The sequence below is a fragment of the Hemitrygon akajei genome, chromosome 32 (genome assembly GCF_048418815.1).
Source record: "Hemitrygon akajei chromosome 32, sHemAka1.3, whole genome shotgun sequence".
Taxonomy (NCBI): Eukaryota; Metazoa; Chordata; class Chondrichthyes; order Myliobatiformes; family Dasyatidae; genus Hemitrygon; species Hemitrygon akajei.
Genome location: NC_133155.1, coordinates 5697899 through 5836832, shown reverse-complemented (window position 1 = coordinate 5836832; position 138934 = coordinate 5697899). Strand labels below are relative to the sequence as shown.

Below are 138934 nucleotides of genomic sequence, written 5' to 3'. Positions count from 1 at the left end.
TGTTGCGGTCAGTGATTCAGAGGGTGGGAAGTGTAGTGGTCAGTGTTTAAGTGGGTGGGGGTGTTGCGGTCAGTGTTTGGGTGGGGATGTTGTGGTCAGTGTTTCAGTGGGTGGGGGGTGTTGTGGTCAGTGTTTCAGTGGGTGGGGGTGTATTTGTCATTGATTCAGTCGGTGGGTGTGTAGTGGTCAGTGTTTCAGTGGGTGGGGTTGTTGTGGTCATTGTTTCAGTGGGTGGGGTGTAGTGGTCATTGTTTCGGTGGGTGGGTGTATTGTGGTCAGTGTTTCGATGGGTGGGGTGTAGCGGTCACTGTTTCGGTGGGTGGGGGTGTTGTGGTCAGTGTTTCGGTGGGTGGGGTGTAGTGGTCAGTGTTTCGGTGGGTGGGTGTATTGTGGTCAGTGTTTCAGGTGGTGGGGGTGTAGTGGTCAGTGATTCAGTGGGTGGGGTGTAGTGGTCAGTGTTTCAGTGGGTGGGGGTGTTGTGGTCAGTGTTTCAGTGGGTGGGCGGTGTTGCGGTCAGTGTTTGGGTGGGGGTGTTGCGTTCAGTGTTTCAGTGGGTGGGGTTGTTGTGGTCATTGTTTCAGTGGGTGGGGTGTAGTGGTCATTGTTTCGGTGGGTGGGTGTATTGTGGTCAGTGTTTCGATGGGTGGGGTGTAGCGGTCAGTGTTTCAGGTGGTGGGGGTGTAGCGGTCAGTGTTTCGGTGGGTGGGCGGTGTTGCGGTCAGTGTTTCGGTGGGTGGGGGTATTGCGGTCACTGTTTCAGGTGGGTGGGGGTGTTGCGGTCAGTGTTTCGGTGGGTGGGGGTGTTGCGGTCACTGTTTCAGGTGGTGGGGGTGTTGCGGTCAGTGTTTCAGTCGGGCGGGGGTTTTGTGGTCAGTGTTTCTGTGGGTGGGGGTGTATTTGACAGTGATTCAGTCGGTGGGTGTGTGGTGGTCTGTGTTTGAGTGGGGATAGTTTTGGTCAGTGTTTCAGTGGGTGGGGGTGTAGTGGTCAGTGTTTCAGTGGGTGGGGGTGTAGTGGCCGTTGTTTCAGTGGGTGGGGGGTGTTGTCGTCTGTGTTTCAGTCAGTGGGGTTGTAGCGGTCAGTGTTTCAGTGGGTGGGGGATGTTGTCGTCAGTATTTCGGTGGTTGGGGGTGTTGCGGTCAGTGTTTCGGTGGGTGGCGGTATTGCGGTCAGTATTTCAGTGGGTGGGGCTGTTGTGGTCAGTTTTTCAGTGGCTGGGGTTGTTGTTCTCAATGTTTCAGTGGCTGGGGATTGTTGTGGTCAGTTTTTCGGTGGGTGGGGGTGTGGTGGTCAGTGATTCAGAGGGTGGGAAATGTAGTGGTCATTGTTTCAGTGGGTGGGGGGTGTTGCGCTCAGTGTTTAAGTGGGTGGGCGGTGTTGCAGTCAGTGTTTGGGTGGGGGTGTTATGTTCAGTGTTTCAGTCGGTCGGGGGTGTTGTGGTCAGTGTTTCTGTGGGTGGGGGTGTATTTGTCAGTGATTCAGTCGGTGGGTGTGTAGTGGTCAGTGTTTGAGTGAGTGGGGATAGTTTTGGTCAGTGTTTCGGTGGGTGGGGGTGTTGTGGTCAGTGTTTCGGTGGGTGGGGTTGTAGTGGTCAGTGTTTCAGTGTGTGGGGTTGTAGTGGTCAGTGTTTCGGTGGGTGGGGTTGTAGTGGTCAGTGCTTCAGTGGGTGGGGGTGTAGTGGTCAGTGTTTGAGTGTGTGGGGGTGTAGTGGTCAGTGTTTCGGTGGCTGGGGGTGTGGTCAGTGCTTCAGTGGGTGGGGTGTAGTGGTCAGTGTTTCAGTGGGTGGGGTGTAGTGGTCAGTGTTTCAGTGGGTGGGGGGTGTTGTGATCAGTGTTTCGGTGGGTGGGGTGTAGTGGTCATTGTTTCGGTGGGTGGGGGGTGTATTGTGGTCAGTGTTTCGGTGGGTGGGTGTATTGTGGTTACTGTTTCGGTGGGTGGGGTGTAGTGGTCATTGTTTCGGTGGGTGGGGGGTGTATTGTGGTCAGTGTTTCGGTGGGTGGGTGTATTGTGGTTACTGTTTCGGTGGGTGGGGGGTGTAGTGGTCATTGTTTCGGTGGGTGGGGGTATTGTGGTCAGTGTTTCGGTGGGTGGGGGTTTAGCGGCCACTGTTTCGGTGGGTGGGGGTGTTGTGGTCAGTGTTTCAGGTGGTGGGGGTGTAGCGGTCAGTGTTTCGGTGGGTGGGGGTGTTGCGGTCAGTGTTTCGGTGGGTGGGCGGTGTTGCGGTCAGTGTTTCGGTGGGTGGGGGTGTAGCGGTCACTGTTTCGGTGGGTGGGGGTGTTGCGGTCACTGTTTCGGTGGGTGGGGGGTGTTGCGGTCAGTGTTTCAGGTGGTGGGGGTGTTGCGGTCAGTGATTCAGTGGGTGGGGGTGTTGCGGTCAGTGTTTCAGTCGGTCGGGAGTTTTGTGGTCAGTGTTTCTGTGGGTGGGGGTGTATTTGACAGTGATTCAGTCGGTGGGTGTGTAGTGGTCAGTGTTTGAGTGAGTGGGGATAGTTTTGGTCAGTGTTTCAGTGGGCGGGGGTGTAGTGGTCAGTGTTTCAGTGGGTGGGGGTGTAGTGGTCAGTGTTTCAGTGGGTGGGGGTGTAGTGGCTGGTGTTTCAGTGGGTGGGGGGTGTTGTTGTCTGTGTTTCAGTCAGTGGGGGTGTAGCGGTCAGTGTTTCAGTGGGTGGGGGATGTTGTCGTCAGTATTTCGGTGGTTGGGGGTGTTGCGGTCAGTGTTTCGTTGGGTGGGGGTATTGCGGTCAGTATTTCAGTGGGTGGGGGTGTAGTGGTCAGTGTTTCAGTGGGTGGGGGTGTTGCGGTCAGTGTTTTTGTGGGTGGGGGTGTTATGGTCACTGTTTCGGTGTGTTGGGGTGTTTTGGTGGGTGGGGGTGTTGTGGTCAGTGTTTCAGTGTGTGGAGGATTTTGTGGTCAGAGTTTCAGTGGGTGGGGGTTTAGTGGTCAGTGTTTCAGTGGGTGGGGTTGTTGTGGTCATTGTTTCAGTGGGTGGGGGAGTAGTGGTCTGTGTTTCAGTGGGTGGGGGTGTAGTGGCTGGTGTTTCAGTGGGTGGGGGGTGTTGTCTGTGTTTCAGTCAGTGGGGGTGTAGCGGTCAGTGTTTCAGTGGGTGGGGGATGTTGTCGTCAGTATTTCGGTGGTTGGGGGTGTTGCGGTCAGTGTTTCGTTGGGTGGGGGTATTGCGGTCAGTATTTCAGTGGGTGGGGGGTGTTGTGGTCAGTGTTTCGGTGGGTGGGGTTGTAGTGGTCAGTGTTTCAGTGTGTGGGGTTGTTGTGGTCAGTGTTTCAGTGGGTGGGCGGTGTTGCGGTCAGTGTTTGGGTGGGGGTGTTGCGTTCATTGTTTCAGTGGGTGGGGGTGTTGTGGTCAGTGATTCAGAGGGTGGGAAGTGTAGTGGTCAGTGTTTAAGTGGGTGGGGGTGTTGCGGTCAGTGTTTGGGTGGGGATGTTGTGGTCAGTGTTTCAGTGGGTGGGGGGTGTTGTGGTCAGTGTTTCAGTGGGTGGGGGTGTATTTGTCATTGATTCAGTCGGTGGGTGTGTAGCGGTCAGTGTTTCGGTGGGTGGGGGTGTTGCGGTCAGTGTTTCGGTGGGTGGGGGTGTTGCGGTCACTGTTTCAGGTGGTGGGGGTGTAGCGGTCAGTGTTTCGGTGGGTGGGCGGTGTTGCGGTCAGTGTTTCGGTGGGTGGGGGTGTTGCGGTCACTGTTTCAGGTGGTGGGGGTGTAGCGGTCAGTGTTTCGGTGGGTGGGTGTGTTGCGGTCACTGTTTCAGGTGGTGGGTGTGTTGCGGTCACTGTTTCAGGTGGTGGGGGTGTTGCGGTCACTGTTTCAGGTGGTGGGGGTGTAGTGGTCAGTGTTTCAGTGGGTGGGGATGTTGTGGTCAGTGTTTCAGTCGGGCGGGGGTTTTGTGGTCAGTGTTTCTGTGGGTGGGGGTGTATTTGACAGTGATTCAGTCGGTGGGTGTGTGGTGGTCTGTGTTTGAGTGGGGATAGTTTTGGTCAGTGTTTCAGTGGGTGGGGGTGTAGTGGTCAGTGTTTCAGTGGGTGGGGGTGTAGTGGCCGTTGTTTCAGTGGGTGGGGGGTGTTGTCTGTGTTTCAGTCAGTGGGGGTGTAGCGGTCAGTGTTTCAGTGGGTGGGGGATGTTGTCGTCAGTGTTTCGGTGGGTGGCGGTATTGCGGTCAGTATTTCAGTGGGTGGGGCTGTTGTGGTCAGTTTTTCAGTGGCTGGGGTTGTTGTTCTCAATGTTTCAGTGGCTGGGGATTGTTGTGGTCAGTTTTTCGGTGGGTGGGGGTGTGGTGGTCAGTGATTCAGAGGGTGGGAAATGTAGTGGTCATTGTTTCAGTGGGTGGGGGGTGTTGCGCTCAGTGTTTAAGTGGGTGGGCGGTGTTGCAGTCAGTGTTTGGGTGGGGGTGTTATGTTCAGTGTTTCAGTCGGTCGGGGGTGTTGTGGTCAGTGTTTCTGTGGGTGGGGGTGTATTTGTCAGTGATTCAGTCGGTGGGTGTGTAGTGGTCAGTGTTTGAGTGAGTGGGGATAGTTTTGGTCAGTGTTTCGGTGGGTGGGGGTGTTGTGGTCAGTGTTTCGGTGGGTGGGGTTGTAGTGGTCAGAGTTTCAGTGGGTGGGGTGTAGTGGTCAGTGTTTCAGTGGGTGGGGGTGTTGTGGTCAGTGTTTCAGTGGGTGGGGTGTAGTGGTCATTGTTTCAGTGGGTGGGGGGTGTTGTGATCAGTGTTTCGGTGGGTGGGGTGTAGTGGTCATTGTTTCGGTGGGTGGGGGTGTTGCGGTCAGTGTTTCGGTGGGTGGGTGTATTGTGGTTACTGTTTCGGTGGGTGGGGGTGTAGTGGTCATTGTTTCGGTGGGTGGGGGGTGTAGTGGTCATTGTTTCGGTGGGTGGGGGTATTGTGGTCAGTGTTTCGGTGGGTGGGGGTGTAGTGGTCAGTGATTCAGTGGGTGGGGTGTAGTGGTCAGTGTTTCAGTGGGTGGGGTGTAGTGGTCATTGTTTCAGTGGGTGGGGGGTGTTGTGATCAGTGTTTCGGTGGGTGGGGGTGTTGCGGTCAGTGTTTCAGGTGGTGGGGGTGTAGCGGTCAGTGTTTCGGTGGGTGGGGGTGTTGCGGTCAGTGTTTCGGTGGCTGGGGGTGTGGTCAGTGCTTCAGTGGGTGGGGGTGTAGTGGTCACTGTTTCGGTGGGTGGGGGTGTTGCGGTCAGTGTTTCAGGTGGTGGGGGTGTAACGGTCAGTGTTTCGGTGGGTGGGGGTGTTGCGGTCAGTGTTTCGGTGGCTGGGGGTGTGGTCAGTGTTTCAGTGGGTGGGGGTGTAGTGGTCAGTGTTTCAGTGGGTGGGGGTGTTGTGGTCAGTGTTTCAGTGGGTGGGGTGTAGTGGTCAGTGTTTCGGTGGCTGGGGGTGTGGTCAGTGCTTCAGTGGGTGGGGTGTAGTGGTCAGTGTTTCAGTGGGTGGGGGTGTTGTGGTCAGTGTTTCAGTGGGTGGGGTGTAGTGGTCATTGTTTCAGTGGGTGGGGGGTGTTGTGATCAGTGTTTCGGTGGGTGGGGTGTAGTGGTCATTGTTTCGGTGGGTGGGGGTGTTGCGGTCAGTGTTTCGGTGGGTGGGTGTATTGTGGTTACTGTTTCGGTGGGTGGGGGTGTAGTGGTCATTGTTTCGGTGGGTGGGGGGTGTAGTGGTCATTGTTTCGGTGGGTGGGGGGTGTAGTGGTCATTGTTTCGGTGGGTGGGGGTATTGTGGTCAGTGTTTCGGTGGGTGGGGGTTTAGCGGCCACTGTTTCGGTGGGTGGGGGTGTTGCGGTCAGTGTTTCAGGTGGTGGGGGTGTAGCGGTCAGTGTTTCGGTGGGTGGGGGTGTTGCGGTCAGTGTTTCGGTGGGTGGGCGGTGTTGCGGTCAGTGTTTCGGTGGGTGGGGGTGTAGCGGTCACTGTTTCGGTGGGTGGGGGTGTTGCGGTCACTGTTTCGGTGGGTGGGGGTGTTGCGGTCAGTGTTTCAGGTGGTGGGGGTGTTGCGGTCAGTGTTTCAGTCGGTCGGGAGTTTTGTGGTCAGTGTTTCTGTGGGTGGGGGTGTATTTGACAGTGATTCAGTCGGTGGGTGTGTAGTGGTCAGTGTTTGAGTGAGTGGGGATAGTTTTGGTCAGTGTTTCAGTGGGTGGGGGTGTAGTGGTCAGTGTTTCAGTGGGTGGGGGTGTAGTGGCTGGTGTTTCAGTGGGTGGGGGGTGTTGTTGTCTGTGTTTCAGTCAGTGGGGGTGTAGTGGTCAGTGTTTCAGTGGGTGGGGGATGTTGTCGTCAGTATTTCGGTGGTTGGGGGTGTTGCGGTCAGTGTTTCGTTGGGTGGGGGTATTGCGGTCAGTATTTCAGTGGGTGGGGGTGTAGTGGTCAGTGTTTCAGTGGGTGGGGGTGTTGCGGTCAGTGTTTTTGTGGGTGGGGGTGTTATGGTCACTGTTTCGGTGTGTTGGGGTGTTTTGGTGGGTGGGGGTGTTGTGGTCAGTGTTTCAGTGTGTGGAGGATTTTGTGGTCAGAGTTTCAGTGGGTGGGGGTTTAGTGGTCAGTGTTTCAGTGGGTGGGGGATTTTGTGGTCATGATTCAGTCGGTGGGTGTGTAGTGGTCAGTGTTTCAGTGGGTTGTTGTGGTCATTGTTTCAGTGGGTGGGGGTGTAGTGGTCAGTGTTTCAGTGGGTGGGGGTGTAGTGGCTGGTGTTTCAGTGGGTGGGGGGTGTTGTTGTCTGTGTTTCAGTCAGTGGGGGTGTAGCGGTCAGTGTTTCAGTGGGTGGGGGATGTTGTCGTCAGTATTTCGGTGGTTGGGGGTGTTGCGGTCAGTGTTTCGTTGGGTGGGGGTATTGCGGTCAGTATTTCAGTGGGTGGGGGTGTAGTGGTCAGTGTTTCAGTGGGTGGGGGTGTTGCGGTCAGTGTTTTTGTGGGTGGGGGTGTTATGGTCACTGTTTCGGTGTGTTGGGGTGTTTTGGTGGGTGGGGGTGTTGTGGTCAGTGTTTCAGTGTGTGGAGGATTTTGTGGTCAGAGTTTCAGTGGGTGGGGGTTTAGTGGTCAGTGTTTCAGTGGGTGGGGGATTTTGTGGTCATGATTCAGTCGGTGGGTGTGTAGTGGTCAGTGTTTCAGTGGGTGGGGTGTTGTTGTCAGTGTTTCAGTGGGTGGGGGGTGTTGCGTTCAGTGTTTAAGTGGGTGGGCGGTGTTGCGGTCAGTGTTTGGGTGGGGGTGTTGCGTTCATTGTTTCAGTGGGTGGGGGTGTTGCGGTCAGTGATTCAGAGGGTGGGAAGTGTAGTGGTCAGTGTTTAAGTGGGTGGGTGTGTTGTGGTCAGTGTTTGGGTGGGGATGTTGTGGTCAGTGTTTCAGTGGGTGGGGGTGTATTTGTCAGTGATTCAGTCGGTGGGTGTGTAGTGGTCAGTGTTTGAGTGAGTGGGGATAGTTTTGGTCAGTGTTTCTGTGGGTGGGGGGGTGTTGTGGTCAGTGTTTCGGTGGGTGGGGTTGTAGTGGTCATTGTTTCAGTGGGTGGGGGGTGTTGTGGTCAGTGTTTCGGTGGGTGGGGTGTAGTGGTCATTGTTTCAGTGGGTGGGGGGTGTAGTGGTCATTGTTTCGGTGGGTGGGTGTATTGTGGTCAGTGTTTCGGTGGCTGGGGGTGTGGTCAGTGCTTCAGTGGGTGGGGGTGTAGTGGTCAGTGTTTCAGTGGGTGGAGTTGTTGTGGTCATTGTTTCAGTGGGTGGGGTGTAGTGGTCATTGTTTCGGTGGGTGGGTGTATTGTGGTCAGTGTTTCGATGGGTGGGGGTGTAGTGGTCACTGTTTCGGTGGGTGGGGGTTTTGCGGTCACTGTTTCAGGTGGTGGGGGTGTTGCGGTCAGTGTTTCAGGTGGTGGGGGTGTAGTGGTCAGTGATTCAGTGGGTGGGGGTGTAGTGGTCAGTGTTTCAGTAGGTGGGGGTGTTGTGGTCATGATTCAGTGGGTGGGGGTGTTGTGGTCATGATTCAGTGGGTGGGGGTGTAGTGGTCAGTGTTTCAGTGGGTGGGGGTGTTGTGGTCAGTGTTTCAGTCGGTCGGGGGTGTTGTGGTCAGTGTTTCTGTGGGTGGGGTTGTATTTGTCAGTGATTCAGTCGGTGGGTGTGTAGTGGTCTGTGTTTGAGTGAGTGGGGATAGTTTTGGTCAGTGTTTCAGTGGGTGGGGGTGTAGTGGTTATTGTTTCAGTGGGTGGGGGTGTAGTGGTCAGTGTTTCAGTGGGTGGGGGGTGTTGTGGTCAGTGTTTCAGTCAGTGAGTGTGTAGTGGTCAGTGTTTTTGTGGGTGGGGGTGTTGCGGTCAGTGTTTCAGTGGGTGGGGGATTTTGTGGTCAGTGTTTCAGTGGGTGGGTGTGTAGTGGTCAGTGTTTCAGTGGGTGGGGGTGTTGTGGTCATGATTCAGTGGGTGGGGGTTTTGTGGTCAGTCTTTCAGTGGGTGGGGGTGTAATGGTCAGTGTTTCAGTAGGTGGGTGTGTTGTGGTCATGATTCAGTGGGTGGGGGTTTAGTGGTCAGTGTTTCAGTGGGTGGGGGATTTTGTGGTCAATGTTTCAGTGGGTGGGGGTGTAATGGTCAGTGTTTCAGTGGGTATGTTTGTTGTGGCCAGTGTTTCAGGTGGTGGGGGTGTAGTGGTCAGTGTTTCAGAGGGTGGGAAGTGTAGTGGTCAGTGTTTCAGTGGGTGGGGTGTAGTGGTCATTGTTTCAGTGGGTTGGGGGTGTTGTGGTCAGTGTTTCTGTGGGTGGGGGTGTATTTGTCAGTGATTCAGTCGGTGGGTGTGTAGTGGTCAGTGTTTGAGTGAGTGGGGATAGTTTTGGTCAGTGTTTCGGTGGGTGGGGGTGTTGTGGTCAGTGTTTTAGTGGGTGGAGTGTAGTGGTCATTGATTCGGTGGGTGGGGGGTGTTGTGGTCAGTGTTTCGGTGGGTGGGGTGTAGTGGTCATTGTTTCGGTGGGTGGGGGGTGTAGTGGTCATTGTTTCGGTGGGTGGGTGTATTGTGGTCAGTGTTTCGGTGGGTGGGGGTGTTGCGGTCAGTGTTTCAGGTGGTGGGGGTGTAGTGGTCAGTGATTCAGTGGGTGGGGTGTAGTGGTCAGTGTTTCAGTGGGTGGGGGTGTTGTGGTCAGTGTTTCAGTGGGTGGGGGTGTTGCGGTCAGTGTTTGGGTGGGGGTGTTGCGTTCAGTGTTTCAGTCGGTGGGGGTGTAGTGGTCAGTGATTCAGTGGGTGGGGGTGTTGCGTTCAGTGTTTCAGTGGGTGGGGGTGTTGCGGTCAGTGATTCAGAGGGTGGGAAGTATAGTGGTCAGTGTTTAAGTGGGTGGCGGTGTTGCGGTCAGTGTTTGGGTGGGCGTGTTGTGTTCAGTGTTTCAGTGGGTGGGGGTGTTGCGGTCAGTGTTTGGGTGGGGATGTTGTGGTCAGTGTTTCAGTGGGTGGGGCGTGTTGTGGTCAGTGTTTCAGTGGGTGGGGTGTAGTGGTCATTGTTTCAGTGTGTGGGGGTGTAGTGGTCAGTGTTTCGGTGGCTGGGGGTGTGGTCAGTGCTTCAGTGGGTGGGGGTGTAGTGGTCAGTGTTTCAGTGGGTGGGGGTGTTCTGGTCAGTGTTTCAGTGGGTGGGGTGTAGTGGTCATTGTTTCAGTGTGTGGGGGTGTTGTGGTCAGTGTTTCAGTGGGTGGGGGTGTTGTGGTCAGTGTTTCTGTGGGTGGGGCTGTATTTGTCAGTGATTCAGTCGGTGGGTGTGTAGTGGTCAGTGTTTGAGTGAGTGGGGATAGTTTTGGTCAGTGTTTCTGTGGGAGGGGGGTGTTGTGGTCAGTGTTTCTGTGGGAGGGGGGTGTTGTGGTCAGTGTTTCAGTGGGTGGGTGTATTGTGGTCAGTGTTTCAGTGGGTGGGGGTGTTGCAGTCAGTGTTTGGGTGGGGATGTTGTGGTCAGTGTTTCAGTGGGTGGGGTGTAGTGGTCATTGTTTCAGTGGGTGGGGGGTGTAGTAGTCATTGTTTCAGTGGGTGGGGGTGTAGTGGTCAGTGTTTCAGTGGGTGGGGTGTAGTGGTCAGTGTTTCGGTGAGTGGGGGTTGTTGTGGTCAGTGTTTCAGTGGGTGGGGGTGTTGCGGTCAGTGTTTCAGGTGGTGGGGGTGTAGTGGTCAGTGTTTCGGTGGGTGGGGGTGTAGTGGTCATTGTTTCAGTGTGTGGGGGTGTTGTGGTCAGTGTTTCAGTGGGTGGGCGGTGTTGCGGTCAGTGTTTGGGTGGGGGTGTTGCGTTCAGTGTTTCAGTGGGTGGGGGTGTTGCGGTCAGTGATTCAGAGGGTGGGAAGTGTAGTGGTCAGTGTTTAAGTGGGTGGGGGTGTTGCGGTCAGTGTTTGGGTGGGGATGTTGTGGTCAGTGTTTCAGTGGGTGGGGATGTTGTGGTCAGTGTTTCAGTGGGTGGGGTGTAGTGGTCATTGTTTCAGTGGGTGGGGTGTAGTAGTCTTTGTTTCGGTGGGTGGGTGTTTTGTGGTCAGTGTTTTGGTGGGTGGGGGTGTAGTAGTCATTGTTTCAGTGGGTGGGGGTGTTGTGGTCATTGTTTCAGTGGGTGGGGGATTTTGTGGTCAGAGTTTCAGTCAGTGGGGGTGTAGTGGTCAATGTTTCAGTGGGTGGGGGATGTTGTGTTCAGTTTTTCAGTAGGTGGGGGTGTTGTGGTCAGTTTTTCGGTGGCCTGGGGTCGTTGTTCTCAGTGTTTCGGTGGCTGGGGGTCGTTGTGGTCAGTGTTTCGGTCTGTGGGGGTGTTGCGGTCAGTGTTTTAGTGTGTGGGGGTTGTAGTCGTCAGTGTTTCAGTATGTGGGGGGTGTAGTGGTCAGTGTTTTAGTGTGTGGTGGGGTGTAGTGGTCAGTGTTTCAGTATGTGGGGGGTGTAGTGGTCAGTGTTTTAGTGTGTGGGGGGTGTAGTGGTCAGTGTTTCAGTGGGTGGGGGGTGTAGTGGTCAGTGTTTCAGTGGGTCGGGGATGTTGTGGTCAGTGTTTCAGTGGGTGGGGGGTGTAGTGGTCAGTGTTTCAGAGGGTGGGGGATGTTGTGGTCATAATTCAGTGGGTGGGGTTGTGGTCATGATTCAGTTGGTGGGGTTTGTGGTCAGTGTTTCAGTGGGTGGGGGTGTAGTGGTCAGTGTTTGGGTGGGTGGTTTAGTGATCAGTGATTCAGTCGGTGGGTGTGTAGTGGTCAGTGTTTCAGTGGGTGGTGCTGTTGGGATCAGTGTTTAAGTGGGTGGGTGGTGTAGTGGTCAGTGTTTCAGTTGGTGGGGGTGTTGCGGTCAGTGTTTTTGTGGGTGGGGAGTGTTGTGGTCAGTGTTTCTGTGGTTGGGGCTGTATTTGTCAGTGATTCAGTCGGTGGGTGTGTAGTGGTCAGTGTTTGAGTGAGTGGGGATAGTTTTGGTCAGTGTTTCTGTGGGTGGGGGGTGTTGTGGTCAGTGTTTCGGTGGGTGGGGTTGTAGTGGTCATTGTTTCAGTGGGTGGGGGGTGTTGTGGTCAGTGTTTCGGTGGGTGGGGTGTTGCGGTCAGTGTTTCAGGTGGTGGGGGTGTAGTGGTCAGTGATTCAGTGGGTGGGGTGTAGTGGTCAGTGTTTCAGTGGGTGGGGGTGTTGTGGTGAGTGTTTCAGTGGGTGGGCGGTGTTGCGGTCAGTGATTCAGAGGGTGGGAAGTGTAGTGGTCAGTGTTTAAGTGGGTGGGGGTGTTGCGGTCAGTGTTTGGGTGGGGATGTTGTGGTCAGTGTTTCAGTGGGTGGGGTGTAGTGGTCATTGTTTCAGTGGGTGGGGGGTGTAGTAGTCATTGTTTCGGTGGGTGGGTGTATTGTGGTCAGTGTTTCGGTGGGTGGGGGTGTAGTGGTCATTGTTTCAGTGGGTGGGGGTGTTGTGGTCATTGTTTCAGTGGGTGGGGGATTTTGTGGTCAGAGTTTCAGTCAGTGGGGGTGTAGTGGTCAATGTTTCAGTGGGTGGGGGATGTTGTGTTCAGTTTTTCAGTAGGTGGGGGTGTTGTGGTCAGTTTTTCGGTGGCTGGGGGTCGTTGTTCTCAGTGTTTCGGTGGCTGGGGGTCGTTGTGGTCAGTGTTTCGGTCTGTGGGGGTGTTGCGGTCAGTGTTTTAGTGTGTGGGGGGTGTAGTGGTCAGTGTTTCAGTATGTGGGGGGTGTAGTGGTCACTGTTTTAGTGTGTTGGGGGTGTAGTGGTCAGTGTTTCAGTATGTGGGGGGTGTAGTGGTCAGTGTTTTAGTGTGTGGGGGGGTGTAGTGGTCAGTGTTTCAGTGTGTGGGGGGTGTAGTGGTCAGTGTTTCAGTGGGTTGGGGATGTTGTGGTCAGTGTTTCAGTGGGTGGGGGGTGTAGTGGTCAGTGTTTCAGTGGGTGGGTGTGTAGTGGTCAGTCTTTGGGTGGGTGGTTTAGTGGTCCGTGATTCAGTCGGTGGGTGTGTAGTGGTCAGTGTTTCAGTGGGTGGTGCTGTTGGGATCAGTGTTTAAGTGGGTGGGTGGTGTAGTGGTCAGTGTTTCAGTTGGTGGGGGTGTTGCGGTCAGTGTTTTTGTGGGTGGGGAGTGTTGTGGTCAGTGTTTCGGTGGGTGGGAAGTGTAGTGGTCAGTGTTTCAGTGGGTGGGGGTGTATTTGTCAGTGTTTCAGTCACTGGGGGTGTAGTGGTCAGTGTTTGAGTGAGTGGGGAAAGTTTTGGTCAGTGTTTCAGTTGGTGGGGGTGTAGTGGACAGTGTTTCAGTGGGAGGGGGTGTTGTGGTCAGTGTTTCGGTGAGTGGGGGTTGTTGTGGTCAGTGTTTCAGTGGGTGGGCGGTGTTGCGGTCAGTGTTTGGGTGGGGGTGTTGCGTTCAGTGTTTCAGTGGGTGGGGGTGTTGCGGTCAGTGATTCAGAGGGTGGGAAGTGTAGTGGTCAGTGTTTAAGTGGGTGGGGGTGTTGCGGTCAGTGTTTGGGTGGGGATGTTGTGGTCAGTGTTTCAGTGGGTGGGGGGTGTTGTGGTCAGTGTTTCAGTGGGTGGGGGTGTATTTGTCATTGATTCAGTCGGTGGGTGTGTAGTGGTCAGTGTTTCAGTGGGTGGGGTTGTTGTGGTCATTGTTTCAGTGGGTGGGGTGTAGTGGTCATTGTTTCGGTGGGTGGGTGTATTGTGGTCAGTGTTTCGATGGGTGGGGTGTAGCGGTCACTGTTTCGGTGGGTGGGGGTGTTGTGGTCAGTGTTTCGGTGGGTGGGGTGTAGTGGTCAGTGTTTCGGTGGGTGGGTGTATTGTGGTCAGTGTTTCAGGTGGTGGGGGTGTAGTGGTCAGTGATTCAGTGGGTGGGGTGTAGTGGTCAGTGTTTCAGTGGGTGGGGGTGTTGTGGTCAGTGTTTCAGTGGGTGGGCGGTGTTGCGGTCAGTGTTTGGGTGGGGGTGTTGCGTTCAGTGTTTCAGTGGGTGGGGTTGTTGTGGTCATTGTTTCAGTGGGTGGGGTGTAGTGGTCATTGTTTCGGTGGGTGGGTGTATTGTGGTCAGTGTTTCGATGGGTGGGGTGTAGCGGTCAGTGTTTCAGGTGGTGGGGGTGTAGCGGTCAGTGTTTCGGTGGGTGGGCGGTGTTGCGGTCAGTGTTTCGGTGGGTGGGGGTGTTGCGGTCACTGTTTCAGGTGGGTGGGGGTGTTGCGGTCAGTGTTTCGGTGGGTGGGGGTGTTGCGGTCACTGTTTCAGGTGGTGGGGGTGTTGCGGTCAGTGTTTCGGTGGGTGGGGATGTTGTGGTCAGTGTTTCAGTCGGGCGGGGGTTTTGTGGTCAGTGTTTCTGTGGGTGGGGGTGTATTTGACAGTGATTCAGTCGGTGGGTGTGTGGTGGTCTGTGTTTGAGTGGGGATAGTTTTGGTCAGTGTTTCAGTGGGTGGGGGTGTAGTGGTCAGTGTTTCAGTGGGTGGGGGTGTAGTGGCCGTTGTTTCAGTGGGTGGGGGGTGTTGTCGTCTGTGTTTCAGTCAGTGGGGTTGTAGCGGTCAGTGTTTCAGTGGGTGGGGGATGTTGTCGTCAGTATTTCGGTGGTTGGGGGTGTTGCGGTCAGTGTTTCGGTGGGTGGCGGTATTGCGGTCAGTATTTCAGTGGGTGGGGCTGTTGTGGTCAGTTTTTCAGTGGCTGGGGTTGTTGTTCTCAATGTTTCAGTGGCTGGGGATTGTTGTGGTCAGTTTTTCGGTGGGTGGGGGTGTGGTGGTCAGTGATTCAGAGGGTGGGAAATGTAGTGGTCATTGTTTCAGTGGGTGGGGGGTGTTGCGCTCAGTGTTTAAGTGGGTGGGCGGTGTTGCAGTCAGTGTTTGGGTGGGGGTGTTATGTTCAGTGTTTCAGTCGGTCGGGGGTGTTGTGGTCAGTGTTTCTGTGGGTGGGGGTGTATTTGTCAGTGATTCAGTCGGTGGGTGTGTAGTGGTCAGTGTTTGAGTGAGTGGGGATAGTTTTGGTCAGTGTTTCGGTGGGTGGGGGTGTTGTGGTCAGTGTTTCGGTGGGTGGGGTTGTAGTGGTCAGTGTTTCAGTGTGTGGGGTTGTAGTGGTCAGTGTTTCGGTGGGTGGGGTTGTAGTGGTCAGTGCTTCAGTGGGTGGGGGTGTAGTGGTCAGTGTTTGAGTGTGTGGGGGTGTAGTGGTCAGTGTTTCGGTGGCTGGGGGTGTGGTCAGTGCTTCAGTGGGTGGGGTGTAGTGGTCAGTGTTTCAGTGGGTGGGGTGTAGTGGTCAGTGTTTCAGTGGGTGGGGGGTGTTGTGATCAGTGTTTCGGTGGGTGGGGTGTAGTGGTCATTGTTTCGGTGGGTGGGGGGTGTATTGTGGTCAGTGTTTCGGTGGGTGGGTGTATTGTGGTTACTGTTTCGGTGGGTGGGGTGTAGTGGTCATTGTTTCGGTGGGTGGGGGGTGTATTGTGGTCAGTGTTTCGGTGGGTGGGTGTATTGTGGTTACTGTTTCGGTGGGTGGGGGGTGTAGTGGTCATTGTTTCGGTGGGTGGGGGTATTGTGGTCAGTGTTTCGGTGGGTGGGGGTTTAGCGGCCACTGTTTCGGTGGGTGGGGGTGTTGTGGTCAGTGTTTCAGGTGGTGGGGGTGTAGCGGTCAGTGTTTCGGTGGGTGGGGGTGTTGCGGTCAGTGTTTCGGTGGGTGGGCGGTGTTGCGGTCAGTGTTTCGGTGGGTGGGGGTGTAGCGGTCACTGTTTCGGTGGGTGGGGGGTGTTGCGGTCACTGTTTCGGTGGGTGGGGGGTGTTGCGGTCAGTGTTTCAGGTGGTGGGGGTGTTGCGGTCAGTGATTCAGTGGGTGGGGGTGTTGCGGTCAGTGTTTCAGTCGGTCGGGAGTTTTGTGGTCAGTGTTTCTGTGGGTGGGGGTGTATTTGACAGTGATTCAGTCGGTGGGTGTGTAGTGGTCAGTGTTTGAGTGAGTGGGGATAGTTTTGGTCAGTGTTTCAGTGGGCGGGGGTGTAGTGGTCAGTGTTTCAGTGGGTGGGGGTGTAGTGGTCAGTGTTTCAGTGGGTGGGGGGTGTTGTTGTCTGTGTTTCAGTCAGTGGGGGTGTAGCGGTCAGTGTTTCAGTGGGTGGGGGATGTTGTCGTCAGTATTTCGGTGGTTGGGGGTGTTGCGGTCAGTGTTTCGTTGGGTGGGGGTATTGCGGTCAGTATTTCAGTGGGTGGGGGTGTAGTGGTCAGTGTTTCAGTGGGTGGGGGTGTTGCGGTCAGTGTTTTTGTGGGTGGGGGTGTTATGGTCACTGTTTCGGTGTGTTGGGGTGTTTTGGTGGGTGGGGGTGTTGTGGTCAGTGTTTCAGTGTGTGGAGGATTTTGTGGTCAGAGTTTCAGTGGGTGGGGGTTTAGTGGTCAGTGTTTCAGTGGGTGGGGTTGTTGTGGTCATTGTTTCAGTGGGTGGGGGAGTAGTGGTCAGTGTTTCAGTGGGTGGGGGTGTAGTGGCTGGTGTTTCAGTGGGTGGGGGGTGTTGTCTGTGTTTCAGTCAGTGGGGGTGTAGCGGTCAGTGTTTCAGTGGGTGGGGGATGTTGTCGTCAGTATTTCGGTGGTTGGGGGTGTTGCGGTCAGTGTTTCGTTGGGTGGGGGTATTGCGGTCAGTATTTCAGTGGGTGGGGGGTGTTGTGGTCAGTGTTTCGGTGGGTGGGGTTGTAGTGGTCAGTGTTTCAGTGTGTGGGGTTGTTGTGGTCAGTGTTTCAGTGGGTGGGCGGTGTTGCGGTCAGTGTTTGGGTGGGGGTGTTGCGTTCATTGTTTCAGTGGGTGGGGGTGTTGTGGTCAGTGATTCAGAGGGTGGGAAGTGTAGTGGTCAGTGTTTAAGTGGGTGGGGGTGTTGCGGTCAGTGTTTCAGTGGGTGGGGGGTGTAGCGGTCAGTGTTTCGGTGGGTGGGCGGTGTTGCGGTCAGTGTTTCGGTGGGTGGGTGTGTTGCGGTCACTGTTTCAGGTGGTGGGGGTGTTGCGGTCACTGTTTCAGGTGGTGGGGGTGTAGTGGTCAGTGTTTCAGTGGGTGGGGATGTTGTGGTCAGTGTTTCAGTCGGGCGGGGGTTTTGTGGTCAGTGTTTCTGTGGGTGGGGGTGTATTTGACAGTGATTCAGTCGGTGGGTGTGTGGTGGTCTGTGTTTGAGTGGGGATAGTTTTGGTCAGTGTTTCAGTGGGTGGGGGTGTAGTGGTCAGTGTTTCAGTGGGTGGGGGTGTAGTGGCCGTTGTTTCAGTGGGTGGGGGGTGTTGTCTGTGTTTCAGTCAGTGGGGGTGTAGCGGTCAGTGTTTCAGTGGGTGGGGGATGTTGTCGTCAGTATTTCGGTGGTTGGGGGTGTTGCGGTCAGTGTTTCGGTGGGTGGCGGTATTGCGGTCAGTATTTCAGTGGGTGGGGCTGTTGTGGTCAGTTTTTCAGTGGCTGGGGTTGTTGTTCTCAATGTTTCAGTGGCTGGGGATTGTTGTGGTCAGTTTTTCGGTGGGTGGGGGTGTGGTGGTCAGTGATTCAGAGGGTGGGAAATGTAGTGGTCATTGTTTCAGTGGGTGGGGGGTGTTGCGCTCAGTGTTTAAGTGGGTGGGCGGTGTTGCAGTCAGTGTTTGGGTGGGGGTGTTATGTTCAGTGTTTCAGTCGGTCGGGGGTGTTGTGGTCAGTGTTTCTGTGGGTGGGGGTGTATTTGTCAGTGATTCAGTCGGTGGGTGTGTAGTGGTCAGTGTTTGAGTGAGTGGGGATAGTTTTGGTCAGTGTTTCGGTGGGTGGGGGTGTTGTGGTCAGTGTTTCGGTGGGTGGGGTTGTAGTGGTCAGTGTTTCAGTGGGTGGGGTGTAGTGGTCAGTGTTTCAGTGGGTGGGGGTGTTGTGGTCAGTGTTTCAGTGGGTGGGGTGTAGTGGTCATTGTTTCAGTGGGTGGGGGGTGTTGTGATCAGTGTTTCGGTGGGTGGGGTGTAGTGGTCATTGTTTCGGTGGGTGGGGGTGTTGCGGTCAGTGTTTCGGTGGGTGGGTGTATTGTGGTTACTGTTTCGGTGGGTGGGGGTGTAGTGGTCATTGTTTCGGTGGGTGGGGGGTGTAGTGGTCATTGTTTCGGTGGGTGGGGGTATTGTGGTCAGTGTTTCGGTGGGTGGGGGTGTAGTGGTCAGTGATTCAGTGGGTGGGGTGTAGTGATCAGTGTTTCAGTGGGTGGGGTGTAGTGGTCATTGTTTCAGTGGGTGGGGGGTGTTGTGATCAGTGTTTCGGTGGGTGGGGGTGTTGCGGTCAGTGTTTCAGGTGGTGGGGGTGTAGCGGTCAGTGTTTCGGTGGGTGGGGGTGTTGCGGTCAGTGTTTCGGTGGCTGGGGGTGTGGTCAGTGCTTCAGTGGGTGGGGGTGTAGTGGTCACTGTTTCGGTGGGTGGGGGTGTTGCGGTCAGTGTTTCAGGTGGTGGGGGTGTAGCGGTCAGTGTTTCGGTGGGTGGGGGTGTTGCGGTCAGTGTTTCAGGTGGTGGGGGTGTTGCGGTCAGTGTTTCAGTCGGTCGGGAGTTTTGCGGTCAGTGATTCAGAGGGTGGGAGGTGTAGTGGTCAGTGTTTCAGTGGGTGGGGGGTGTTGTGGTCAGTGTTTCAGTGGGTGGGGGTGTAGTGGTCAGTGTTTAAGTGGGTGGGCGGTGTTGCCGTCAGTGTTTGGGTGGGGGTGTTGTGTTCAGTGTTTCAGTCGGTCGGGAGTTTTGTGGTCAGTGTTTCTGTGGGTGGGGGTGTATTTGACAGTGATTCAGTCGGTGGGTGTGTAGTGGTCAGTGTTTGAGTGAGTGGGGATAGTTTTGGTCAGTGTTTCAGTGGGTGGGGGTGTAGTGGTCAGTGTTTCAGTGGGTGGGGGTGTTGTGGCTGGTGTTTCAGTGGGTGGGGGGTGTTGTTGTCTGTGTTTCAGTCAGTGGGGGTGTAGTGGTCAGTGTTTCAGTGGGTGGGGGATGTTGTCGTCAGTATTTCGGTGGTTGGGGGTGTTGCGGTCAGTGTTTCGTTGGGTGGGGGTATTGCGGTCAGTATTTCAGTGGGTGGGGGTGTAGTGGTCAGTGTTTCAGTGGGTGGGGGTGTTGCGGTCAGTGTTTTTGTGGGTGGGGGTGTTATGGTCACTGTTTCGGTGTGTTGGGGTGTTTTGGTGGGTGGGGGTGTTGTGGTCAGTGTTTCAGTGTGTGGAGGATTTTGTGGTCAGAGTTTCAGTGGGTGGGGGTTTAGTGGTCAGTGTTTCAGTGGGTGGGGGATTTTGTGGTCATGATTCAGTCGGTGGGTGTGTAGTGGTCAGTGTTTCAGTGGGTTGTTGTGGTCATTGTTTCAGTGGGTGGGGGTGTAGTGGTCAGTGTTTCAGTGGGTGGGGGTGTAGTGGCTGGTGTTTCAGTGGGTGGGGGGTGTTGTTGTCTGTGTTTCAGTCAGTGGGGGTGTAGCGGTCAGTGTTTCAGTGGGTGGGGGATGTTGTCGTCAGTATTTCGGTGGTTGGGGGTGTTGCGGTCAGTGTTTCGTTGGGTGGGGGTATTGCGGTCAGTATTTCAGTGGGTGGGGGTGTAGTGGTCAGTGTTTCAGTGGGTGGGGGTGTTGCGGTCAGTGTTTTTGTGGGTGGGGGTGTTATGGTCACTGTTTCGGTGTGTTGGGGTGTTTTGGTGGGTGGGGGTGTTGTGGTCAGTGTTTCAGTGTGTGGAGGATTTTGTGGTCAGAGTTTCAGTGGGTGGGGGTTTAGTGGTCAGTGTTTCAGTGGGTGGGGGATTTTGTGGTCATGATTCAGTCGGTGGGTGTGTAGTGGTCAGTGTTTCAGTGGGTGGGGTGTTGTGGTCAGTGTTTCAGTGGGTGGGGGGTGTTGCGTTCAGTGTTTAAGTGGGTGGGCGGTGTTGCGGTCAGTGTTTGGGTGGGGGTGTTGCGTTCATTGTTTCAGTGGGTGGGGGTGTTGCGGTCAGTGATTCAGAGGGTGGGAAGTGTAGTGGTCAGTGTTTAAGTGGGTGGGTGTGTTGTGGTCAGTGTTTGGGTGGGGATGTTGTGGTCAGTGTTTCAGTGGGTGGGGGTGTATTTGTCAGTGATTCAGTCGGTGGGTGTGTAGTGGTCAGTGTTTGAGTGAGTGGGGATAGTTTTGGTCAGTGTTTCTGTGGGTGGGGGGTGTTGTGGTCAGTGTTTCGGTGGGTGGGGTTGTAGTGGTCATTGTTTCAGTGGGTGGGGGGTGTTGTGGTCAGTGTTTCGGTGGGTGGGGTGTAGTGGTCATTGTTTCAGTGGGTGGGGGGTGTAGTGGTCATTGTTTCGGTGGGTGGGTGTATTGTGGTCAGTGTTTCGGTGGCTGGGGGTGTGGTCAGTGCTTCAGTGGGTGGGGGTGTAGTGGTCAGTGTTTCAGTGGGTGGAGTTGTTGTGGTCATTGTTTCAGTGGGTGGGGTGTAGTGGTCATTGTTTCGGTGGGTGGGTGTATTGTGGTCAGTGTTTCGATGGGTGGGGGTGTAGTGGTCACTGTTTCGGTGGGTGGGGGTTTTGCGGTCACTGTTTCAGGTGGTGGGGGTGTTGCGGTCAGTGTTTCAGGTGGTGGGGGTGTAGTGGTCAGTGATTCAGTGGGTGGGGGTGTAGTGGTCAGTGTTTCAGTAGGTGGGGGTGTTGTGGTCATGATTCAGTGGGTGGGGGTGTTGTGGTCATGATTCAGTGGGTGGGGGTGTAGTGGTCAGTGTTTCAGTGGGTGGGGGTGTTGTGGTCAGTGTTTCAGTCGGTCGGGGGTGTTGTGGTCAGTGTTTCTGTGGGTGGGGTTGTATTTGTCAGTGATTCAGTCGGTGGGTGTGTAGTGGTCTGTGTTTGAGTGAGTGGGGATAGTTTTGGTCAGTGTTTCAGTGGGTGGGGGTGTAGTGGTTATTGTTTCAGTGGGTGGGGGTGTAGTGGTCAGTGTTTCAGTGGGTGGGGGGTGTTGTGGTCAGTGTTTCAGTCAGTGAGTGTGTAGTGGTCAGTGTTTTTGTGGGTGGGGGTGTTGCGGTCAGTGTTTCAGTGGGTGGGGGATTTTGTGGTCAGTGTTTCAGTGGGTGGGGGTGTAGTGGTCAGTGTTTCAGTGGGTGGGGGTGTTGTGGTCATGATTCAGTGGGTGGGGGTGTAGTGGTCAGTCTTTCAGTGGGTGGGGGTGTAATGGTCAGTGTTTCAGTAGGTGGGTGTGTTGTGGTCATGATTCAGTGGGTGGGGGTTTAGTGGTCAGTGTTTCAGTGGGTGGGGGATTTTGTGGTCAATGTTTCAGTGGGTGGGGGTGTAATGGTCAGTGTTTCAGTGGGTATGGTTGTTGTGGCCAGTGTTTCAGGTGGTGGGGGTGTAGTGGTCAGTGTTTCAGAGGGTGGGAAGTGTAGTGGTCAGTGTTTCAGTGGGTGGGGATGTTGTGGTCAGTGTTTCAGTCGGGCGGGGGTTTTGTGGTCAGTGTTTCTGTGGGTGGGGGTGTATTTGACAGTGATTCAGTCGGTGGGTGTGTGGTGGTCTGTGTTTGAGTGGGGATAGTTTTGGTCAGTGTTTCAGTGGGTGGGGGTGTAGTGGTCAGTGTTTCAGTGGGTGGGGGTGTAGTGGCCGTTGTTTCAGTGGGTGGGGGGTGTTGTCTGTGTTTCAGTCAGTGGGGGTGTAGCGGTCAGTGTTTCAGTGGGTGGGGGATGTTGTCGTCAGTATTTCGGTGGTTGGGGGTGTTGCGGTCAGTGTTTCGGTGGGTGGCGGTATTGCGGTCAGTATTTCAGTGGGTGGGGCTGTTGTGGTCAGTTTTTCAGTGGCTGGGGTTGTTGTTCTCAATGTTTCAGTGGCTGGGGATTGTTGTGGTCAGTTTTTCGGTGGGTGGGGGTGTGGTGGTCAGTGATTCAGAGGGTGGGAAATGTAGTGGTCATTGTTTCAGTGGGTGGGGGGTGTTGCGCTCAGTGTTTAAGTGGGTGGGCGGTGTTGCAGTCAGTGTTTGGGTGGGGGTGTTATGTTCAGTGTTTCAGTCGGTCGGGGGTGTTGTGGTCAGTGTTTCTGTGGGTGGGGGTGTATTTGTCAGTGATTCAGTCGGTGGGTGTGTAGTGGTCAGTGTTTGAGTGAGTGGGGATAGTTTTGGTCAGTGTTTCGGTGGGTGGGGGTGTTGTGGTCAGTGTTTCGGTGGGTGGGGTTGTAGTGGTCAGTGTTTCAGTGGGTGGGGTGTAGTGGTCAGTGTTTCAGTGGGTGGGGGTGTTGTGGTCAGTGTTTCAGTGGGTGGGGTGTAGTGGTCATTGTTTCAGTGGGTGGGGGTTGTTGTGATCAGTGTTTCGGTGGGTGGGGTGTAGTGGTCATTGTTTCGGTGGGTGGGGGTGTTGCGGTCAGTGTTTCGGTGGGTGGGTGTATTGTGGTTACTGTTTCGGTGGGTGGGGGTGTAGTGGTCATTGTTTCGGTGGGTGGGGGGTGTAGTGGTCATTGTTTCGGTGGGTGGGGGTATTGTGGTCAGTGTTTCGGTGGGTGGGGGTGTAGTGGTCAGTGATTCAGTGGGTGGGGTGTAGTGGTCAGTGTTTCAGTGGGTGGGGTGTAGTGGTCATTGTTTCAGTGGGTGGGGGGTGTTGTGATCAGTGTTTCGGTGGGTGGGGGTGTTGCGGTCAGTGTTTCAGGTGGTGGGGGTGTAGCGGTCAGTGTTTCGGTGGGTGGGGGTGTTGCGGTCAGTGTTTCGGTGGCTGGGGGTGTGGTCAGTGCTTCAGTGGGTGGGGGTGTAGTGGTCACTGTTTCGGTGGGTGGGGGTGTTGCGGTCAGTGTTTCAGGTGGTGGGGGTGTAGCGGTCAGTGTTTCGGTGGGTGGGGGTGTTGCGGTCAGTGTTTCGGTGGCTGGGGGTGTGGTCAGTGTTTCAGTGGGTGGGGGTGTAGTGGTCAGTGTTTCAGTGGGTGGGGGTGTTGTGGTCAGTGTTTCAGTGGGTGGGGTGTAGTGGTCAGTGTTTCGGTGGCTGGGGGTGTGGTCAGTGCTTCAGTGGGTGGGGTGTAGTGGTCAGTGTTTCAGTGGGTGGGGGTGTTGTGGTCAGTGTTTCAGTGGGTGGGGTGTAGTGGTCATTGTTTCAGTGGGTGGGGGGTGTTGTGATCAGTGTTTCGGTGGGTGGGGTGTAGTGGTCATTGTTTCGGTGGGTGGGGGTGTTGCGGTCAGTGTTTCGGTGGGTGGGTGTATTGTGGTTACTGTTTCAGTGGGTGGGGGTGTAGTGGTCATTGTTTCGGTGGGTGGGGGGTGTAGTGGTCATTGTTTCGGTGGGTGGGGGTATTGTGGTCAGTGTTTCGGTGGGTGGGGGTTTAGCGGCCACTGTTTCGGTGGGTGGGGGTGTTGCGGTCAGTGTTTCAGGTGGTGGGGGTGTAGCGGTCAGTGTTTCGGTGGGTGGGGGTGTTGCGGTCAGTGTTTCGGTGGGTGGGCGGTGTTGCGGTCAGTGTTTCGGTGGGTGGGGGTGTGACGGTCACTGTTTCGGTGGGTGGGGGTGTTGCGGTCACTGTTTCGGTGGGTGGGGGTGTTGCGGTCAGTGTTTCAGGTGGTGGGGGTGTTGCGGTCAGTGTTTCAGTCGGTCGGGAGTTTTGTGGTCAGTGTTTCTGTGGGTGGGGGTGTATTTGACAGTGATTCAGTCGGTGGGTGTGTAGTGGTCAGTGTTTGAGTGAGTGGGGATAGTTTTGGTCAGTGTTTCAGTGGGTGGGGGTGTAGTGGTCAGTGTTTCAGTGGGTGGGGGTGTAGTGGCTGGTGTTTCAGTGGGTGGGGGGTGTTGTTGTCTGTGTTTCAGTCAGTGGGGGTGTAGTGGTCAGTGTTTCAGTGGGTGGGGGATGTTGTCGTCAGTATTTCGGTGGTTGGGGGTGTTGCGGTCAGTGTTTCGTTGGGTGGGGGTATTGCGGTCAGTATTTCAGTGGGTGGGGGTGTAGTGGTCAGTGTTTCAGTGGGTGGGGGTGTTGCGGTCAGTGTTTTTGTGGGTGGGGGTGTTATGGTCACTGTTTCGGTGTGTTGGGGTGTTTTGGTGGGTGGGGGTGTTGTGGTCAGTGTTTCAGTGTGTGGAGGATTTTGTGGTCAGAGTTTCAGTGGGTGGGGGTTTAGTGGTCAGTGTTTCAGTGGGTGGGGGATTTTGTGGTCATGATTCAGTCGGTGGGTGTGTAGTGGTCAGTGTTTCAGTGGGTTGTTGTGGTCATTGTTTCAGTGGGTGGGGGTGTAGTGGTCAGTGTTTCAGTGGGTGGGGGTGTAGTGGCTGGTGTTTCAGTGGGTGGGGGGTGTTGTTGTCTGTGTTTCAGTCAGTGGGGGTGTAGCGGTCAGTGTTTCAGTGGGTGGGGGATGTTGTCGTCAGTATTTCGGTGGTTGGGGGTGTTGCGGTCAGTGTTTCGTTGGGTGGGGGTATTGCGGTCAGTATTTCAGTGGGTGGGGGTGTAGTGGTCAGTGTTTCAGTGGGTGGGGGTGTTGCGGTCAGTGTTTTTGTGGGTGGGGGTGTTATGGTCACTGTTTCGGTGTGTTGGGGTGTTTTGGTGGGTGGGGGTGTTGTGGTCAGTGTTTCAGTGTGTGGAGGATTTTGTGGTCAGAGTTTCAGTGGGTGGGGGTTTAGTGGTCAGTGTTTCAGTGGGTGGGGGATTTTGTGGTCATGATTCAGTCGGTGGGTGTGTAGTGGTCAGTGTTTCAGTGGGTGGGGTGTTGTGGTCAGTGTTTCAGTGGGTGGGGGGTGTTGCGTTCAGTGTTTAAGTGGGTGGGCGGTGTTGCGGTCAGTGTTTGGGTGGGGGTGTTGCGTTCATTGTTTCAGTGGGTGGGGGTGTTGCGGTCAGTGATTCAGAGGGTGGGAAGTGTAGTGGTCAGTGTTTAAGTGGGTGGGTGTGTTGTGGTCAGTGTTTGGGTGGGGATGTTGTGGTCAGTGTTTCAGTGGGTGGGGGTGTATTTGTCAGTGATTCAGTCGGTGGGTGTGTAGTGGTCAGTGTTTGAGTGAGTGGGGATAGTTTTGGTCAGTGTTTCTGTGGGTGGGGGGTGTTGTGGTCAGTGTTTCGGTGGGTGGGGTTGTAGTGGTCATTGTTTCAGTGGGTGGGGGGTGTTGTGGTCAGTGTTTCGGTGGGTGGGGTGTAGTGGTCATTGTTTCAGTGGGTGGGGGGTGTAGTGGTCATTGTTTCGGTGGGTGGGTGTATTGTGGTCAGTGTTTCGGTGGCTGGGGGTGTGGTCAGTGCTTCAGTGGGTGGGGGTGTAGTGGTCAGTGTTTCAGTGGGTGGAGTTGTTGTGGTCATTGTTTCAGTGGGTGGGGTGTAGTGGTCATTGTTTCGGTGGGTGGGTGTATTGTGGTCAGTGTTTCGATGGGTGGGGGTGTAGTGGTCACTGTTTCGGTGGGTGGGGGTTTTGCGGTCACTGTTTCAGGTGGTGGGGGTGTTGCGGTCAGTGTTTCAGGTGGTGGGGGTGTAGTGGTCAGTGATTCAGTGGGTGGGGGTGTAGTGGTCAGTGTTTCAGTAGGTGGGGGTGTTGTGGTCATGATTCAGTGGGTGGGGGTGTTGTGGTCATGATTCAGTGGGTGGGGGTGTAGTGGTCAGTGTTTCAGTGGGTGGGGGTGTTGTGGTCAGTGTTTCAGTCGGTCGGGGGTGTTGTGGTCAGTGTTTCTGTGGGTGGGGTTGTATTTGTCAGTGATTCAGTCGGTGGGTGTGTAGTGGTCTGTGTTTGAGTGAGTGGGGATAGTTTTGGTCAGTGTTTCAGTGGGTGGGGGTGTAGTGGTTATTGTTTCAGTGGGTGGGGGTGTAGTGGTCAGTGTTTCAGTGGGTGGGGGGTGTTGTGGTCAGTGTTTCAGTCAGTGAGTGTGTAGTGGTCAGTGTTTTTGTGGGTGGGGGTGTTGCGGTCAGTGTTTCAGTGGGTGGGGGATTTTGTGGTCAGTGTTTCAGTGGGTGGGGGTGTAGTGGTCAGTGTTTCAGTGGGTGGGGGTGTTGTGGTCATGATTCAGTGGGTGGGGGTGTAGTGGTCAGTCTTTCAGTGGGTGGGGGTGTAATGGTCAGTGTTTCAGTAGGTGGGTGTGTTGTGGTCATGATTCAGTGGGTGGGGGTTTAGTGGTCAGTGTTTCAGTGGGTGGGGGCGTAGTGGTCAGTGTTTCAGTGGGTGGGTGTGTAATGGTCAGTGTTTCAGTAGGTGGGGGTGTTGTGGTCATGATTCAGTGGGTGGGGGTATAGTGGTCAGTGTTTCAGTGGGTGGGGGTGTTGTGGTCAGTGTTTCAGTGCGTGGGGTGTAGTGGTCATTGTTTCAGTGGGTGGTCAGTGTTTCGGTGGGTGGGGGTGTAGTGGGTAGTGTTTCGGTGGGTGGGGTTATAGTTTCATTGTTTCAGTGGGTGGGGAGTGTTGTGGTCAGTGTTTCAGTCGGTGGGGGTGTAGTGGTCAGTGATTCAGAGGGTGGGAAGTATAGTGGTCAGTGTTTAAGTGGGTGGGGGTGTTGCGGTAAGTGTTTGGGTGGGGGTGTTGCGTTCAGTGTTTCAGTGGGTGGGGGTGTTGCGTTCAGTGTTTCAGTGGGTGGGGTTGTTGCGGTCAGTGTTTGGGTGGGGGTGTTGCGTTCAGTGTTTCAGTGGGTGGGGGTGTTGCGTTCAGTGTTTCAGTGGGTGGGGGTGTTGCGGTCAGTGATTCAGAGGGTGGGAAGTATAGTGGTCAGTGTTTAAGTGGGTGGGGGTGTTGCGGTCAGTGTTTGGGTGGGGATGTTGTGGTCAGTGTTTCAGTGGGTGTGGGGTGTTGTGGTCAGTGTTTCTGTGGGTGGGGGTGTAGTGGTCAGTGTTTAAGTGGGTGGGCGGTGTTGCGGTCAGTGTTTGGGTGGGCGTATTGTGTTCAGTGTTTCAGTCGGTCGGGCGTTTTGTGGTCAGTGTTTCTGTGGGTGGGGGTGTATTTGACAGTGATTCAGTCGGTGGGTGTGTAGTGGTCAGTGTTTGAGTGAGTGGGGATAGTTTTGGTCAGTGTTTCAGTGGGTGGGGGTGTAGTGGTCAGTGTTTCAGTGGGTGGGGGTGTAGTGGCCGGTGCTTCAGTGAGTGGGGGGTGTTGTCGTCTGTGTTTCAGTCAGTGGGGGTATAGCGGTCAGTGTTTCAGTGGGTGGGGGATGTTGTCGTCAGTATTTCGGTGGGTGGGGGTGTTGCGGTCAGTGTTTCGGTGGGTGGGGGTATTGTGGTCAGTGTTTCAGTGGGTGGGGGTGTTGCGGTCAGTGTTTTTGTGGGTGGGGGTGTTGTGGTCCCTGTTTCGGTGTGTTGGGGTGTTTTGGTGGGTGGGGGTGTTGTGGTCAGTGTTTCAGTGTGTGGGGGATTTTGTGGTCAGTATTTCAGTGGGTGGGGGTTTAGTGGTCAGTGTTTCAGTGTGTCGGGGATTTTGTGGTCATGATTCAGTGGGTAGGGGTGTTGTGGTCACTGTTTCGGTGTGTTGGGGTGTTTTGGTGGGTGGGGGTGTTGTGGTCAGTGTTTCAGTGTGTGGGGGATTTTGTGGTCAGTGTTTCAGTGGGTGGGGTGTTGCGGTCAGTGTTTGGGTGGGGATGTTGTGGTCAGTGTTTCAGTGGGTGGGGGGTGTTGTGGTCAGTGTTTCAGTGGGTGGGGGTGTAGTGGTCAGTGTTTAAGTGGGTGGGCGGTGTTGCCGTCAGTGTTTAAGTGGGTGGGCGGTGTTGCCGTCAGTGTTTGGGTGGGGGTGTTGTGTTCAGTGTTTCAGTCGGTCGGGGGTTTTGTGGTCATTGTTTCGGTGGGTGGGGTGTAGTGGTCAGTGTTTCAGTAGGTGGGGGTGTTGTGGTCATGATTCAGTGGGTGGGGGTGTAGTGGTCAGTGTTTCAGTGGGTGGGGGTGTAATGGTCAGTGTTTCAGTAGGTGGGGGTGTTGTGGTCATGATTCAGTGGGTGGGGGTGTAGTGGTCAGTGTTTCAGTGGGTGGGGGTGTTGTGGTCAGTGTTTCAGTGGGTGGGGTGTAGTGGTCATTGTTTCAGTGGGTGGGGGGAGTTGTGGTCAGTGTTTCAGTGGGTGGGGTGTAGTGGTCATTGTTTCAGTGGGTGTTCAGTGTTTCGGTCGGTGGGGGTGTAGTGGTCAGTGTTTCAGTGGGTGGGGGTGTTGTGGTCAGTGTTTCAGTGTGTTGGCGGTGTTGCGGTCACTGTTTGGGTGGGGGTGTTGCGTTCAGTGTTTCAGTGGGTGGGGGGTGTTGTGGTCAGTGTTTCAGTGTGTGGGGGATTTTGTGGTCAGTGTTTCAGTGGGTGGGGTGTTGCGGTCAGTGTTTGGGTGGGGATGTTGTGGTCAGTGTTTCAGTGGGTGGGGGGTGTTGTGGTCAGTGTTTCAGTGGGTGGGGGTGTAGTGGTCAGTGTTTAAGTGGGTGGGCGGTGTTGCCGTCAGTGTTTGGGTGGGGGTGTTGTGTTCAGTGTTTCAGTCGGTCGGGGGTTTTGTGGTCAGTGTTTCTGTGGGTGGGGGTGTATTTGACAGTGATTCAGTCGGTGGGTGTGTAGTGGTCAGTGTTTGAGTGAGTGGGGATAGTTTTGGTCAGTGTTTCAGTGGGTGGGGGTGTAGTTGTCAGTGTTTCAGTGGGTGGGGGTGTAGTGGCCGGTGTTTCAGTGAGTGGGGGGTGTTGTCGTCTGTGTTTCAGTCAGTGGGGGTGTAGCGGTCAGTGTTTCAGTGGGTGGGGGATGTTGCCGGCAGTATTTCGGTGTTTGGGGGTGTTGCGGTCAGAGTTTCGGTGGGTGGGGGTATTGTGGTCAGTGTTTCAGTGGGTGGGGGTGTAGTGGTCAGTGTTTCAGTGGGTGGGGGTGTTGCGGTCACTGTTTCGGTGTGTTGGGGTGTTTTGGTCATGTTTCAGTGGGTGGGGGTGTAGTGGTCAGTGTTTCAATTGGTGGGGTTGTAGTGGCCAGTGTTTCAGTGGGTGGGGGTGTTGTGGTCATGATTCAGTGGGTGGGGTGTAGTGGTCAGTGTTTCAGTCTGTGGGTGTGTAGTGGTCAGTGTTTCAGTGGGTGGGGGGTGTTGCGGTCAGTGTTTCAGTCGGTGGGGGTGTTGCGGTCAGTGTTTCTGTGGGTGGGGGTGTTGCGGTCAGTGTTTCAGTGTGTGGGGGATTTTGTGGTCAGTGTTTCAGTGGGTGGGGGTGTAGTGGTCAGTGTTTCAGTAGGTGGGGGTGTTGTGGTCATGATTCAGTGGGTGGGGGTGTAGTGGTCAGTGTTTCAGTGGGTGGGGGTGTAATGGTCAGTGTTTCAGTAGGTGGGGGTGTTGTGGTCATGATTCAGTGGGTGGGGGTGTAGTGGTCAGTGTTTCAGTGGGTGGGGGTGTTGTGGTCAGTGTTTCAGTGGGTGGGGTGTAGTGGTCATTGTTTCAGTGGGTGGGGGGTGTTGTGGTCATTGTTTCAGTGGGTGGTCAGTGTTTCGGTCGGTGGGGGTGTAGTGGTCAGTGTTTCGGTGGGTGGGGGTGTAGTGGGTAGTGTTTCGGTGGGTGGGGTTGTAGTTTCATTGTTTCAGTGGGTGGGGAGTGTTGTGGTCAGTGTTTCAGTCGGTGGGGGTGTAGTGGTCAGTGATTCAGAGGGTGGGAAGTATAGTGGTCAGTGTTTAAGTGGGTGGGCGGTGTTGCGGTCAGTGTTTGGGTGGGCGTGTTGTGTTCAGTGTTTCAGTCGGTCGGGCGTTTTGTGGTCAGTGTTTCTGTGGGTGGGGGTGTATTTGACAGTGATTCAGTCGGTGGGTGTGTAGTGGTCAGTGTTACGGTGAGTGGGGATAGTTTTGGTCAGTGTTTCAGTGGGTGGGGGTATAGTGGTCTGTGTTTCAGTGGGTGGGGTTGTAGTGGCCGGTGTTTCAGTGGGTGGGGGGTGTTGTCGTCAGTTTTTCGGTGGTTGGGCGTGTTGCGGTCAGTGTTTAGGTGGGTGGGGGTATTGCGGTCAGTATTTCAGTGGGTGGGGGTGTAGTGGTCAATATGTCAGTGGGTGGGGGTGTTGCGGTCAGTGTTTTTGTGGGTGGGGGTGTTGTGGTCACTGTTTCGGTGTGTTGGGGTGTTTTGGTGGGTGGGGGTGTTGTGGTCAGTGTTTCAGTGTGTGGGGGATTTTGTGGTCATGATTCAGTGGGTGGGGGTGTAGTGGTCAGTGTTTCAGTGGGTGGGGGTGTTGTGGTCATGATTCAGTGGGTGGGGGTGTAGTTGTCAGTGCTTCAGTGGGTGGGGGGTGTAGTGGTCAGTGTTGCAGTGGGTGTGGGTTGTAGTGGTCAGTGTTGCAGTGGGTGGGGGTGTAGTGGTCAGTGTTTCAGTGGGTCGGGGATGTTGTGGTCAGTGTTTCAGTGGGTGGGGGGTGTTGTGGTCAGTGTTTCTGTGGGTGGGGCTGTATTTGTCAGTGATTCAGTTGGTAGGTGTGTAGTGGTCAGTGTTTGAGTGAGTGGGGATAGTTTTGGTCAGTGTTTCAGTGGGTGGGGGTGTAGTGGTCAGTGTTTCAGTGGGTGGGGGGTGTTGCGGTCAGTGTTTCAGTCGGTGGGGGTGTTGCGGTCAGTGTTTCTGTGGGTGGGGGTGTTGCGGTCAGTGTTTCAGTGTGTGGGGGATTTTGTGGTCAGTGTTTCAGTGGGTGGGGGTGTAGTGGTCAGTGTTTCAGTGGGTGGGGGTGTAATGGTCAGTGTTTCATTAGGTGGGGGTGTTGTGGTCATGATTCAGTGGGTGGGGGTATAGTGGTCAGTGTTTCAGTGGGTGGGGGTGTTGTGGTCAGTGTTTCAGTGCGTGGGGTGTAGTGGTCATTGTTTCAGTGGGTGGTCAGTGTTTCGGTGGGTGCGGGTGTAGTGGGTAGTGTTTCGGTGGGTGGGGTTATAGTTTCATTGTTTCAGTGGGTGGGGAGTGTTGTGGTCAGTGTTTCAGTCGGTGGGGGTGTAGTGGTCAGTGATTCAGAGGGTGGGAAGTATAGTGGTCAGTGTTTAAGTGGGCGGGGGTGTTGCGGTAAGTGTTTGGGTGGGGGTGTTGCGTTCAGTGTTTCAGTGGGTGGGGTTGTTGCGGTCAGTGTTTGGGTGGGGGTGTTGCGTTCAGTGTTTCAGTGGGTGGGGGTGTTGCGTTCAGTGTTTCAGTGGGTGGGGGTGTTGCGGTCAGTGATTCAGAGGGTGGGAAGTATAGTGGTCAGTGTTTAAGTGGGTGGGGGTGTTGCGGTCAGTGTTTGGGTGGGGATGTTGTGGTCAGTGTTTCAGTGGGTGTGGGGTGTTGTGGTCAGTGTTTCTGTGGGTGGGGGTGTAGTGGTCAGTGTTTAAGTGGGTGGGCGGTGTTGCGGTCAGTTTGGGTGGGCGTGTTGTGTTCAGTGTTTCAGTCGGTCGGGCGTTTTGTGGTCAGTGTTTCTGTGGGTGGGGGTGTATTTGACAGTGATTCAGTCGGTGGGTGTGTAGTGGTCAGTGTTTGAGTGAGTGGGGATAGTTTTGGTCAGTGTTTCAGTGGGTGGGGGTGTAGTGGTCAGTGTTTCAGTGGGTGGGGGTGTAGTGGCCGGTGCTTCAGTGAGTGGGGGGTGTTGTCGTCTGTGTTTCAGTCAGTGGGGGTATAGCGGTCAGTGTTTCAGTGGGTGGGGGATGTTGTCGTCAGTATTTCGGTGGGTGGGGGTGTTGCGGTCAGTGTTTCGGTGGGTGGGGGTATTGTGGTCAGTGTTTCAGTGGGTGGGGGTGTTGCGGTCAGTGTTTTTGTGGGTGGGGGTGTTGTGGTCACTGTTTCGGTGTGTTGGGGTGTTTTGGTGGGTGGGGGTGTTGTGGTCAGTGTTTCAGTGTGTGGGGGATTTTGTGGTCAGTATTTCAGTGGGTGGGGGTTTAGTGGTCAGTGTTTCAGTGTGTCGGGGATTTTGTGGTCATGATTCAGTGGGTAGGGGTGTTGTGGTCACTGTTTCGGTGTGTTGGGGTGTTTTGGTGGGTGGGGGTGTTGTGGTCAGTGTTTCAGTGTGTGGGGGATTTTGTGGTCAGTGTTTCAGTGGGTGGGGGTTTAGTGGTCAGTGTTTCAGTGTGTCGCGGTTTTTGTGGTCATGATTCAGTGGGTAGGGGTGTTGTGGTCACTGTTTCGGTGTGTTGGGGTGTTTTGGTGGGTGGGGGTGTTGTGGTCAGTGTTTCAGTGTGTGGGGGATTTTGTGGTCAGTGTTTGGGTGGGGGTGTTGTGTTCAGTGTTTCAGTCGGTCGGGGGTTTTGTGGTCATTGTTTCGGTGGGTGGGGGTGTAGTGGTCAGTGTTTCAGTAGGTGGGGGTGTTGTGGTCATGATTCAGTGGGTGGGGGTGTAGTGGTCAGTGTTTCAGTGGGTGGGGGTGTAATGGTCAGTGTTTCAGTAGGTGGGGGTGTTGTGGTCATGATTCAGTGGGTGGGGGTGTAGTGGTCAGTGTTTCAGTGGGTGGGGGTGTTGTGGTCAGTGTTTCAGTGGGTGGGGTGTAGTGGTCATTGTTTCAGTGGGTGGGGGGAGTTGTGGTCAGTGTTTCAGTGGGTGGGGTGTAGTGGTCATTGTTTCAGTGGGTGTTCAGTGTTTCGGTCGGTGGGGGTGTAGTGGTCAGTGTTTCAGTGGGTGGGGGTGTTGTGGTCAGTGTTTCAGTGTGTTGGCGGTGTTGCGGTCACTGTTTGGGTGGGGGTGTTGCGTTCAGTGTTTCAGTGGGTGGGGGGTGTTGTGGTCAGTGTTTCAGTGTGTGGGGGATTTTGTGGTCAGTGTTTCAGTGGGTGGGGTGTTGCGGTCAGTGTTTGGGTGGGGATGTTGTGGTCAGTGTTTCAGTGGGTGGGGGGTGTTGTGGTCAGTGTTTCAGTGGGTGGGGGGTGTTGCGGTCAGTGTTTCAGTCGGTGGGGGTGTTGCGGTCAGTGTTTCTGTGGGTGGGGGTGTTGCGGTCAGTGTTTCAGTGTGTGGGGGATTTTGTGGTCAGTGTTTCAGTGGGTGGGGGCGTAGTGGTCAGTGTTTCAGTGGGTGGGTGTGTAATGGTCAGTGTTTCAGTAGGTGGGGGTGTTGTGGTCATGATTCAGTGGGTGGGGGTATAGTGGTCAGTGTTTCAGTGCGTGGGGTGTAGTGGTCATTGTTTCAGTGGGTGGTCAGTGTTTCGGTGGGTGGGGGTGTAGTGGGTAGTGTTTCGGTGGGTGGGGTTATAGTTTCATTGTTTCAGTGGGTGGGGAGTGTTGTGGTCAGTGTTTCAGTCGGTGGGGGTGTAGTGGTCAGTGATTCAGAGGGTGGGAAGTATAGTGGTCAGTGTTTAAGTGGGTGGGGGTGTTGCGGTAAGTGTTTGGGTGGGGGTGTTGCGTTCAGTGTTTCAGTGGGTGGGGGTGTTGCGTTCAGTGTTTCAGTGGGTGGGGTTGTTGCGGTCAGTGTTTGGGTGGGGGTGTTGCGTTCAGTGTTTCAGTGGGTGGGGGTGTTGCGTTCAGTGTTTCAGTGGGTGGGGGTGTTGCGGTCAGTGATTCAGAGGGTGGGAAGTATAGTGGTCAGTGTTTAAGTGGGTGGGGGTGTTGCGGTCAGTGTTTGGGTGGGGATGTTGTGGTCAGTGTTTCAGTGGGTGTGGGGTGTTGTGGTCAGTGTTTCTGTGGGTGGGGGTGTAGTGGTCAGTGATTCAGAGGGTGGGAAGTATAGTGGTCAGTGTTTAAGTGGGTGGGCGGTGTTGCGGTCAGTGTTTGGGTGGGCGTATTGTGTTCAGTGTTTCAGTCGGTCGGGCGTTTTGTGGTCAGTGTTTCTGTGGGTGGGGGTGTATTTGACAGTGATTCAGTCGGTGGGTGTGTAGTGGTCAGTGTTTGAGTGAGTGGGGATAGTTTTGGTCAGTGTTTCAGTGGGTGGGGGTGTAGTGGTCAGTGTTTCAGTGGGTGGGGGTGTAGTGGCCGGTGCTTCAGTGAGTGGGGGGTGTTGTCGTCTGTGTTTCAGTCAGTGGGGGTATAGCGGTCAGTGTTTCAGTGGGTGGGGGATGTTGTCGTCAGTATTTCGGTGGGTGGGGGTGTTGCGGTCAGTGTTTCGGTGGGTGGGGGTATTGTGGTCAGTGTTTCAGTGGGTGGGGGTGTTGCGGTCAGTGTTTTTGTGGGTGGGGGTGTTGTGGTCCCTGTTTCGGTGTGTTGGGGTGTTTTGGTGGGTGGGGGTGTTGTGGTCAGTGTTTCAGTGTGTGGGGGATTTTGTGGTCAGTATTTCAGTGGGTGGGGGTTTAGTGGTCAGTGTTTCAGTGTGTCGGGGATTTTGTGGTCATGATTCAGTGGGTAGGGGTGTTGTGGTCACTGTTTCGGTGTGTTGGGGTGTTTTGGTGGGTGGGGGTGTTGTGGTCAGTGTTTCAGTGTGTGGGGGATTTTGTGGTCAGTGTTTCAGTGGGTGGGGTGTTGCGGTCAGTGTTTGGGTGGGGATGTTGTGGTCAGTGTTTCAGTGGGTGGGGGGTGTTGTGGTCAGTGTTTCAGTGGGTGGGGGTGTAGTGGTCAGTGTTTAAGTGGGTGGGCGGTGTTGCCGTCAGTGTTTAAGTGGGTGGGCGGTGTTGCCGTCAGTGTTTGGGTGGGGGTGTTGTGTTCAGTGTTTCAGTCGGTCGGGGGTTTTGTGGTCATTGTTTCGGTGGGTGGGGTGTAGTGGTCAGTGTTTCAGTAGGTGGGGGTGTTGTGGTCATGATTCAGTGGGTGGGGGTGTAGTGGTCAGTGTTTCAGTGGGTGGGGGTGTAATGGTCAGTGTTTCAGTAGGTGGGGGTGTTGTGGTCATGATTCAGTGGGTGGGGGTGTAGTGGTCAGTGTTTCAGTGGGTGGGGGTGTTGTGGTCAGTGTTTCAGTGGGTGGGGTGTAGTGGTCATTGTTTCAGTGGGTGGGGGGAGTTGTGGTCAGTGTTTCAGTGGGTGGGGTGTAGTGGTCATTGTTTCAGTGGGTGTTCAGTGTTTCGGTCGGTGGGGGTGTAGTGGTCAGTGTTTCAGTGGGTGGGGGTGTTGTGGTCAGTGTTTCAGTGTGTTGGCGGTGTTGCGGTCACTGTTTGGGTGGGGGTGTTGCGTTCAGTGTTTCAGTGGGTGGGGGGTGTTGTGGTCAGTGTTTCAGTGTGTGGGGGATTTTGTGGTCAGTGTTTCAGTGGGTGGGGTGTTGCGGTCAGTGTTTGGGTGGGGATGTTGTGGTCAGTGTTTCAGTGGGTGGGGGGTGTTGTGGTCAGTGTTTCAGTGGGTGGGGGTGTAGTGGTCAGTGTTTAAGTGGGTGGGCGGTGTTGCCGTCAGTGTTTGGGTGGGGGTGTTGTGTTCAGTGTTTCAGTCGGTCGGGGGTTTTGTGGTCAGTGTTTCTGTGGGTGGGGGTGTATTTGACAGTGATTCAGTCGGTGGGTGTGTAGTGGTCAGTGTTTGAGTGAGTGGGGATAGTTTTGGTCAGTGTTTCAGTGGGTGGGGGTGTAGTTGTCAGTGTTTCAGTGGGTGGGGGTGTAGTGGCCGGTGTTTCAGTGAGTGGGGGGTGTTGTCGTCTGTGTTTCAGTCAGTGGGGGTGTAGCGGTCAGTGTTTCAGTGGGTGGGGGATGTTGCCGGCAGTATTTCGGTGTTTGGGGGTGTTGCGGTCAGAGTTTCGGTGGGTGGGGGTATTGTGGTCAGTGTTTCAGTGGGTGGGGGTGTAGTGGTCAGTGTTTCAGTGGGTGGGGGTGTTGCGGTCACTGTTTCGGTGTGTTGGGGTGTTTTGGTCATGTTTCAGTGGGTGGGGGTGTAGTGGTCAGTGTTTCAATTGGTGGGGTTGTAGTGGCCAGTGTTTCAGTGGGTGGGGGTGTTGTGGTCATGATTCAGTGGGTGGGGTGTAGTGGTCAGTGTTTCAGTCTGTGGGTGTGTAGTGGTCAGTGTTTCAGTGGGTGGGGGGTGTTGCGGTCAGTGTTTCAGTCGGTGGGGGTGTTGCGGTCAGTGTTTCTGTGGGTGGGGGTGTTGCGGTCAGTGTTTCAGTGTGTGGGGGATTTTGTGGTCAGTGTTTCAGTGGGTGGGGGTGTAGTGGTCAGTGTTTCAGTAGGTGGGGGTGTTGTGGTCATGATTCAGTGGGTGGGGGTGTAGTGGTCAGTGTTTCAGTGGGTGGGGGTGTAATGGTCAGTGTTTCAGTAGGTGGGGGTGTTGTGGTCATGATTCAGTGGGTGGGGGTGTAGTGGTCAGTGTTTCAGTGGGTGGGGGTGTTGTGGTCAGTGTTTCAGTGGGTGGGGTGTAGTGGTCATTGTTTCAGTGGGTGGGGGGTGTTGTGGTCATTGTTTCAGTGGGTGGTCAGTGTTTCGGTCGGTGGGGGTGTAGTGGTCAGTGTTTCGGTGGGTGGGGGTGTAGTGGGTAGTGTTTCGGTGGGTGGGGTTGTAGTTTCATTGTTTCAGTGGGTGGGGAGTGTTGTGGTCAGTGTTTCAGTCGGTGGGGGTGTAGTGGTCAGTGATTCAGAGGGTGGGAAGTATAGTGGTCAGTGTTTAAGTGGGTGGGCGGTGTTGCGGTCAGTGTTTGGGTGGGCGTGTTGTGTTCAGTGTTTCAGTCGGTCGGGCGTTTTGTGGTCAGTGTTTCTGTGGGTGGGGGTGTATTTGACAGTGATTCAGTCGGTGGGTGTGTAGTGGTCAGTGTTACGGTGAGTGGGGATAGTTTTGGTCAGTGTTTCAGTGGGTGGGGGTATAGTGGTCTGTGTTTCAGTGGGTGGGGTTGTAGTGGCCGGTGTTTCAGTGGGTGGGGGGTGTTGTCGTCAGTTTTTCGGTGGTTGGGCGTGTTGCGGTCAGTGTTTAGGTGGGTGGGGGTATTGCGGTCAGTATTTCAGTGGGTGGGGGTGTAGTGGTCAATATGTCAGTGGGTGGGGGTGTTGCGGTCAGTGTTTTTGTGGGTGGGGGTGTTGTGGTCACTGTTTCGGTGTGTTGGGGTGTTTTGGTGGGTGGGGGTGTTGTGGTCAGTGTTTCAGTGTGTGGGGGATTTTGTGGTCATGATTCAGTGGGTGGGGGTGTAGTGGTCAGTGTTTCAGTGGGTGGGGGTGTTGTGGTCATGATTCAGTGGGTGGGGGTGTAGTTGTCAGTGCTTCAGTGGGTGGGGGGTGTAGTGGTCAGTGTTGCAGTGGGTGTGGGTTGTAGTGGTCAGTGTTGCAGTGGGTGGGGGTGTAGTGGTCAGTGTTTCAGTGGATCGGGGATGTTGTGGTCAGTGTTTCAGTGGGTGGGGGGTGTTGTGGTCAGTGTTTCTGTGGGTGGGGCTGTATTTGTCAGTGATTCAGTTGGTAGGTGTGTAGTGGTCAGTGTTTGAGTGAGTGGGGATAGTTTTGGTCAGTGTTTCAGTGGGTGGGGGTGTAGTGGTCAGTGTTTCAGTGGGTGGGGGGTGTTGCGGTCAGTGTTTCAGTCGGTGGGGGTGTTGCGGTCAGTGTTTCTGTGGGTGGGGGTGTTGCGGTCAGTGTTTCAGTGTGTGGGGGATTTTGTGGTCAGTGTTTCAGTGGGTGGGGGTGTAGTGGTCAGTGTTTCAGTGGGTGGGGGTGTAATGGTCAGTGTTTCATTAGGTGGGGGTGTTGTGGTCATGATTCAGTGGGTGGGGGTATAGTGGTCAGTGTTTCAGTGGGTGGGGGTGTTGTGGTCAGTGTTTCAGTGCGTGGGGTGTAGTGGTCATTGTTTCAGTGGGTGGTCAGTGTTTCGGTGGGTGCGGGTGTAGTGGGTAGTGTTTCGGTGGGTGGGGTTATAGTTTCATTGTTTCAGTGGGTGGGGAGTGTTGTGGTCAGTGTTTCAGTCGGTGGGGGTGTAGTGGTCAGTGATTCAGAGGGTGGGAAGTATAGTGGTCAGTGTTTAAGTGGGCGGGGGTGTTGCGGTAAGTGTTTGGGTGGGGGTGTTGCGTTCAGTGTTTCAGTGGGTGGGGTTGTTGCGGTCAGTGTTTGGGTGGGGGTGTTGCGTTCAGTGTTTCAGTGGGTGGGGGTGTTGCGTTCAGTGTTTCAGTGGGTGGGGGTGTTGCGGTCAGTGATTCAGAGGGTGGGAAGTATAGTGGTCAGTGTTTAAGTGGGTGGGGGTGTTGCGGTCAGTGTTTGGGTGGGGATGTTGTGGTCAGTGTTTCAGTGGGTGTGGGGTGTTGTGGTCAGTGTTTCTGTGGGTGGGGGTGTAGTGGTCAGTGTTTAAGTGGGTGGGCGGTGTTGCGGTCAGTTTGGGTGGGCGTGTTGTGTTCAGTGTTTCAGTCGGTCGGGCGTTTTGTGGTCAGTGTTTCTGTGGGTGGGGGTGTATTTGACAGTGATTCAGTCGGTGGGTGTGTAGTGGTCAGTGTTTGAGTGAGTGGGGATAGTTTTGGTCAGTGTTTCAGTGGGTGGGGGTGTAGTGGTCAGTGTTTCAGTGGGTGGGGGTGTAGTGGCCGGTGCTTCAGTGAGTGGGGGGTGTTGTCGTCTGTGTTTCAGTCAGTGGGGGTATAGCGGTCAGTGTTTCAGTGGGTGGGGGATGTTGTCGTCAGTATTTCGGTGGGTGGGGGTGTTGCGGTCAGTGTTTCGGTGGGTGGGGGTATTGTGGTCAGTGTTTCAGTGGGTGGGGGTGTTGCGGTCAGTGTTTTTGTGGGTGGGGGTGTTGTGGTCACTGTTTCGGTGTGTTGGGGTGTTTTGGTGGGTGGGGGTGTTGTGGTCAGTGTTTCAGTGTGTGGGGGATTTTGTGGTCAGTATTTCAGTGGGTGGGGGTTTAGTGGTCAGTGTTTCAGTGTGTCGGGGATTTTGTGGTCATGATTCAGTGGGTAGGGGTGTTGTGGTCACTGTTTCGGTGTGTTGGGGTGTTTTGGTGGGTGGGGGTGTTGTGGTCAGTGTTTCAGTGTGTGGGGGATTTTGTGGTCAGTGTTTCAGTGGGTGGGGGTTTAGTGGTCAGTGTTTCAGTGTGTCGCGGTTTTTGTGGTCATGATTCAGTGGGTAGGGGTGTTGTGGTCACTGTTTCGGTGTGTTGGGGTGTTTTGGTGGGTGGGGGTGTTGTGGTCAGTGTTTCAGTGTGTGGGGGATTTTGTGGTCAGTGTTTCAGTGGGTGGGGTGTTGCGGTCAGTGTTTGGGTGGGGATGTTGTGGTCAGTGTTTCAGTGGGTGGGGGGTGTTGTGGTCAGTGTTTCAGTGGGTGGGGGTGTAGTGGTCAGTGTTTAAGTGGGTGGGCGGTGTTGCCGTCAGTGTTTGGGTGGGGGTGTTGTGTTCAGTGTTTCAGTCGGTCGGGGGTTTTGTGGTCATTGTTTCGGTGGGTGGGGGTGTAGTGGTCAGTGTTTCAGTAGGTGGGGGTGTTGTGGTCATGATTCAGTGGGTGGGGGTGTAGTGGTCAGTGTTTCAGTGGGTGGGGGTGTAATGGTCAGTGTTTCAGTAGGTGGGGGTGTTGTGGTCATGATTCAGTGGGTGGGGGTGTAGTGGTCAGTGTTTCAGTGGGTGGGGGTGTTGTGGTCAGTGTTTCAGTGGGTGGGGTGTAGTGGTCATTGTTTCAGTGGGTGGGGGGAGTTGTGGTCAGTGTTTCAGTGGGTGGGGTGTAGTGGTCATTGTTTCAGTGGGTGTTCAGTGTTTCGGTCGGTGGGGGTGTAGTGGTCAGTGTTTCAGTGGGTGGGGGTGTTGTGGTCAGTGTTTCAGTGTGTTGGCGGTGTTGCGGTCACTGTTTGGGTGGGGGTGTTGCGTTCAGTGTTTCAGTGGGTGGGGGGTGTTGTGGTCAGTGTTTCAGTGTGTGGGGGATTTTGTGGTCAGTGTTTCAGTGGGTGGGGTGTTGCGGTCAGTGTTTGGGTGGGGATGTTGTGGTCAGTGTTTCAGTGGGTGGGGGGTGTTGTGGTCAGTGTTTCAGTGGGTGGGGGTGTAGTGGTCAGTGTTTAAGTGGGTGGGCGGTGTTGCCGTCAGTGTTTGGGTGGGGGTGTTGTGTTCAGTGTTTCAGTCGGTCGGGGGTTTTGTGGTCAGTGTTTCTGTGGGTGGGGGTGTATTTGACAGTGATTCAGTCGGTGGGTGTGTAGTGGTCAGTGTTTGAGTGAGTGGGGATAGTTTTGGTCAGTGTTTCAGTGGGTGGGGGTGTAGTTGTCAGTGTTTCAGTGGGTGGGGGTGTAGTGGCCGGTGTTTCAGTGAGTGGGGGGTGTTGTCGTCTGTGTTTCAGTCAGTGGGGGTGTAGCGGTCAGTGTTTCAGTGGGTGGGGGATGTTGTCGGCAGTATTTCGGTGGTTAGGGGTGTTGCGGTCAGAGTTTCGGTGGGTGGGGGTATTGTGGTCAGTGTTTCAGTGGGTGGGGGTGTAGTGGTCTGTGTTTCAGTGGGTGGGGGTGTTGTGGTCATGATTCAGTGGGTGGGGGTGTAGTTGTCAGTGCTTCAGTGGGTGGGGGGTGTAGTGGTCAGTGTTTCAGTGCGTGGGCTGTATTTGTCAGTGATTCAGTTGGTAGGTGTGTAGTGGTCAGTGTTTAAGTGGGTGGGGGTGTTGCGGTCAGTGTTTGGGTGGGGATGTTGTGGTCAGTGTTTCAGTGGGTGGGGGTGTATTTGTCAGTGATTCAGTCGGTGGGTGTGTAGTGGTCAGTGTTTGAGTGAGTGGGGATAGTTTTGGTCAGTGTTTCAGTGGGTGGGGGTGTAGTGGTCAGTGTTTCAGTGGGTGGGGGGTGTTGCGGTCAGTGTTTCAGTCGGTGGGGGTGTTGCGGTCAGTGTTTCTGTGGGTGGGGGTGTTGCGGTCAGTGTTTCAGTGTGTGGGGGATTTTGTGGTCAGTGTTTCAGTGGGTGGGGGCGTAGTGGTCAGTGTTTCAGTGGGTGGGTGTGTAATGGTCAGTGTTTCAGTAGGTGGGGGTGTTGTGGTCATGATTCAGTGGGTGGGGGTATAGTGGTCAGTGTTTCAGTGGGTGGGGGTGTTGTGGTCAGTGTTTCAGTGCGTGGGGTGTAGTGGTCATTGTTTCAGTGGGTGGTCAGTGTTTCGGTGGGTGGGGGTGTAGTGGGTAGTGTTTCGGTGGGTGGGGTTATAGTTTCATTGTTTCAGTGGGTGGGGAGTGTTGTGGTCAGTGTTTCAGTCGGTGGGGGTGTAGTGGTCAGTGATTCAGAGGGTGGGAAGTATAGTGGTCAGTGTTTAAGTGGGTGGGGGTGTTGCGGTAAGTGTTTGGGTGGGGGTGTTGCGTTCAGTGTTTCAGTGGGTGGGGGTGTTGCGTTCAGTGTTTCAGTGGGTGGGGTTGTTGCGGTCAGTGTTTGGGTGGGGGTGTTGCGTTCAGTGTTTCAGTGGGTGGGGGTGTTGCGTTCAGTGTTTCAGTGGGTGGGGGTGTTGCGGTCAGTGATTCAGAGGGTGGGAAGTATAGTGGTCAGTGTTTAAGTGGGTGGGGGTGTTGCGGTCAGTGTTTGGGTGGGGATGTTGTGGTCAGTGTTTCAGTGGGTGTGGGGTGTTGTGGTCAGTGTTTCTGTGGGTGGGGGTGTAGTGGTCAGTGTTTAAGTGGGTGGGCGGTGTTGCGGTCAGTGTTTGGGTGGGCGTGTTGTGTTCAGTGTTTCAGTCGGTCGGGCGTTTTGTGGTCAGTGTTTCTGTGGGTGGGGGTGTATTTGACAGTGATTCAGTCGGTGGGTGTGTAGTGGTCAGTGTTTGAGTGAGTGGGGATAGTTTTGGTCAGTGTTTCAGTGGGTGGGGGTGTAGTGGTCAGTGTTTCAGTGGGTGGGGGTGTAGTGGCCGGTGCTTCAGTGAGTGGGGGGTGTTGTCGTCTGTGTTTCAGTCAGTGGGGGTATAGCGGTCAGTGTTTCAGTGGGTGGGGGATGTTGTCGTCAGTATTTCGGTGGGTGGGGGTGTTGCGGTCAGTGTTTCGGTGGGTCGGGGTATTGTGGTCAGTGTTTCAGTGGGTGGGGGTGTTGCGGTCAGTGTTTTTGTGGGTGGGGGTGTTGTGGTCCCTGTTTCGGTGTGTTGGGGTGTTTTGGTGGGTGGGGGTGTTGTGGTCAGTGTTTCAGTGTGTGGGGGATTTTGTGGTCAGTATTTCAGTGGGTGGGGGTTTAGTGGTCAGTGTTTCAGTGTGTCGGGGATTTTGTGGTCATGATTCAGTGGGTAGGGGTGTTGTGGTCACTGTTTCGGTGTGTTGGGGTGTTTTGGTGGGTGGGGGTGTTGTGGTCAGTGTTTCAGTGTGTGGGGGATTTTGTGGTCAGTGTTTCAGTGGGTGGGGTGTTGCGGTCAGTGTTTGGGTGGGGATGTTGTGGTCAGTGTTTCAGTGGGTGGGGGGTGTTGTGGTCAGTGTTTCAGTGGGTGGGGGTGTAGTGGTCAGTGTTTAAGTGGGTGGGCGGTGTTGCCGTCAGTGTTTAAGTGGGTGGGCGGTGTTGCCGTCAGTGTTTGGGTGGGGGTGTTGTGTTCAGTGTTTCAGTCGGTCGGGGGTTTTGTGGTCATTGTTTCGGTGGGTGGGGTGTAGTGGTCAGTGTTTCAGTAGGTGGGGGTGTTGTGGTCATGATTCAGTGGGTGGGGGTGTAGTGGTCAGTGTTTCAGTGGGTGGGGGTGTAATGGTCAGTGTTTCAGTAGGTGGGGGTGTTGTGGTCATGATTCAGTGGGTGGGGGTGTAGTGGTCAGTGTTTCAGTGGGTGGGGGTGTTGTGGTCAGTGTTTCAGTGGGTGGGGTGTAGTGGTCATTGTTTCAGTGGGTGGGGGGAGTTGTGGTCAGTGTTTCAGTGGGTGGGGTGTAGTGGTCATTGTTTCAGTGGGTGTTCAGTGTTTCGGTCGGTGGGGGTGTAGTGGTCAGTGTTTCAGTGGGTGGGGGTGTTGTGGTCAGTGTTTCAGTGTGTTGGCGGTGTTGCGGTCACTGTTTGGGTGGGGGTGTTGCGTTCAGTGTTTCAGTGGGTGGGGGGTGTTGTGGTCAGTGTTTCAGTGTGTGGGGGATTTTGTGGTCAGTGTTTCAGTGGGTGGGGTGTTGCGGTCAGTGTTTGGGTGGGGATGTTGTGGTCAGTGTTTCAGTGGGTGGGGGGTGTTGTGGTCAGTGTTTCAGTGGGTGGGGGTGTAGTGGTCAGTGTTTAAGTGGGTGGGCGGTGTTGCCGTCAGTGTTTGGGTGGGGGTGTTGTGTTCAGTGTTTCAGTCGGTCGGGGGTTTTGTGGTCAGTGTTTCTGTGGGTGGGGGTGTATTTGACAGTGATTCAGTCGGTGGGTGTGTAGTGGTCAGTGTTTGAGTGAGTGGGGATAGTTTTGGTCAGTGTTTCAGTGGGTGGGGGTGTAGTTGTCAGTGTTTCAGTGGGTGGGGGTGTAGTGGCCGGTGTTTCAGTGAGTGGGGGGTGTTGTCGTCTGTGTTTCAGTCAGTGGGGGTGTAGCGGTCAGTGTTTCAGTGGGTGGGGGATGTTGCCGGCAGTATTTCGGTGGTTGGGGGTGTTGCGGTCAGAGTTTCGGTGGGTGGGGGTATTGTGGTCAGTGTTTCAGTGGGTGGGGGTGTAGTGGTCAGTGTTTCAGTGGGTGGGGGTGTTGCGGTCACTGTTTCGGTGTGTTGGGGTGTTTTGGTCATGTTTCAGTGGGTGGGGGTGTAGTGGTCAGTGTTTCAATTGGTGGGGTTGTAGTGGCCAGTGTTTCAGTGGGTGGGGGTGTTGTGGTCATGATTCAGTGGGTGGGGTGTAGTGGTCAGTGTTTCAGTCTGTGGGTGTGTAGTGGTCAGTGTTTCAGTGGGTGGGGGGTGTTGCGGTCAGTGTTTCAGTCGGTGGGGGTGTTGCGGTCAGTGTTTCTGTGGGTGGGGGTGTTGCGGTCAGTGTTTCAGTGTGTGGGGGATTTTGTGGTCAGTGTTTCAGTGGGTGGGGGTGTAGTGGTCAGTGTTTCAGTAGGTGGGGGTGTTGTGGTCATGATTCAGTGGGTGGGGGTGTAGTGGTCAGTGTTTCAGTGGGTGGGGGTGTAATGGTCAGTGTTTCAGTAGGTGGGGGTGTTGTGGTCATGATTCAGTGGGTGGGGGTGTAGTGGTCAGTGTTTCAGTGGGTGGGGGTGTTGTGGTCAGTGTTTCAGTGGGTGGGGTGTAGTGGTCATTGTTTCAGTGGGTGGGGGGTGTTGTGGTCATTGTTTCAGTGGGTGGTCAGTGTTTCGGTCGGTGGGGGTGTAGTGGTCAGTGTTTCGGTGGGTGGGGGTGTAGTGGGTAGTGTTTCGGTGGGTGGGGTTGTAGTTTCATTGTTTCAGTGGGTGGGGAGTGTTGTGGTCAGTGTTTCAGTCGGTGGGGGTGTAGTGGTCAGTGATTCAGAGGGTGGGAAGTATAGTGGTCAGTGTTTAAGTGGGTGGGCGGTGTTGCGGTCAGTGTTTGGGTGGGCGTGTTGTGTTCAGTGTTTCAGTCGGTCGGGCGTTTTGTGGTCAGTGTTTCTGTGGGTGGGGGTGTATTTGACAGTGATTCAGTCGGTGGGTGTGTAGTGGTCAGTGTTACGGTGAGTGGGGATAGTTTTGGTCAGTGTTTCAGTGGGTGGGGGTATAGTGGTCTGTGTTTCAGTGGGTGGGGTTGTAGTGGCCGGTGTTTCAGTGGGTGGGGGGTGTTGTCGTCAGTTTTTCGGTGGTTGGGCGTGTTGCGGTCAGTGTTTAGGTGGGTGGGGGTATTGCGGTCAGTATTTCAGTGGGTGGGGGTGTAGTGGTCAATATGTCAGTGGGTGGGGGTGTTGCGGTCAGTGTTTTTGTGGGTGGGGGTGTTGTGGTCACTGTTTCGGTGTGTTGGGGTGTTTTGGTGGGTGGGGGTGTTGTGGTCAGTGTTTCAGTGTGTGGGGGATTTTGTGGTCATGATTCAGTGGGTGGGGGTGTAGTGGTCAGTGTTTCAGTGGGTGGGGGTGTTGTGGTCATGATTCAGTGGGTGGGGGTGTAGTTGTCAGTGCTTCAGTGGGTGGGGGGTGTAGTGGTCAGTGTTGCAGTGGGTGTGGGTTGTAGTGGTCAGTGTTTCAGTGGGTCGGGGATGTTGTGGTCAGTGTTTCAGTGGGTGGGGGGTGTTGTGGTCAGTGTTTCTGTGGGTGGGGCTGTATTTGTCAGTGATTCAGTTGGTAGGTGTGTAGTGGTCAGTGTTTGAGTGAGTGGGGATAGTTTTGGTCAGTGTTTCAGTGGGTGGGGGTGTAGTGGTCAGTGTTTCAGTGGGTGGGGGGTGTTGCGGTCAGTGTTTCAGTCGGTGGGGGTGTTGCGGTCAGTGTTTCTGTGGGTGGGGGTGTTGCGGTCAGTGTTTCAGTGTGTGGGGGATTTTGTGGTCAGTGTTTCAGTGGGTGGGGGTGTAGTGGTCAGTGTTTCAGTGGGTGGGGGTGTAATGGTCAGTGTTTCATTAGGTGGGGGTGTTGTGGTCATGATTCAGTGGGTGGGGGTATAGTGGTCAGTGTTTCAGTGGGTGGGGGTGTTGTGGTCAGTGTTTCAGTGCGTGGGGTGTAGTGGTCATTGTTTCAGTGGGTGGTCAGTGTTTCGGTGGGTGCGGGTGTAGTGGGTAGTGTTTCGGTGGGTGGGGTTATAGTTTCATTGTTTCAGTGGGTGGGGAGTGTTGTGGTCAGTGTTTCAGTCGGTGGGGGTGTAGTGGTCAGTGATTCAGAGGGTGGGAAGTATAGTGGTCAGTGTTTAAGTGGGCGGGGGTGTTGCGGTAAGTGTTTGGGTGGGGGTGTTGCGTTCAGTGTTTCAGTGGGTGGGGTTGTTGCGGTCAGTGTTTGGGTGGGGGTGTTGCGTTCAGTGTTTCAGTGGGTGGGGAGTGTTGTGGTCAGTGTTTCAGTCGGTGGGGGTGTAGTGGTCAGTGATTCAGAGGGTGGGAAGTATAGTGGTCAGTGTTTAAGTGGGCGGGGGTGTTGCGGTAAGTGTTTGGGTGGGGGTGTTGCGTTCAGTGTTTCAGTGGGTGGGGTTGTTGCGGTCAGTGTTTGGGTGGGGGTGTTGCGTTCAGTGTTTCAGTGGGTGGGGGTGTTGCGTTCAGTGTTTCAGTGGGTGGGGGTGTAGTGGTCAGTGTTTCAGTGGGTGGGGGTGTTGCGTTCAGTGTTTCAGTGGGTGGGGGTGTTGCGGTCAGTGTTTGGGTGGGGGTGTTGTGGTCAGTGTTTCAGTGGGTGGGGTGTAGTGGTCAGTGTTTAAGTGGGTGGGGGTGTTGCGGTCAGTGTTTGGGTGGGGATGTTGTGGTCAGTGTTTCAGTGGGTGTGGGGTGTTGTGGTCAGTGTTTCTGTGGGTGGGGGTGTAGTGGTCAGTGTTTAAGTGGGTGGGCGGTGTTGCGGTCAGTTTGGGTGGGCGTGTTGTGTTCAGTGTTTCAGTCGGTCGGGCGTTTTGTGGTCAGTGTTTCTGTGGGTGGGGGTGTATTTGACAGTGATTCAGTCGGTGGGTGTGTAGTGGTCAGTGTTTGAGTGAGTGGGGATAGTTTTGGTCAGTGTTTCAGTGGGTGGGGGTGTAGTGGTCAGTGTTTCAGTGGGTGGGGGTGTAGTGGCCGGTGCTTCAGTGAGTGGGGGGTGTTGTCGTCTGTGTTTCAGTCAGTGGGGGTATAGCGGTCAGTGTTTCAGTGGGTGGGGGATGTTGTCGTCAGTATTTCGGTGGGTGGGGGTGTTGCGGTCAGTGTTTCGGTGGGTGGGGGTATTGTGGTCAGTGTTTCAGTGGGTGGGGGTGTTGCGGTCAGTGTTTTTGTGGGTGGGGGTGTTGTGGTCACTGTTTCGGTGTGTTGGGGTGTTTTGGTGGGTGGGGGTGTTGTGGTCAGTGTTTCAGTGTGTGGGGGATTTTGTGGTCAGTATTTCAGTGGGTGGGGGTTTAGTGGTCAGTGTTTCAGTGTGTCGGGGATTTTGTGGTCATGATTCAGTGGGTAGGGGTGTTGTGGTCACTGTTTCGGTGTGTTGGGGTGTTTTGGTGGGTGGGGGTGTTGTGGTCAGTGTTTCAGTGTGTGGGGGATTTTGTGGTCAGTGTTTCAGTGGGTGGGGGTTTAGTGGTCAGTGTTTCAGTGTGTCGCGGTTTTTGTGGTCATGATTCAGTGGGTAGGGGTGTTGTGGTCACTGTTTCGGTGTGTTGGGGTGTTTTGGTGGGTGGGGGTGTTGTGGTCAGTGTTTCAGTGTGTGGGGGATTTTGTGGTCAGTGTTTCAGTGGGTGGGGTGTTGCGGTCAGTGTTTGGGTGGGGATGTTGTGGTCAGTGTTTCAGTGGGTGGGGGGTGTTGTGGTCAGTGTTTCAGTGGGTGGGGGTGTAGTGGTCAGTGTTTAAGTGGGTGGGCGGTGTTGCCGTCAGTGTTTGGGTGGGGGTGTTGTGTTCAGTGTTTCAGTCGGTCGGGGGTTTTGTGGTCATTGTTTCGGTGGGTGGGGGTGTAGTGGTCAGTGTTTCAGTAGGTGGGGGTGTTGTGGTCATGATTCAGTGGGTGGGGGTGTAGTGGTCAGTGTTTCAGTGGGTGGGGGTGTAATGGTCAGTGTTTCAGTAGGTGGGGGTGTTGTGGTCATGATTCAGTGGGTGGGGGTGTAGTGGTCAGTGTTTCAGTGGGTGGGGGTGTTGTGGTCAGTGTTTCAGTGGGTGGGGTGTAGTGGTCATTGTTTCAGTGGGTGGGGGGAGTTGTGGTCAGTGTTTCAGTGGGTGGGGTGTAGTGGTCATTGTTTCAGTGGGTGTTCAGTGTTTCGGTCGGTGGGGGTGTAGTGGTCAGTGTTTCAGTGGGTGGGGGTGTTGTGGTCAGTGTTTCAGTGTGTTGGCGGTGTTGCGGTCACTGTTTGGGTGGGGGTGTTGCGTTCAGTGTTTCAGTGGGTGGGGGGTGTTGTGGTCAGTGTTTCAGTGTGTGGGGGATTTTGTGGTCAGTGTTTCAGTGGGTGGGGTGTTGCGGTCAGTGTTTGGGTGGGGATGTTGTGGTCAGTGTTTCAGTGGGTGGGGGGTGTTGTGGTCAGTGTTTCAGTGGGTGGGGGTGTAGTGGTCAGTGTTTAAGTGGGTGGGCGGTGTTGCCGTCAGTGTTTGGGTGGGGGTGTTGTGTTCAGTGTTTCAGTCGGTCGGGGGTTTTGTGGTCAGTGTTTCTGTGGGTGGGGGTGTATTTGACAGTGATTCAGTCGGTGGGTGTGTAGTGGTCAGTGTTTGAGTGAGTGGGGATAGTTTTGGTCAGTGTTTCAGTGGGTGGGGGTGTAGTTGTCAGTGTTTCAGTGGGTGGGGGTGTAGTGGCCGGTGTTTCAGTGAGTGGGGGGTGTTGTCGTCTGTGTTTCAGTCAGTGGGGGTGTAGCGGTCAGTGTTTCAGTGGGTGGGGGATGTTGTCGGCAGTATTTCGGTGGTTAGGGGTGTTGCGGTCAGAGTTTCGGTGGGTGGGGGTATTGTGGTCAGTGTTTCAGTGGGTGGGGGTGTAGTGGTCAGTGTTTCAGTGGGTGGGGGTGTTGCGGTCAGTGTTTTTGTGGGTGGGGGTGTTGTGGTCACTGTTTCGGTGTGTTGGGGTGTTTTGGTCATGTTTCAGTGGGTGGGGGTGTAGTGGTCAGTGTTTCAATTGGTGGGGTTGTAGTGGCCAGTGTTTCAGTGGGTGGGGGTGTTGTGGTCATGATTCAGTGGGTGGGGTGTAGTGGTCAGTGTTTCAGTCTGTGGGTGTGTAGTGGTCAGTGTTTCAGTGGGTGGGGGGTGTTGCGGTCAGTGTTTCAGTCGGTGGGGGTGTTGCGGTCAGTGTTTCTGTGGGTGGGGGTGTTGCGGTCAGTGTTTCAGTGTGTGGGGGATTTTGTGGTCAGTGTTTCAGTGGGTGGGGGTGTAGTGGTCAGTGTTTCAGTAGGTGGGGGTGTTGTGGTCATGATTCAGTGGGTGGGGGTGTAGTGGTCAGTGTTTCAGTGGGTGGGGGTGTAATGGTCAGTGTTTCAGTAGGTGGGGGTGTTGTGGTCATGATTCAGTGGGTGGGGGTGTAGTGGTCAGTGTTTCAGTGGGTGGGGGTGTTGTGGTCAGTGTTTCAGTGGGTGGGGTGTAGTGGTCATTGTTTCAGTGGGTGGGGGGTGTTGTGGTCATTGTTTCAGTGGGTGGTCAGTGTTTCGGTCGGTGGGGGTGTAGTGGTCAGTGTTTCGGTGGGTGGGGGTGTAGTGGGTAGTGTTTCGGTGGGTGGGGTTGTAGTTTCATTGTTTCAGTGGGTGGGGAGTGTTGTGGTCAGTGTTTCAGTCGGTGGGGTGTTGTGGTCAGTGTTTCAGTGGGTGGGGTGTAGTGGTCAGTGTTTCAGTGGGTGGGGGTGTTGTGGTCAGTGTTTCAGTGGGTGGGGGTGTTGCGGTCAGGGTTTGGGTGGGGGTGTTGCGTTCAGTGTTTCAGTGGGTGGGGGTGTTGCGGTCAGTGTTTGGGTTGGGATGTTGTGGTCAGTGTTTCAGTGGGTGGGGGTGTAGTGGTCAGTGTTTAAGTGGGTGGGCGGTGTTGCGGTCAGTGTTTGGGTGGGCGTGTTGTGTTCAGTGTTTCAGTCGGTCGGGCGTTTTGTGGTCAGTGTTTCTGTGGGTGGGGGTGTATTTGACAGTGATTCAGTCGGTGGGTGTGTAGTGGTCAGTGTTTCGGTGAGTGGGGATAGTTTTGGTCAGTGTTTCAGTGGGTGGGGGTATAGTGGTCAGTGTTTCAGTGGGTGGGGGTGTAGTGGCCGGTGTTTCAGTGGGTGGGGGGTGTTGTCGTCAGTTTTTCGGTGTTTGGGCGTGTTGCGGTCAGTGTTTCAGTGGGTGGGGGTGTAGTGGTCAGTATTTCAGTCGGTGGGGGTGTAGTGGTCAATGTTTCAGTGGGTAGGGGTGTTGCGGTCAGTGTTTTTGTGGGTGGGGGTGTTGTGGTCACTGTTTCGGTGTGTTGGGGTGTTTTGGTGGGTGGGGGTGTTGTGGTCAGTGTTTCAGTGGGTGGGGGATTTTGTGGTCAGTGTTTCAGTGGGTGGGGGATTTTGTGGTCATGATTCTGTGGGTGGGTGTGTAGTCGTCAGTGTTTCAGTGGGTGGGGTTGTAATGGTCAGTGTTTCAGTAGGTGGGGGTGTTGTGGTCATGATTCAGTGGGTGGGGGTGTAGTGGTCAGTGTTTCAGTTGGTGGGGGTGTAGTGGTCAGTGTTTCAGTGGGTGGGGGGTGTAGTGGTCGGTTTTTCAATTGGTGGGGGTGTAGTGGTCAGTGTTTCAGTGGGTGGGGGTGTTGTGGTCATGATTCAGTGGGTGGGGGTGTAGTGGTCAGTGCTTCAGTGGGTGGGGGTGTTGTGGTCAGTGTTTCAGTCGGTCGGGGGTGTTGTGTTCAGTGTTTCTGTGGGTGGGGGTGTATTTGTCAATGATTCAGTCGGTGGGTGTGTAGTGGTCAGTGAGTGAGTGGGGATAGTTTTGGTCAGTGTTTCAGTCGGTGGGGGTGTAGTGGTCAGTGTTTCAGTGGGTGGGGAGTGTTGTGGTCAGTGTTTCAGTGGGTGGGGGTGTAGTGGTCAGTGTTTCAGTGGGTGGGGGTGTATTTGTCAGTGATTCAGTCGGTGGGTGTGTAGTGGTCAGTGTTTGAGTGAGTGGGGATAGTTTTGGTCAGTGTTTTGGTGTGTGCGGGGTGTTGTGGTCAGTGTTTCGGTGGGTGGGGTTGTAGTGGTCAGTGTTTCAGTGTGTGGGGGTGTAGTGGTCAGTGTTTCAGTGGGTGGGGTGTAGTGGTCATTGTTTCAGTGGGTGGGGGTGTTGTGGTCAGTGTTTCAGCGGGTGGGCGGTGTTGCGGTCACTGTTTGGGTGGGGGTGTTGCGTTCAGTGTTTCAGTGGGTGGGGGTGTTGCGGTCAGTGATTCATAGGGTGGGAAGTATAGTGGTCAGTGTTTAAGTGGGTTGGGGTGTTGCGGTCAGTGTTTGGGTGGGGATGTTGTGGTCAGTGTTTCAGTGGGTGGGGGGTGTTGTGGTCAGTGTTTCAGTGGGTGGGGTGTAGTGGTCAGTGTTTCAGTGGGTGGGGGTGTAGTGGTCAGTGTTTCAGTGGGTGGGGGTGTTGTGGTCAGTGTTTCAGTGGGTGGGCGGTGTTGCGGTCAGTGTTTGGGTGGGGGTGTTGCGTTCAGTGTTTCAGTGGGTGGGGGTGTTGCGGTCAGTGATTCAGAGGGTGGGAAGTGTAGTGGTCAGTGTTTAAGTGGGTGGGGGTGTTGTGGTCAGTGTTTGGGTGGGGATGTTGTGGTCAGTGTTTCTGTGGGTGGGGGTGTATTTGTCAGTGATTCAGTCAGTGGGTGTGTAGTGGTCAGTGTTTGAGTGAGTGGGGATAGTTTTGGTCAGTGTTTCGGTGGGTGGGGGGTGTTGTGGTCAGTGTTTCGGTGGGTGGGGTTGTAGTGGTCAGTGTTTCAGTGTGTGGGGGTGTAGTGGTCAGTGTTTCAGTGGGTGGGGTGTAGTGGTCATTGTTTCAGTGGGTGGGGTTGTTATGGTCAGTGTTTCAGTGGGTGGGCCGTTTTGCGGTCACTGTTTGGGTGGGGGTGTTGCGTTCAGTGTTTCTGTGGGTGGGGGTGTCGCGGTCAGTGATTCAGAGGGTGGGAAGTATAGTGGTCAGTGTTTAAGTGGGTGGGGGTGTTGCGGTCAGTGTTTGGGTGGGGATGTTTAGTCAGTGTTTCAGTGGGTGGGGGGTGTTGTGGTCAGTGTTTCGGTGGGTGGGGTTGTAGTGGTCAGTGTTTCAGTGTGTGGGGGTGTAGTGGTCAGTGTTTCGGTGGCTGGGGGTGTGGTCAGTGCTTCAGTGGGTGGGGGTGTTGTGGTCATTGTTTCAGTGGGTGGGGGTGTAGTGGTCATTGTTTCAGTGGGTGGGGTGTAGTGGTCATTGTTTCAGTGGGTGGGGTTGTTATGGTCAGTGTTTCAGTGGGTGGGGTGTAGTGGTCATTGTTTCGGTGGGTGGGTGTATTGTGGTCAGTGTTTTGGTGGGTGGGGGTGTAGTGGTCAGTGTTTCAGTGGGTGGGGTTGTAGTGGTCAGTGTATCGGTGAGTGGGGGTTGTTGTGGTCAGTGTTTCAGTGGGTTGGCGGTGTTGCGGTCACTGTTTGGGTGGGGGTGTTGCGTTCAGTGTTTCAGTGGGTGGGGGTGTTGCGGTCAGTGATTCAGAGGGTGGGAAGTGTAGTGGTCAGTGTTTAAGTGGGTGGGGGTGTTGCGGTCAGTGTTTGGGTGGGGATGTTGTGGTCAGTGTTTCAGTGGGTGGGGGGTGTTGTGGTCAGTGTTTCAGTGGGTGGGGGTGTAGTGGTCAGTGTTTAAGTGGGTGGGCGGTGTTGCCGTCAGTGTTTGGGTGGGGGTGTTGTGTTCAGTGTTTCAGTCGGTCGGGGGTTTTGTGGTCAGTGTTTCTGTGTTTGGGGGTGTATTTGACAGTGATTCAGTCGGTGGGTGTGTAGTGGTCAGTGTTTGAGTGAGTGGGGATAGTTTTGGTCAGTGTTTCAGTGGGTGGGGGTGTAGTGGTCAGTGTTTCAGTGGGTGGGGGTGTTGTGGCCGGTGTTTCAGTGAGTGGGGGGTGTTGTCGTCTGTGTTTCAGTCAGTGGGGGTGTAGCGGTCAGTGTTTCAGTGGGTGGGGGATGTTGTCGTCAGTATTTCGGTGGTTGGGGGTGTTGCGGTCAGTGTTTCGGTGGTTGGGGTATTGTGGTCAGTGTTTCAGTGGGTGGGGGTGTAGTGGTCAGTGTTTCGGTGTGTTGGGGTGTTTTGGTGGGTGGGGGTGTTGTGGTCAGTGTTTCAGTGTGTGGGGGATTTTGTGGTCAGTGTTTCAGTGGGTGGGGGTTTATTGGTCAGTGTTTCAGTGTGTGGGGGATTTTGTGGTCATGATTCAGTGGGTGGGGGTGTTGTGGTCACTGTTTCGGTGTGTTGGGGTGTTTTGGTGGGTGGGGGTGTTGTGGTCAGTGTTTCAGTGTGTGGGGGATTTTGTGGTCAGTGTTTCAGTGGGTGGGGGTTCAGTGGTCAGTGTTTCAGTGTGTGGGGGATTTTGTGGTCATGATTCAGTGGGTGGGTGTGTAATGGTCAGTGTTTCAGTGGGTGGGGGTGTTGTGGTCATGATTCAGTGGGTGGGGGTGTTGTGGTCATGATTCAGTGGGTGGGGGTGTTGTGGTCAGTGTTTCAGTGGGTGGGGGTGTAGTTGTCAGTGCTTCAGTGGGTGGGGGTGTAGTGGTCAGTGTTTCAGTGGGTGGGCTGTATTTGTCAGTGATTCAGTCGGTGGGTGTGTAGTGGTCAGTGTTTGAGTGAGTGGGGATAGTTTTGGTCAGTGTTTCAGTGGGTGGGGGTGTAGTGGTCAGTGTTTCAGTGGGTGGGGTGTAGTGGTCATTGTTTCAGTGGGTGGTGAGTGTTTCGGTCGGTGGGGGTGTAGTGGTCAGTGTTTCGGTGGGTGGGGGTGTAGTGGGTAGTGTTTCGGTGGGTGGGGTTGTAGTTTCATTGTTTCAGTGGGTGGGGAGTGTTGTGGTCAGTGTTTCAGTGGGTGGGGGTGTAGTGGTCATTGTTTCAGTGGGTGGGGTTTGTTGCGGTCAGTGTTTAAGTGGGTGGGCGGTGTTGCGGTCAGTGTTTGCGTGGGGGTGTTGTGTTCAGTGTTTCAGTCGGTCGGGGGTGTTGTGGTCAGTGTTTCTGTGGGTGGGGGTGTATTTGTCAGTGATTCAGTCAGTGGGTGTGTAGTGGTCAGTGTTTGAGTGAGTGGGGATAGTTTTGGTCAGTGTTTCAGTGGGTGGGGGTGTAGTGGTCAGTGTTTCAGTGGGTGGGGGTGTAGTGGTCAGTGTTTCAGTGGGTGGGGGTGTGTTGCGGTCAGTGTTTCAGTCGGTGGGGTTTTTGCGGTCAGTGTTTCTGTGGGTGGGGGTGTTGCGTTCAGTGTTTCAGTGTGTGGGGGATTTTGTGGTTAGTGTTTCAGTGGGTGGGGGTGTAGTGGTCAGTGTTTCAGTGGGTGGGGGTGTTGTGGTCAGTGTTTCAGTGGGTGGGCGGTGTTGCGGTCAGTGTTTGGGTGGGGGTGTTGCGTTCAGTGTTTCAGTGGGTGGGGGTGTTGCGGTCAGTGATTCAGAGGGTGGGAAGTGTAGTGGTCAGTGTTTAAGTGGGTGGGGGTGTTGTGGTCAGTGTTTGGGTGGGGATGTTGTGGTCAGTGTTTCTGTGGGTGGGGGTGTATTTGTCAGTGATTCAGTCAGTGGGTGTGTAGTGGTCAGTGTTTGAGTGAGTGGGGATAGTTTTGGTCAGTGTTTCGGTGGGTGGGGGGTGTTGTGGTCAGTGTTTCGGTGGGTGGGGTTGTAGTGGTCAGTGTTTCAGTGTGTGGGGGTGTAGTGGTCAGTGTTTCAGTGGGTGGGGTGTAGTGGTCATTGTTTCAGTGGGTGGGGTTGTTATGGTCAGTGTTTCAGTGGGTGGGCCGTTTTGCGGTCACTGTTTGGGTGGGGGTGTTGCGTTCAGTGTTTCTGTGGGTGGGGGTGTCGCGGTCAGTGATTCAGAGGGTGGGAAGTATAGTGGTCAGTGTTTAAGTGGGTGGGGGTGTTGCGGTCAGTGTTTGGGTGGGGATGTTTAGTCAGTGTTTCAGTGGGTGGGGGGTGTTGTGGTCAGTGTTTCGGTGGGTGGGGTTGTAGTGGTCAGTGTTTCAGTGTGTGGGGGTGTAGTGGTCAGTGTTTCGGTGGCTGGGGGTGTGGTCAGTGCTTCAGTGGGTGGGGGTGTTGTGGTCATTGTTTCAGTGGGTGGGGGTGTAGTGGTCATTGTTTCAGTGGGTGGGGTGTAGTGGTCATTGTTTCAGTGGGTGGGGTTGTTATGGTCAGTGTTTCAGTGGGTGGGGTGTAGTGGTCATTGTTTCGGTGGGTGGGTGTATTGTGGTCAGTGTTTCGGTGGGTGGGGGTGTAGTGGTCAGTGTTTCAGTGGGTGGGGTTGTAGTGGTCAGTGTATCGGTGAGTGGGGGTTGTTGTGGTCAGTGTTTCAGTGGGTTGGCGGTGTTGCGGTCACTGTTTGGGTGGGGGTGTTGCGTTCAGTGTTTCAGTGGGTGGGGGTGTTGCGGTCAGTGATTCAGAGGGTGGGAAGTGTAGTGGTCAGTGTTTAAGTGGGTGGGGGTGTTGCGGTCAGTGTTTGGGTGGGGATGTTGTGGTCAGTGTTTCAGTGGGTGGGGGGTGTTGTGGTCAGTGTTTCAGTGGGTGGGGGTGTAGTGGTCAGTGTTTAAGTGGGTGGGCGGTGTTGCCGTCAGTGTTTGGGTGGGGGTGTTGTGTTCAGTGTTTCAGTCGGTCGGGGGTTTTGTGGTCAGTGTTTCTGTGTTTGGGGGTGTATTTGACAGTGATTCAGTCGGTGGGTGTGTAGTGGTCAGTGTTTGAGTGAGTGGGGATAGTTTTGGTCAGTGTTTCAGTGGGTGGGGGTGTAGTGGTCAGTGTTTCAGTGGGTGGGGGTGTTGTGGCCGGTGTTTCAGTGAGTGGGGGGTGTTGTCGTCTGTGTTTCAGTCAGTGGGGGTGTAGCGGTCAGTGTTTCAGTGGGTGGGGGATGTTGTCGTCAGTATTTCGGTGGTTGGGGGTGTTGCGGTCAGTGTTTCGGTGGTTGGGGTATTGTGGTCAGTGTTTCAGTGGGTGGGGGTGTAGTGGTCAGTGTTTCGGTGTGTTGGGGTGTTTTGGTGGGTGGGGGTGTTGTGGTCAGTGTTTCAGTGTGTGGGGGATTTTGTGGTCAGTGTTTCAGTGGGTGGGGGTTTATTGGTCAGTGTTTCAGTGTGTGGGGGATTTTGTGGTCATGATTCAGTGGGTGGGGGTGTTGTGGTCACTGTTTCGGTGTGTTGGGGTGTTTTGGTGGGTGGGGGTGTTGTGGTCAGTGTTTCAGTGTGTGGGGGATTTTGTGGTCAGTGTTTCAGTGGGTGGGGGTTCAGTGGTCAGTGTTTCAGTGTGTGGGGGATTTTGTGGTCATGATTCAGTGGGTGGGTGTGTAATGGTCAGTGTTTCAGTGGGTGGGGGTGTTGTGGTCATGATTCAGTGGGTGGGGGTGTTGTGGTCATGATTCAGTGGGTGGGGGTGTTGTGGTCAGTGTTTCAGTGGGTGGGGGTGTAGTTGTCAGTGCTTCAGTGGGTGGGGGTGTAGTGGTCAGTGTTTCAGTGGGTGGGCTGTATTTGTCAGTGATTCAGTCGGTGGGTGTGTAGTGGTCAGTGTTTGAGTGAGTGGGGATAGTTTTGGTCAGTGTTTCAGTGGGTGGGGGTGTAGTGGTCAGTGTTTCAGTGGGTGGGGTGTAGTGGTCATTGTTTCAGTGGGTGGTGAGTGTTTCGGTCGGTGGGGGTGTAGTGGTCAGTGTTTCGGTGGGTGGGGGTGTAGTGGGTAGTGTTTCGGTGGGTGGGGTTGTAGTTTCATTGTTTCAGTGGGTGGGGAGTGTTGTGGTCAGTGTTTCAGTGGGTGGGGGTGTAGTGGTCATTGTTTCAGTGGGTGGGGTTTGTTGCGGTCAGTGTTTAAGTGGGTGGGCGGTGTTGCGGTCAGTGTTTGCGTGGGGGTGTTGTGTTCAGTGTTTCAGTCGGTCGGGGGTGTTGTGGTCAGTGTTTCTGTGGGTGGGGGTGTATTTGTCAGTGATTCAGTCAGTGGGTGTGTAGTGGTCAGTGTTTGAGTGAGTGGGGATAGTTTTGGTCAGTGTTTCAGTGGGTGGGGGTGTAGTGGTCAGTGTTTCAGTGGGTGGGGGTGTAGTGGTCAGTGTTTCAGTGGGTGGGGGTGTGTTGCGGTCAGTGTTTCAGTCGGTGGGGTTTTTGCGGTCAGTGTTTCTGTGGGTGGGGGTGTTGCGTTCAGTGTTTCAGTGTGTGGGGGATTTTGTGGTTAGTGTTTCAGTGGGTGGGGGTGTAGTGGTCAGTGTTTCAGTGGGTGGGGGTGTTGTGGTCAGTGTTTCAGTGGGTGGGCGGTGTTGCGGTCAGTGTTTGGGTGGGGGTGTTGCGTTCAGTGTTTCAGTGGGTGGGGGTGTTGCGGTCAGTGATTCAGAGGGTGGGAAGTGTAGTGGTCAGTGTTTAAGTGGGTGGGGGTGTTGTGGTCAGTGTTTGGGTGGGTGGGGGGGTGTTGTGGTCAGTGTTTCAGTGGGTGGGGTGCAGTGGTCATTGTTTCAGTGGGTGGATGGTGTTGTGGTCAGTGTTTCAGTGGGTGGGGTGTAGTGGTCATTGTTTCAGTGGGTGGTCAGTGTTTCGGTCGGTGGGGGTGTAGTGGTCAGTGTTTCGGTCAGTGGGGGTGTAGTGGTCAGTGTTTCGGTGGGTGGGGGTGTAGTGGGTAGTGTTTCGGTGGGTGGGGTTGTAGTTTCATTGTTTCAGTGGGTGGGGAGTGTTGTGGTCAGTGTTTCAGTCGGTGGGGGTGTAGTGGTCAGTGTTTCAGTGGGTGGGGTGTAGTGGTCATTGTTTCAGTGGGTGGGGGTGTTGCGGTCAGTGTTTAAGTGGGTGGGCGGTGTTGCGGTCAGTGTTTGCGTGGGGGTGTGTTCAGTGTTTCAGTCGGTCGGGGGTGTTGTGGTCAGTGTTTCTGTGGGTGGGGGTGTATTTGTCAGTGATTCAGTCAGTGGGTGTGTAGTGGTCAGTGTTTGAGTGTGTGGGGATAGTTTTGGTCAGTGTTTCAGAGGGTGGGGATGTTGTGGTCAGTGTTTCAGTCAGTGGGGCTGTAGTGGTCAGTGTTTCAGTGGGTGGGGGTGTTGTGGTCTGTGTTTCAGTGGGTGGGGGGTGTAGTGGTCAGTGTTTCGGTGTGTGGGGTTGTAGTGGTCAGTGTTTTGGTGTGTGGGGTTGTAGTGGTCAGTGTTTCGGTGGCTGGGGGTGTGGTCAGTGTTTCAGTGGGTGGGGGTGCAGTGGTCAGTGTTTCAGTGGGTCAGGGTGTTGTGGTCACTGTTTAAGTTGGTGGGTGCTGTAGTGTTCAGTGTTTGGGTGGGGGTATTGTGGTCAGTGTTTCAGTTGGTGGGGGTGTAGTGGTCAGTGTTTCAGTGGGTGGGGGGTGTAGTGGTCAGTGTTTCAGTTGGTGGGGGTGTAGTGGTCAGTGTTTCAGTGGGTGGGGGTGTTGTGGTCATTATTCAGTGGGTGGGGGTGTAGTGGTCATTGTTTCAGTGGGTGGGGTTTGTTGCGGTCAGTGTTTAAGTGGGTGGGCGGTGTTGCGGTCAGTGTTTGCGTGGGGGTGTTGTGTTCAGTGTTTCAGTCGGTCGGGGGTGTTGTGGTCAGTGTTTCTGTGGGTGGGGGTGTATTTGTCAGTGATTCAGTCAGTGGGTGTGTAGTGGTCAGTGTTTGAGTGAGTGGGGATAGTTTTGGTCAGTGTTTCAGTGGGTGGGGGTGTAGTGGTCAGTGTTTCAGTAGGTGGGGGTGTAGTGGTCAGTGTTTCAGTGGGTGGGGGTGTGTTGCGGTCAGTGTTTCAGTCGGTGGGGGTTTTGCGGTCATTGTTTCAGTGGGTGGTCAGTGTTTCGGTCGGTGGGGTTGTAGTGGTCAGTGTTTCGGTGGGTGGGGGTGTAGTGGGTAGTGTTTCGGTGGGTGGGGTTGTAGTTTCATTGTTTCAGTGGGTGGGGAGTGTTGTGGTCAGTGTTTCAGTCGGTGGGGGTGTAGTGGTCAGTGTTTCAGTGGGTGGGGTGTAGTGGTCATTGTTTCAGTGGGTGGGGGGTGTTGCGGTCAGTGTTTAAGTGGGTGGGCGGTGTTGCGGTCAGTGTTTGCGTGGGGGTGTTGTGTTCAGTGTTTCAGTCGGTCGGGGGTGTTGTGGTCAGTGTTTCTGTGGGTGGGGGTGTATTTGTCAGTGATTCAGTCAGTGGGTGTGTAGTGGTCAGTGTTTGAGTGAGTGGGGATAGTTTTGGTCAGTGTTTCAGAGGGTGGGGGTGTTGTGGTCAGTGTTTCAGTGGGTGGGGGGTGTTGTGGTCAGTGTTTCAGTCAGTGGGGCTGTAGTGGTCAGTGTTTCAGTGGGTGGGGGATTTTGTGGTCATTGTTTCAGTGGGTGGGGGATTTTGTGGTAAGTTTTTCAGTCGGTGGGGTGTTGTGCTCAATGTTTCTGTGGGTGGGGGTGTAGTGGTCAGTGTTTCGCTGTGTGGGGTTGTAGTGGTCAGTGTTTTGGTGTGTTGGGGGTGTGGTCAGTGTTTCAGTGGGTGGGGGTGTTGTGGTCAGTGTTTAAGTTGGTGGGTGCTGTAGTGTTCAGTGTTTGGGTGGAGGTATTGTGGTCAGTGTTTCAGTCGGTCGGGGGTGTTGTGGTCAGCGTTTCTGTGGGTGGGGCTGTATTTGTCAGTGATTCAGTCGGTGGGTGTGTAGTGGTCAGTGTTTGAGTGAGTGGGGATAGTTTTGGTCAGTGTTTCAGTGGGTGGGGGATTTTGTGGTAAGTTTTTCAGTGGGTGGGGGTGTTGTGCTCAATGTTTCTGTGTGTGGGGGGTGTAGTGGTCAGTGTTTAAGTGGGTGGGGGGTGTTGTGATCAGTGTTTCAGTCACTGGGGGTGTACTGGTCAGTGTTTGAGTGAGTGGGGATAGTTTTGGTCAGTGTTTCGGTGTGTGGGGGTGTATTTGTCAGTGATTCAGTCGGTGGGTGGGGGTGTAGTGGTCAGTGTTTGAGTGAGTGGGTTAGTTTCGGTCAGTGTTTCAGTGTGTGGGGGTGTTGTGGTCAGTGTTTCGGTGGGTGGGGGTGTTGTGGTCATTGTTTCAGTGGGTGGGGGGTGTTGTGGTCAGTGTTTCAGTGGGTGGGGTGTAGTGGTCATTGTTTCGGTGGGTGGGGAGTGTTGTGGTTAGTGTTTCGGTGGGTGGGGGTGTAGTGGTCAGTGTTTCGGTGGGTGGGGGTGTAGTGGTCATTGTTTCGGTGGGTGGGGTTGTAGTGGTCATTGTTTTGGTGGGTGGGGAGTGTTGTGGTCAGTGTTTCGGTGGGTGGGGGTATTGTGGTCATTGTTTCGGTGGGTGGGGGTTTAGTGGTCAGTGTTTCGGTCGGTGGGGGTGTAGTGGTCATTGTTTCGGTGGGTGGGGGTTTAGTGGTTAGTGTTTCGGTCGGTGGGGGTGTAGTGGTCAGTGTTTCGGTCGGTGGGGGTGTAGTGGTCAGTGTTTCGGTGGGTGGGGGTATTGTGGTCAGTGTTTCGGTGGGTTGGGGTGTTGTGGTCAGTGTTTCGGTAGTGGGGGTGTTGTGGTCAGTGTTTCGGTGGGTTGGGGTGTTGTGGTCAGTGTTTCGGTGGGTGGGGGTATTGTGGTCAGTGTTTCGGTGGGTGGGGGTATTGTGGTCAGTGTTTCGGTGGGTTGGGGTGTTGTGGTCACTGTTTCGGTGGGTGGGGGTATTGTGGTCAGTGTTTCGGTGGGTTGGGGTGTTGTGGTCAGTGTTTCGGTAGTGGGGGTGTTGTGGTCAGTGTTTCGGTGGGTTGGGGTGTTGTGGTCAGTGTTTCGGTGGGTGGGGGTATTGTGGTCAGTGTTTCGGTGGGTGGGGGTATTGTGGTCAGTGTTTCGGTGGGTTGGGGTGTTGTGGTCACTGTTTCGGTGGGTGGGGGTATTGTGGTCAGTTTTTCGGTGGGTTGGGGTGTTGTGGTCAGTGTTTCGGTAGTGGGGGTGTAGTGGTCAGTGTTTCAGTGGGTGGGGAGTGTTGCGGTCAGTGTTTCATTTCGTGGGGGTGTTGTGGTCAGTGTTTCGGTCGGTGGGGGTGTTGTGATCAGTGTTTCGGTGGGTGGGGGTGTAGTGGTCAGTGTTTCGGTGGGTGGGGTAGTGGTCAGTGTTTGAGTGAGTGGGGATAGTTTTGGTCAGTGCTTCGGTGGGTGGGGAGTGTTGTGGTCAGTGTTTCGGTGGGTGGGGGTATTGTGGTCATTGTTTCGGTGGGTGGGGGTTTAGTGGTCAGTGTTTCGGTGGGTGGGGGTGTAGTGGTCAGTGTTTCGGTGGGTGGGGGTATTGTGGTCAGTGTTTCGGTCGGTGGGGGTGTTGTGATCAGTGTTTCTGTCGGTGGGGGTGTTGTGATCAGTGTTTCGGTGGGTGGGGGTGTAGTGGTCAGTGTTTCAGTGGGTGGGGAGTGTTGCGGTCAGTGTTTCATTTCGTGGGGGTGTTGTGGTCAGTGTTTCGGTCGGTGGGGGTGTTGTGATCAGTGTTTCGGTGGGTGGGGGTGTAGTGGTCAGTGTTTCGGTGCGTGGGGGTGTAGTGGTCAGTGTTTCGGTGGGTGGGGGTGTAGTGGTCAGTGTTTCGGTGGGTGGGGGTATTGTGGTCATTGTTTCGGTGGGTGGGGGTTTAGTGGTCAGTGTTTCGGTCGGTGGGGGTGTAGTGGTCATTGTTTCGGTGGGTGGGGGTTTAGTGGTTAGTGTTTCGGTCGGTGGGGGTGTAGTGGTCAGTGTTTCGGTCGGTGGGGGTGTAGTGGTCAGTGTTTCGGTGGGTGGGGGTATTGTGGTCAGTGTTTCGGTGGGTTGGGGTGTTGTGGTCAGTGTTTCGGTAGTGGGGGTGTAGTGGTCAGTGTTTCAGTGGGTGGGGAGTGTTGCGGTCAGTGTTTCATTTCGTGGGGGTGTTGTGGTCAGTGTTTCGGTCGGTGGGGGTGTTGTGATCAGTGTTTCGGTGGGTGGGGGTGTAGTGGTCAGTGTTTCGGTGGGTGGGGGTGTATTTGACAGTGATTCAGTCCGTGGGTGTGTAGTGGTCAGTGTTTGAGTGAGTGGGGATAGTTTTGGTCAGTGCTTCGGTGGGTGGGGAGTGTTGTGGTCAGTGTTTCGGTGGGTGGGGGTATTGTGGTCATTGTTTCGGTGGGTGGGGGTTTAGTGGTCAGTGTTTCGGTGGGTGGGGGTGTAGTGGTCAGTGTTTCGGTGGGTGGGGGTGTAGTGGTCAGTGTTTCGGTGGGTGGGGGTATTGTGGTCAGTGTTTCGGTCGGTGGGGGTGTTGTGATCAGTGTTTTGGTCGGTGGGGGTGTTGTGATCAGTGTTTCGGTGGGTGGGGGTGTAGTGGTCAGTGTTTCAGTGGGTGGGGAGTGTTGCGGTCAGTGTTTCGGTCGGTGGGGGTGTAGTGGTCAGTGTTTGAGTGAGTGGGGATAGTTTTGGTCAGTGCTTCGGTGGGTGGGGAGTGTTGTGGTCAGTGTTTCGGTGGGTGGGGGTATTGTGGTCATTGTTTCGGTGGGTGGGGGTTTAGTGGTCAGTGTTTCGGTGGGTGGGGGTGTAGTGGTCAGTGTTTCGGTGGGTGGGGGTGTAGTGGTCAGTGTTTCGGTGGGTGGGGGTATTGTGGTCATTGTTTCGGTGGGTGGGGGTTTAGTGGTCAGTGTTTCGGTCGGTGGGGGTGTAGTGGTCATTGTTTCGGTGGGTGGGGGTTTAGTGGTTAGTGTTTCGGTCGGTGGGGGTGTAGTGGTCAGTGTTTCGGTCGGTGGGGGTGTAGTGGTCAGTGTTTCGGTGGGTGGGGGTATTGTGGTCAGTGTTTCGGTGGGTTGGGGTGTTGTGGTCAGTGTTTCGGTAGTGGGGGTGTAGTGGTCAGTGTTTCAGTGGGTGGGGAGTGTTGCGGTCAGTGTTTCATTTCGTGGGGGTGTTGTGGTCAGTGTTTCGGTCGGTGGGGGTGTTGTGATCAGTGTTTCGGTGGGTGGGGGTGTAGTGGTCAGTGTTTCGGTGGGTGGGGGTGTATTTGACAGTGATTCAGTCGGTGGGTGTGTAGTGGTCAGTGTTTGAGTGAGTGGGGATAGTTTTGGTCAGTGCTTCGGTGGGTGGGGAGTGTTGTGGTCAGTGTTTCGGTGGGTGGGGGTATTGTGGTCATTGTTTCGGTGGGTGGGGGTTTAGTGGTCAGTGTTTCGGTGGGTGGGGGTGTAGTGGTCAGTGTTTCGGTGGGTGGGGGTGTAGTGGTCAGTGTTTCGGTGGGTGGGGGTATTGTGGTCAGTGTTTCGGTCGGTGGGGGTGTTGTGATCAGTGTTTTGGTCGGTGGGGGTGTTGTGATCAGTGTTTCGGTGGGTGGGGGTGTAGTGGTCAGTGTTTCAGTGGGTGGGGAGTGTTGCGGTCAGTGTTTCATTTCGTGGGGGTGTTGCGGTCAGTGTTTCGGTCGGTGGGGGTGTTGTGGTCAGTGTTTCGGTGGGTGGGGGTGTAGTGGTCAGTGTTTCGGTGGGTGGGGGTGTTGTGGTCAGTGTTTCGGTGGGTGGGGGTGTAGTGGTCAGTGTTTCGGTGGGTGGGGTTGTGGTCAGTGTTTCGGTGGGTGGGGGTTTAGTGGTCAGTGTTTCGGTCGGTGGGGGTGTAGTGGTCAGTGTTTCGGTCGGTGGGGGTATTGTGGTCAGTGTTTCGGTCGGTGGGGGTGTAGTGGTCAGTGTTTCGGTGGGTGGGGGTGTAGTGGTCAGTGTTTCAGTGGGTGGGGTTGTAGTGGTCAGCTCTCCGGCTGCCCGTGGTCTGTTTGTTATTAAGCGGCTGTGAATACGCCGCTTGTTTGCCTGCTTGCTGCGGCCTGTGTACAGCGGGGCACAGTGTCCGTCCACTCACTGCACTACCCGAATTCCTGCCATTATCTGGCCCTGCGACCCACAGGAAATGAATGAGCCGATAAGATTTGACCTGCAGAGATCGGTCTTTGGTCGGAACCTTTAAATATCCCGCGCCCTCGGGCTCCAGGGGATGAAGCAACGCTCACAATCGATGAGGGGAGAGGGACGCGGATCGATTGCGATCGTGGATTGTCATTATTTCGATCGTTTTGTGCATTGATTTGAAAACAAATCAATTTTTATAATAAGATATATTAAATCCCGTTTCCATTGGTTGAGTTCGTCAGATAGCGACAGAGCCCTGGATAATCCGACAACACTCTTAAATTGCCCGACCTCAGGGCCCTTCGCGGATCAGTGCCCTGGAGGAATTTTGTAATCAAGAAAGAAAAACTCATGTTTTTATTTTAGAAATATACTAAAAGTATTTATTTTATTCAGCGGATCGAATTCATCAGCGAAATATCTCGGCGCCAGTGGTGCAGTTTAACTTCTAATTTTAAACTCACTTAACCTGCTCTGACTCCCGCTCAGTGATATTAACATTACAATATCTCCAGAGTCACTAGGGGTCAGAATGCAATCTGCAGTTATTTAAATACGCATCATTTATTTTAACATGTTTCTTTTTTTTCCCCTTTTGAAATGCTTCCTCTGACGATTTTTCTGGAATATATTTATTTTTAAATATGTTGCACACGTGAGATATTCAATCCTTTTAACACGTTTCATTGAGTGACCCCGAGTTGAGACACGAGTTTAAGGCCCCGAGTTCACAGTCCGAAGCTGGGCAGGGTGCTCACAGAAACCCCACTCTCCGGTAAACGCCACCCGCTTGCCCCCTAAACAGCATTAAGCCGTCTTAAAAACACTGTGAACAGGGAAACTATAACTAATTCCATCAAAAGATCCCTCCCCCAAAAGGAAACTGACAATTTAGATTGTAACACCACAAGAGGAAAAGATTTTTGAAACTATCCCTCTCTATAACCTTTGCAATTCCTTTCACCGGATCTTTAAGTAATGAAGTCATTGTCTCTCTCAAGTTGGATCACGAATTTACAATTCTACCTAATCTTTTTCCCCTCTCTCTCAAGAGACCTTTATTCCCATTGTTACGGTAAGTAAACTGTTGCAGAGGGTTTCTCTCCTCTCCCCCCCCCCCCCCCCCCCCCCCAATCACCCCCAATCACCCCGCACCTCCCCAACGCGCGCGCGCGCGCTCACACACTTCCACGCGCATTTCCACGCACTGAGCCAAGCGCGCACACGCTCTCGCGTTTAAAAGGCATTCAGACACGTGGAACGGGCAGGCCATGTGCGGGCAGATGTGCAATTTAAATTTGGCGCCACGGCGGGCCGAATGGCCTGTTTCTGTGCTGTACTGTGTTCTTTTGCACTCGCGGTTGCACAAACTCCCCGCACACGCAACACCGTACAAAGACCTCCAGGTCATGCACATTGCACTGACTGACAAACATTTCTCCGTTTTGTCGGCCTCCCTCCCTCCCCCACCCGCGGATTTTAATTTTGCCAATGATGCATTTGAAACAGATCTGGAATTTCAGGGTCTGAGGCATTATTTCGGCGCTTGGGAGGTCCTAAAGTGTAACAGGAATGTGCCGCGAAGGGGTCATAATTGCAAATGACCTAGGCCTGAGCGAACCGTTCAGTTCACCACCTCGCAAGCCGCCGAAACTCTCTCTGAAGACGATTCGGGCCTAGACCCTTCGACTGTTTATTCTTTTGCATAGATTGGCCTGGCCTGCTGAGTTCCTCCAGCATTTTGTGTGATTTGCTTTGAAAATCCCCCTGTCCATCCACCCGCCACCCTTCAGCTTCACGTGTTTTTCATGCCGGGCTGTTTCTGGTAGCCACCGGCCGACAAGTTCCTTTGCTGGAGCCGGAGCGGCCGTACGGCCTGGACGCGCCGCCATCTTGAGGAGACTAAACTCTGGGTTAGGCTGGGGTTGGTATGTGGGTTATCTGCGAAAATCTAGTCACAAAGCATTGTCAACAACAGCTACGCTAAAGCCTTCTCTGCCACCCCACCCCCCGTCCATTCAAAGTTAGTTCAAGATCTTAATATCATCAAAGCACCGAGTTAACTTCGGGGACAATGATCAATGGGCAATGATACTCAGTGTATCCACGATTCATAGATTATCAGTGAAAAGTTCAATCGATGATGTTTGTGTGATGTGAGCGCGCGACTGTGTGTTTTATCTGGCTGTTGTATGGGCCATGTACACTACCTCATTTATATTACCCGCTCTTGCACTAATTTAAGATCTAACTAATTTACGGTTTTTAATTTCTACGGACTGCTGCCATATGTATGCATTTGAGAGTGCATGTGACTTTGTGCCTCTGTTTTGTATGCTCGCGCGTGTAACAGTGTGATCGTGGCAACACGAATAACTTGTGTCCCTGAGAATTTGTGTGTGTTTGTTTATGCCGGTTTTCAGTGACTCGGGTATTCTGAGTACGTGTGCACGCGTGTTGTTGTCTGTGAGGGGGAATGTGTGTGCGCCTGTAACCCGAGACAGGCGAGGTAATTTTCCCTGAGTGTTATATCTAACCCGTGAGCTGGTTGTGTAGCGGGGTTAGATGACCGATTAGTGAAGGCTCCGCGGATTTTCCCCCAAGCTTTTTACAACTTTCACAGTTTAGAATATCAAGAACTTTGCTGTTGGCCTCTGGAGAAAACTAAGCAGAAGTAGTCTTCAGATTAGTTACAATGCAACCCCTGATTCTCTGTAAACATGTTGGGTGCGAGTTTCTAATATATCAACGGTACATTTTAGATTTTCGATGAATCGAAGTGGGTGATTTATGATCGATCCGGGGAAGGTTTTAATTTGGAATTCTGTGCACATGGACTGGAGCCAAAAAGGCACAAGGTGGACTGAGCGGTGGGGGGGGGGCGAGGGGGAGACTGCTTACCTGCAAGTGACAGATTTCTCTGCGAAACTTCCCAAAGGCGGGGGGGGGGGGGTAATCTATAATTCGCCCTTTTCTCGAATCTGGACAGCTGCCAGCCACTTCCAAACGGGACACACCGGAGTTATCCCGGGATTAACACCGTTGCCAAAATGGCCGAAGGTTTATTTTTTTTTGGGAGGGGGTGGTCATTTTGTTGCCCTCTTTCGAATGGTTGCTTTTATGGATGTGTGTGGTTGTGTGGTGAGGGGGAGGGAGCTCGGGCTCGCTGTCCATTGTTTATCGGTTCCTATTCTTCACCCTCACGCACCGCCCACCTTCATTGAAAAGGACCATGTTTTGTAAAGCGCCCATCCAGCTCATCCCCTTTCCTTTCGCTTTAAGCAGCTCCTGGGACCTGCCGCAAGTTCCACGTTTTGTCTTGCTGATGGTTTACAACTGAAAACGGGTGATCTGTTGGAGACAGCAAGCGAGCGGGGGGGGTGGGGGGGGGAGAGCCGGGAAAAAGTGAGGGAGGCAGAAGGGATTAAGAAATCAGCCCATTTGCAAGGAGCGGAGGTGGTGGCCCCGGCACCGGAATGGGATCCGTTTCTAACCAGCAGTTTGGAGGTTCTGTATCGTTTATAAAAAAAATTATAATTTGTAATTATATAATTTGTTCGAATGCTTGTGAATGGGTGTGTGTGTGTGTGTGAGAGAGAGAGAGAGAGAGATTGTGCCGCCGTGTGCATTAAGGTGTTCGAGTGAAGGATTGTGGCTGTGAACGATATTTTTTAAATCAGTAGATTAGGTTTTTATTCTTTATTTCGCGTTCTCTTGCAGGTTCCGGGCGAGGCGGTGACCAGGAGCTCGGCGACTCTCCCAAGGCGTCGGTCTCATTCGGGACCGGTCAGTGCAAGTGGTTCAACGTTCGGATGGGATTTGGTTTTCTCTCCATGACCGGCCGGGACGGAACCCCACTGGAATCTCCGATCGATGTCTTTGTCCACCAGGTACATCCAATAGCAGATCTTTAGATTCGCGCCTACTCACTTTCAGCAGTCTATTGTGGTTGATGAACTCTCTAAATCTTATTCCGTCGTCTCCTAATCCCCGGCTTCCACAGACTTGGTCTTACTGTACCTGGTCCTCCTTTTTGCCTGATTATATTGTATCTGCTCTGCCTATACCTCCCCTCCTTGTACCTGTTCTGCTTGTATCTGATCTCTAACCACCTGGTCTCGCTGTATCGGGTATATTTGGACTCGTTTTTTAAAAAAAAATTATCCTTGTGTTATTGGGAGATCCGAGTAAATGAAACAAGGCTGAGTAAATTTTAATGAATGAGCGATGGTGTTGGAATTACGAAATAACGTGGGCCGTGGGTAGCGGAAGAACCGACAGTCAGAATTGTTGGCAGGATAACTTAGACACACGTTGGTTTAATGTAGCTCCTCTCACGGTGGAGTTTTGCGAGTGGGAGCCATTCAGGTTTTCCCCCCCCCAGGTCATTGTTACATTTTTATCAGGGGGTTAATTCAGAATTAAATCAGCTGTAAATGTCCCAAAATCGATATCAGTTTCTAGGAATTTGAGCGTGCAGCTGATGAGTACATTGTAAGAGTTTCTGTGTACGCTCTCTTTTTCTCTCTCTCTCCCGCTCTCGTTCTTTTTCTTGCTCTCTCTGCCGCGCGCTCTCCGACCCTTCCCCGGAGCCTGTTTTCCAAGCTGTTTGACCCTTGTTCCGCTGGAGGTTCAGCAGGACATTGCAGGATGCTCGCTGTGTTTGCTGCTTGTGGGGTTTTTTTTTGTACGTACGAGAAGGAGAGGTAGGGATCGCACAGATTGATGGGGGTCTAGTGGGAAGTATTAAAAGAAACTTTCGGTTCTTCCGCTGGTGTTAATAGCGCAGTGACGTCACAGCTCAATTCATAAAAATCTCCCGACTCTAAAGCGAGATTCCAGAAATAAGTCAACTGGAATAAAGTGAATGATTACTCGTTAAGAAATTCTCAGTTTACTTGTTTTCCGCCTTTAAACACTGGGTTTAGAGCACTTTGAAAAAACCTTTTCTTGTGCTAATGCCATCGTGAATGTTTCATTGACGCACTCCCGTGTAGTTCCTGCGAAAGGGAAGCAATATTTTGTAATTCGATTGATAACCAGGAACCCCACTTCGTTAAGTTTTTTTAAAAAAAGTGTTCCGATGAGATTTTATAAGTTTGCAATTTTTAATCTACTTTGATGGTAACAACCACCATTTAATAGTTGGATATTTTTGTCGGTGCAATTTTTCACGTTGGTTCCGGTTGGGGTTGTAGGTGGAGATGTTCAGGGAAGGTTCAGCGCTGATGACTTGGTAAGTTATTGCAAGGGGGCGGGGGGGCGATGCCAGGAAACGCATTTAGACAAAGGATCACGGAAGTTTCGAACTCTTTACCAAAGCAATTGCTCGTGCTGAGGAAGGAACTAAAACTGAGACATAATGCTCTTGAACCCGTGGGGACAACTTCACTCACCCCATCACTGAACTGTTCCCACAACCTATGGACTCACTTTCAAGAACTCTTCATCTCATGTTCCCGATATTTATTGCTTGCTCCTTTATTTATTATTGTTGTTTCTTTTCTTTTTGTGTTTAAACAGTTTGTCTTTTGCACAATGGTTGTTTGTCTTGTTGGCTGCGGCCATTCATTGATTCCATGGTGTTTCTTGTATGTATTGTGAATGCCCGCAAGGAAACAAAATCTCAGGGTTGTATATGGTGATATATTATAATAAATTTATTTTGAACTTTGTAGAGTTTGGTTTAATGTTTTACAATTCTGAAACCAGTAGCAAGACTGTACAGGCTTGAAGAGAGCACTTTCTCCAGATAGGAGTTGAAAGTGAGTTTTATAGAGAATGCTTTCCATTTATGTTTGAGGTGGGGGGGGGGAGTAGAGAGCATCTATTTTTTTTAAAAAAGCAGAAATATTTTAATATTTTAAACAGCAGTTCAGGCTGTACCTGTGAAAAGAGACCAAATGTTGTGCATTAGGACCACCTTTTAAGCATGTCCTTCGTGATGTCAGAAGCCCCCAAAGCATCACATTGATCACCACAGTAGGGAAGGGTCACCAGATTTAATACTGTGAGATCTTTGATATGCAGCTGGGAGGGCAAGCAGGAATTATATTTTAAAAAAGGCATTCTCCAACACTGAAAGGTTTGCAAGGCACACACGATTCTGCAGATGCTGGAAATCTTGAGCAATGCACAAAATGCTGGAGGAACTGAGCAGGTCAGGCAGAGTCCATGGAGGGAAGTAACAGCTGATGTTTCAGTCTGAGACCTTTCAGAAGTCTTGGTCTGAAATGCTGACTTTTTTTTCCCCCCTTCATGGATGCTGCCTGACAGTCCTCCTGAGTCCCTCCAGCTTTCTGTGTGTATCTACTGAAAGACCTGCATTTATTTGGTATCCTCAAGATGTCCCAGAGAAATTCCCAGCTAATGTGGTACTATTCTGAGTGCTGACACTTTTTCTAGATAGAAAGATAGATAGATAGATACTTTATTCATCCCCATGGGGAAATTCAACATTTTTTCCAATGTCCCATACACTTGTTGTAGCAAAACTAATTACATACAATGCTTAACTCAGTAAACTCTAATCTGTATTAATGCTGTACGAATGTCAGCCTAGAACATTTGAAGTTTTTGAAGGAGGAACTGAATTGAGCTGACCGTCAGACTGGTTATGGGGGAACTCTTGGGGACAACTGACACTGTCCAATCAAACTGAATAGATTTTCTTTCATCTGCTAAAGGATGGCTTTCAATTGTTGGCACTTTGTTGAAGAGATTTTTTGCTCTTGACTGTTGGGGTTTGTTATGAGCGTTGTGTATGCAAGCTGAAGTTGTTTCATATTTGTCCTTGAGAAGATATTGGCAGGACCTCTGCTGTAATTTGGGTGGCAAAAAGGTCCTTGGGTAGAATCATTGGCTGTTGCTCTGAACAGAGAGGAAGCAATGGTATTATGTTGAGTAGGATGTTTACATCTTGGAAGAGAACTTGCAGATGACAATATTTATATATTTAGAGACACAGCACAGAATAGGCCCTTTGAGCTACACTGCCCAGCAACCAACGACAACTCCAATTTAACCCTAACTCAGTCACAGGACAGTTTACAGTTTGGAATGTCTTTGGATTGTGGGAGGAAACCAGAACACCTGGAGAGGACACACAGAGGACACCGGGATTGTACTCCAATGCCCCGAGCTGTAATAACATCACAATAACCACTACGCTACCGTGGTGTCCCAGTTCCATGTGGTTGATGCCCATGGCTTTCCAGATGATGGACGTGTTGGGGTTGGCTTGTGATGTCCATGGCTTCCCTTGAAGCTACAAACCCAGACTGTGATGAACGCTCTCCCATTTTACTTGGATGGGGCAGCCCTCAGTAATCACTACAGTACTCTGTTTAGGAGTTTTGACACCATTCGGGATAAAGCCTGATCTACCTGATCAGTGTTCCATCTACCAGTTTAACTATCCTCTCCCTCCTTCAATAGCACACTGGGGTTACAGAATATACTCAAGAGCAGTGGTTCTTAGCCTGAGGTCCATGGGCGTGTGTATATATTCCAGGGGATCCGTGAACTTGGATGGGAAATAATTTGCATCTTTATCTTCCTGAACTTCTAACTGAAATTTAGTATTTTCTTCAATTATGAATATAGGCAACAAACCACAGAAGTATTAGAGGCACCTGTGACTGGCTTTGATTCCATTTTCAACAACATGTCTTAGCGAGTCAGGATCTGCAACAAAAAATCGATATCGTTTAAATGTCCAACATAATATGCAGTGACTTATCAAAGACTACCCCACAGTTTAATGTGCTTATTCAAGCTAAGCAACAACAGTTTCACACTGATCGCTTTTTAAAAAATAAAATTTAATTTTAACTTGCCTATATTAAATGTGTAGTCTTGTTATTTAATGTGTTATTAAAGAAGCACATATCACATATTTTGATAACTGTATTTCAATATAGTTGGTTTATTTTGTAATCCTATGTATCTTATTTTATATTTAAATACATTATTCTGAGAAGGGTCCATAGGCTTCACCAGACTGCCAAAGGGGTCCCTGGCATACAAAGAGACTGGAAATCCCTGCTCCAGAGGATGTGCTAGCCTCATGATCAGAGTTGAAGTTAGGACCTCTGAACTATTTCCAGCACAGTAATGTTGTCTCAGTGACTACAAAACCATAAGACATATAAACAGAATTAGGCCATTCGGCCCATTGAATCTGCTCTGCCATTCCGTCATGGCTGATTTGCTATCCCTCTCAACCCCATTCTCCTGCTGTCTCCCTGACACCTTTATTAATCAAGAACCTATCAAGCTCGGCTTTAAATATTCACAATTACTTGGCCTCCACAACCGCTTGTGGCAATAGATCAGAATTGGGTTTAATATCATCAGCATATGTCGTGAAATTTGTTGTTTTTGCGGCAGCGGTACAATGCAAAGCATGATAATAGAAAAAGACTGAATTACAGTAAATATATATCTATAAAATAGTTAAATAAGTAGTGAAAAAATAGAAATAAAAAAGTAGTAAGGTAGTGTTCATGGGTTCAATATCCATTCAGAAATCTCATGGTGGAGGGAAAGAAGCTATTCCTAAATTGTTGAGAGTGTGCCTTCGGGCTCCTGTAGCTCCTTCCTGATGGTAGCAATGAAAACGAGGCATGACCTGAGTGATGGGGTCCTTAATAATGGAAGCCACCTTTTTAAGGCACCGCTCCATGAAGATGTCCTGGATACTATGGAGGCTAGTACCCATGATGGAGCTGGCTAAGTTTATAACTCGCAGCTTATTTTGATCCAGTGCCATAGCCCCCTCCCATACCAGATGGTGATGCAGCCAGTTAGAATGCTCACCACACTACATACCAAATCTCAAACTCCTAATGAAATAAAGCTGCTGTCATGCCTTCTTAACCCACAATTTCTGTGCGTTGTCTCTCCAATAAGGATGCCAAATCCTAGGAATCCCCAGAGTTTCCAAGAATTGAGAACTCTGAAAAATCATGAGAATGTTTTAATCGTTTTCTGTGAATGCTTCTGTTCCTTAGCTTCTAAGAAAGTTGGAGGTGTGTGTGTTGGGATTGTGTGTGGGCAAGGGGAGGCAGAGATGACTGTGCAATGAAAGCAGAGTAAACGTGTTTTATATGTTAATGCAACAAACTCTTCAGGAATAAGTTGCCCTGGATTTGGCAATTTTACACATTAACATCAAAAGGTGATCAGGGGAATTCAAGCAATTGCAAACAGCTTTTCTACAAAAGTCATCAACTTGTTAACAGCATGGTCTTGTTCACTGCTAAACATGCCATTTGGTGTCAGTTTCATTGCAAATGTTTCTCCCAGGAAGGCCCCAAATGGTTTATTTATTGTTCCAAATGCTCTGGTCTATAACATCAAACGGCAACACTAACATGCCAGCTCCCATTTGTTTAGCTTTGAAGATGTTTGCTAAAGTTGGATCTGCTCTGAGTGTTTCCCCTTGTCATTCTTGTTCCATTCTTCTGTCCCATCTTCTCCCACCTGAATCTTGCTCCGGAAGAGTTTCTACAGAGCCAAGGGCCTGTTTTTGTATCAGGGGGTTCCAAAAGTGTTTTTAATACTTTCTAAAATTTGCCTGTCACAATGTAACAGCAGCTATATTTCATTAGGGGTTTGAAGGAATTTGGTGTGTCACCAAAAACACTCACAATTTTCTACAGATCTACCATAGAGAGCATTCTAACTGGCTGCGTCACCGTCTGGTATGGGGGTGGGGTGACTGCACGGGATCAAAATAAGCTGAAGAGAGTTGTAAACTTTAGCCAGCTCCATCATGGGCATGAACCTCCATAGTATCCAGGACATCTTCAAGGAGCGATGCCTCAAAAAGGTGGCTTCCATCATTAAGAACCCCTGTCACCCAAGTCATGCCTTGTTCTCATTGCTACCATTAGGAAGGAGGTACAGGATCCTGAAGGCACACACAGGAACAGCTTCTTCCCCTCTGCCATCCAATTTCTAAATGGACATTGAACTCATGAGCACTACCCCGCCACTTGGTTATTTCTGTTTTAGCACTACTCATTTACTAAGTGTAATTCAGAGTTTATTTTTGTTTACTGCACTGTTCCGCTGCCGGAAAGACGACAAATTTCATGACGTGCCAAACCTGATTCTGGTCCTTAATGTAATCTCTGTTGTTTAATATCAAATGTGACAGCCAATCAGTGTACAGCGAGCTGCCAGATACAGCCACGAATATGCCCAGATGATTTAGTTAACGGTGTTGTGAAATATATGCCAGGATATAGTGGGTGAGGGGATCCACTATGCAAGAATTGCTGGAGGAACTCAGCGGGTCAAGCAGCATCTATGGGGAGGAATATACAGTTGGCTTTTCAGGCCGAGACCCGTCATTGCAAGTCCAGTGTTGTACTCAAATAGAGACCACTTAGCCTGTTACAAGTGGTTTAGAGAGCACATGGAGCTTTGATTTTAATGTCACATCTGAATGATGGCACCTCTGACATTGCAGCTTTTTTGTTTAGTATTGGCCAACTAGCGCTGGCTGCATCAGAGCTGACTCTGGAACAATTCCCTTTAATGCTGAAACCCTCAGCAGCAGTCTCTTATCAGAATGTCAGGCAGGCTCTGCTCCTGGTGAGCAAAAAAGCTACTGAGCAATATTAAGGCTGAGAAATTGAGGAATATCATTAACAAATTCTGGAGTTCAAGGGAGGATCTGTGGATGGAGTATTTTAAATCAAACACTTAAACTATTGAAGGAACAAATTATTGTTAACATTCAAAAGAAAATTAGAGATGCTAGGGGCAGAAGTGAACCACAAGGTTTCACGATCCTGTTCTGCCGTTAAATAAGATCACGGCTACAATCACGTAACTCCCTGTTCAACGTTCCATCCAATTTTGTTTCCAGCTGCGCGGACCAACCAAATTTTACACGGCCTGTAAACTGTGTGACACTTTAAATGTTAATATTAGAATTGTATAAAAGAAAACTCCAGCTGTGCAGCAACGAAGGCTATGTGCGCGGGAGGATTTCAGTTACTGCGAGGCAGCACACCCGTGTACCAGTGTCTGTGTTCCTTTTACCTTAGTGTGTTAATTCGATAAACAGGCCATGTGTTTTGATATAAAGAGATGGGTGGAGAGATTTAGTGAGAGACACGTAGAAATTGACAGCACAACTGCCAATAGGCCTAGAGAGGATCTAGAATCTACAAAGGGGGCTCCCAACCTTATGCAAGGGGTCTGTGAACCCCAGGTTGGGAATCCTTGATCCAGATCTAGGAGAGCTGTAACACTGGAGATCTCAGCTATTCGAAATGATCTATAAATGGATTTAAATGTAAGGAACTGAATTTTAACATGGAGGTAGTGCCAAGCTGTTGCATGACATATACATGAGTACAAATGAAATGTGTGGACTGTGATACGAGTGCCAGATTTTTAGGTCAGATGAAGTTGGTAACGGACAGGAGGTCAAAGCACTGGGATAATTGAGTATAGAGGTAACAAAGGCAAGGGTGAAGGTTTCTAAAGCAGGGAAAGGGCAAATGATCATCCATGGATTGGTAGCGTAATGGTTAGCACGTAACGGTTAGTGGCCCAGGTTCAATTCCCACCACGGTCTGTAAGAAGTTTGTACTTTGTCCCCGTGACCGCATGTGTGGGTTTCCTCCGTGTGCTCCGGTTTCTTCCTCCGTGTGCTCCAGTTTCTTCCTCCTTGATAAGTTGATTGGTCATTGTAAAGTGTCCCATGATTAGGCTAATGGTTAAATTGGGGGTTTCTGAGTGGTGTGGCTCAACTCAAAGGGCCGGAAGGGCCTGTTTCATGCTGTGTTTCAATAAACAAACAAACAGAATGAAATTAGGTGGTATTGATGCTGGACAGAATAAGGGCTCCTTGCAGATGAGTTTCGTTCAGAGAGTTGAGACACACAAACAGTCTTTGCTTCTGTGGTCTCTGGTTAGCGTTTGAGAACGCAGCAAAGTGAAACAGGTCAGCTTCCTTGGGCTCTGCTTCTCCACAGGCATAACTCCAGCCCAAGCGGCGGAGGCAGAGTCTGAGGAGGCACGAGAACCACTTTTAAAAAGCAGCAAGGTGTGACTGGAGCAAAGAAAGAAATCTGCTGGGCAGTGAGTGCCCAGCAAAGGGGCAAAGGGCCATGTTGCTTCCTGCTGTAACTTTAGCTCAGGTTGCGGGGATAGCAGGAAATGAGTGAACAATTAGAAGCTAATTGGGAAGGAAGAATGGGAAAAAAAGATAACTGCAAGGGAGGCAGTGTTTGTGAGAGTAACCGGAGAGAAAGGAGGATGAGAAACAAAAGCATGCAGAATGGAATGTGATCAAAAGCTGAACAAAAGGATAGGGGCACGTTGCAGAAAAGATAAGGGAAGGGAACGATTGCAAATGCAGTTTGATGTTTGATTCCCCTCCCCCAATTCCTGCTCAGTTTGCACTGGGGGAGGGGCACTAATAGAGACCCTAGAGAAGGATTTGTTATCAGACAGTGAGGTCTCCACCACCGAACTGGGCAAAAGATCCTCAAAGCACATTTCACCTGGGATGTGTTCCACACACCAAAGAGGAATGAGAAATGTGGATATTAAAAATTAAAGTGTTTTATTTCCCAGGCTCCTTCATTAACCTGAAAAATTAGAGTTTTTTCATACCTTCGCACTCCTCCCTTTGGACTATGGTGTGAAGCGTCAAACAGATCCACAGGCTGATTAATTGTCTGACATGCTACTGCGTCACGACCGCTGGAGGTGGAAGAGGTTGCTTGATACAGCTGAAGGGTTTTACGGGCTCGCACACTTCAAATTGCGATGGAGAAGTGCCCACTAGGTGCCAGACGGGAACGCCCAAGCGTGGTTCTCGGGAGTGGGGTTCACACGCAGTATCTTGGGACCAGGAAGCGGGAATGGCTGTAATTGAAATAAAGGAGCACTGTGACCTGGCTAACACACTGTGTTTACAGTTGTTTCAAGTGATCTGTGCTGGCGTTAATATTCCACACGTGCCTTCTCCATCTAACTTCATCATGCTCAAAGTTCGAAGTAAATTTATTATCAAAGTACACTTTTATCGTCAGATTTAGTTTCTTATTTATTGAAATACAGTGCAGAATAGGCCCTTTGAGCTGTACTGCCCAGCAACTCAACACCCCACCCCCGCCGATTTAATCCTAGCCTATTCCCGGGACAATTTGCAGTGACCAATTAACCTACTAACCGGTACGTCTTCGGACTGTGGGAGGAAACCAGAGCACCCGGAGGAAACCCACGTGCTCACGGGGAGAATGTGTTAACGTTCTCTTACAGGCAGTGGCAGGAATTGAACCTGGGTCGCTAGTACTGTAAAGCGCTGTGCTAGCCACTACGTTACCATACCCGAGATTCATTTTCTTGTGGGCATTCACAGTAAATACAAGAAATGCAGTAGAATCAATGAAAGACCACCCACAACAGGATTGACATATGACCAATGTGCAAAAGACAAACTGAAAATACAAAAAGTAAGAGAACATATAAAAATAACAATAAATAAACAATAAATATTGAGAATACGACATGAAGAGTCCTTGAAAGTGAGTCCATAGGTTGTGGGAACTGTTCAGTGATGGGGTGAGTGAAGTTGAGTTCAAGAGCTGATGATTGAGGGGTTAGCATCTGTTCCTGAACTTGATGGGGTGGGTCCTGTCCTAAGGCTCTTGTAATTTCTTCCTGATTTCTTTACTATCGAGCTTCCCCTGAGTGATCTGCTTCTTGTGGAAGTAAGCTCTGTGTTTTTTTTAAAGTTTGTCCTCCACAGGACGCGGATGTGCTGGCAATGCTCACGTTCATTCTCCGTTCAGAATCGCTACCTGGACTGAACAGCTTGCTAGGTGGCTGTGGTGGGTCTGGAGATACAAATATGACAGACTAGATATAGATAGGAAGGCAGACCTCCTTCCTGAAAAATTATTGATGAAACCATTGGGTTTTCGACAACAGCTTGTAATTTTGTGGTTACCATTGCTCGCTTAGAAATGAGGAACATCCATTTATTGCAGAGATCAGGAGGAATTTCTTTAGCCGGACAGTTGTGGATCTGTGCAGTTCATTGCCATAGATGGCTGTGGAGACCAAGAGGTCGGGTATATTTAAAGCGGAGATTGATAGTTTCTTGATTAGTCTGGACGTCAAAGGTTATGGGTAGAAGGCAGGTAAATGGAATTAAGAGGGATAATAAATCAGCCGTGATGGAATGGTGGAGCAGATTCAATGAGCCAAATGGCCTAATTCAGCTATGGTCTTGTTGTTGTTTTAATTTAAGTTTACGCATCTGCTGAAGTTCTCAAAATCATTTCACTGGACCAACAATGGCTGGATTGAGTTGCTCACTGATCTTGGTGAAGAATTTGCAAACGTTTCGTCACCATGCAAGGAGACATCATCAGTACAGGCTTCTGGGTGCCACTTCATTTAGTGATATTCCATTATTTGCTGAACGAAGATGTTTCTCCTAAATTCCACACTGAATTTATCAGGTATTAACTGACCCATTTAATGATTCAGACAGAATGATCTAAAGTGAGGTTTTGATGAGCTTTTCTCCCAAGGATCTGCTCAAGCTTCTCTACACACAGTCAAATACAACATCCGAACTGATCCTGTTCTTTAAATACATCAGTTTTCCTTGATATATTTAAGTAGTTATTGGGTGAAGTTTGACCAATCCTATTAAAAAGGTTATCTGAAATAAACCAATCATCCTGAATTGCAGTATCAATCCTACACCGTAAGTAAATTACTTTTAAAATATGTAAATCTATTTTAGGAGAAACTAAAACAGATCTTGTATTTAACAAGCAGATTTTATTTGCCTTGCTTGTGAAAACTTCTGTTTAATTTTTGAATGGGTGTAGTGGAACCAAGTGGTAGATAATTTATCCTGAGGGGGGGTTTGGGCCAATTTTTTTTGGTGGTTTCTGCATTCCGTATGGTTTTATTAATATCCCTCAGGAATGGACCCTTCAGGCTACATCCACACTACGCCAATAAATCCGTAGCCAAAGCCTTTTCTCTTTGCTTTTACCCTCCGTCCACACTAAAACGGTGTTTTCGTCCCCCGAAACCAGAGCTTTTCAGAAAAGCTTTCCAGGGTGGGTATTTTTGAAAACGTTGCTCGGGCAGATCAGTGTGGACGGGGTAACCGGAGACTTTTGAAAACGCTATCAGACGGCAGCACGCTATTTCATTGTTTTCTTGAACGCAACCTAACAATTTCAGAACAGACGGCAAAGAGACTGAAGCCAGAAGAGTTAGAAATGTACTCACCAAATACTTTGACCCATCACTTATTGAATAAATAAGTATACTCACTTTGCCCTGTTTTCTGTCCTTGCTCGTATGAAGGTGGTTTACCTATTTATGCAAGTACTTCTGTGACAATAGATGTGTAACAGCCTAATGTAACATTGTATGGAAATACAAGATGACACTGATGCAGACATGTTTTATACATTTAACAAGGTGCTTTATTAATGCAACAGAGTTAGTCAGTTTTTCAATGTTCGTCGTCAGCCGGATCAATCTGTCCGTGAACTCCCTGTCAATTGCCGCTGTACGCTCCAGTATTTGTTTTTTTTTAGTTTTAAGTTCTCCTGCGCGAGAGCCAACAGCCGTCCGTCGTTTTAAGTTTTTCTAGTCTGTAACTACACAAACGCGCACTTTTACGGCGAGATTTTACACCAAACATGTTGCTTGTTTTCGGGTGTATTCGCTGAAATCTCCATTTTAACGTGGACAGAGATATTTTTAGAAATGCATAGTGTGGACGCCTATCGTTTTTATGCAAAACCCACGTTTTCAAAATTATCCAGTCTAGTGTGGATGTAGCCTCACAGGCAAACATTATCCTGTTTTCAAAGAGGTGAAAAGTAGCTGTCGGGATGGTTACGAACTTTGTGTGTTACAAAATAGCACTTGGTCGTGCACTGTTACCTTGAGGCAGTGCTAACTTAACTGTAATAAATGTAATTCTTCTGCGAGCGGTCAGGCCTGGTGATTCTCGTAGTGAGGAGATGTGCACAGCTGAAGATAGTAGCTGAACAACGTGTTCAAATTCTTGAGGGTTTTTGTGAAGTATTTTCACTGACGGAGGCATTGGTGACTACACGAGACAGATTTGAGAATAACTGATGCGAAGTCATGGGTGAGGGAAGAGCAGGCAATTGGGATTAAAAAGAAGGAATGAATTGTAATGTTAGTTGTATTGCTTGGAAAGGCACAAATTGATAGTAGCTATCTAAAGGGAATTGAATAAACACTTAACACATACAAGGAAAATGTTGCAGCTATGGGGAAAATTACAAGGGAGTGGGACTAATTGAATCTGAATCAAGTTTGGTATCACTGGCATATGTATTATGGTACAATACAAGGTATACAGAACATTAAAAATAAAGAGTGCAAAAAGAGAGCGGGGAAAAGCAGTGAGTTAGTAGTGTTCATGGTTCATTGTCCATTCAGAAAGCTGATGGTGGAGGGGAAGAAGCTGTTCCTGAAACGTCGCGTGTGAGTCTTCAGGCTCCCTTGTTCATGGTAGCAATGAGAAGATGGCTCTTTCAAAGAAAGGAGATAATACATAAAACTGTGCCTTCAGCTGCTTAGGCAGTAAACTTCCTCCCCGAACAAAACTGCTGCTCTCTATCTCTCTCCCTCTCGCAGCTCTTTTTATACCCGCCTCTTTGACCTTGTTTTAATCACCATGTCTTCCAGTGGGGTTGACTGTGAAATGTAGCTTGATAACTTTGTTGTGATGTTTGGTGCCTATATATTGTTTTCAGAATGGCTTGTGGCCACAGTGCTGGAACCTCCTTCACAAGTAGGGCATCCACATTTTAGCAATCTGCCGAGAATCCCACACTGAATGGGAGCAGAATGATCGCCTACTTCCCCTGCTTTCTGCCCGTTCAGAACTGTTCCTGTTGTAAACTCATCAGAGACTTCCCTCTGATACAATTAGTTTATGTAAATGCTTGAAGTCATCCTGTAGAAGAGCTGGGATTACCCCATCCCCCACCTCTATTTTCTGTTAGCTGGTGCCTCTGTGTGGCTGACACACATTTAGAACAGCAGCGTTTCACAATTTGTCTGAATGTATTATTTAATTAGGGGGATAAGAGTTTCAGTGGACGAAGGGTGGAATTCAGGAGGGTTGAGAGGGTGGGCCTTATCTGAGAAAGGACGTGCTGGTATTGGAGAGGGTCCAGAGGAGGTTCATGAGAAAGATTCCAGGAATGAAATGGTTAATGTATGAGGAGAGTTGAATGGCTCTGGGCTTGTACTCGCTGGAACTTAAAGAATGAAGGGGATCTTATTGAAAGATAGGGTGAATGTGGAGAGGATGTTTCCTATAGTCTTGGACCAGAGCGCAAAGCCTCAGAATAGCAGGACGTCTGTTTAGACAAGAGAGGAGGAGGATTTTTTTAGGCCAGAGGGTCGTGAATCTGTGGAATTCATTGGCACAGACGGGCTTGGAGGCTGAGTCATTGGGTATATTTAAAGTGGAAATCGATAGGTTTTTGATTGGTAAGGGTGTCAAAGGTTACGGGGAGAAAGCAGGAGAATGGGATGGGCCAAGTGTCATAATTCTGAATTCTGATCCTGTGTCCTAAGGTCCTATGTTGGGCTGTATTGAAGAGTCTTGCGGCATGTGTGCTAGAAAGAATCCTGATCCATTCAAATGATAGATTGGAGTGAGCTTGAAAATACGAATAAGAATGATGTGCATTCAGTCATTTCCACAACTATGAGATGTAGCAAAATACTTGATAACTAAAAAAAAGTGGTCTTACTATAACATAAGGAATGGAAAGGTAGGTTTGAGCCTATGTATGTTCCACAAACAACAACACGATGACGATAGAATTATCTTTAGGCGATTATCTTGAGGCAGGGGTCCTTGGAAGAAGCCAGATACCTAGTCACCCGCAAAGACGGACCAACTTCCTACGGGCGTCGGTGGGAATGGAACCTGTCGCTGGCATTTTAAAGGGTCATGCTGACCATATTGCTACTATGCCATCACCTCCTCCCCACCCCCCATGGTTCCATGTCACCCTTATTAAGCGAATGCTCCTGCTTTTCTTTCACACGGTTTCACACACTCTACGAGGAGGTGTTTGTCTTACTGGTGGAACATGCCCTTGGGGGAGTCTGTTTAGATTAGGATACTCGGTTCTCTATAGAGGGTGGTAGGAGTTAAGTCCAGTTGGTCAGGATATGCTTTAAAAATTTGCTGCTTCATCACACTCTCAGAGGGTGTGATGTCACTTTAAGAACAGATTAGAGTAAATAACCAGGATAGCCGATCCACTGGCATCAATGCTGCTCACAATAGCCTGAAGCTGAGTGGTAGCGTGAGGAGGAACAGGAGCGGAAAACTTTCTCAGTGATTTCTGCGACCTTTCCTTTGAAAGAATGTTGCACTGCCCCACATCGAATTCCCGTCTTTAACCTCTGACCCTGCCATGCTACAGGAAAGAGCTGTATCTTTGTGTATTCTTGGAAGAGTTCCTGTGTACGTGAGTGAGTGTGAATGTATACATCGGTTTGAGTGCTTGTTAGAATGAGGGTACATCAGATTGTGTTAGCGTGGCTATGTGAATGTGTGTTAATGTGAATCTATCTGTCAGTGCCTTGGTTTGAGCTGTGTTTTAGAGTATGGGGGATTCTGCGTATTTATAGGAAATTATTTTCCTTTTCACTGTATGGGCTCTTGTGGCTCTAGTCAGTGTATCTATGTATATCAATGTACAGATCTGTGAGTGAATTGGTTTCTGTTTGAGTGTGTAATTTTATATCAAGTTATTATGATAAATTACTTTGAAATGCTTTAAACACATGGGCAACAACTTCATCCCATCTTAAATCCATTAACTTCTCCAACATCTGGGAACTTTAATTGGCATGTTCTTTTAAGAAGCAGTTTCTGTATTGACAAATGGGTCGTAATAGGTAGATATATAATATGTTTTATAAGGCATGGATTCAGTAAAAATCGTGTTGTAAATGGGATGGCATTTTAAAGAAGTGTTTTTGGTGTGGGACTACTTTTATAATGAATGAACTCTAAGTAGCAGGGTTAGGGTTGCCTGGTCTAATATTCTGCGAGAGAGAGTTCATTATGTTTGCCTGACACGTGTCACGTGATGAAGCTACATTAAGATTGACCTCCCAACCAGCAGCCCGAGCGGAGCCAGAGTGAATCCTGACCCCGCTCTTCCAGTTTAATCAGGCATCAACTTCACCTGGGAACCTGCCCTACCACATCCCTCCCCCCACCCCCTCCCTCATTCTCTCCCATGCTCTCACCGTCACTTTAAGCCTTTGTCTTGTGGAAGGGGAGGGGGATTATCTCCATATAGGTGGAACCATACCAGAGCATCAGTGCATGCATGAAGGCCCTTCCCCCACACACACCCTTTTCTTGAATTTGTTAATCTGGTTGGTTCAATATCCCCCAGGCGTTCAACCTTCAGGTTGGTTTAACCTGTGGTTTGAGTAGGCAACAGCTCCTATATTTTAGTAGTTCCTAGGTAGCTTTCAGAAGTCTTTAAAGGATTTTATTTGATTTTGAGAGGGTTGAGAAGCTTCTCGTTTTATCATGGTTTTGTTCCATGAGGAATGGTTTCAGTACGGTGCAGATTTTATAACTGAGAACCGATAATAATGGATTTTAAAATACGGTGTTTCAAAGAGTGGATTTTATTGCAGGCACGTGAATTAGCAGGCACATTCTCTAACAGTAGTTTTTGGGTGTCAGTCCCTGGTCTACAGACTGTGAGCGTGAAAACACCTAGTTTCAGGCTCCTGGGTTTAATTGGCTATGACCACAGGCTTTAATCCACTGGTGAGATTTGTTGATATATAATTTCATAGGTCTGTAGACTTGGAGTGCAGCTGAAGGGAGTCAGAATCATAAATCAGAACATTATATTGCATTATTGTGACAGAAATGAGCGACAGGACCCAGAATAGCAATGGCCTACGTAAGCTGGATGATCAGACTGGAAGGTATTCTTTCAGAATACTACAGAGAAGTGCTTTGTAATATTTTATGTGAAGTTGCTCTTTAAGTGTAAAGAAACTTTGGTCCAGTTCCTCGACTTTAATTGTACATGGTAGATTCAGTAACTTGCACGATTCCTTTTGCGTAAGGTTTGCCTGCGTCACGGGGAGATTTGGTAAGGGAATGGGATCTGAATTCAGTGGTTCAATAGTTCAGTTTAATATCAGAATACAACCTGAGGTCCTTGCTCTTCACAGACATCCACGAAACAAGAAAAAACCTGAAAGAATAAATTGACAGAAAACAATAGAACCCTAAAGCCCCCCTCCCACTCCCATGCATGAGCAGCAACAAAAGCATCAACCCTCCCCCTCCCCTACACCCAATTAGTCCAGAAAAAGCACCGACCCCTCCATGCAAGCGATAGCAGAGCCCCCAGAGACCAGGAAGTAGAGTCTATCAAAAACTACTGCCATCCCAACATTTTGACATCCCCCTCTCTCCCCCGGGAAGAGTTTTCAAAGTGGAAAAATCATTGCACAGGGGCACTTCCACTCTCTCGACCTCAGAAGTCTGAGTCCAGTGGTACGAGTGGTCACCACAACTGGCGTCTTTCTTGGTTGTCATGGAGGCCCAGAACTATTTCAGTGCCTTTTCATACCCGTTGCTCCCTACAAAGCGTTGCAGAACTGCCTTCCTGGCGTTTGGATCTTGCATCGATCTCAACTGCCCAGTCCACTGGAGCTGCCTTCACAGGCTAGGACAAGTGTGTCCCTCTCTCACTGGGGTACGAGGCCCACCGTCAACACTGGCCTGGTTTAGCCGGCCTGCATACCGGGGTGTGACTGCAGTCGCAAGCAAACAGTTACTTGGAGGCACAGGTGAGAGCTGAGTGCTTCGAGATACAGCACAGTGTGGACCTGTCTGCCCAACAAGGCTGTGCTGTCCAATTACTCCCATGTGACCAATTAACCTACTAACCTCTACACCTTTGGAATGTGGGAGGGGGGTGGGAACCACAGCACCCAGAAGAAACACATGCAAAAATGTGGGTGAACGTATAAATTTACAGACGGTGGCGGGAATTGAAACCGGGTTGCTGGCGGTCTATTGGCACTACGCTAACTGCTACACCACTGTGAAAATGAGTATGGAAGGGTGAGGCAGTGAAGAACGGGGAGAAAGGAGGCTATGCAGTTTGGCATTGCCCAGTTGCTAATACAAGGAGTCTTGGAGATAAAGATGATGAACTGAGACACAAGACATGAAGGAGTTACATTCATTCAAAGAATGGATAAAGTATACAATCAAGGGCAACGTTCTTTAGGAGGTTCGCAAAATGACTTTCATTTCGTTTATTTAAACTTTTTCTTTCACATGTGTTTCTGTTATGGTTGGAGTCTGTGATCTACATTTTGGTGGTGTGTTTTCGGGCCTATTGGATGACCTGGCGCTTTTCTATCTTTAAGGGAATTCAGTGAGGTTTCGAGCAAAGCGTAGGGCTGGAGGCCAAGAAGCCTGGAGTCAGGGCGTGAGCTCCTGATCAGCTCCATTTCTCACTGGTCCCATGGGTTAAAGCATTGAGGGAGATTAAAATAAATAAGGACAAGAGCGGAAGGCAGGTTCTGTGCCAGAGTCCATGAGTCTTGGCCAAGGTTTAATCGACGCAATTTGTAGGTTAGACTCTGTAGTTCACGTTATGTGTTTCTGGTTTATGGTTCCTTCTCGTTTTGTGTGATTTTGATTGGGGCGGACTAATGCTGTGGCCTGCAGATAGTGATCGAGTGGCTCTGGCTTTAACTGAACTGAGCTGAGCTGAATATTCCTGGTCTCTTACTATTTCTTTGTGATTTGGTGTTTGGCATTTTGTGTTCTTTGCGTGTTGGGTTTTATTGTTTTTCTTTAAACTGGTTCCGTGGTTTTCTTTGTTTCATGGTCGTTTGTGGGAAGATGAATCTCAGGGTTGTATACAACGGGGTTGATAATAAATGAGCTTTGATTTTTCGAATCTTTGAAATGTTTAAGGGGAACCTGAGGAACTTCTTCACTCAGCGTGGTGCGAGTGTGGAATGAACAGCCAGCCGAAGTCCAGGATGGGGTTTGATGTCAAAACTTAGGGAAGTGTATGGAGGGCTGTGATCCAGGTGCAGATTAATGGGACTAGACAGAATAACAGTTCAGCTTGGATGGGCCGAAGGGTTTGCTTCTGTGTTGTAATACTCTTCGACTATATGAATCTAGCTGAATTGAATCATGTGAGAAGGTAACAAGGAGGATTAATGCATTTACGTCAGTTTTAGCAAGGCAATTGACAAAGCTGCGATTGACAGAGGAAGACAAAATGAAGAACCTGGGATTCAGGAGCAGAGACAAGTTGGATGTTAAAAATAAAATGACTCACCAGGAAAAAAAGGTGAAGGGAAGTTTTCAGATAGTGTTTTAGTGACAGGAGGGCTTTAGTAGAGGAGATTCACAAGCTTCCATGCTTTTGGTAATTAATGATCATTTGGGTTGCATGCAGCGGCAATAATTAAGATGTTTAAACTCTGTACCATGATAGGTAGTGCCAAAAGGCACCGAACCCCAGTCCCAACCCCTATCACATTTCCCAGGTCTTATGTTTCCTGTGATGGGTAGTCTAAGACTAGAGAAATCAGCTTCAGAATAGAGGGATGACCATTTCAAATGGAGACGAGGAGGAATTTCTTCAGCTAGAGAGTGGTGAAGCAGTGGAATTCATTGCCACAGGTGACTGTGGAGGCCAAGTCATCGGGCATATTTAAGAGAGAGGTTGATGATATTCTTGATTAGTCAGGACATGAAGGGATGTCCTGAGGGAAGGCAGGAGATTGGGGCTGAGAGGGAAAATGGATCAGCCATGATGAAATGGTGGAGTAGACTCTATGGGCCAAATGGCCTAATTCTGCTCCTATATCTTATGTTCTGATATTTCTACACTTTATCTCCAAAAACTTCTTACTAGAGTGGAACTAATGAATGAGAAACTGTTTAAATTAGGATTGTCTCTCCTACAGAATGTAATATGTTTCAATCAAGATGCAATCTGCTGTTAATGCCTGCTTACCCATATGTTCTGAGGAACATCTTCTAGACATTGTTAACTCATGTAAGAGAATTGGACTTTCACAGAACATCTGAAAAATGACGTGGCTCCACCATTTTCTCCAACACTATTGTTTACCAATAAAGAATGGTGGCAGGACCCCCTGGAACATGAACCACTTCTCATATCTCAGCAGCTACCTTTCACCCATTGAGGTTGAAATTTATTATCACTCAATGTGCCAGTAGCTAGCATTGTTTGCTCGAAGTCCTCTCCTAGTGGGAACCAATTGATAGGTCACATTTGCAAGCTGAAACACAATACTCTGAAAAGGTAATCTGTCCTGTAAAAAGGTTACCAGATAGAATAGAGAAAAAAAAATTAATCTTGACCTTCTTGGATAAACTTAAGATTTTCAGTGACTCTTGCGATTTTCTTCTACTCTATTTTGGTGGGTTCTGAGCAGACTAATGAGGACAATATGGAGCATAGACTCTTTCTTAGTTCAAGCAAAAGCTCGGTGGATTCTGCCAATGAGTAGCTTTTGAGCTTGTGGGTTCCTGTGGTCCCAACAAATGGAATCCAGATTCTTGGTGACATCCGGTATACTCCTCGTCTAATTTTGAGTGATATGGAGCTAGCTCCTGAGATACTGAGAGGTATCCTGAGTGGTTCATGTTCCATGGGGTCCTGCCACCATTCTTTATTGGTAAAGGGTGATGTTGGGGGAATATCATTTTGCAGAACTTTTGCAAAAGGCCAAATCTCTTGTATACTTCAGTGAATGAATCAGCAATAACTAGATTTCCAGGAGACAGTAGGAATGTTACACAGTTTCAAGAAGGCTTTGAGAACATCTTTGTATTTTTACTTCTGTAACCATCCAGTTGTAACAGAGCTTGGAATAGAGTGAATCTGATACCAGGTATGTGAGTAATGTGCTCTGCCCATCAGACCTGACTAAACACAATTAAGAGGGGACATTTGTTCATTGTTCATGGATTTTGAGGAGACAAACTTGGTGGTTACTTCATTGTTTCGACGTTCTTAACTCAGAGGTTAGGGAACACTACTGCCCACCAGTCCATCTGCTTCATGGTGACTTTGAGGTCTCTTCAAAGGCTCTTCCTCTGATGACCAAAGACTCTATTGGTGCACTGAAGATATCATCTGTGATATCTTCCAAGAATGCTGAGATAATGAAAATTATTCAACTTTTCCAGCGTTTCATTGAGGACCTTTGTTGCCAGGGAGGTGATGTTGTACAGCTTTGGAGGTGGGAGAGGTTGTTAGATGACTTCTGTGTTCCAGATGCTTACTGTAGAGTCTGCCTTCACTTATTTACTGCCCATTACGCCACTGATGTTAAGGGCAGCATCTTGGTCTGTCCATACTGTCACACACATATAGAAGGATTCATCATTGCTGTTTCTGTAACAATTTTTAAAAACCAGTCAGAGATGTTAGCCCTGAGCTGAACCCCTGAACCTAGGGGACTGGTGGACCCCTCTTCATCTGGCCTCTACCCTTTGACCTGTTTGGCATGAATGACCCTACCAAGAGCCAAAGCAGAAGGCCCTGACTCTAACCAACATAACTCTCTGGATCATCGAAGCATTCAAGACTCCTAACCACGACAAGGTTGCGGTTGTTTTGCAGGCCATCCTCCCTATTCAGTAATCAATGATTTGACAATGACTTGGAGCTTGAATGTACATACATAAGTAACAACATCAAGGAGAAGGTGTCATTTTCTGGACATACAATCAATCTATGTATATAAGATGTCTTGTGCATTTATATTTATTGTGTGGTTGTTTTATTATCATTGTATTCTTTATCCTTTGTGTTATTTTGTGCTGCATCAGATCCAGAGTAACAATTATTTTGTTGCTTATACTGTGTATAGGAAATGCCATTAAATGCTGTTCTACTGCTGAGGCTGGTTCTGGATTAGAGAGGGAGTAGTTTGAATTCTTTCCCATTTAAAGTCTAGGAAAAGTTTCTATCCAGTTTATGGGTGCAGTGTTGTGGAGATGCTAATGGCATACATGATGCTGGTTTGCTCTGAGGTTGAACAAACCAATGGTAGACCCATTACTTACGATCACTGCTTGCACGGTACTACATGAAATAAGAACAGTTTATTTCCATTTTTGGCATTAGGATGTTGGAGCCTTTTGGTGTTTGAGCTGTAGATGACTATGGCAGAGCTGAAGAATTCAAGCACATCATTGTTATCAGTCAGTTCTCAATTTTTCATGCTCCACATTGATGTCTTGGGGATTTTCTGTTGGAACCTTGCCTTAAGTTCTCAGTAGAGCAATTTCTCCTCCCTTTGAGTCATAGTTGAGACTCCAATCAAGGAACATCTTAGAGTCAGTACTTAATGAATTCTTGATATCCTGGACCATCTCATCAAGATGGTCCCAGTTCTTTCTGGCAGACAAGCCAATAAGTCTATTCCACAGGTGCTAATTTTGAACATCAGGGCATCCTTTACCTTTGGGCACGGTAAGGAGTCAGAAGATTGTCAATGAGCATTGTGGAAATAGAAGTGTCTCTTGCAGGGTCCTTGAGCCTTTCAAGATCAATTTTCTTGTAGTAATGTTCCTATGTCACTGGGTTGATTGATATTATAGAATGGATAACTTGTTGGTCAGTCCATTGGTCATCAGTACTGATCATCATGTGCGAAATGTGACATCTGTGGAATAAGTCAACGGCTACTTGATGAAGGTGTTTCTCTGGGGAGATATGACTAATTCTCAGTATTGAGAGAGGAGACTGACTCCTCAGCTTATTTCCCTCCGGACATAAGAAACCAATGGGTGATTAAATGGTGTTAAAGAGGATGAGGACTTCAATTAGTCGTAGGATTCAAGGGGAGTTCAGCAAATTACTTTTCATCTAAAATATATTGGGGGTCTGGAATTCACTGATGAAATGGCTATGGATGTAAAGCCCCCTCTTATTTCAAAAGAACTGGGATGATCACTTAAAGAGCTTTAAGACTATGATAGGAATAGGAAAAATCTAATTGTCTACATTTATGTGGATGCAATGAAACCTGTGCTATAAAAATCTATAATTCTATATTAATTGGAGTATGTTGGATAACGTACGTACACAAGGGCTGAAAATCTTTCAGTGAACAGCTGGGAAAAAGTGTTGTTTTATTGAATGGCTTTTAGGGCCTCCAGGCATTCTAAATCATTCTTCAGTCAATAACATCCTTTCGAATTGTTGTAGCATTGCAAACATAGCTACCAGCTTACACAAAACAGAACTCTATAAAGATAAGTGTAATAATGGGGCAGAATCTGCTGAGAAATGCATGCAGTATCATGGAGAGTACAGCTGTGTTGGCATTATGAGTGGCATAGTAGCTGGTGGTTAACATTACACTGTTACAGTCCCAGTGACCTGGAATTCCATTCTGCTGCACTCTGCAAGGAATTTAAAAATTCTCCCCATGAACATGTGGGTTTCCTCCAGATGTTCCCGTTCCCTCCCACATTCCAATAGTGCTACGGGATTGTAGCTTAATGGGTCTCATGGGTATAATTGGGAGGCATTGGCCTGTTGGGCCAGAAAGGTCTGTTACTGTGGCTGCATCTCAAAATAAATTTTTAAAAAATTTAAAAATCAGTATAAGTGTAAGCAATTAACTCACATGGGGTCCTGCTCCTATGGTCTTATGGTTAATTTCACTCCTGTATGAGTCTAGATGTATTAACCTTGCTGGCTGGATTTCAATGGTGGACCATTGACTTGTTGGACCTTCCTGCTGATAGTGCACCAGATTAGTCCAGGGATAGATTTGTAAGACCATTCTTTTCAGAGCTTTGAGAGATGATTGAAAGTAGACTCCAGTTTTCAAATTGGTTCAAAGATTTATGATAATTAAAAATAAATTGATAATATTTTTTGAATTGATAGTCTTGTCAGTTGGCCAAGCTTGAGGTGTGGATTTGAAGTCTGCTGTGGGTTTTGTCATTTGTTTTGTGGACAGGATTTATTTTTGACCTCGTGCCATATAGGGTTCTTGCCAAACAGGATGCAGATACTCTTGACCAGCAACTATATTCTCAGAGATAAATGTAAGGTGCTTTCAGACAATTAACAACAACCTCCATGTGATAAATTGCAAGCTAATCTAATTCAGTTATGTTTGTTGGATCAATATTGGTTCGGCCAGCAGGAGTTCGTCTATGAAACACCTAACATACCCAACTGAAATAGCAGATTGAGCTTTCCTCTGTCTCATTTGAAAAGCAATGGCAGTGGTTGGTACAGTACCCCTCTGATGCTTCACTACACATATCAGTGTGTGTGTTCCTGACTTGAGTGCGACTTGAACTCATGAACTTCGATCATGAATTTGATTGATTAATTTAGACCATAAAGTAGGAGCAAAATTAGACAATTTGGTGCATCAAGTGTGCTTGCCCATTCCAGCATGGCTGATTTATTATCCCTCTCAACCCCATTCTCCTGCCTTCTCCCTGTAACCTTTGACACCCTTACTGATTAAAATCTTATCATCCGCTGCTTTAAATATACCCAATGACTTGGCCTCCACAGCCTTTGTGGCAACGCATTCCACAGATTCACGACACTGACTAAAGAAATTCCTTCTTATCTCTGTTCTAAATGGAAGTTCCTTTATTCCGAGGCTATGTCCTCTGGCCCTAGACTCACCCACTCTCGGCCTTTTAATATTTGGATCCCTTCCTCATTCTTCTAAACTCCAGTAAGTACAGCCACAAGGCAGTCAAATGCGCCTCCTACATTAACCCCTTCATTCATGGGAATTTAGATCCTCTTTTATAAGATGGCAACAAAGTTAGGAGAGGAACTATCCCCACTTACTCAACAGATGGTTGGAGCTTGCACGTATATTGTTACCTGCAGCTGCTGCCAGAGAACTTTATATTAACAGCTTCAAAAAGTTCAACATTCAAAGCAAATTTATTATGAAGAACATATATGTCACCCTGAGATTCATTTTCTAGCGGGCATTCACAGTAAGTAGAAAGAAACAAAAATAGAATCAATGAAAGACCGCACACAACAGAGATGGTCAGTGACCAATTTGCAAAAGACAAGAAACTGCGCAAATATAATAAGAAAAGAATAAAAATAAGTAAGTAATAAATATTAAGAACATGAGCTGTAGCGTTCTTAAAATTAAGTCCATAGGTTGTGGAATCAATTCTGTGTTGGTGATTGAATTTATGTAACATTTCTATAACAGGTAGACTATGAGAATGAACACAAATAGTGACCACGTGGATCTGAGCCGGAAGTCCGTATATTGACGTGACTTTGATTAGCCTGAATTACACAGACTATCTCTATGAAAGCAGCTGCCCCTGTCCAGTTTCCTGATACGTGCAGTTGGCATTGCATTGGAAAGTTGTAGCATCTTAGACCTGTAGAATCAAAGAGTGGGGAACAGTACCTTGGATCCACAAAGACAGGCTGACTGTCAAGCACGCAGTGGTTATCAGTGATGAGAATAGAAAGTTAGATGAAAATATAGATGTAAGAATATAATTATAAAAAAAACTTAAATATCTTTGTACTCTCAAAGGTATGGGGAAATATTTCAATCTGTTATTGGGGAAAACTCAAAAAAGAAGAGACTTGAGGGAAATAAGTGAAAGCAGAGGGAATGAAAAAGAGGATTTCTGTTGTGGAGTGCTGAACCATCTTGTCTGTGAAAGTCCAGATCAGAGATTCTAACTCTTTGAACTGGATACAATGTAACAAATAGTTCAAACAGTTTATTGATTGTATTAGCAAAACTGGTCAACGCATCACTGGCCCCAGCCTACCTGCCCATCAAGGACATATATATGAGACATGCTGGAAACCATCATTGAGGTTTCCAGCCTGCTCATGGTCTGTTGTTCATCCCACTCCCATCATGAGGGAGGCTACTTAGCATCGACGCTACGGCCACCAGACTCAAAAGCAATTTCCCCAAGCAGTAAGGCCGATCAACACCTCCATCCACTAACTCCACCACTATTATTATTATTTCCCATTAGTCACCTTATCTATAACCTGGTGTCACTTTATGGACATACAAACAATCTACGTTTATAACTTAAGTTATGTATTATTGTGTGTAACACTGAATAACAAATAATAAAGTAATAATTGTTCTCCTTACACTTGTGTGCAGGAAATGACATTAAACAATCTTGACTCTTGATATTCAAGGTTATACATGGAATATGGTATACTGTGGTGTACTGCAGAGACCCCCAAGCCTTAACCTGTGCCATCCCTTGCTTCGGGATGAAGATGAAAAAGTTTAAGATGATGTCTGGTGGTAGAACGGGTCTTTCCTCTGTGGTGTCCTGCCATTATAGAGAATATGCAGGGAAGGTGTTGGAGAGGAGTTCACATGCGTTGGTGGATTTTGTCTTTCAGACTGGAGTGAGTTCAAGGTTTGTAGATTTTGAGAGCTAGCTTTTGGGTGAATAATGGTGGCCAGGTTGGACAGATGATTGGTGACAGTTGTAGCAAGGTCAAAGAGCATTGTTGGACAAAAATAGGCACTTCTGGAATCTCTAGCTCAAGCAGACCTCAGAACTCCGGTTAAGATCTGCTGGAGTGTTCTTATGGGATTTTTACACATGGTAGACATTTTGCATTTGATGTCAGATGTTGGCATTATGATGGCGGAGTGTGGCTCCCTGCAGATCGACTCGTTACTTCTCTGATGGTTGTTATGCTTCAGTGCACTGTGTAATGATCTGATCAGTAGGAACAGCATGCACGACAAGCTTTTCACTGTATGTGTGATATTAACATACCAACTCCAAGCACTGAATCAGTTTGATGTCACTGTGTACACACAGAGAACAAGCACACAGTACTGGCAGGAATAGTCTGGCCCTTCAGTTCCAATACTAAACTAATCTGAGTTATGGACAGATTCATTGAACATAATAAATGTAGTACACTTTTGTGTAAAGTGTGTTTTCAAGACAGCACCTTGATATTTGAAATGAGTTGCTTCTATTCCAGGTTTTTTTGAGTTCTAAGGTGGTTGGTGGGACAGGGTGTGCATGATGGGGTGCATGGGTTGGTGGTTTGGGGGATTTGAATTCCTTCTTTCACTTAGGCTGATCATTTATAGGATCAGTAGTGGAAAGGTTGAGCAAATTCAAGTTCCTGTGTGTCAGTATCTCTGAGGATCTATCCTGGCCCAACATATCAATGCAGTTACAGAGAAAGCACGACGGCGGCTATATTTCATGAGGAGTATGTGGAGATTTCATATGTCACCAAACACACTTGCAGATTTCTACAGATGTACTGTGGGGAGCACTCTAAATGGCTGCTTCTCTGTCTGGCACTGGGGGTGGGGGGAGGATCGTAATAAACTCAATCAACTCCATCATGAGCACTAGACTTGCCATCATCCAGGGCATCTTCAAGGTACGATGCATCAACAAGGTGGCATTCATCATTAAGGACTCCTATCACCCAGGATGTGCCCTCTTCTCATTGCTAACATCAGGGAGGAGGAACAGGAGCCTGAAGATACACACTCAACAATTCAGGAATAGCTTCTTTCTTCCCCTCTGCCATCAGATTTTTAAATGGACATTGAATCCATGAACACCACCTCACTGCTTTTTTTCTCTCTTTTATTTAATTTTAACTTTTAAAGTGCGTTTATATTCTCCGTAAATGAGTTTTCTATTAAAATGTATTGCAACGCACAGCTGCTGCAAATCAACAAATTTCATGACATACTCCAGCGATATTAAACCAGACCCTGATTCTGTCTGCTCCCAATGAGTAGTTACCAATGCCAGTCTGCATGTACCTTCTCCTCCGTTTTGAGCGTTCATGGGCCAGCGAACCTCACAAACTGATGGCATGTTAAATGTGCTTTCTCGAGGAAAGGGACGTTCTCTAACCTGCATCATTTCCTCTGTCTGCCTGGGAATCCCTCGCCATGTCGGAAATCTCATGTTCTCTTTGGGAGACTGGTATTAGGAATGAAAACTTAGCCTGTTCACTGAAATCCTCTGAGCAGAGTCAGTGTTTTGGTTCGATATAGGACAATACAGATATTGTATTGAATATACAATATACAGATAGCAATACTTTATGTATTGCTAGATTATATAATTGTACAACTTGAATGAGATTATAGGGCAATTATATTATTTATGATTATATTTTACTCAATTTAGAAAGTCACACATGGTGAATGAAGTACAGCCTATTACAAAGACGCCATGATAGCGTAGTGGTGTAGATAGTGCTCTGACACTATTACAGCTCAGAGCAATGGAGTTCAATTCTGGTGTCCTCTGTGACTGCATGGGTTTGCTCCTGGTGCTCTGCTTTCCTCACACAGTCTAAAGACGTGCAGGTTAGTAGGGTAATTAGTCGTAAATGGTCCTGCGCTTACCCTAGGGTTAAATAGGTGGGTGGCTGGGTGGTGCAGCCATTCTGGGCTGTATTTCTAAATAAAATAAGATATAGAAATTCTTGTATGGGAAATCGTTATAATTAAGGATGAGGTCAATATCGATACAAAGGTTAAACATCTCCCCCCACCCCCCCCGCGGCGCATGTTGCTTTGTTTTTACAGACTCTTCAGCAAAGTGGCAGCCTGCGTGCAATTGCTCTGAAAGTTCCAGTCTAGCTGTTTCCATATTCAACTGGACGTTGCTTTTGGAGTTTGCTTACGTATATGCCCGTTGAGGAGTTCTGTTAAAGTACATTATAATGCCAATGGTAAGACTAATACATGAATTAGTTTCATGTTTCAGTGATTCCAGGGCATCCCAACATGCTCCTTTCAGTTGCAACAGGTGGGTTCGCGTACTCGGAGTTTATTTCATCACTGCTGATCTCCCTCCCAGCACTTAACCTTGCAAGCGGTCAAAGTGACACAACTCTTCTCCCACCCCCATTCCGGGCCCCTACCAGTCTTTCCAGCTGGGGCAACACTTCACCTGTGAATCTACTGGGGTCATCTATTGTGTCCAGTGCTCCCGATGTGACCTCCTCTACAATGGTGAGACCCATTGTAAATTGGGAAACCGCTTTGCTGGGCACCTCTGCTCCACCTGCCAAAAGAGGAACTTCCCGGTGGCCAAACATTTTAAATCCAATTCCCATTCCTGTTCGGACATGTCGGTCCATTGTGCCAAGATGAGGCCACCCTCCGGGTGAAGAAGGAACACCTTGTAGTCCATTTGGGAAGACTCCAACCTGATGGCACGATTATTGATTTCTTCCGGTAAAAGAAAATTCCCCCCTCCCCCTCATCTCTTCTTCTACTCCCCTGGCATATTACTTTTCTCACCTGCCCAATACCTCTCCTAGGTCCCCTCCTCCTTCCCTTACTCCTATGGTCCACTCTCCTCTCATCAGATTCCTTCCTCTCCAGCCCTTTACCTTTCCCACCCACCTGGCTTCACCTATCACCTTCTAGCTATTCTCCTTCCCCTCCCCCCCCCGTCTTTTTATTCTGGCATCTTCCCCCGTCCTTTCCTGCCCTGAAGGAAGAGTCTTGGCCTGAAATGTTGACTCTTCGTTCACTTCCATAGCTGCTGCCTGACCTGCTGAGTTCCTCCAGCGTTTTGTGTGTGTGTGTGGATTTCCGGTATCTGCAGACTTCCTTGTGTTTGAGTTTATTTGTATTGTTGGTTTTTTATCCTTCTGCTGCTTGTATTTTGTAGCCTGGGGGAAAATACACAAGCAGGACAACAAATACTTTTTCAGGTCTGTGATTCCTTTATCTTCTTCAGATATTTTAATCCAGAAAGAGGGTATCAAAACAAAAATGACAAAATGAATTAAAAACAATACAAACAATATTAGAATTCTACCAACCCTGTACCTTGTGCACAACATCAACAATATGACTAAATATATCTCATCTTAACTGAGATACACTCACTTTGGCACGCGTGTGCTTAATGTCCAAACAGATATAGGCTAGATCTTGAAACGAGTTCTCCTTGCTCACGTTACGTAAACAGAGATTAAAACATTTCTATTATTCCATTACATTCACATTTGGTCATGAAACAATAAAGAAAGACTAAAATAAACTTTGACAATATATTGCCTTGGAGTTTAAATTACTTAAAAAAAACACTAACCTACTGGGCCAATAAGGAGCTTCACACACATGACACTATCCAGCGCTGATATCATACTCGTGAAAATCTAAAGCATCCACATTTAAAACATGTCAAATTGCCGATATTCTAGATTTACAAAAAGTGTAAACAAATTTACATGGATATTTTATCAAATATTATTCCTATTTCTTCACCATACGACTAGCAAACTTTGTAACTCTTCTCTCTACTCCATAATGATGTCACTGTTTTCTCTTAAAGGCACAGGCAGCTATTACTGTGGAGATAACTGTGCATTACCAGGGTGAATACACAAGTGACATTAACAACAAAAAAGAATATTCAATGGTCACTTGGTTACATATAATCTGGTTGTTTGAGTAAATTGCTTCAAAGCTATTGTCACTGTCATATTTCTGGGAAGACATTAATATATAATATGGTCCCACAAATTGTCATGAGATTACTGATAGTAAATCTTCTTTCATGAGGCAAGGGGCTTTACTGTTCTTGGAGGCTGTTGCTTAAAGTTTGTGGTGTTTAGGATTTTGCATAGGATCCTGGTTTAACTCCTCATTCAGAAGCTCTCTAACAACTCCTTCAAGACAGTCATTTTGTTCCACCCACTTTTATCAGTTAAATACCTTAGTTAGATCACCTTTAAATATTCAAGACTTGCAGGAATTTATTTTCCCCCGAGCATTATCCCACCAAAGAAGAAATGAACCCAGCGGGTCAGATATTCGTGGAGAAAGAAAGTCAACGTTTTGGAACTGGGAAAAGTGAGGAGAAAAAATGTTTTGGAGGTGAAAGACAAGGGTGGAGATAACATCAAATGCCTTTGATAATGTGGAGGGCAAGAGAGACTAAGTGACTCTGGTGATGGTAATGGCCTCTGAATTGGAGCCAATCTGTCTGTAACTAAGGTATCTATGATTTGTGAATGAGTGGAAGAAGAATGCCAGAGATGTGGCAGATAAAATTCTGCAGTTGCTACACGACTGAGATTAAAGTGTTCACTGCAAATACTCCGTTGGCCAGGCACAGTTTGTGAAGAAGAATTTAAAAAGGTTGATGATATTGCATCAGCTTGCTTGGCCTCAGTTCTGGTACAACTTAGGATGAGAGGTCCCTTAAAGTTTTCATAGCCAGTGGTGATAAGTTCCCGCTACCTATTAAATGCTCCCAATAGCGTGTATCTTAAATAGCCTCTGACAACCAAGTCCAGCTCTTGGCTTTCACCTGTGACTTAGCTACGAAGCCTGGCAGATGTTTCTACTGACAGAAGAGACAAAGGTGGGTTATTGGCTCCTTAAAACTACCGTAGTTGATTTGGGCAGATGGGGCTCACCACCCGTGGTTTGCAGCTCATCTAGGAGATGGAAACCTCTGATCTCAGACCTCCGCTCCTTTGCAGGTATGGGGAAGGCTTCGGGAGTAAACCCCGAGGAAAATCTGGAGCCGTAGTCAAAGTTCAAAGTACATTTATTATCAAAGTATGTATACTATATGCAGTTTTAAAATTTGTCTCCCTGCAGACAGCCACAAAACAACAAAACCCATTTAAAAAAAAGACTGTCAAACACCCAATGCACATTTAAAAAAAACAAATCACGCAAACATCCTGACGTTTTCACACTCCTTATAGATGCTGCCTGGCCTGCTGTGTTCCACCAGCATTTTGTGTGTGTTGCTTGAATTTCCAGCATCTGCAGATTTCCTCATGCTGACATTTTCAATCTGGCCCAGCGCTTATATTGGCCAAAAAGTGGGTTGTTCCTCGCTTTCGGACCTCGGCCCTATCACTTTGATACACTTTCACCACTAGGATCTGCCGCTTTGATTCGGCCCATACTCAACCTTAACGATCTGGCCTAGCACCTAAATCAACCAGAAAGTGGGTTGTTCCTTGCTGCCTCGACTTTGCCTTGGCCCCGGTTCTGCCATTTAGAATCACCTCCAAGACCGCTCCAGGAACGGCCGAACATTGGCTCGTTCCCTATCCTCGGGCCGGGGCCCCGCCACCATGCACGCCGCGCTGCAACTATCCCTCACCTTCGTCTTGTCCAGAAGGCAGTCCTGCATGGAGTTCAACTCTGACTGGCGTCAAACTGTATCAGTCTCTGCCGTTCCTTTGAATTCATCAACGGTGCAGAGAGGGGGAGCTTGCTGCATGGGCAACAGCTTGTTCTCCATATCGTACTGCCCTGGCTTGTGTACTGGCCTACAGCTAACCCCATGGCTGACCCCAACAAACTGAGGGGCTATCTGAAAGCTAGCTTTGGCAGTTTGGTTTGCTGCACTCTGTACGCACAGCGTGGGTCTCCTCAACACTGGGGAACACTTCTGTCCAGACTGTAAGGGTGACTGTCACTGTAAATCACCTTCCCACTCCAATAATGACTTTGTGCTCTTGGGCTTTACACTGGACCATGTTCAGATGATCGTCCAACAAGATGTTGACCGTAGAACTTAAACATTGAAGTCTCAGCCTTTCCAGTATGCATCTTGTTCCAATGAAATACCATCATGCTAGAATGTTCACCCTTTTCACCATAAAACCATACAACTTAGGAGTAGGATTAGGCCACTCGATCCTTTGAGTCTGCTGCACCATTCTATCATGGCTGATTTGTTATTCATCTCGACCTCATTCTCCTGTCCCTGCAAGCTATGAAACCCTGACCAATCAAGAACCTATCAACCTCTGCTTTAAATATACCCAATGACTTGACCTCCACAGCTGTCTGTGGCAATGAATTCCACAGATTCATCACCCTCTGGCTAAAGAAACCCCTCCTCATCTCTGTTCTAAATGGGCGTCACTCTATTCTGAGGTTGTGCCCTCTGGTCCTAGACTATAGGAAACATCCTCTCCACACCCCCTCTATGCCTTTCAATATTTGATGGGTTTCAATGAGTTCCCCCCTCATTCTTCTAAACTGCAGCGAGTACAGGCCTAGAGCCATCAAAGGAACCTCACACATTAACCCTTTCATTTCTGGAAATATTTTCTGCTGCCTGACTTGCTGAACGTTACCAGCATGGTCATATTTTAGATTTCTACCAACTGCATTGTCTTCTACTCAGAATCATATTTATTTTTTCTCCCACCTTTCCCTCTGTTTCATTTAACTTCAGACGGATCAGCTGTGACGCCTTCAGCAACCATCTCTCGACCGGCACCACCGTCATTCAGCTTCTCTTGGAACTCACTTTAATGCATTCCTTTTGATTTTCGTCACAACCCCCTGAAAATCAGTTTGCATTTGATTTCTGACCTACTCTTTTCCCCTCTTCCCTGCAAATTAAAACATTTCGGCCTTTCGTGTCTGATGAATGGTTAGCAAACCGAAACATTAACTGTCTTTCCTTCTTCACGGATACTGCCTGATCTTCCGACTATTTCAGTGTTACCTATATTGACTCAGTTATTCTGGTGCATTTGATCTTCTGCACCATATACTTCCTGAGGTTTAATGTGGGGAGGAGGTGCAATACGAGGTTGTTACGGGGTAGGAAGTGTGCTTCAAGGAGGGGAACAGGTGAACTGAGATGGGTTTTAGCCAGCAAAGCAACTGAGTGAAACTTCTCCACGTGGAGCCCTGTCAGACAGTTGTACACGAACAGATGATGTTGAGTCAGAATTAAACCTGGTACGTTAAATTTCACAGGAATATAATTTAACCTTTAATGTCCTGGTTGGTACTTTTCAACAAAATTACTGGTCTTATTTTCATTTCCTTGTTGTTTTGCATAGCCCTGTATTTTTTTCTCTCTGGTTATTTATCTGTTCAAGTTAGTGCTGAGTATGTTTCCATCATCCTTTCAGGCAATGCATTCCTGAGCGTATAATTCACCTTGTTAGGGAACAGTTCCTTTATGTACTTCCCTGTGCCTTGCGATTACCTTAAGCCTGTGGCCTTTAGTCTCTGGCCTCCTGTCTCTGGAATCACATTCTCTTCATTTATTCCATCAAGATTTATTTTTTTTAAAAAACCCTTTATTTTTATTTTTGATTTGTCACTTCCCACATCCAAGTATTTAGACATCACTGGCTTTTGAATAGCCCAGCCCCCCCCCCCCCCCCCCCCAAATACAATGAGTGTTGGGGAAGCTTGCATCAGTTTAATTATCTCAGTCTTCCGTTCCCAGGCTCCCTGATCGCCCACTTCTAATCTGACCTGATGGTGCAGGCACTTCAAGAATGTGGCAGCAGTGACCAGCAGGGCTGACCACGACTTTGTTCTTATCTTGTGTGCCCAAACACAGAGCGGTCTGAGGGTGGCCTCTGCCAGACCACCCATCACCTTGGTCACTGGATACCCCTATTTATCCAAAGGGGAACATCCTCAGCCTGGGAAATGCATTTGCAGACTTTGAATGGGATGAGAGTGGTGGGGGGGAGGTGGGTTAGTGTTGGGGGAGGTGCAGTGTACAGTGGGTTTCCTCCTAGTGATGGGAGGCCCCCATTGATAATAGTCAGGCTGATCACTCTGGCTCTCTTCCATTCACTGACACTTAACTTGGGCGAAGAGTGTTCAAATCCCCACCCACAATTTTAAAGAAACATGTGTAACCTGAGGCAGGATTTTTCAATGATTGGTAATTAGATGTGAGATTGCTTAAAGCTTGTTAATTGGGTTGGGATTGTTGCTGCTTTTGTGAGCGTGTATTTTTACGCTCTGTTATCCAGCACCCCTGTCACCACTCTCAAATGTCGAGCGGTGACTCTTTTTGAAGGAGAAGGGAAATTTTCCCTGCAGAATAGTGACGTGAGAAATAATTTCGCTGCAAAGGGGAAATTGAAATTGGGACAATATAGGCAGGCAGGTTTGAGGTTGTTGGCGAAACTCAGAATCAGGTTTAATATCACTGACATACATTGTGAAATTTGCTGTTTTGCAACAGCAGTACACCACAATACACAATAAAAGCAGTAAATTACAATAGGAAGTATATATAAATGATTAAATTAAACAAGTAGTGGAAAATGAGAGGGTAACACTACTGGTTCATTATCCATTCGGAAATCTGATGGCAGAGGGGAAGATGCTGTTACTGAAACACTGAGTGTTTGTCTTCAGACTCCTGTAACCTCCTACCTTAATAGTAGCAAGAAGAGGGCATATCCTGAGTGAGTTGGTGGTGATTGTGTGAGGGGAGGGGGGAAGAGATGGAATTCTTTAATGATGGATGCTACCTTTTTTGAGGCATCGCCTTGTAAAGGTGTTCTGGATGTTGGGGAGGCTAGTGCTCATGATGGAGCTGGGTGAGTTTACAACCTTCCAATCCCGTGCAAGAAGCAACGAGGCTCCATACCAGACGGTGATGCAACCAGCTGGAATGCTCTCCGTGGATTGTTTTACCAGTCGTACAGTGTCGCTGGTCAGAGGGCAGCAGTGTGCGTGTGCACACATCTTTTCCTGCTAGCGCACAAAGTGTTGTCACCCTCTAACTCATTGGCATGTTAAGCAGATTTCACGATCCTACACAATCACATTTCCTTTTGATATTATGACATGCTGTTGTACAGTATACGAGAAATAAGACTCATTCATGTGGATTATTTTATTTCTTTTGAACAATGAATAACAAACTGGACCAGGTAGTTTATTATCCTGAGAATGGCTTCACATTTACGTACTTCCACTTAAAAAAAAAAATTCCGTGCGCACTGGGTAAAACACTGCACAGCACAAGATTTTTGTGCACGCTGGTCATTACAAATTAGAGGGAACATTGCAATCAGCTTGCAGGGCAGTAGCACAAATATGTGTGAGGGTGAATTATTTCCCAGTTTTCACACCATATCCAAATTACAAAAACAGGTGAATGAATATTGGTCTACTGCCACCATCAGAAGCCAGCTTCATCAGTGAAAACCAGTGTCAACCTTGATATCGAACTGGGCAGTCTGAAAGTCTCAGCTGCTTATTTTTATTATTTATTTATTGAGCTATAGCACCGAATTGGCCTTTCTGGCCCTTCGAGCAATTCCCCGATTTAACCCTAGCCTAATCTGGGGCAATTTACAATTAACCTACCAACCGGTACATTTTTGAACTGTGAGAGGAAGCTGGAGCACCCAGAGGAAACTCGCACGATCGCGGGGAGAACGTATGAACTTCTGGCAGACGGTGGCAGAATTCTTGTGAGCAGGGCAGAGAGGGCGGGGGATTGATTCATGGAGAATGAGGTGGGGAGTGGATGGTGGTGAGCAAGACGCTAAACAGCAGAGGTTGCCATATTCTTGATCTCCAGTGTCCAGCATCACCACTTTCCAAACGGCTCATCCTGTTGTACTAGTAATTACTAAATGAAAGTTTTGAAACCAACTTAACAAATTTTACAACATATTGCCAACTCCCCTGAGTGTGGTATGTTTAGTGTTTATCCTCCAATCAGATATTGCCACCTGAATGTGGGCAGGGTGGAGGGAGATTGGAATATTGATGTTGCTTCGTACTGAAGTGCCTGATGTGAGCTGGAGAGCCGGAAGTCTTGATTCCATGTTATATATGACTATATGACTGACTTCCCACAGCACCTCATCAATTCTCTCTCAGCCATTTTGTGTGGCCCTATAGTGACTGATAATGCTGGGTGGTATAATGTCATTGTCTCAAAGGTAGACTTGCTGGAGGCAATTTGATTTTGTTTAACATCTGCAACATACAAAAAACTTTCCAACACACAAGGTGCATAATCGCAGAGCTCCACGTGCAGGCTTTACCATAGACACTTGACCTCGATGCAGAAGGAAAGATTGGATTAATCTTCCGCAGATAGCTACTGGCTGTCACAGTCCTTTAACAAAGTTTTAAATGTGTTGACTATTTAAAAACTATTAGCCAAAGAAGATAAGGAGCAGAATTGGGCCATTTGGCCCATCGAGTCTGCTCCTCAATTGAATTATGGCTGAATTATTTTCCTTCCCAACCACATTCTCCTGCCTTTTTCCTGTAACCTTTAACACCTTTCCTAATCAAGAACTTATCAACTTCCACTTTAAATGTACCAATGACTAGGTCCACAAATTCATCCCTCAGCTTCACTTGCCCCGTCATTGAAATGCTCCCACAATCTATGGATTCGCTTTCAAGGACTCTTTATCTCATCATCTAGATATTTATTGCCTACTTGCTTATTATTAATTTTTTTTTCTTTTTGTATTTGCACAGTTTGTTGTCATTTACACACTGGTTGAACGCCCAAGTTGGTACAGTCTTTCATTGATTCTACTGTAGTTATTATTCAATTATGGATTTATTGAGTATGCCTGCAAGATAATGAACCCCAGGGTTGTATATTGTGACTTGTATGTATTTTGATATAAATTTACTTTGAACTCTGGCTAAAGAAATTCCACCTCATCTCTGTTCTAGAGATATTCATCTATTCTGCGGCTGTGCCCTCTGGCCCAGTTGTTTGTTTATTTATTTATTATTTAGAGATACCGTGTGGAATAAGCATTTCTGGCCCTTTCAGCTGCGCCTCCCAACAAACCCCCAATTTACCCCTCAACTAATCATGGGACAATTTTCAATGACCGATTGACCTACTAACTGTATCAACCATCTGGCCAGATGGGCAAAATATTGTAGATGGTACTCGGATGATGATCCAATGAAGCATGTGCAGATTAAGAGAACAAGAGACTGAAAAAGCACGAGCAAATTGATTTGATGTGCACAGATTGGAGAAGGTGGCAGGAGCAGGTAGATTAGGAAAGAATAACAGATGCTTGCTTTTATTGACTGAGGTACAGAAAGGTCACGCTACAACTGTGTCAAGTACTACTTAGGCCATAGCGAAAGGACTGCATACTGTTCTGGTCACCACATCACAGGAAGGATGTGGTAACACCAGCGAGAGCACAAAGAGAATTTACGAGGACGTTGCTAGGATAGGAGAGGTTTAATTATGAGGTAAGATCAGCTAGGTAGGGTTTGTTTACTTCGTAATGCTGGAGGTTGAGGGGAGATTAATTGTTTATAAAATTGAGAAGTTTAGGTAAGTGGCTATTTTCCTGCAGAGAGAGGCCAATAACCAGGGCATGGATTTAAAATAAAATGCGGTAGAGTCACAGGAGGGTCGAGTATACTTTCCACCACATTCTCTGTTTATTGAGACACAGCGCGGAATAGGCCCTTCTCGCTGCCTAAATTAGATTTGAACCTTATAATGGGACAAGTTACAATGATCAATTAATCTATGGACCGGTACATCTTTGGATTGGAGGAAACCTGCACAGTCATGGGGAGGATCTACAAACTCCTTACGGCAGCGTTGGGATTGATGGGAGGTTGAAGTTAACAGTCTTATTAGGGCAGTGGAGGTAGAGACCCTCAGCACATTTAAGATGTGTCTGGGTCAGAATCCAATGCACAGTGTAGCCTGTGTCGTTACACAGCAAGAGCTGGGAAATGGATGGGTTGAGCAGGTCCAGCATTCCTCTCAAGCACCGTGGGACATTGCTTCTTCAAGTGGGCGCCATGATAGCGTAGTGGTTACCGCCACAATTATGGCTCGCCTCGGAGTTAGGAGTTCAACTCCCAACGTCATCTGTAAGGAGTCTGTGTACATGGAATGTGTGGGTTTCCTCCGGGTGCTCCAGTTTCCTCCCAAAGATGTACCAGCTGGTAGGGTAATTGGTTATTGCAAATTGTCCAGTGGTTAGGCCAGGGTTAAATTTGGGGTTGCTGGGCAACACAGCTCGCAGAGTCAGAAAGGCCTACTCTGCGCTGTATCTCAATAAGCAATAAACAATATTAAAGTATGTGATATGAACCGGTTGTTGAAGGCTCAAGTGCATCTCTTACACCTGATAGGTCGGGGCATGAAGCGATATGGGGAGAAGGCAGGAGACTGGGGCTGAGAGGGAAACTGGATCAGCCATGATGAAATGGCGGAACAGACTCGATGGGCCAAATGGCCTAATTGTGCTCCTATATCCTATGGTGTTATGGTCATTACACTTGCGAGACTTGGTATTGGAATGCAGATATCTCCAGAGTCACCTGTATGATGGGAAGCTGTTTCTGTGTGTTATAAAGTGAGCTTAAACATTGTGGAATTGGTGTATGGGGATCAATCTGTATTCCATATGAGTCATGCAACATGGAAGCAGGTGCTTTGGCCCAGGTCACACAGATGCTGACCATTAAGTACCTATCAATTCTGATCCTATGTACTTGATTAATCCTTGGTGCTGGAAATGCCTGTCATGTTGCTCCTGAGTACCTGCCTCAGGCAGTGAATTCCAGATCGTGACCACTCTCTTCAACATCATGGTGACGTGGGTGATCATGGTCTTTCCTGGCAAATTTATCTGCAGAAGTGTTTTGCCTTTGTCTTCTTCTGGGCAGTGACTGGTGACCCCAGGTATTATCAATACTCTTCAGAGACTGTCTGCCTGGTGTAACCAGGACTTGTGATATGCACCGGCTGCTCATACGACCATCCCCATCCTGCTCCCACTGCTCCACGTGACCCTGATCAGGGGTGCTACAGGTTACCCAAGGGCGACCTGCAGGCTAGCGTAGGGAAGGAGTGCCTTATAGCTCCTTTGGTAGAGACGTATCTGCAGTCTCACTCAAGATCACTGTCTGGGTGATAAAATTCAATGTTCCTTTCTTAATCTCTCATTCCTCGCCCTAGACCCTGTTCCCTCTGAGAAATGTACTCTACCTATCCCTCTCGTAACTTTATACACCTCATACGGGTCCCTCCGTAGCCTCTCTCCAAGAAACAATGACCCCATAACTGAAATGTTCCATTCAGGGCAATATCCTGCTAAATCCTCTTTGATGTCCTTGCTGAAGGGTGGCGACTGGCAACGCACTCAGTATTCCAGCTGTGGTCTTATGAAATTGTGCCAAGATTTTGCTGCTCTTTCCCCAGTTAATGAAGGCAAGCCTTTTCCCTCCATTCTACCAACCTGTGCTGTTTACCTTCTGGAGCTCGCTGCACTTGAACACCAAGTTCTCTTGGTTCCTCAGAGGGCCCTGTCTCTCATGGTATATATCCGATATGAGCTCTGCCCAAAAACAAAAATATGCTCCCTTGCACTTAATCAGGATTCACTTCCATCCACCATTTACCATTTAATTAATATTCTGTAGCCTTAAACTTCCCTCATCACCGGAAATTGAAACGTCCGACTAATATAACATAATTCCTCAAGCACCAACTTCTGTCTCTGGCTATTTATTGGAAAGCCTCTCAGCAATGCGATTGCCCCGATTTGTCATACGCTCAGCTTCATTTGAAGAGTTTTCTGAGGTACTTTTCCCTCATTACTACACTTGATTAATGATGCAATGCCCCTACCTCTTTTACATTCCACCCTGTCGTGTCCGAAGACCAGTCTGGCCCTCCTTTTCTCCATCTCTTGGTGATTGCAGTAATATGACAATGCCATGCGTTGTTCAGTACTTCGAGCTCATCTGCTTTAGCGGTCAGGCTGTTTGCATTGAAAACACACTCATTTTTATCCTTGTACTTCTCCCAAGTGCCTTGTCCTGACCACAAATTTACTTCCTACTAGACTGACTTACTTTTTTCTCTCTCAAATTTCAAATTAAGTTTATTATCAAAATCCATTTGTCACCATATACAATCCTGAGATTCATTTTTTTGGGGGCATTTACAGTAAATACACGAAACACAATAGAATCAAGGAAGACTGCACTCAACAGGACTGACAAACAACCTATGGTCAAAAGATAACAAACTACAAATAGAAACAAAGGGGAAAAAATGATAATAATCAATGAATAAGCAATAAATATTGAAAATATGAGAAGAGGAGTCTTTGAAAGTGAGTCCATAGGTTGTGGGAACATTTTAATGATGGGCTAAATGAAGTTGAGTGAAGTTAACTCCTTTGCTTCAAGAGCCTGATATTTGAGGGATAATAACTGTTCCTGAACTTGGAGGTGTGGGTCCTGAGGCTCCTGTACCTTCTTCCTGACTGAAACACCCCAAATTCACCTCCTCTATGTCCCATCCATGCCAATTAGTTGAAAACCTCTCCAATAGCACAAACAAATCTCTCAGCAAAGGTATTAGACCCATTCTAGTCCAGGTGCAACCTGTCCTGCTTGTACAGGAACTACCTGCTCTAGAAACAAGCCCAACAACTTGAGTATCTATAGCCCTTTCCCTCAACTTCATCTGATTTATTTCTATACTCAGTAATGTATTAGAATCAGATGTTGTACAATACCTTGAAAAAGTGTTCAACCTCGCAACTATTTTCATATTTACCTCATTTTATAAGTTTAAAATGTATTGAAGTAGGATTTTTTGAGCTAATGTACAAAACATTGTGCATCATGTCAAATCAAAAGAAAAATTCCAAAACCTGTCAACAATTTACTAAAAGTTAAAACCCCAAATTGTAAGCTGGGAAAAGTATTTGCCTTTGTAATTACTATGCTGACTTTCATCAGGTGCAACCTTAAATATACCCAATGACTTGCCCTCCATTGCCGTCTGTGGTAATGAATTCCACAGATTCACCACTCTGGCTAAAGAAATTCCTCCTCATCTCCATTCTAAATGGGTGCCCCTCTATTCTGAAGCTGTGTCCCCGGTCCTAGAGTCCCCCACCGTAGGAAACATCCTCTCCGCATCCATTTTATTAAGCCTTTTCAACATTCAATAGATTTGAATGAGAACCCTGTCATTCTTCTGAATTCCAGTGAGTAGAGGCCCAGAGCCCTCAAACACTCTTCATATGACAAGTCTTTCAATCCTGGAATCATTTTCGTGAACCTCCTCTGAACCCTCTCCAGCGTCAGCACATCCTCTCTAAGATGAGGGCCCAAATCTGCGCACAATGCTCCCAAACGAGGCCTCCCAGTGTTTTATAAAGTCTCAACATTACATCCTTAAGTATGCTTAATTCCACTTAATTTTGCTGAGTTACATTTAGTATTGCTAGTTTTAGTTTCATTAGTTTTGTCACTTATAGATTGTTTTACTAAAGAATCGAATCACAAACAAGAGAAAATCTGCAGATGCTGGAAGTACAAGCAACACACACAAAATGCTGGAGGAACTCAGCAGGCCAGGCAGCATCTGTGGAAAAGAGTATAGTTGACGTTACGGGCTGAGACCCTTCATCAGGACTGGAGAAAAAGATGAGGAACCATTGAGGAGTCAGAGAGTGCGGGGGAGGAGATGAAGAACTATCAGGTGATAGGTGAAACCAGGACGGGGCGGGGGGGGGGGGGGCGGCACGTGAAGTAAAGAGCTGGGAAGTTGATTGGTGAAAGAGATACATGGCTGGAGAAGGGAAACTGATAGGAGAGGACAGAAGGCAATGGAAGAAATAAAAGGGGGAGGAGCACCAGAGGGAGGTGATAGGCAGATAAGGAGATCAGGTGAGAGAGGGAAATGGGAATGGTGAAAGTGGGGAGGGGGGGGGAATTACTAGAAGCCACATTGGGAGCACCAAATTCAGTAAATGACCCTTCCTGTATATTGGTGAGACCCATCGCACAATGGGAGACTGCTTCTCCAAGCACCTACGCTCTGTCTGCCAAATAAAGTGGGATCTCCCATTGGTCACCTGTTTTAATTCACTTCCCAATCCCATTTAGACATGTCAGTCCATGGCCACCTCTACTGTCGCGATGAGGCTACACTCAGGTTGGAGGAACAACACCTCGTATTCCGTCTGGGCAGCCTCCAAACTGATGGCATGAAAATCTACTTCTTGATCCTCCGATAATAGGAAGTAGGAGGGGAGTTGGTTGATGTTTTTTTATTCCAACAACTTCCATGGTCTTTCTGGAGAAGACAAATTACAAGCGTTGTATTGGGCGTGCATACTTTGACAATAAAATAAACGTTTGAACCTTTAAATCAGGGGCTGCTGGGCACTGGAAATGCCTATTCCACACTGTATCTCAATTTCATGAGGGAGCTGAGCAGTGTAGATTCAAGTGAGGGTAAATGAAGCTTGAATAAAAGAGTTTTATCAGAAGAAGTGCCCTGTTGGATTGGTTCCAGTAACACTCTCAAACTGCTGGAGGGACTCAGCAGGCCAGGCAGCATCTTGTTTATATTAAGACGTACAAACAAGCTGGATGAACTCAGCAGGTCGGGCAGCGTCCGTTGAAATGAGCAGTCAACAGATGCTGCCCGGGGACCTGCTGAGTTCATCCAGCTTGTTTGTACGTCTTGATTTGACCACAGCATCTGCAGTGTACTTTGTGTTTATCTTGTTTATATTGTATTGGTTCATTTGGTTCACTAATATCCTTTAACAAAAGAAATCTGGCCTGTATGTAACTACAGACCTAACGGGGTGGTTAATGATGTATACAGTGTAATGTGTCAATGAGTCACCCAGAACAAGGGGAAATGAGAGATGTTCAATAAATACTGGCTGGCCAGTGATGCATATATCCCTGTACGTAAGGCTCATTGGGTTTATTATCAATAGCCATGTTATAAAATCGGAGACTAAGTATGCTCATATGAATATGAGTTTTTGGAATACTTCAGTGGAATCTCAATGCACTGCAACATTTGACATTAGATTGCTGATGTGTGTTTACATACCTGGGCATGATAAAACTAATGGATAAGCTTAGTAGAGCAGTTTACAGAGCTGCTATGGGGGGGGGGGGGGGGGGTATGTTCATCGCAGAGTTATTTCATGGACATTCCTACAAATTATAACTCTGATGTAAATCAATTTTCCTGTGTACTGTAAGTTTAGTTTCATCCAATCTCCTGTCCATTATAAATTTTTTGGCTTAAGATGGTGTTGGTGGATCCCAGCGACTTCTGGCTGGTGGCCGATGAAACAAGGAAGGAAAACAACTGACTTTGTTGCTAATCACTCCTTTCTGGTAAATGATCATCGCAAGCAATAGTCTGTAACTTCCCTTTGCATTTGGAGGCAATTCGATGTGGCAGAACCGAGGCAGGGGGCCTGTTGCCCAGAGCGAGGAAGATCCAAGGTTGAATCAATTTAAGTACGTCGCTGAATTGGAAAAGTTGTGTACGAGCTGAATCGAGGCGGCAGGGCCCAAGCCCCAGAGGGTTCCAGTAGATGGAACCTGATGTGTGGACAATGATTTAGGTGCCAGGAGGGATTGAAAAGCTCAGAGTTTCAAGTCAGGCCAGTTCAGCACGCTGCTCCATTCTGCACTGAACTAAGTGTCCATGGACAAACTCTTTGTGGACTTCAGTTCAGAATGCTGTTGCCTTGTGATTGTTGTTTGCATGGTTCGTTTTGTTTCTGTACATTGGGGTGTTTGATGGTCTTTTTTAATGGGTTCGTTTGGGGTTTCTTTGTTTCATGGCTGCCTGTTAGACGAATCTCAAGGTTGTACTCATCACAGGGATATACATTTAAGTTTTTTTTTAGTTCATTTTGGGCATGTTTTGAATACAGATTTTAGAGTTTAGCAAACTTGGGTGATTTATTATTACAGAATTAAAATTTCAGTCAATAAGGTACATTTTCTGTAAGTCAAAATGCACAGCAAAATTAAAATGGGACGGCATGGTAGCGTAGTGGTTAGTACAACGCCAGTGACTCAGGTTCGATTCCCATCACTGTCTGTAAGGGGTTTATATGTTCTTTTCTGATTGGATGAGTGTCGGGCTGGCTGGCCATTGCAGCATACTGCTGTGACGTCACTACCCTTCTCCAGCTGCGCCATGCCTGGCCTGCAATTCAAAGTCTTTGGAAGAAAGGGTTCTGTTACATTTCTTCATATGTTTCTCTGATAAGCCTTACCTAGAATTACCCATGATGCTCTTCTGTATTTTTGTCTCATATGTGTGAGGCATCTCTGTAAAAGTATTAGTTGTTATGTTTCAGTGTAAAATTAATACTGAATCACCAATAAATAAGTGGACTGTTTTTGCTTACAGTATCTTATTTTGTCAAAGAATATTTAATGGATTGTAACCTGGCTAATTTGCATCTAAGAAATAAGAAGCACAAGGAACATGCAAAGCCATTAAACAAGGCAGCAGAATTGAGCCTTTCAGCCCATCCAACCTGTTCCTCTTTGATCAGGCTGCCAACCATTGCTCAATGAAGAGTGCAGAATGAATTAACTCCAGCTTGTTAACTCCGCCACGGATGTCCCAAACCTGGCTGTGAAAAGAGAAGGTTTGGGAATGCAGTTAGCAACCCAAACCCATCCCATAAAAAACCTGGTGCCACCAGAAGCTCCAAAGTCCTCATCCCTAGAAGAAGAAGGGTATTTGAAGATGGGCTACAACTGGGGACAACTTGAAAGACTGACCCAGGACAGAGGACTCTGACGAGCTACTTTTAGCGACCCTGTAGGGGTGATGGTCTTAAGAAGAGCAAGGACCTCGACGTACTGCAATTTGTCTACCGCCACAACAGGTACAGAGCAGATGCAATCTCACTAGCTCTTTACTTGGCTTTGGAGCACCAAAACATTCATCAGCTTGCTGTTTGTCAATTGCATCTTAGTTTTTAACTACCATTCTCACACTATTAATCAAACAGCTTCAAAGCCAGAGCCTCTGCAACTGGATTCTGATCTTCCACATGGGAGACGACCTGCTGTGCAGATGCCTATTAACATCTCCTCTTCGCTGACACAGGTACACCTCAAGTATGTAGGCCTAGGTCACTGCTGTACTCCACACTCAACAGTGTGGTTAGGCACAGCTTAAACACCACCTATAAACTTCCCGATGACAACACAGTTGCTGGCAGAATCTCAGGTGGCAATCAGGAAGCAGGCAGGGGTGAGATAGATCGGCTGGTTGCAACAACATTTTTCCACTCAACTGTCAGCAAGACCCAGGGATTCATTGTAGATTTTAGGAAGGAAAACACGTTTCAGTCCTTATTGAGGGTTGGCGGTGGAAAGGGTAAGCAACGTCAGGGTCCAGGGGCGTCAGCATCTCATTGGGTCTATCCTGAGACCAACACGTTGATGCATCCAACATGATGGCAACAACTTTGTTGCGAATTTGAGGAGATTCGGCCTGTCACCAAAGCCCTTGGCAAATATCTGCAGATGTACAGTGGAAAGCATTCTAACTGGTAGCATCTCAGTCTGATATGGACTCTACAATCTGCAAGATTGAAAAGCTGCAGAGCCAGTTTCATCTTGTGTGCAACCCTCCGCACCATCAAGGACATCTTTAAAAGGTAGTGCCTCAAGACCCTCACCATCGAGGACATCCCCCTCTTCATGTTCACTAAATGTGGAAGGGGTTCAGGAGCCTAAAGATCCAGATTCAATGTTTTTAAGAGAAGCTTCTTCCTCCCTCTCAGCAGATTTTTGAATGTTCCATGAACACTATCTCATTATTTGTCTTTTGCACCACTTATCTTTGTAATTTGCAGTAAGTTTTATGATTTGTACTGTTCTACTGTCAACAGAACAAATTCCACAACTTATGTCAGTGGCTATAGACTGGATTCTGATTCTGTCAAGAGTAGCACTGGCATTCCTATGAAACTGCAACACAGCTTCATTTGTCAGGTAGCAACAGATGGAACTAGTCAAAGGACAAGATCGGAGCTCTGAAGTAATTTCACATCCAGTTGTGAAATAATAATTACCTAATGCAGGAGGTCCCAACCTTTTTCCTGCCACAGACCAACACCCATCAAGCAAGGAGCCTGTGGACCCCAGGCTGGGAGCCCCTGACATAATGGGAGGAGGAAGCTTCAAGAGAATTACCATCCTCGATGGTGATGGGTCCCAGCACGTGAGTGCTGAAGAATAGGCTGGAAAGAAAATAAGAGAAGCCAATTAATTTCCTGTGACAACAAGAAATAACTGCGACCATTAGAAACAGCAGAGTCTACCAGCCCTTTTAACTTCCCATCTGTAGTAACCATGACACCACAGGAGACAAGGGATTCAAGAGCCCAAACACCTGCAGGTTCTGTTTCTAGTTTCACACCACCTGCACTTGGAAGAATATTACAGTTTTTTCCATGAATGCTGAATCTAATTCACCTCCTAATGAACAGCACCATAGGTATCTTCACCAAGAAATGTGTGCATTTCAAGGGGCAGCTCATCACCACCTCAAGTGGATTAAGGATGGATAATAAATCTTTGTCTTGCCACTTGCAGGAAAACAGCATCCATCATCAGGGGCCCCTATTACCCAGGATATGCTCTCTTCTCACTTACACCATCAGGTAGAAGGTAGAAGAGCCTCAGGACTCACACCACCCACTTCAGGGACAGTTACACTACCCCTCAACTATCATGCTCTTGAGCCAAAGGGATAACTTCGCTTGACTTCACTTGCCCCATCATTGAAAGGTTCCTACAACCTATGGACTCCATCTCATGTTCCCAATATTTATTGCTTATTTATTATTATTATTTATTTTGTATTTGCACAGCTTGTTGTCTTCTGCACTCTGGTGGAACATCCAGGTTGGGTGGCCTTTCATTGATTTGGTTACTATTCCATAGATTAATTGAGTATGCCCACAAGAAAATGAATCTCAGGGTTGTATATGGTGACGTACAGTATGTACTGTGATAACAAAATTTACTTTTGAACTTTTTCATGCCCAGTTCCCCCCCATACATATAAAATAATATTAACAAAGAATGTTAATATATGTGTAGACTTGGAGTGGTTCAAAAGAGGTTTACTAGGATGTTGTCTGGATTTCATGTGTTACAAACAGAAGTTGGACAACTTGGGCTGTCTTCTCAGGAGCTGCAGTGGTTGGAGTTGACCCGTTAGAACTTTATCAGATTATGGGAGGCTCAGACAGCCGGTACCCTCTTCCCAGGGTTGAAATGTTTAGTATTAGAGGGCATGCATTTAAGATGAGGGGTAAGTTCAAAGGAGATGAGTGGGGCATGTTTTTTCACACAGGGAGCGATGGGTGCCTGGAATCCACTGCCAGGAGTGGTGGTGGAGGCAAAAACAATAGAGGCATTAAGAGTCTGTTAAAGAGGCATGGGAATGGGTGGAGGACGGAGAACTATTGTTTTGGTAGAAAGGATTTGTTTACTTTAGCGTTAGTTTAGTCACCAAGACATCATGGTCCAAAGGACCTGTCCCTATGCTTTACTGTTCTACATTCTCATAAATGAAGGGAGGGAAACACCAAAATCCTCCATTGTGTTTGTGATGAAGGTCAGTGACCTCACTCAAACAGGTCACTGTTTACGTGGAAACCATAGCTGGTGCAAAATTGCAGGTCCTGATCCAAATTGCATCTGGCCGTCAGCTCCTTACAATAGTAATTGCCACTGGACTCATATTGTTATATATGGGACTGCTGTCTAGCTGTCAGTGTGGTCTAGCCCAATACAAAGCTGGTACTTAATCCACCCTTCACATGGCGTACGTCCACCTTCTTGTATGCAAGATTGGGTATGTCATGTCAGTAGACGAGTGTAAAGAAGAACAAAATGATTGTTACTCCGGAACATATTAGATTTTTGCATAGACAGAATTACGGGTTATGGGGAAAAGGCAGGTGGGTGGAGATGAGTCCATGGCCAGATCATCCATGATCTTATTGAATGGCAGAGCAGGCTCAACGGGCCAGATGGCCGACTTCTGCTCCTATTCCTTGTGCTTATGTGAAAAACACGATTAAAGAAACGCAATAACCATAAATACATAAGACTGGCTTTTATATAGTCTGTACATAAAGTGATGCTTGGTACAGGAATATCTGTACATAAGGTGACTCATGATAAAGTAGTGGTGGTGTGAGTTGTAGGGTGGAGGTGTTGATCAGCCTCACTGCTTGTTGATTGCCAGTACAATTTGAAGCTGGTATTTGGCAGCATGTTAGCGTATTGCTGTTACAGCACCAAAGACCTAGGTTCAATTCCCAATACTGTCTGCAAGGAGTTTGCACATTCTCCCTATACCCTTGTAGGCTGCTTCCAGTTGCTCTGGTTGAATATATTGATCCTTCTGTACATTATGAACCTGTGATGTGTTGTTCTTCCAGTTTACAATAAAACTGGGCTGTTGATGTGAGCACAATTATGAATACGTTGATAAGCTGTACATTATATAAAAGTGTAGAAAAGAAGAAATAGAAGTGTGAGAGTTCAGAGGAGGTTCTCGAGGATTGTTCTGGGAATGAAAGGGTTACCATATGAAGACTGGTTGAGGGCTCTGGGCCCGTACTCACTGGAATTCAGAAGAATGAGGGTGGATCTCATTCAGCCCATCCAATGTTGAAAGCCCTCAATAGAATGGTTGTGGAGAAGATATTTACTATGGTGGAGGAGACTAAGACCAGAGGGCACAGCCTCAGAATAGAGAGGCATCCATTTAGAACGGAGATTAGGAGGAATTTCTTTAGCCAGAGAGTGGTGAAATTTAAGGCAGAGGTTGATGGGTTTTGATTAGGCAGGAGACTGGGGCTGTGGGGGAAATAGATCACGCACGACAAAATGGTGGAGCAGAATCGATGGGCCAAATGGCCCAATTCTGCTCCTATCCCTTATTGTCTTTGTATAAAACTAGCGCAAGGTGATATTATAATAAATTCATACTTCTTTGCTGTGATTCATTATAAAGGTCAATGCTCCTATAAACAATGTTGTTAATATTACAAAGCTGATGTGATGTTGATTGCCCTGCTCTGTAAAAAATGTTATAAGTCTATTCCTACTTTGTGCTTTACTAAACTTTACTATTTAACTCTAGTTCCTGCTAATTCGATTAAACAAGTTAACTGGATCCTCTGTATGTTATAATGACAATGCTTGTTAATCCAGTTGTGGGCTAAAAAACTATGGCTGGCAAGATCTGAGTATTACGATGCTAGGGTGGCAGTTACTGTAATGCTTTTACAGCTCAGGACATTCCGGAGTTCGGAGTTCAAATCCGGTGTCTTTCTGTAAGGAGTCTCTGTACGTCCTCCCCATGAAATGCATGGGTTTTTTTCCGGGTCCTCCAGTTTCTTCACACAGTCCGAAAGGCGTACTGGGTAGGTTAATTGATGGCTTTGTGGCAGTTTGTGGATAATACAAAGAAAGCTGGAGGGGCGGATAGTATTGAGGAAGCAGGGAGACAACATAAGGACTTCAGTTGGGAGAATAAGGAATGAAATAGCGGGTGGAAAAGAGTGCAGGAAAGGGTATGGTCCTGCACTTCACTTTCTAAATGAGACCGAATTCAGAAATCAGAGGTGCAAAGGGAATTGGGAGTTCCGCCTTGAAAAAGAGTCTTGGTGTGAAACCTCGACTGTTATTCATTTCCGTAGATGCTGCCTGACCTGCTGAGTTCCTCCAACATTTTCTGTGTGTTGCTCTTGAATTTGAGGTGCAGGATTACCAAAAGGTCAGCTTGCAAATTGAGTTGGTACTGAGAACAGCAGATGCAGTGTTAGCATTCATAGTGAGAGGACTGGAATATAAAAGCAAAGATGTAATGCTGAAGCTTTATAAAGCACTGATGAGCAATTTGGCGCCCCTTATCTAAGGAAGGATGTGCTGGCATTGGAGAGGGTCTAGAGGAGGTTTACAAGAATGATCCAGGAATGAAAGTGTTAAGGTATGAGGACCATTTGATGCATTGGGCCTTTACACACTGCAGTTTAGAAGAATGAGGGGGGAATCTAATCAAAACTACCAAATAATGAAAAGCCTGGATAGAGTGGACATCAAGCGGATGTCTTTTATAATAGGGGAGTCTAGGACCAGAGGGCACTGCCTCAGAATAGAAGGACATCCTTTTAAAATAGGGATGAAGAGGAATTTCTTTAGCTAGAGGAATTAATTGCCACAGATGGCTGTGGAGGCCAAGTCATTGAGTATTTTTAAAGCAGAGATTGATAGGTTCTTGATTAGTAAGGGTGTCAAAGGTTACAGGGAGAAGGCAGGAGAATGGGGTTGAGAGGGATAATAAATCAGCCAAGTTGAAATGGTGGAGCAGAGTTGATGGGCCAAATGATCTAATGCTGCTATCTCATGATTTTATGGGTGTGGTGGGCTGAGGGACATGTTTCTATTTTATGATTAAAACTGTTGTGTGGTCCAAAACTGACTATATTGTCTTTACTAAGCCACACAACTTAAATTCAAGTAATATATCTGGAATAAAAAGCTGGTATCATTCAAAGTAATCCCAAGTGCTGATTGTAAAGGTCTAGTGCTTCACCATTTCCTTCAGGGAGGAAATCGAACATTATTACCCAGTCTGTCCTGTATGTGACATTGGATCCAGTGATGTGGCTTAACTGCCACCCCCCCCCATGGCTTAGCAAACTAGCTTTTTAAAGAAAAGATTAGCTTTAGTTGTCATACATACATTGAAACAGAGTGAAATGTGTCTCGTGTGTCAAATCAGATCACCATGATGCTGGTACCAACGGAGGCTGCCCGCAACATTAGCCTGCATGCCTTTGGAATGTGGTAGGAAGCTAGAGCACGTCGAGGAAACCCGTGCAGTCATGGGGAGGACGTACAAAGCCTTTACAGCAGTGGGAATTGAATCCCGATCTTACAGATCAGAATCAGGCTTAATTATCACCGGCATACGTCATGAAATTTGTTGTGTTTGCGGCAGCAGTACAATGTGAATTACATTAAGTATTTATATAGAAGTATATATGTGTGCATGTACACACACGGACACGTGCATACCACCTTTTTGAGGCATTGCTCCTTGAAGATGTCCTGGATACTACAGAGGCTAGTGCCCATGATGGAGATGACTAAGTTTACAACTCTCTGAAGCTTATTTCGATCCTGTGTATTAGCCCCCCCCCCCCCCACCCCCACCAGACAGTGATGCAGTACATCTGCATAAATTTAGGAGTGTTTTTGGTGACACACCAAGCTCCTAATGAAACATAGACTCTGTGGTGCTTGCCGTTGTAGCTGCATTGATACGTTGGGACCAGGTGAGATACTGACTCACAGGTCCTTGACACTGCTGACCCTTTGGTGCTGGAAATGTAGCATTGTGCAAACTGCTGTGCTGAAACTATTTAAATGGGAAGTAAGCTAATCCAACCTTGCTGATATCAAGTGACTAAATTTCAGTTTCTTTGTGTGAATCCAGTTTATTTCATTAAGATACAGTGAGGAACAGGCCCTTCTGGCCCTCGAGTTGCACCGCCCAGCAATCCCCCGATTTAATTTCTGCATGGAGCAGATAAAATTGGCAAGATCGAGTGACCCTGAATCTCCAGTAACGAGATCAAGAGACACAAGAGGGATCATTTCCCCACAGCCCGCATAATTACATCCTAATCCTATCAGACTCCTCTTTCTCCAGCCCTTTTCCAATCCCACACACTTTATTTCTCTTATGGTTTGTCCTCCTTTCCCCTCCCTCCACCTTTTTATTCTGGCATCTTCCGCCTTCCTTTCCAGTCCTGACAGAGGTTCTTGGCCCGAAACATCGACTGTTTGTTCATGACCGTAGATGCTGCCTGACCTGCTGAGTCCCTCCAGCATTTTGTGTGTGTGTGTGTTACTGAAGTGTGCAGCTGCTCCTGCCCTGCCCTTTCACATCATCCTCCCTCTAAACCTGGATTGTGAACGGGATGAAGACCGGGGATCATTCCTATCAGACCTGGACTCTATCATAGCTGAACAGAGTCCGAGGGTCACTTATCTCTATTCAGCATTGGAGCCAATCACATCTGGGTGAAGTCACAAGGTCAGTCACTTCTGACAAGGGAAATCACATCTGCACATGGCCCTGGGAGGGGGCAGTGGGATCAATCACATCTATACTGGACAAGACCAGAACCTTTATCATGGAGTACAGGGCAGTATTTATTCCACAATAGTCATTACCTAATTGCTGCTTACTTGGTGCCCATCCAGCTGGCCCGGGTATGAGAGTGAATTACTCTTAAAATGCCAAGCTGATTTGGAGAGGTTGAGAATGGCTCCTTTGGCAGCAAAATCCAGGTCCTAGTGTGAGTTCAGACAATTTAAACACTAGCCCAGATAGACTGGGGCTCCTCTCTCTGCAACACTAAGGTTGTGTGACTGCCGTTGGCTGCTGTGCTTCGTGTCTGTGAGCTTTGTGGCAATTTGCCCCGCTAATATGGACTGAATACTGAGGCTTGAGGCCTACTCAGGGCTGTCTCAGGGATTTGGATCTAAGGATTCAATTTGGCTTGGAATGCTGTTGTTACTATCTTCTATTGTTTGCATGTTTTTTTTTCCCCTTCTCTTCCTCTGTGTGTATTGGGGGGTTGGTCTTTTTTTAAATTATGTTCTTTCGGGTTCCTTCCTTTGTGGCTGCCTGTAAGCAGACAAATCTCAAGGTTGTATAATCCCTGCATTATTTGGCAATAAGTATACTTTCAATCTCACCCTGAGTGCGCACAGAATTGGCAATTTGAAATTGTAGGGTGGGGTTTGTTGTGGGACCCGGTAGGCAGGCAGAGAGCTACATGTGGACATGTGATATGTATACAGTGCCTCGAAAAAATATTTAACACTCTCAACTATTTTCACATTTTACTGATGAAGCCACACTCAGGTTGGACAAACAACACCTTGTATTCCATCTGGGTAGCCTCCAACCTGATTTATTTATTTTCCCTCCCCTCCTTTTTTTCCCTCTCTCTGCCCATCACTCTTTGCCTGTTCTCCATCTCCCTCTGGAGCTCCCCTCCCCCTTTCTTTCTCCCTAGGCTTCCAGCCCGATGATCCTTTCCCTTCTCCAGCTCTAAATCCCTTTTGCCAATCACCTTTCCAGCTCTTAGCTTCACCCCACCCCCTCCTGTTTTCTATCATTTCGGATTTCCCCCTCCCCCTCCTACTTTCAAATCTCTTACTATCTCTTTCAGTTAGTCCTGATGAAGGGTCTCAGCCTGATGCTGCCTGGCCTGCTGCGTTCCACCAGCATTTTGTATGTGTTGCTTGAATTTCCAGCATCTGCAGATTTTGTGTTCACATTTTACTGTCTCATTTTCTAAATTTAAAATAGATTGAAGTAGGATTTTTTGAGCTAATCTACAAAACATTCTGCCTATGTCAAATCAAAATAAAAATTCCAAATTTGTTAAGTTTACTAAAAGTTAAAAGAACAAAATTGTGAGGCTGAATAGGCATTCATCCCCTTTGTAAATACTATGCCATCTTTCCTCAGGTGCAATGCCGTATATTACTTTACCAACTCACCCAATTTGTTGATGTAGAAAATTAGAGGATCACCTGTTTTCAATAATTATCCCCTCTCTCTTAAGGTCAAACAGTATGGTAGGTTTTCAACAGATCAAACCAAATGAAAACAAAAAAAACATTTAAGATAAGTTAGGGAAACGATTATAGAGAAGCAAATATCTGGGGAAATATACTAGACCATCTCAAAGACCATGAACATACCTCAGTGCAGTCCATTGTAAAAAAAAGAGGAAAAAATATGAAAGCACAGCTGCACTACCTAGGTCAGGCCACCTTTGTAAACTTACAGAATGCCATTAAAGAATGGCACTTGTAAGAGAGACTAGTGTGACATGGCCTTGAGTGGCCCAGTCAGAGTCTTCACCCAATCGAACATCTCTAGCAAGACCCCAAGGTTGCTGTCCTCTGCTGCTCCCCAAATGGCGAAGCTTGAGTAATCCTGCAAGGAGAAACTGGCAAATCTTGCTCCATCAGGTTGTGCAGAGCTAATAGAGACTTATCCAAAAAGGCTACTGGCTGCGAGAGGTGGTTCAGCTAAGTACTGAATAAAGGGGGCTGAATACTTTGAACTGCTTTCTGGGCTTTTCAACTTTCTCTGTTTTTTTTGGGCTGTACTCTGGGAGCATGTGATTCCCAAATAGAAATTCACAGTTAAATTGATGAGAGTCCCCAGTTGTTATACCTACCTATGCGAACAAAGGGTTGGGGGCTGAATACTTTTTCAAGGCACTGTATAATAGATATGCCCCCAGGGGTTAAGACATTGAGAAGTTGCAGCTTCTGGTGGCTCCGTGAGGCTTCCCTTTTGTTTTCTTGTTTATTCTTTCTTCTGCGGTGATTGCCGATTGCTGTAGGCTGAGACAGGGTGGATTAGAGAAGAGGCAATTTACACTTGACACAAGATAAGAGCATTTTTGCTGTAAAATTCATCAGTCTTTTGGAATACCATTGCTTTGCTTTTAATTTATTGCTCTGGGGAAAGAGAGAGAGACAAGTAAATGCAGTGGACAGGCCTGTAGGAGCTCGAGAAAGCCTTGTGCAATGTGTAGGGTAGGATGTCCTGTATTTCCCAGCAAGCCCCTCACTTAGACAGGCTCCTGTGATTAGAGGATCGGACACACTGGCCTCTTCTGACTTTTCAAAGTGGGCCCCACCATCATTACCAGCCTATTATTTACAGCACTAACTCACCTCCTGCAGTATCAGTGGCTCTGGAATGTCCCAGACTTGCCTGCGTTGGCAGAGAGTGTGGGGGGTTGGGACGATAGCTAGGGTGAAGCTTAACATTAAAGCAGTCAATTTGTGCTGGGAATCCCTCAGGTCTGATGCCAGCAGGGAAAGTTGTGATAAATTCAACAAACCTTCCGTATTTTGGCAGGTCTGTGAAAAAAGGCGAACACTTCAGTGTGTTTAGGCTTGACCTGGTTGGTTATTGGGTGGCCAGCACTGATGCTATCTGCATAGGTGTATCTGGCTCAGCAGGTTATGTTCAGTATCGGTCTGAATGCATCGTGGCTAACTTGTCAATGTTGTGATGGTTGAATACCACCCTCTTCTGTACTGATGCACAAGGACTAGGTTAGCACAACACTTTACAATACAGGCGACCCGGGGTTCCATCCCCGCCACTGCCTGTAAGGAATTTGTCTGTTCTCCCCGTATGGATTTCCTCTGGGTGCTCCAGTTTCTCCCCTCAATCTAAAGACACACTGGTTGTAAATTGCCGAGTGATTAAATCCGGGGATCGCTGTGCGACGTGGCTCGAAGTCAGGAATGCCCTATTCCGCACTGTATCTCGATAAATAAATTAATAAGTTTTAAATTTGTACGTAAAGGCAGAGTGCATGTAGTAAATGCTCCATTGGAGTTCATTTCTGGTCATCTCATTATAGGAAGAATGTGGACGCTTTAGAGAAGGTGCAGAGGAGGTTTACCAGGATGCTGCCTGGATTAGAGAGCATGTCTTATGAGGGAAGGTTGAGTGAGCTCGGGCTTCTCTCTTTGGAGTGGAGAAAGATGAGAGATGACTTAGACCATAAGATATAGGAGCAGAATAAGGCCATTTGTCCCATCGAGTCTTCTCTGGCATTCAATCACGGCTGATCCTTTTTTCCCCCCTCCTCAGCCCTATGCTCCAGCCGTCTCCCCGTAACCTTTGATGCCATGCCCAATCAAGAACCTATCAATCTCTGCCTTAAATACACCTAACAACCTGGCCTTCACAGCTGCCTGTGGTAACAAATTCACCACCCTCCTAGATAAAGAAGTTTCTCCACAACTCGGTTTTAAATGGACATCCCTGCATCCTGAGGCTGTGCCCTCTTGTCCTCGACTCCCCCATCATGGGAAACATCCTTTCCACATCTCCTCGAGGCCTTTCAACATTCAAAAGGTTTCAATGAGATCCCCTCTCATCCTTCTAAGTTCCAGTGCGTACAGACGCAGAGCTATCAAATGTTCCTTGTATGAAAACCCTTTCATTCCTGGATTGAGGTGACAGAGTGGACAGCCAGTGTCTTTTCCCAGGGGAGAAGTGGCTAATATGAGAGGGCATAATTTGAAGGTGAAGGGGGAAAAGAATGGGGTTTATGTCAGAGGTAGGCTTTTTATGTAGAGAGCAGTGGGCGTATGAAACACACTGCTAGGGTTGGTAGAGCTAGATCCATTGGGGCTTTTGAGAGACTCTTAGATGGGGCACATGGGTGAACGGAAAGTGGAGGGTTTTGTGGGAGGGAAGGGTTAGTCAGTTCTTGGAGTAGGTTAAAAGGTTAGCACAACATTGTGGGCCGAAGGGCTCTTAGTGAGTTGTGCTGGTACCGTTCTATGGTGTGCCCGCGGCGGAAAAGGTAAATTGTTAGGGGTGGCGGATGAGGTGCCAGTACAATGCACTGCGCTGTCCAAGGAACTTTGGAGCTTTTGGAAGGTTGATGGAGCTGTACCCATTGGAGCAAGCAGGAGAGCTTTTCATCTGACCACTGCCTTGCTGATGGCGGAGGCTTTGGTGAGTCTCGGAACAGGCAGCAGAGAAGCAAGAGTGTTGACATGTGAGTCACAGCTGACACTAATCAGTAAGCTTTGTAACCAAAGTCCTGGTGACAGCAGAATATCAAGTTTATCGCCACTGGCATGTGTTGAGAAATTTGTCATATTGTGGCAGCACTCCAGTAATTATAAATTACAATAAGAATACATAAAAACTAAACAGAGCAAAACCAGTGAGGCAGTGTTCAAAGGTTCACTTTCTGTTCTGAAATCTGTTGGCGGAGTGGAAGAAGCCGTTCCTTTGTGCACCTTCGGGCTCCTGTACCGTGGTGATGAGCAGAGGCATGTCCTGGATGGTGAGGGTTGTTCATGATGGACACCACCTTCTTGTGGCCTTTTGAAGACATCCTCGGTGGTGGGGAGGCTAGTGCCCATGAGTTTACAGCTCTCTGCAGCTTTTTCCAATTCTGATTCTCCAGTCAGAATTCGACCTTAGAAGTTGATGTAGATTTGGCAAGTCCTCTAAAATGCTGACAAACTGATATAGGTGTGCAGGGAAGAGTATCCTGACTGGTTGTGTCATGGCCTGGCACGGAAACACCAATACCCTGCAGCAGAAGAGTGTACAGAACGTGGTGGACACGGCCCAGTCCATCACAGGCAAAGCCCTCCCCACCACTGAGCCCATCTACAAGTGGCACTGCCATAATAAAGTAACATCCATTATCAAGAAGCCGGCCATGCTCCCTTCTCACTACTACCATTGTGTAGGAGCTACAGGAGCCTTGGGTCCCACACCACCAGGTTCAAGAACAGTTATTACCCTGCAACCATCAGGTTCTTGAACCAGTGTGTATAACTCCTTTCTCCTCAACTCTGAACTGAATCCACAACTTACAGACTCACTTTCAAGGACTCTGCAACGCGTGTTCTCAGTATTATTGAGTTATTTTTATATATGTACTGTTTGCATAGTTGTCTTTTGCACAGTGTTTGTCAGTGTTGTGCATGGCCTTTCATATTCCATTTCTTTATTTTCCCATAAGTGCCTCCAAGAAAATGATTATGGTGCCATATATAAGTATTTTGATAATTTAACTTTGAACCTTGCTCTCCACGGTACATCTGTGGAAATTTGCTAGAGTCTTTGGTGAAACTTGGAATTCTAGTGACCAAGTGACAGTGGCCTTGTGATGGCTATGTTACACTTTGACCTGAATTGCTTTCCTTATTTTGTTTGTTGGAGGCAATTTGGGAAATTCTTTTGGAAGGACTATTACATTTTGAGTCGATTCTCAGTAGTATCAATTTCCTTACCACTGAGTGCTGTTTTATTTCAGAGCAAGCTGCACATGGAAGGCTTCCGCAGTCTGAAAGAGGGAGAGCCAGTGGAGTTTACATTCAAGAAATCGTCCAAAGGTTTGGAATCAATACGGGTAACAGGTCCTGGCGGCACCTCCTGCATCGGGAGTGAAAGGAGGCCTAAAGGGAAGAATATGCAAAAGCGCAGACCCAAAGGGGACAGGTGAGATGGTGAGGGGAGTGGTGGGCACAGTTCTCTGAGCAGCACGTGATCCCAGTCACCTCTAGTCCTCGAAAAGCCTTGTATCGGAGCCAGTGTTTCGTTCCATCCCAAATGCAGAATGGGAGGCAGCGGAGAGGGGAGACGGGGTGTGAAGTGGAGATAAATTTGTCATCACTGCAGTAAGGCAAAACTCTACCTACCAAGGATACTCACCATCCAGCTTCACGTGAGGTGATGTGGTTTAAAGCTTCTGCAAGGTGGCGTAGTGGCTAGCACAACGCTTCACAGTGCAATTCCCGCTACTGTCTGTGAGGAGTTGTACGTTCTCCCTGTGATAGCCTGGGTTTCCTCTGGATGCTCCGGTTTCCTCCCACAGACCAAAGACCTACCTGTTGATAGGTTTATTGGTCATTGTAAATTTTCCTGTGATTAGGCTAGGGTTAAATCGGGATTGTTAGGCAGCGTGGCTCGAAGGGCTAGGAAGGCCCTGTATCTCAGTCCACCTGAAGTGAGGACAATGATTCAGAAGCACAGTATTCTAAGGGTTGGTTCCTATAGCACTCAGAATGAAATGGGTGGGAGGGTGTTACTGACTTAGATGCAGAGAGGTTTGAGATTAAGACACTGGGGAGCTGTAATGATGTCAAGCAGTGAGTCAGGTTTAAGTCGGTGAGCTTTCATGAAGCAGCAGTTAATGAGCTGAAATGTACTTAACCTTTCGTTGGCGGCCTGAGGAGAACCACTGGTGAGGTGCCGAGCGGGTTCATGGCCCGCATCGGAACACAAAACGTACAGAACACTCCTAAATGTCAATTGGGGGCATGATTGTGATTATTGGTTGAGGCATTGTGTTCTAGAGTCAGGCAGGCATGTTGTAGTTTATTAAAACTCTGGTTAGACTGCCTCTGGACTGTTGTATTCAGTGCTGGTGGCTCTTGTTATAGGAAGGAAGTGGAGCCATTGGAGAGGGCGTGGAAGGGGTTTACCAGATGCTCCCTGGATTCGAGGGTATGACCTATAAGGAGAAGTAGGACAAACTTGGGTTGTTTTCTCTGGAGCACAGAGTTTGAGGGGAGACCTGGTAAAAGTTTATAAGAGGCTTGGTAGACAGCTGGTATCTTTATCCTGGGAAAGAGTCTGATTTAAGGTGAGAGACGGCAAGTTGAAAAGAAATGTGTGGCGCAGGTTTAGATTGCTATTATATATCTTCTACGCGAACAACCAACTCACCTAAGGATGTGCTGCGGACTTTTTCACAAGATGGTGGCCATCTAGAATGCGAAGTGGTAGTGGAGGCAGGCACGATAGATATAGTTAAGAGGCACTTGGGCATGTGAATGCAGAGAATGGAGCTAGAATGGAACTGAATCTGGGTAGGCAGAAGGGAATAGTTTAGCGAGGCATTTAATTACTAGTTTAATTAGTCTGGCACAGCATTGTGGGACAAAGAGTCTGTTCCCCTGCTGTACTGCACTCCGTCTGAGCTCCTGCTTAGCAGCTGAGCTGGGGGACATGTTGCATTTTATATCTGCCCCCTGCCTGCCCTGCACCCCTCACTCGCGTCAGACGTGACTGGGGTAATTGTTTCTGCTCCATCTAGTGGGTTACTGAGCTTGTTGGAGAGGTAAGTGAAAGAAAAGTTGAATAAAAGTTTTTTTTATAAACTATTTTTATGAGTTAAATTATGAGACCTTTTGAACGTTTTGGGGGTTCTGCTGCCTGAAATCGGGGGATAGGATTGAGGCCCAAGCTGAAGGAAGCCTCGAAATCATGGGGTTCCAACCTTTTTGTGCCATCCAATAACATTAAGCAAGTGGTCTGAAGACCCCAAGTTGGGAACCCTTGTAGGAGGTTGCCAAAGGTTCGTGCAGTCCTGGGGTCTAGCCGTGGCAGAGGAGTGTGAGCGTGAAGAACAGGCCGGACAGCTACGACCCAGCCATTGTTTCAGCAGTGAAACCAGACTTTCACCTTGCTTCTGTAGAAATGTCTGGATAGGCAAAAGATGAATTGGAACAACAAGAGAGAAGAAAACCAGCAACGGAGGCAGAAAGAGACAGATAGCAGTAAAGAGAGAGAGAGAAACGGGCAGACATGGAGGAAAATAGGAAAATCTAAATCAAATTTCTGTAATTGCTATCTGAAGAAAAAGCCCCAGCCATCACCTGCACCCTGGCACATTCTCACCATGATTATTTCCACTTAGTGCTGTTATGGGCTCACCCGCTACAGAAAGCTTTATGCTCTGCCTTTGTTATCGCTGCTGTAACCCCACACTAACGGTGAGTCTCCAGTCTTTTACTATTAAACTACTTTGTTGCCTGAATCTTAACTCGCATCATCCCATTCTCCCCTGACCACTGTGCTCCCTGATTTAACAGAGCATCAATTTAAAATAAAGAGAAAATCTCATTCCCTTCTATCAGTTTAACGTGCTCTTGGCCCTGCAGTCCTGCATTACGTGCTGTTCTAATTCAGGCCTCCTGTGTGTCTCATCAGGAGCAGAGTTTACCTATATAGGACTCTATGCCTCTCCACCTCCCTTTTAATCTCTATGATGTACTTTAAAACCACTCTCCTCAATAATATGCCTATTATCATTTTTGGTAGTTTGGAGTCAAATATTTTTTGATTTTAAAAATCCCTGTTTTCTTGCGTCGTACTGCTAATGACTTTTGACAATGAGACACAGAAGTACAGAATGAGACAGAGGTAGGGGATTAGGAGGGAACGTAAGAGGGAAATGATGTAGAGAATGAGAGAGTGTGATGGGAAAGTTTGTCGTTTATTTATTTATTTATTGAGGTACAGCGCAGAATAGGCCCTTCCAGCCCTTCGAGCTGCGTCATCCAGCAAACCCTGATTTAACCACAGCCGAATCATGGGGTAATTTACAATGACCTATTAACCTACCAACCCACACGTCTTTGGACTGTGAGAGGAAACTGGGGCACCCGGAGAAAACCCATGCATTCCAAGGGGAGGATGTACAGACCTCGTTGTAGGTGACGTCAGAATTGAACTGGAAACTCCACACCCCGAGATGGAACAGTGTCGCACTAACTGCAATGGTATTTTGGCGCCTAGTTGGAACATAAAACATGGAACCTAGAACAGTACAGCACAGGATCAGGCCGTTCGGCCCACAGTGTTGTGCTGAACCAGCTAAAGAGCAAATCTAAAACACCCAAACACTAATCCCTCCTACCTACACCATGTCCATATCCCTCCATCTTCCTTACATTCATGTGCCTATCCAAATGTCTCTTAAAAGCCTCTACCACCATTTGCCTCTACCACCATTTGCCTCTACCACCATACCAGGCAGTGCATTCCAGGCATCCACTACTCTCTGAGTAATAAAACTTACCCCTCACATTCCCCTTGAACCTACTCCCTCTCACCTTCAATGCATTCCCTCTGTTGTTAGACATCTCAATCCTGGGAAAAAGACACTCCCTGTTTACTCTATCTATGCCTCTGATAATCTTGTAAAGCTCTATCAGATCTCCCCTCAGCCTCTGCTGCTCCAGAGAAAACAACCTGTTTGTCTGGCCTCTTGTGATAGCACGTGCTCTCTAAACCAGGCAGCATCCTGGTAAACCTCTTCTGCACCCTCTGCAAAGCCTCAACATCCTTCCTATAGTGGGGACACCAGAACTGTATGTAATACTCATACAGTTGGAGTTGGGAGGGCTTTCAATTGTTTGAGAGGATGAAAAATAGGGTAGGGGCTGGTGAGGATGGTTAGCTCCCTGAGGGTACGTAGTTTGTTTGGGAAGTGCCCTCGTGACCTTATCCCCCCCCTTATCAGTGTGATTGATTTTCATTTAATATTTCCATGGTGACTGAGACTGATGACATTGATTAATTGAGCCCCAATCTCCTTTGTGTTTATTTACCAATTGAATCTCATGAATTATTTATTTTGCATCACTTATTTAGTTGCCTTCAAAGGTCAAGAGGCAATGATTAAAGTAGGATGCCCATTTGGGGACATCAGCTCTCCAATACTGCCCAAAGCTTCATCCTAATTTCTTATTTTCCCTGAGTTTTATTTAATTGAAGTAATGCTATCACTGGAGAAGGAAATTCCCGATTTCTGATCATTTCCAGGAAAGTTGCTAATTCCTGGTGTTCCGGCCTTGATGTACCAATAGCCATTATTAGAGACCTCCCAACTCCAGTTGCCCTCCCCTGCCTCAGGGCATTCACTTGCTCGACCTGTCAATCATCATGGAAATGCAAAGAGAAACTTCAAGGCACCCTAAAGCACTTTAGTGCCAAAGCCTTTGAACTGTAATAATATTTGTAAAGTAGGAAATGTAGCAGCCAGTTATAATCTGAGGATGACCACGTAATCTGTTGATGTTCGTTAATGGATCAGCTTTGGGCCAGAACAGCTCATTGCTGTGGAGAGCATTCGAACCAACTGCATCACTGGCTGGAATGGGGATGGTGGGGGGAGTGTGGTGGTGGCACTATGTAAGATCAAAATAGCTGCAGAAAGTTGAGAAACCTCCATCATGGGCACTAGCCTCCCCAGCATCCAGGATAACCTTCAAGGAGCGATGCCTCAAAAAGGCAGCATCCGTCATTAAAGGCCCCCATCACCCAGGACATGCCCTCTTCTCATTGCTACCATCAGGAGCCTGCAGGCATACACTCCATGATTCAGGAACAGCTTCTTCCCCCTGCCATCAGAGTTCTGAATGGACAATGAACCCATGAACGCTACCTCACTACTTCTTTTCTCTCTTTATGCACTATTTATTTAGTTTAACTTTTACATATACTTGCTGTAATTTACAGTTGTTATTGTTATGTATTGTAATGTACTATTGACACTGAGGCAGCAAATTTCATAATATATGCAGTAATATTAAACCTGATTCTGATCTTTTCTGAAATAGTGCAGATTTGTTTGACACCCATCTGCTAAGTTGAACGGGGCTTGGTGGATGGATCTCTAACTATGGTGCATCTCCTTGGTAATACATTGGAGATTTAAAACAAATCATGTTGAGGTTCAGGATCAGGGTATTAGAGGAAGGAAAGTGCTTTGGGTTCAATGTCCATTTAGAAATCGGATGGCAGAGGGGAAGGAGCTGTTTTGAGTCGCTGAGTGTGTGTGTCTTCAGGCTGCTGTACCTCCTCTCTGATAGTAGCAATGAGAAGAGGGCACGTCCTGGGTGGATTGTCTATTGTAGATTGCTCTTGGAAGTGGTGGTGAGCTGACTGCTTGAATCTCTGCAGTCCTTCTTGGTGAGGGTATCCCCAAAGCATTTGCAGAAATTACTCAGTCCTATGTTTAATTTTACCAAAATGTGTATGTTGATGGTCAATACTCCACAGTGGGAACAACATGACCTTGATGTTTATTTAGCTGGGCCAGAATAGGAATTGGAAATATCCCAAAGATTTTTTACTATCAAAATGCCCCAATGACTTGATCTGATTTGCTTGTAACATTGCTCAGATTAATTTCTAATCATCAGGATCTTCTGGACTAACAATAATGGGTTGCCGTAAGACGTAGGAGTAGAACTAGCCCATCAAGTTTGTTCCGCTGTATGGTCACAGCTGATTTACTTTCCCTCTCAACCCCATTCTCTGTCTACTCTCCATAAATTTTGATGCCCTTACTAATATAGAACCTATCAATCTCCATTTTAAATGACTTGTGTCTGTGGCAATGAGTTGCATGAACTCTCAATCCTCTGTCCTAAAGGGATGTCCTATTCTCTGCTACTCCCCCACAAACGGAAACATCCCCTCCACCTCTACTCTATTTGGTAATTTTCAATGAGAACCCCGCCCAGGCCCAGAGCTATCAAATGCTCCTCGTACATTAACCCTTTCATTCTGGGATAAATCTCAAAACTCCACCTGGGTCCTCTCCAACACCAGCACATCCTCCCTCAAATAAGGGGCCCAGAACTGTTCACGATATTTCAAATGTAGTCTAACCAATGCCGTATAAAACCTTAACACTACATTCTTGCTTTTATATTCTAGTCCTCTCAAAATGAGTGTTAACATTGCATTTACCTTTCTCACCACAGACTCAAAATGCAAGTTAAGCTTCATGGAATCCTGCACAAGGTCTCCCAAGTCCCTTTGCAGCTTTGAATTTACCCCGTTTAGAAAATAGTCTATGTCATTATTCCTTCTACCAAAGTGCATGACTGTGCAATTCCCGACACAGTTTCCATTTACCACTTGGACCGTTCTCCAAGTCCTTGTGCAGACTCTCTGCTTTCTCATGAATACCTGCCCCTACACTTATTACCCGCAAACTTTGCTACAAAGCCATCAATTCTATCATCCAGATCATTAACATTATATCCTGCAAAGTTGTGGAACCCGTGAAACATCACTAGCCCCCAGCAGCCAATCAGAAAATGCCCCTTTTACTCCCACTCTTTGCTACCAGTCAACCAGCCAGTACTCTGCCCATGCTAGTATCTTTTCTGTAATACCATGGCCACTATCTTGTTCAGCAGCCTCATGTGCAACACCTTGTCAAACGCCTCCAGAAAATCCAAATGAACAACTTCTACTGTCTTTCCTTTCTCCATCCTGCCTATTATTTGCTCAAAGAATTCCAACAGACTTACCAGGCTAGATTTCCCCTCAAGGAAACCATGGTGATTTTGGCCTGTTTTACCATGTGCTTCTGCAAATTACCTTATCATTCTAATGTGAACTTAGGAAGCACTCCCCAATATCAAAATGCCAGGCTTGAAATTATGCTTGGGTTTGAAGGGCGAGCTGAAGGAGATACTTATACAACCAAGGTTTGGTTGAAAATGGAGAAGTTACATTGGAGAGGTTAAGGTCGATCAGATATCATCTTAATTAGAGCCAAACCATTCAAGGTGAAATCTGAAAGCAATTTTCTACAAGATGGAAAACTGGAAATTTCTCTCCCAAACGGTAGATGGGATATGTTAAGAATAAGTTTGAGGTTTTATTTTGCATACAGGATTAAGGGATAATATAAAAAAAGGCAGGTAAATGGAGTATGAAATGAAATCTATGATCTGACATTGGAGAGGGTTCAAAGGAGGTTCATGAAAATGATACCGGATTGAAAAGGTTATCATATGAGGAGTGTTTGGCTCTGGGCCTCGACTCACTGGGATTCAGAAGAATGAGGACTGACCTCAGTGAAACCTATTGAATGTTGAAATCCTTGATAAGGGTGGATGTGAGAAGATGCTTCCTATGGTGGAAGAGTCTAAGACTAGAGGACACAGCCTCAGAATAGAGGGGCATCATGTAGAACAGAGATGAAGAGGAATTTCTTTTGCCAGATATTGTTGAATCTCTGGAATTCATTGCCACAGGTCGATGTGGAGGCCAAGTCATTAAATATGTATATGGGTAGTGAGGAGGTTAATAGATTTGTGATTAGTCAGGGCATGAAGCGATATGGGTAGAAGGGAGGAGATTGGGGCTGAGAGGGCAAAATGGATCAGCCATGATGAAATGGCAGTGCAGACTTGATGGGCCAAATGGCCTAATTCTGCTCCTATATATTATGGTCTTGTAATCTATTTGAATGGAAGAACAGGCTCAATGGGACGAATGCCCTTCTGTTCCTTTGTATTAACCTGCATTTTTTGATGCCTTGGCTAAATCTCATGATGTGGGGACAGAATCTGATTTGTGGGAGTAGATAAGCCTATACCTGCCCCACCTGTGCACTTTCCTGCAGTAGCCCTGAAGACTGGGACAATATTAGAACCTGGCAAAGGAGGAACAAGAAACTGATAAAAGCAGGTTGGAAAAGGACTAGGGACCTTTGTAGGTAACTATAAAGGAAAAGAGTAGTGAGGATAAAAGTGGTCTGATAACAGAAGATCTGACTGGATTTGGAATAAGGAAATTATAGAGGAAATAAATGAAAATGTTGGATCCATCTTCATTGAAACAAATCAAAATCTTGCGGAACATATTAAAGAATCAAGCGTCCCGAGAGAATGAAAAACCTGAGAACTAAGTGTTCGTCAAAAAATTGTGCCAGATAAATTGATGAGTTTGATGAATCTGCTGGAATTCCTTCTGGACTTGGGTTTTTTTTTTGGAGAACTCTGTGGTTCATGCTCCATGTTACTCTTTTCCTGCCATTTGTGCAAGTCAGTCAAGGTGCTTTGGAGCGGAACTGTCTCTGTGGCTGAGGCCTGCACAGCGCTAAACTGAACTGACTGAATGGCTGTCACTCCTGGACTGTTTTGGGGACTCTGCGGTTCGATGTTTAATATTCTGTGTGTTACTTGTTTGCTTTTGCGGTTTGCGTGATTTGTCCTTGTCTTTTGCGTCAGATGCTTGATGAAAAGGGAAAGGACTGAAGAAGGAGGAATCTGATAGGAGAGGAGAGTGGACCATGGGAGAAAGGGAAAGAGGAGGGAGATGATAGGCAGTTGAGAAGAAGAGAATGGGGAATGGAAAAATATGCAGTCATTCACTTTGGTGCACATAACCAAAGCATGGAATATTTGTTAGATTAGTGGTCACCAAACTTTGATCCCCTAGCTCGGCCTTAGTGAAAGGCAAGGTCGACCTACTAAATAATTTAGAGAAACAACGGCTCAGATTGTACTTCCAACTTGAGGCCCTTCATTTGGGCTAATTGTATTTTAATTACATAAAATGCTTTTGTCAAACTTGCAAATTAATTCAACCAAGAAAACACTGTAACTAGCAAATCGAACAGGCCATAGTGGCATCGAGCTCATCCAATAACACCTTGAATAAGCGGTGCCAAAGCGCTTTTGCTCGAATCCAGTTTATCAGTTTGACCACCAGTGTCATTACATGAGAAAAGTCGACAAACTTCCCAGCCAAGGCCTGCTGATGAATCACACAGTGATAATCCAGGAAGTCGGGAAAATCAGGGTCATTACGGCACAGTGCTATAAAACCAACACACATACCGGGCCCCATCAGTAGTAATTGCCACCAGTTTATGAATGGGGATGTCATTTTCACGGACATTAAAAAAAAACTCATTGTAAATATCCTCACCTCTCATTCTCTCCTTTAAGTGCAAAAGAGTGAGGAAGTCCTCCTTTGTTGTAAAATCCTGGAAAGCCATTCTGACAAACAGCTGTTTGCATTACATCCAGGGATTCATCAAACTGTCGTGAAAAATATTCACAGAGTGACAAGTCCTTTAACACTGTCGATCCTCGTCCTCTGAGCCAACCCCGACTTCAGCTCCTCAGCCTTACTGAGCCACTAGTATAAGGGGTATGCAAGCTAATGACACTACTGTTTTTGTTTCCCATTTCTTTACATTTGGGGAATATTGGAATTTAAAGGGCGAGAAGTTATGTAATGTGAGCATTATAAAGATAAGTTAATACCAATTAGGATCATGGTAATGCTGTTTGTAAAGAGAGGGTTGCGGGGTTTTCCTTCCGGTCTTTTCTGCGCATTATTGAAAACCTCTGTATGCGAATATCGTTTTACCATCCTAGATAAAGTTGTTCCCTTTGGGCATGAAGTTGTCGAGTGGTCCTTTTTCAAAGTAGAAGTTACTACATATTTGCATCAAAAGGTTTATCAGGCATAATGTATTTGTGTATTTATTTTTCGGGATCTACTGGGAAAGTCTCAAAGGTCGACTGGTCGATCGCGATTGACTGGCTGGCGACCACTATGTTAGATGGTGACAACGGATAGCATTGATGTTCAAACTTATCAAGGTGTGCTTCAAGGCCAAGATGTTGCTGAGGGCCTGTGATAAGGGCAAATTTTGTGTGAACCTTTATTAAGAAACAGTTTGAAATCAGGTGTAAAGAAGTCTATTATGAGTGCATTTGGCCTTGGTGTGAAGTAAAGTTCTAGGCTCCTTAGGCAAGATGCAACTACAGAGGATTACCAGCAAAAGTTTACTAGGTGAGAGATGGTGGGTTGCTGTACGGGAGAAGACTGAGTGCTAGATTTCACTGATAAACACGCACAACAAGGTGGATGCAGGGAAGGAATTTAGGACAAGGGCACACAGTTTCAGAACAAAGACTAGTTTGTCTAGGAACAAAATGATAAGAACTTTGATTAATTATTTATTGTGGTACGGGGCAGAATAGGTCCTTCCAACCCTTCGAGTCGTGACACCCAGCAACCCCTGATTCAATCCTAGCCTAATCATGGGACAATTTACAATGACCAGTTTGTAACAGTCTTCCTTGAATCAGAAGGTTGTAGGGTCTAGCCTGCCCCAGAGGCATGTGTGTTGATAGCCAAGCCCATGATCCATGCCCTAAACATGATGTGTGTGTGTTGAAATTTTTGAGTGTATACTTACATTTGTTACAGTTTGTAAATTACTGTTACATACAGTTGGGTGGCTTTTCTACCGCCTGTGAGAAACTGGGATCCCTATTGAAGTACTGATATCATGCTTGGGGGTTGAAGACTGAACCACTGCATTCTGTGTCCCATCAGGGAGGAGGCTACGTAGCATCCACGCCAGGACCACCAGACTCAAAAACAGTTACTTTCCCCAAGCAGTCAGGCTGATCAACACCTCCACCCACTAACTCCACCACTATAGTACCTGTTAATCACCTTATGTACAGCCCAGTGTCACTTCATAGACATACAATCAATCTAAGTGTATAAGCTATCATGTATTTATATTCATTTTGTGTTTTGTGTTCATTATCTTTTGTTTCATCAGATCCAGTGTAACAATCATTTCATTCTTACACTTATGTACAGGAAATAACAAACAATCTTGAATCTCATCATATAAATTAATTACAACACTCTTATCAGTGGGAGAAGTAGCCACAGATATTGGCACTAAAACCAAGTACATGCATGAGAGGTTTTGGGCAAAAATGTTAGCTTGAACACCTTGCTATTCATGGCATGACGGTGCCCTGCTGTTTTAATGGTGTGACACTGCCCCCTACTGTTTGTATCCAGTGAATACCAGCTGAATTAACAAGCCTTGTTTGTAATTAGATTTATATGTCTGTAAAGTATCTTTTTTAAAAATCAGAGTTTTAAATAAAGGACTGAGAGTATTGTTAAACTCATTAGAAACAGGTGGCTGTAATATTCACCCGATGTTCTTGGGGAAGGCAGGAAAACAAACCAGTGGTATGGCCATTAACATCATGCCCCTACAGCAGGGAGGGACCTGTAGTCATTGTACTATCAGCTTTACTGAGAAGGTGCTAAACAGGTAGATGGGGCTGTGCTGGTTGGAATTCTAGGCAAAGGAAAGGGGCAGTGCCGATGGTGAGCTCTGTTGGACAGGGACATTAAACTGAGAGTCCTGAATCTCGTTCACTCTTTTCCATTAATGCTGCCTGACCTGCTGAGTTCCTCCAGCATTTTGTGTGTGTGTTGCTTTGATTCCCAGCCTCTGCAGATTTTCTCTTGTTTGCCATTAAAGCGAAAGCTCACTTACCTCCTCGGGTCAAGATGCAAGATGCCCAAACCGTGCCTCTGCATTCTCATCGCGTCTGTTATTACCAAAAATAGGAAAACCTGCCATAAAGCAGCAAAACAAAGTTTAAAGTAAATCTATTATCAAAATACGTACCTGTCACAATGTACAACCCTAAGATTAATTTTGTTTTGGGCATACTCAATAAATCTATAGAATAATAACCAGAACAGAATCAACGAAAGACAGCCCAGCTTGGGTGTTCAACCAGTGCGTAAAAGTCAACAAACCTTGCAAATTCAAACAAAAATTAAGAACAGCATATGATGAGTTCTTGAAAGTGCCTCTATTATTGATCGTGGGAACATTTCAATAATGGGTCAAGTGACGCTGAGTGAAGTTGATCTCTTTGGTTCAAGGGCCTGATGTTTGAGGGGTAGTAGCTGTTCCTGAACCTGGTGGCGTGAGCCCTGAGGCTCCTGTGCCTTTTTGCTGACGGCAGCAGCGAGAAGAGAGCGTGCCCCGGGGGTCGGCGGTCCCTGATATGGATACTGCTTTCCTGTGACGGTGTTTCATGTAGACGTGCTCAATGGAGGGGAGGGCTTACCCGGGATGGACGAATTGCTTCGACAATATTCCTCAATGCATTTAAAACTATATAGTTTGATTGGTACAATTCAAGTTTCGCTTCTCACTTATGTAAACATTCTCAATCAGTTTCACTCAAGAAGCTTCAAGATTGTTTAGTGTCAGTTCCTGTACACAAGTGAAAGAAGAACTTGTGTACAAGAAATCTGGCTTTTAAAACAATACAAGCTGATTTATTAGTTACAATATATCTTAGTGGAAAGGAGTATTGTGGTTTAGTTTTAAGAGCCTATGCTTAATTTTCTGCTGCTTAGAACAATAAAAAGAATCCTAGCTTGGTGGAGACATGGTCGGTTTTATGCAGAACTCCAGCATTGTTTATAAACTTGCAGGAAAGCTCGTGTAAACTTGGGTGACCAAGGTTATAATTTGAAATTCTCTGATTGCTTGGGTAATTTTGAACAAGTTGTGTTGAGGTGTAGTGGTGTAGAAGAATGGTGATTCCTGGATGAAGTATATTAATTCTTCATGCTTTTTGATTCTCTGTAGATGCTACAACTGTGGAGGCTTGGATCACCATGCAAAGGAATGTAAGCTTGCTCCCCAGCCCAAGAAGTGCCATTATTGCCAAAGTATTGGCCACATGGTGGCCAATTGCACAGTCAAAGCTGCCCAGCAACAGCAATCCGCCAGTTCTCAGGGAAGGCAGGAAAACAAGCCAATGGCGGGGCCATTAACATCCTCCCCCTCGCCTACCACCCCACAGGAGACAGGAGGAGAATATAGCACCGCCCTGCTTCTGGAGGAGACGGGCGAGCACTTGGAAAAGCTGCTTCCTGAATGTGCGGAGGGTGCCCTGCAAGAATCTGCCGAGGAGCCGAGCAGGCAAGGCTCGTGTTTACAGAACAGGACAAAGACCTGACGTCCTGTCAGTGCTGGGAACCACTTCAGGATCTAAAACTACCTCAGGTTCACCTCCTCTGCTGAGTCTTCAACCCAGCAGATCTCCAAAACAATCTAAAGACTTGATCATGAATCCAACTTCTACTCAGTGTGGCCATGAATAGGATTTGGATAGATATCCTCCCAAATGAAACCTTTTTAGACATCATTCCTCAGTGGTCCCTGTTCCATTCCATTCCATCCCATCCATCCCACCCCTTCCCCTCACCAACTCCACTCTTATGCTATCCCACACCACAGGTATTTCTGGAGATTCACTTTATGCTGAGATCTTATTTTATGTCTGTTTTTCAAGAGTAAGAGGGTCATTTTCTCTTCATCCATTTTACAGTTTTACACTTTCTCCTAAGTCTTATCAATAATGGTCGGACTAGCTGACCATTTTTTTCACCCTTCTGAGGCCACCAGGCATAGCATTCTGACTATTGACAATCCAGCAATGGTTTCTTCACCCTATCCCGATAATCATTCTCCCACTACACAGCACCAGACTTTGCTTCACCAAACACAGTATCACCATGAAGATAAACTGACCTGCCTGTAAGGACTTTGAATACACAAGGACGTACACCCAAATAACTCTGTCCTCATTGCCTGGAGTGGTGAATTTTTGATTTAAATGGAAGCTTTCCTTTCTTCTTAGGTGGGCAATTATGATGTGCTTCACATCTAGAAGTTCTCACTTTAAACCACTGGCAGATGAACAGGGTAACAACGTAAAGCAAAGCCCCCAGAAGCACATGATGGTAATAAAATACCAGTGCTTATAGACCACAGCATGATGGATTTGGATAATTTCTCATCCATGTTTCACAGTTTTTCTGAGTCTGTGGACCTGCAACTTTATTCAGTTACCTTTGCATGGAAATACAGAGCATCTCAAAGCCGGCAATCAGGCTGTGCGATTCCTTTGAGTAGTTGTAACCAATAGCACAATGCTTTTTGAAGTATTTGCCCATTGAACCTCCCTTGAATTGGCTGAACTATGAACTGAACTCTCTTGTGCATTTTGCTCTCTCTCTCTCCTCTCTTCTCTCCCCCTCATGAAGTCGAATACGTGCATGCCTTCTCTTATAAGCAAGTAAGGCTACGTGAGATGAGAAGACCAGTGCAGAGGGGGCTCTGGTGAATGACCTGTTACACTTACCTGCTGCTCACTGGTGGGGTGGTCAGTGGTGCAGTGTGGGCTGAAATTTCACTCGTAGTCAGATGATTGGCCAGTTAGCAACAGGAAAGCAATTTTTCCATATTCCCAAAAGTTGATTCCAATCACGCAGTGAGATGTGTGATGAAGGTGTTACAGGGCTTTTACTAGGAGTGTTTAGTGGCTGAGAGAGAATTCTCATGCAGACCCAGGAGTAGACTGCCCAGTTCTCCATACTGCAGCATTATTTCAGTCTTGTTTATTGTATTTTTTTTAAATAACTGAATTCCTTTTTTACCGTTGGTTCCAGCAGTGAATGACATTGTTTTGACCAAACGATGAATTTAATCAGCGTGTTTAATATTATGGCTCCATAAGTTGTCAAATAGATCCCCACCCTGTGCTGATCACTTCCAACCACCAGTTGACAGGATTGTGAATGTCTCACATTTAGTCACTTACCCCATTCAGTTAGTGCTGTCGAGACTGACGTCTCTCGTCTATCTTCAGCTTCCCGGCGGTGACCATCTGGGGCAATTTCGGAGGGTGGTTGAATTGGGCAAGATAATGGAGGGAGGGTGGGTGTGGTCAGGGTCAAAACTGTATGATGATGGGTGGTTTCCCATCATCGAGATGGACATTAGTGAACCACCTTGCTTTTTAAAATGACAATCCAACAACTTCAAGGCCACTTTTCCAATAGCAGCTTTTTAAAAATATTTTGACTGAAATCAAAATCTCATACTGGGATTTGATCGGACAGCTTGCCAGAAGCATAATTGGCGCCTCAACTAATCGATGGCCTGAATGGTGAGGGGGAAATGGCTGCTATCACTTAATTCCAGACAGCATTAGTTCTTTGGGAGACTTCTGCTTCTTGGGGCTTTGCAAGATAGCGAGATAATGGATCCAATCCCCGTCATTACTTAAACATAGCGCAA

General features: G+C 48.5%; 1 protein-coding gene across 1 annotated transcript; it reads left to right on the top strand.

Annotated features, from left to right (window-relative positions):
* The first annotated feature begins 65497 nt into the window (after positions 1-65497).
* On the top strand, positions 65498-138548 carry LOC140719564 (protein lin-28 homolog A-like). The gene is made up of 4 exons (XM_073034272.1): positions 65498-65528; positions 65742-65911; positions 123704-123888; positions 136436-138548. Exons 1-4 carry the CDS (start codon positions 65498-65500, stop codon positions 136806-136808), a joined length of 759 nt encoding a protein of 252 aa, XP_072890373.1. The 3' UTR covers positions 136809-138548.
* Positions 138549-138934: the final 386 nt, after the last annotated feature.

What these genes read in the sequence shown, in the direction of transcription:
- LOC140719564 (XM_073034272.1), top strand. Translation starts at nt 65,498, where the DNA reads ATGGGATCCGTTTCTAACCAGCAGTTTGGAG. An exon ending in TTCTAACCAGCAGTTTGGAG is followed by an intron (nt 65,529 to 65,741) that starts GTTCTGTATCGT and finishes GTTCTCTTGCAG; the next exon opens with GTTCCGGGCGAGGCGGTGAC. An exon ending in TCGATGTCTTTGTCCACCAG is followed by an intron (nt 65,912 to 123,703) that starts GTACATCCAATA and finishes GTTTTATTTCAG; the next exon opens with AGCAAGCTGCACATGGAAGG.